This window comes from Mytilus edulis, chromosome 4 (assembly GCF_963676685.1).
Source record: "Mytilus edulis chromosome 4, xbMytEdul2.2, whole genome shotgun sequence".
Taxonomy (NCBI): Eukaryota; Metazoa; Mollusca; class Bivalvia; order Mytilida; family Mytilidae; genus Mytilus; species Mytilus edulis.
In genome coordinates, this window is record NC_092347.1 from 17,932,536 (window position 1) to 18,074,285 (window position 141,750).

Here is a 141,750-nt window from a genome sequence, read left to right on the forward strand (position 1 = left end):
TTTTCAAGTAAGTCCAAATCGAGGTTAAAAATTAAACTTTGAATATATGAGGTTCTTTGATGTGCTGAATCTTGCTTGGGCCCAGATATCAAATTGTTCAGCATTTAGGACTGAAGGGTTCAAAATTGAACTTTATTACATTTCTTCAAAAATTTAATTCTTGGGGTTCTTTTATATGCTGAATCTTACCATGTATTTTGATTTTGGATATTGGACCATAATAGGTAAATGTCCAATTTAAAAGTTTTTAAGTTCTTAGACCACAATCATTCTGTGTCAGAAACCTATGGTGTGTCAACTATTTAATCACAATCCAAATTCAGAGCTGTATCAAGCTTGAATATTGTGTCCATACATGCCCCAACTGTTCATGGTTCAACTTCTGCGGTCGTATAAAGCTGAGCCCTGCGAAGCACCTGGTTTTCTTCGTCTTAAGATTAAAATGATTTCATGTGCTGATGGCAATTAATAGGATTACAGAATGCACATCCTCCTTTCAAAAACAACTATTAGATTTATCAACTTTTGTTGCCAGTTTGCTAATTCCTATCTTATGTGACTTATGTCAATTTCAGTATATCTTTCGATAGTTAAATGACGTTTTGTGTATTTTTTTTCAACATATTCTGGTCCAAGTAAGATATAAATTGCAGCATCAGCAGATAGTTGTGGTAGTGACAGTAGTCTTTTAAGTGTGTTTTTGTGAGGGTTTTTTTTTTTTTTTTTGGGGGGGGGGGGGGTATGTCTGGTTTTAAAAGTGTTGTTGGGAATTTCAATTTCATAAAGCATTCTTGGTGCCACAGATGTTCTTAAAAGTTTGTATGCTATCAATATATTTGTTCAATCATAATTAAAACCTACATTTAGTCTTTATTCGAACTATTTAATATTCATTAGCTATTTACTCGGAATATGTACCAACATTGCAATATCTTGCAGTCGCTTTTGATTTATTAGAAAACATCCAAACACGTACACAATGTGTTACAAGAGGTCATTATTCATAACATATACTAAATATGACAAAAATTAACATGGGATTAAATACAAATAATTTAAATATCATTTGATAATGCGTCTTAATTTGGTTGAGGAGTATTCTAAGGTTTCTTCTAAGATTATACTCATGGGTAAAGCTGAGAATCGAACACTTAAAGTTTATATATTCTTTTAATATTATCAAACCTTAAATAAATAGAGGCATTAACATTTTGGAAGTGGATTAATCATTAATCCTTCTAACATTTGATCTGGGATTAATTTACACCTGACCAATTCCATTAATTTTTGTTCTTATAAATCCTTTTCTGAAAAATTCAACTTTTTAATTTAATTTAATTAAAACGGAATTAATTAATCAGTGAATAGGTGCAATAAACACGTAAAATAGCTTTACACTTCGGGGTTAACGACACTTTTAAATAATGGTTAATTGGATGGAGGGACAGTTATCTTACATAAATTTATGTGTCAAATTAGTCAAATAATAGCGGTATAAAAATTGTATTGTGTTTTCGGCGGACATGACCCCTGAGCCAGACTTTTATTACACACCGAATGTTGAAACACCATTTCAAGACTGAACCAACCTTCGTTAGTATCTCTTTAAACGTTTATTTTGTACAGTTATAATGTATTATGTAAATTTATGCAACTGTCAAAATGTTTATCCAATTACAGTACTTCAAATCTTGATTGAAAACATAGAGACCTTAAATACAAAACATTAAATATTCTGAAGTCATTTGCGATATATATTAGATACCTTATGTTTCAAGTTGGTTTCATTACCAACTATAAATTCTAATTAACAAAACGTGACGTATTTATCTTTTCAAATATATATTTAGTTATTTTAAATTTACAATTATGGTCTTAATTTTAAATTTGATATCTGTTATTGGAAAAAAATTCTTCACACGACTATGAATACTTAATTATTTTAAAAAATAATCTTCTGAATACAATGGCCATTTAAGTTGGGTTAATCTCTATTAATCCATAATAAACCGTAATCCACAATAAATCCATTCGCTGTCGTCATTTAACAACAAGTTTGGTCGGAGATGTGTCAAATTAATTTTATAGGAAATATAAGTGAAAATTAAGAGGTAAGAATATTTTTACTTATTTTCATAGAACAGAAATTGAATTTCGGGCAAGATTTTCATATGGCACCCCACCAAACTAAAAAAAAACAATAATATATTACAGTTTATTCTGTAGGGTAAAATATGAAACTCTTTCCGAATTTCGTAGAATTGGTTTCATGAAGTATTACCGGGTCAAAACCAAATGACTTCAAGATGGAAGACTTTAAAACGAGAAAACAATACAATGAAATAAATAATTATATATTTTTTCAAATACAAATATGTTTTACGAATCATAAAACTGGAAGACTTTGAAACGAGAGAATATCACAAAGAAATAAGTAATTATACATTTATTTAAATAAAAATATGTTTTACGAAACATAAGATGTGGTTTGATTGCCAATAAAATGAATAACATGGAAATGTATTTTCAAGAAGAACTTACGGTAAATAGATTCAAAATATTTAAATAAAAATATGTTTTACGTAACATAAGATGTGGTTTGATTGCCAATAAAACGAATAACATGGAAATGTATTTTCAAGAAGAACTTACGGTAAATAGATTCAAAATATTTAAATAAAAATATATTTTACGTAACACAAGACGTGGTGTGATTGCCAATGAAACGAATAACATGAAAATGTATTTTCAAAAAGAACTTACGGTAAATAGATTCATAATGGCTTAACATATCCCTGTCTGTTTATACCACAGAACTACTGTTTGTTTTGTCACAGGGGAAAAGTAGTTAGAGGCCAGGGGCAGTGCATGTGCTTAACAAATAGCTGTTTTATTTTGTCAAACAGAAAACAGTAGGTAGAGCGCCAGAATTTTCCACCAAAAAACATGTCTAAATTTTTTCCACCAAAAAACATGTCTAAATTATAGCCAAACTATGCAGGCACCTATAGACGAAAAGGTAAATACCAACCTTATTAAAAGATTCAAAAAGTCCATAAAATTTTACAAAATCAAACGTGAGTCTATGTCAACTAACAGAACAAATGGAACACAACTGTCATATTCCTGACCTGGTCTTTGAAAAACAAATGTTTTTCGATTCACGCTTAAACTTTACTGTATTCTTGACTATTCACGGTTGTAGAAACGAAGATTTTGTAGACACTTTTTTTTTACTTTCAGATGTCTAAACTGGCTAATAGGATATTGAATAGCGACAAAGAGGTTGCGGCTGTCAAGTACAATATTAAAGAACAACGATGTCTGAAGAAAAATTTAGTGACCTTGGATGCCGAAGCACAATATTCTGTGAAACTAATCGATATGGAAAACAGAGGGATGAAGGTTTTCTATAGACGATTTAGAGACAAAGTTTCCAAAATCAAAACTCATTTGAAAGTGAACGAGGTCACAAGACTTAAAGATCTCGAGGCAACCGGCCGACTAAGTCCTCCTCAGAACACAGTTAATACAACTTCTATGTTACGTATAGCAGACGCAGAAAAACGTTTGAAATTACAGGGTCGAGAACATCTTCGGAAAACTAAAAGTGCTTTTACAAGCAGGAGTGTGGAAGCTATTCAGGAAAGTAAGAGCAATTCTGTCATGTCAGGAACTTTTGATAGCCATTTCAATGAAAGCGAATCTGTTCATCGACTTTCAACATCTCATCGACCTTCAACATCTGCATTGGATAGTAAATTAAACGGTTCCCGTGAAAGCATATCTAAAAAGCGTCAGAGTATTGAATCCTTAGATAGACCACAGTTTTTTAAATCTAAAACATGTGATGCAATTATACAAGAGTCTGATTTCGTAGAAAAAATTGAAAGCAAGGAAATTCTAACTTCCCCGCTCGAACATACTACAGAAAAATATGAACCATCGAAATGTACGGGAATATGTATAGTTTATGGAGAAAAACCTACCGAAACTTACAAACCTGTAGTCAAGGAACCAGAAAAAGAAGACACCCCAAACAAAAAAATGAGCTTGACTTTTAATTTCATAGAAACAGGAAATGTTAATTCGCCACGTATTATGAACAAAACAAGTAGTGTTGAGAATGAAATGCCAAAGAAAGAGGAGGATACCGTTAGTCAAAGTCCACGTCAATGTAACGACGTAAACAATGGCACACTTACCGTGAATCCTATAGAGGACATGCTGGATGAATCAAATGGAACAAAACATGAGATACCCGATACTAATGATAACAAAGAACAGAAAAGTGGTGCAGTAAATCATGATTCAAATAATAACACAACTCCAAGAAAAACTTCACAACACAAGACGACTAATCAGTTTTCCAGAACATGTCGTCACAAGAAGCACCAAAACGAAACACGAGGTAAAGATGACACAACCAAGCTTAGGAAAACGGAACAAAAACCCAAACCACTGGAAAACAAACAGGACAGTGATATTAAAAATAATTGTCAAAAGGATAAAACTTTACATACAAATGCCGGTCGTGATTCGCCCGTATCTATAAAAAGTTACAATAAAGTTGCCGTCCCTCGAACTCGAAACGGCCAATCGAAAAGTGCACGATCCAATTTCGAGAGGCAGTCAAGAAAAAAGTCGTGTAATAGTAGCCCGGAACGACGAAGTTTCTCCGCTACGGGAAAATCCACGAATTTCGCACAAATGACCAAACAGTACTCATGCCATAGCAGTATTGATAAAGAGGCAATGAAAATCCAGGAATCCAGGATGTCTTTCAGCATCTCCGATGGTTTGTTTAGTTTGGGTGATGACCCGTACGAAGAGCGCAGACAACTTCTTCTGATGGACGAACACAATAGATTTGTAATTTTGTTACATAAGAAGGAAGACTATCTAGAAAGAATAGAAGAGTATATCAAAAAACAGTTGGAGGAATCCCTATACGGATGTCCTGATGGAGCTGTTGGCGGGAAGAAGAAGACTAAATCACCAAAGGATATCTGGGACGAATTAAAACATTGTCGGTATCTTAGAACCGATGACGAGGAGGATATTGATCTGTCGCAGGTTGTAACTCTCGCTTCGGAACAAATTAAAAGTAAACAAGGACTTAAGTATAAACCACTGTTTGGTAGACAAAAGAGCAAGAAAACAGTTACAGTGGAACCCAAAAAGACAGAGGACAATAAAAGTAAAGATCCGGTTAACTCGGATTCTCTGGGTTAGAGATGATGTTACTTTACATTATTATAGTACTATTTTTTTCATGTTAGCTCTTTAAATTAAATCTGTTAATAATAATATATGTTCTTGTTCAAAATTGTGAGGATTTTCCCCCAGCCTGTGACATTTATGTCAAGGAAGCGAGAAATAGTTGTTGTTGGTTCAAGTTTTGTCAACTTTGTTTTTTGTAAATTGTCATGTTATAAATTAGGCCGTTGGTTTTCCGTTTTGGTATGTTTGTCATTTTTTAAATTGGGGCCTTAAAATAGCCGGGCGACTGTACAGTATGGGTTTTTCTCATAGTTTACGTCCGTACGATGTCCTATAATTGCTTAGATCAACTTCTTTTGAACAATGACTGATATTAACTGTTGTCTCATTGGCAAACCTATTCAGACATCAATAACTTTGTCAAACCTTTAATGTATTTTATGAATGTTGGACAGAATCTTTTTTTTTTTCATTACCAATAGACATATATATATCCAGAGCAAAATAATAAAACTATTTATTTTTCATTTTCCCTTATTTTCCTGATAAAAAAAAACTTAATTTTTACCGCAGTTTGCAAGTTAAAGTTTGTTACACATCAAATACTTCTATAACCCATCGCTAATGAAAAGGAGGTTGTTGTTCGGTGTGAGTAAATGCTCTGTGTTGAAGACCATACATTCACCTATAATTGTTTGATATTTACACTTTGTGACTTGGATGGAGATTTATCTATTTGGCACTCATACCACATCTTATTTCTATAAAATCTTTGTTGTTTAATATTTTCATGTCCCTGGTTTCCATTATTTAAATGACATGACTGATGGATGGAACATTTTTTTTTACAGTTAACATTTACGGACAGTATGTGATTACTTTTTTTTACATGATACATTGTAAACCTTCATGGATCGTTATGAACTTGGACTGAATCTAATCTTCAAGATCAAGCAACAACATATAGTTATAGAAAAAGTTTTATTTCATTCTTGACATCTGTATGTTGCTGAAAAATTGACTCAACCTTTAATTTGTCGATATGACACTTGTAACTGACAACAACAAATACAGGCGACATGAAAATTAAAAGTTAGGAGTGATATAGCACTCAGCGACATAAAGAATTTTAACGCGTAAAGATTCGTCATCTGTTTGAATATCAAATGTGATAACCCAGGCTTTGGGTGGAGTTCGTGTTGCTCATTTTTCTAGTTTTTTGTTGTTTGTCTTTTCGTCGTTTTAGATCGTTTTAGATCTTTGCCATGGCGTTGTCTGTTGACTATATGAACTTTTGAGTTTAAATATCCGTTTGGTATCAGCAGCCTCTCTTTCACCACTATTTTTGTTTTACTTTAAACAATTGCTTAAAGTACTTTTCCAATTTTATGTGTAAATCTTAATTTGAAACTCTTTGTGTGAATATCGTGTACAGCGGTTACGGAATCTGAGCAGTACGCGTTCAAAAAGGCTAGTAGACCCAAAAAGGAAAATCCACTAAAGGAATAGTTTCAACAAACCATTGTTCAAAAATTAGATAATTTTGCACCTCAGACGCCTGGGCATATTTTCATTTTCTCCCAATTTAGTTTTTAGTAACAGTCTGTATAATAACAAAAAGTAAAACAAAGAAAAAAGAAGGGTTCAACGCTTTAAACACTTTTCTAGCCCTGATTGATTTTCTGTACCAATCACAATATTGCCTGCATGATTCTTCACTTTTGATATTCATGTGTTCTATGTCTTTGGTTTACAACTGACTGGCTGTAGTCATAATGTAACTTTAATTCATTGGTCCGTTAAAAAGTGCTTTAATACCGAGGGGAACGGCTTGATTTTATATCACCAGGTTCAGTATTATTTGAGCAATTGCACCGAAGCATTCGTTAATACGGGATTGTTAATTATAAATAAAAGGGGATGAAATAAGAAGGACCATCAATCAAACACTTTAGTCGAAGAAACTGAACAGAAAATACAATTGCCAAAAAGTAAAACATTGGAAAGACAGTCAACAAAACATTACAAAATTAAAGGCTGAACAACAACACCAACTCCTCCCCAAAAACTGAATTTTCACTCAGATGCTCAGGAAGAACAGCAGTTCATGCTCAACCATTGGCACCAGATGTGCTGCTCATGGCAAGTAAAAAAACAACGATAAGTTTAGTCGTTGATACCACATCCGAAAAAAAACAAAACGGTATTATGGATATACGATCAATGAAATTCATATTGTCATCTGTGACACATATATTCCATAACGATCAAACAAATCACAATCATCCGCAGAACTTACCACAACTGTATTTCCGTTTGGACTGTATTGGTTAACTGGGGTAATGAGGCAGCAGTCCCCATCAAGGATATTATGATAGGAAAACGAAAAACCTGGAAGATCGTATTAACTGGGGGAAATTCTGCATTGTCCCATTTCTATTCTAGCTCCTGGTCGATGTTAAAAGAAAAAGGTTGAGATTTATCATTAGAATAAAAGATATTTTTTTGTCATTTTGTCGTTTGGTCGCTGTTCTATAGAGACTTATAGACGTTTACTCCCTACGAATCATTCATGTGTTTAAGTTTTTTTTTTTATTATCGACTATAACTGACACTAATCATGGTATCAGAAAAGAATCCTATACACCTTAATATAACACAAGGTCTGAAATCCTCGAAGACAAAAACATGGAGATCTGACACACACCGTGTATCCTGATCTGAAATCCTCAAAGACAAAAACATATTATAATATATAGATGTATACTAATGTGTGAAATTGGATAAAACTATTTTCGTGATTTCAATCGCCTCTCCCTTGATCATGTACACAAATTCAGTTAAACACAAGGTCGAATCTAACTGAATTAAAAAAAATAAACCAAATAAAATACAAAAATTCCAGCTATCACGAGTTTTAGGCAGTATACTCAGTATATCCTAGTATATCCTGTATGTGTTTAAACTCGGAAAACTATACCAACTGTGTAGTAGAGTTCGCATAAAATATGACAATTGCTTGACTCGGTTAATTCAAGCCATCCATGCCGTGAGTCAAATAAAAATGTTAAATGATTCTGTTAAAATAAATAAAAAATTTCGATTCAAAACGTTTTCGTCCTTGCTTAGCTGATCGAATTCTCTCTCACCAAACAAAAAATCTAGGATAAAAAAAAATTAACCACTTGAAAAAGTGTGTTAAGAAATAAGCCAAAAACCAGGTTTAGTCTTATATGTTCTATTTTAGAAACTTCAGCCATTTTTGTTGGACATAATCAAAACACCCGTGTTCGATGTTTCCCTTCATTGTATATTTTACTGTATATTTCCTACTGGGGACGGATAAAGATCGATAAAGTTAGTCCCATTTGGTCCAGAACCGTCTATAAGATTTCTTGGATTTATGATTTAATTTTCTTGAAAAATCATTCAAGCTTATGTAATCTTCTATATACACAAATACAATGACTGGTTTCAAATTACTACTTTGAGAGATAAATGATATTCACTGACTTATTGTCCGACCCTATCCTTACCATCAAAATCTTTTTACATAAAATTGTTTCCCCCCCCCCCCCCCCCACTTTGAATGGATGCCGTCAAGTGAGGAGACTACAATTTTAACTTCTGATTGGACCCATATGTGATGGAAATTCCCAACCTGTGTATGCATCTACTTATACATGTGTAACATATCAATTCTAAATAGTAATTCCCCAACAATATTAAAAATTGTTGTCAACTATTTGAATGAATACTTGTTGGTGAGAAACTCAAGTCATTAAAGATTGCATATTTTGGCGTTAATATTGAGTCACTGATAAGGTCTTTGCATCGGAACTAAACACATTTATTCTAAAATACAGTTGTTGGCATGACACGGGTTATGTTCTTCTCATATATGTTATGATGGTATGATACTAAACCCCTAACGGGAAGGATTGTGCCTGATGTTCATATGATGAAATCATAATCTTTCAGTCAGTTTAATTGAAGTCTGGAGCTGGCATGTCAGTTAACTGCTAGTAGTCTGTTGTTATTTATGTATTATTGTCATTTTGTTTATTTTCTGTGCGGGTTACATCTTCTGACATCAGACTCGGATTTCTCTTGAACTGAATTTTAATGTGCGTATTGTTATGCGTTTACTTTACTACAGTTGGTTAGAGGTATAGGGGGAGGGTTGAGATCTCACAAACATGTTTAACCCCGCCGCATTTTTGCGCCTGTCCCAAGTCAGGAGCCTCTGGCCTTTGTTAGTCTTGTATTATTTTAATTTTAGTTTCTTGTGTACAATTTGGAAATTAGTATGGCGTTCATTATCACTGGACTAGTATATATTTGTTTAGGGGCCAGCTGAAGGACGCCTCCGGGTGCGGGAATTTCTCGCTACATTGAAGACCTGTTGGTGACCCTCTGCTGTTGTTGTTTTTTATTTGGTCGGGTTGTTGTCTCTTTGACACATTCCCCATTTCCATTCTCAATTTTATCATTACTAAAAGGTACTTGATTTCTGTAATAATTTATATGCTTCTCTTTTATTTTTATACATTTCTCTCATAATTATCCACTGTCACTCCTTCATTGTATATATGTTATTATAGTTTGTCTTTAATTTGTTGCCATAACCATTTATTGTCAATGCGTTAGTGCTAATAAAGTTATCTTATCTTATAATGTATCATTACGCCAGACGCGCGTTTCGTTTACATAGATATACAGAAGACTCATCAGTGACGGTCATATAAAAAAGTTAGAGAGCCAAACAAGTATAAAGTTGAATAGCATGGATGACCCAAAATTCCAAAAAGTTGTGCCAAATACAACTATTAAAGGTAATCCATGCATGGGATAAGAACATCCTTATCCTCTATCTATCAAGCACCTAATTGTCAAAAATGAGAGTACGCGGTGAAGGGCTGTGGATTTTTTTTATGAAAATTTCCATATGTTTAGCATTGAATAAACACAAGGATACATAATCTTTATCTATAACAAAAGCTGTATAGATAAAGAGGTCCGTTGTTTAAGATATTTTTGGTATTTAGCTGTATAGAAAAAAGTCCGTTGTCTGTTGTATAAGATATTATTTCTTTGGTATTTAGCTGTAGAAATTCATTTAGTCGGTAACACGTTTTAAAAATAGGAGTCCTTCAGGTTATAACAAAGATGTAAAAGACAAAAATGGTAGGCAAGAACAACAAATTCTTAATTTTTTGGCACACATTTATACTTAAAACATTGTACAAATAATGTTATTCGGAGAAAAATGACTTAAATGTAATGTGTTGTTTAAAAAACAAAGTTGCATAAAATATATGCGTAAGTATTAAACAAGTTACAAAGATGTAGTGCAGATAAATGTTACAGAGTCGGAGATCTATATATATCTTGAATCCTTTGTTTTTCAAGGAATAACAGCAACGTCGGAACATGATGACAATTGACAGTACCTATCAGTATGTGCCCTCAAGTCAAATTAACATTCCCGTTTGAGATGAGCACCGTGCTCTGACTATGCGAGAATATTCATCTTATCGCTATTTGTCATTGGCATTACTAGATATCACACAGGTTCCTGTAAAATTTTGACTTCATAAAACTATATATCTGAGGCCAGAATTGAAAAGTGATTGTTGTATGCGTCAAAAGTTCAAGCGTCTGGGTCAGCCGGGATTAGCGATAAGGTGTATTGCATCCAATTTTAACAGTGCACATGACACCTATAGAATCCATGATAAATATGTGATAATCTCTCTGTCTTAAAGCAGATTTCTTACCATGGTTCTTGTGAGATGAAATAACAATTTTAAATGCAATAATTTGATAAAATAGATAATTGAGATTGATGAATTGAAAAAGTAATGGGCTATTTTGTTGGGTTCAGCAAAATAGCCTCCTAGGTGCTATTTTCCCGGTTCAGGCAAAATAGTGATCTATATTGAGTTTGGCTATTTTGCCGGTCCAAATTAAGATTTTCAGTATATAAGAATAGAAAAAATATAGAAAAATAAACTTTAATAAGAATATCTCTAAACAAGTATGACTTCTTTATAACTTTAGACAGAACCTGCATATTAAAATTGATACTCTTTATGTATTAAGAAGTCTCTAAAACTATATGTATTTTTTAAAACACTTTTACAAAACATAAATATTAAAATTGATAGTTAAAAAAATATATAACAAGCATGCAAACCTATATAAAAAAATCGACATTCTAATTAAAACTTTAAAATAAAATATCCTATAGGTTCTAAAACAATTCAACAAGCTCAAAATGTTTAACAAGTGTAACAAAACCATACGAAAGATGTTGCCACTGAAGACATAAACTGCACATGACACTGGTTTCTTTTGCGTCTGCATTGCTTTTGCAAAAATTACAGATATATAAATTCAACTCAACTTTGACACAATAAATGCTGTTGATCGATTTCCAAGCATCTTCTGTGCAATATTTCTTTATTAATCTTATATTAACTAGTTTGTCTACACATGAAGTTGAAACCATTTCAGGGCAAGTTTCTACCTGTTCCTCTTTTATCACAAGACCGTCATCAACTGCTGACTTTGCTGTTTCTTTTCCAACAAACCATTCTAATATAATCACATCAGTCTCTTTAGACGCTTTTTGATCAAAAGTAATACATTTAGTGCCCACCTTTTGGGTAATCCTATTACAGTTTGTTGTAATTCCCTTTGGTCTGCCACGCTTTTTCATTGTAGGTGGTAAAACTATACTTGAAATCGTTTCAGCAGAGTTCAATGTTCAAATTGAATGTCATCTCTCGCTGATTCGATTTCACCACTTTCACTACATTGACTATCGGTTCTACTTTCCGCTTGTTCATTCAGATCTCAACTTCCCTTTGTGATTCCATTTGATCAGATGTTTCCACTTTAAGAAATTCCACCACTAAGCAATGCTTTCCATCATTCCAATGTTTTTATATATTTTGTAAAGTGAATGATTTTGTTTCAATAATTGTTTTCTGTATCTTCCGAAACCAAAGTTGCAATCTGCTGGGAAAGAAGCTGTGTTTGTCTGTATTTCTCACTTTGTGACAATTTATGGCTATGTTTTGGAGTGCTAATAATAGAAGATCATGATTTTAATTCTTCAGAGGGAAGCATATTGACATTTAGCCCTATATCCAATTTGTATATAAATAATTTCATAGAAATATTTTTAATTTCAAATAGTCGGATTAAAAATCTGAAATAGGACCGGCAACATAGCAAAACTCTATATAGATCGCTATTTTGGCGGAGCTGACAAAATAGCCCCTAGGAGACTATTTTGCCGCAGCCGGCAAAATAGCCACTGCCGGCAAAACAGCCACTGCCTTTTTAAAATACATTTTAATCAGTGTGTATAATATACCTGAAAACTTACTAAAAATGGACCAAAAATGTATTTGTATATATATTTCAGAATTATCCTCCAATATCTAATTTCTTTAGTGTAATATGAAGTATGTGTAGGTTTCGGCATGGGAATTTTCCAGTCAGAAGACTAACTACAAATATGTAGATGTACAAGTGTTATGTAACTTGAAGTAAAGGTATAGTTATTTTATGATTCATGAATCATTGTTATGTTGTTTATTTAAAAATGTCAGTCATTATTTAAAGAATTAATCTGCACTATAAATGAATTAAATGTAAAGGATGGGAAAATGCCATAATCAATATGAAATGTCAATTCTGAGCATCTGATTATTGAACCATAGTAAGGTAGACTAAGAGAACAAGATAATTGTAAAGATTTGTCTTATAAATAGTAAAGGCTGTCCCAGGTTAGGGGCTGGTTCCAGGCTCACTAAAAAATTTTAACACTGCCCATGTACCTGACCCAAATCATGAGCCTGTAATTCAAAGGTTGTCATTTTTATCTCACTCACGGTATATTTTCTGATAGTTTTGTACATGGCTGCTAGTTTTTTTAATTTGAATTCTATCAGATTAATCATTTTTGGGCTATTTATAGCTAACTAAATGGTATTGGTCTTGTCCATTGTTGAAGGTTGTTTATATCAAGGTTATTTTGGTCTATGTTGGATAGTTGTCTTATTGGCAATCAAACCACATCGTAGTGTTTTTAATACACATGTACCAGCTGGGAAACCATAAATACATGATTTGTACTGACTAATTTTGTTAGATGATAATGTTGTAAAAGAGCAGAAATTACTGATTTGGTGTATAAATTTGGTTTGACTGCTACATACTCCCTCTTTAAAGCTGTTTATGATAGCATTGTTTCTAATTTGAAGGCTTACAATTGGAAAATATTGGTTGAAGTCTTGAAATACAGACGCATAAAGATTTGATTGGTTTTATTTTATGTCTAGAGATGACTTTTTTTGTTTATTTGGGAAACAACAAAACTGCATCCAAAATTTAATATTGCTGAGTTATCTCCCATTGTAAAAACTGATTTGATTATGCTTGAAATCATTAGAAACACTCAAACAGTTTCTGACTGGATTCATTATTATTATATTGGTTTGTTGCTGATTTCATCAAGAGACATATTACTTGAAATGTTATTTGCACATTGCTTTTTTGTAGGAATCAAGCATTTATGGTGTATTTTGAATGTATGGATGAAAATTTGTCCTTTTTCCAGAGTTTATCAAATTGAAACATTTCAACAGTCAAGAACATTTTTCCAAAACCAATATGTCAAAAAATATATCTACTCTTAACACCATATTTCAAAAGGACAAAAAATATTTATATGATAACAGAGACAAACTCTGATGAGGACACTCATCAAATTTCATGACTATCATTTTTCTCAATTATTTCTAGCCATCATTGCTAGTGTTTTTATATGTCTTTATAAAGAACATTTATTTGGCAATGAAATGTTCTGAAAATGTTTAATTGAAAGCATATTTTAAGGTGATCCTTGAAAGATGGATGAAAACTCAGAAAAGACAAGGATTGTAGAGGTGTTGAGGTTATTATTCAGGTCATCAGAAGAGGAGGTTATAACCAAGCTTACAAACAACCTTGACCTGTTGGATGTACAGTTTGGATATGGTAATAATAAATCTTTTATACATGTTTATTATGATGGAGCATTAGAAGTTGTTAGGGGGTAACAAAAATAAAATGTACTCCACAGTGCCATTGAAATTGGGGAAAAAACGGGCTAAAAGTGATAATTGATGCATTTCAGTTTAGTTTGACATTTGAGTGCTATAATCTACCTAATTCTTCCGCAATGGTGATAATAACTATTTTTTAAAACCTGAAGCACATAGGAAGAACTGTTTATAGCAGAACATGTAATACCTCATCTTTGAATATTGAAGATAAAATCTAAAATTGTTTCAGTTAATTAATTTATTTTAGTTACTGATGGTTGTTTGACTGTTTTTGTCGAGCTTTCGACTTTAGTCGAAAAAGCGAGACTAAACGATCCTACATTTTGTCGTCGTCGGCGGCGTCCACAAATATTCACTCTGTAACCATACTGGATTTCTACCAAACTTGGACAGAAGCTTGTTTATGATCATAAGATAGTATCCAGAAGTAAATTTTGTGAAAATAAAATTCCATTTTTTCCGTATTTTACTTATAAATGGATTTAGTATTTCTGTGGGAAAACATTACATTCACTCTGCGGTTAAAGTTATTAAAATTTTAAAAACTTAAAGTCTTTCTTAAACTATCCTGGATTTCTACCAAACTTGGACAGAAGCTTGTTTATGATCATTAGATAGTATCCAGAAGTAAATTTTGTTAAACGATAAATCCATTTTTTCCGTATTTTACTTTAAATGGACTAGGAAACACACATTCACTCTGTGGTTAAATTTTTTAAAATTTTGATAACTTTCTTATACTATTTTTAATTTGTACCAAACTTGGACAGAAGCTTGTTTATGATCAAAAGCTAGTATCTAGAAGGAAATTTTGTGAATATTATGTACCTGTGTATCTGTATTTTACTTATAAATGGACTTAGTTATTCTTCCGGTTAACATTACATCCATATAGTTAAAGTTTTTAAAACATTTATTAGATTCATAAGCTATCCTGGATTTTTTCAAAACTTGGACAGAAGCTTCTTACAATCAAAAGATAGTATCAAGCGGAATATTTTTATTGATTTTTTCCCTCATTTTTGTTGAGCCTGCAATTTACAGCAAAAGTAGGCGAGACGCTGGGTTCCAACCTTACAAATTTTTTAATCAATGATACTTTCTGAAGAAACAGTTCATGAAAACTTTTTTCATGCTGTTTAAAAAACATATTCTTTAGGTTGATATTCTTGTGTAGTGTTGAAAATTTTATCCATAAACAATTTTTTTGTGATTTATTTTGTCATACAAATTAAATTTCACACATACTTTCTTTCAAACTTTTACTAATTATTTTTTAGTCAATCATAATATTTCAATTTTCCTGTAACTTTTCATAAATGTTTTTTTTTATTATTTTTTAGAATATCTATCAGATTCACCCTGTGTATGTATGAAGATGTTAGAACAAGTCAAACATAATGGACATATATTTCATCCAGAAAAAGTTGTGGAATTTATACTTCACGGAAAATGTAGTCATGTGACAAACCAAAGTAATCCCAGATTTATTCGTCAAGCAAGGACAACATTCCTTATTGTATCTTGTATTTTACAAAAATTTGACATTATTAAATTCTTAACAGACAATGGTGTTTTATTAAATCAGAAGACATCATCTATGAGTCTCACTCCGCTTCATGCCGCTATTTTAAGTAAAAACATGAACATTTTCAATTTTTTCCTATTATCAGGCGTTGATGTCAATGCTACCTGTACTCCATGTACGAATAAAGTTTCTAGTCTTATGTTAGCTGTATTAGAAGGTGCTGAAGATATGGTGGAAATTCTACTTGATCACCCCAATATAAACAAATCTTACATTAACACTCAAAGTAAAACAGCTTTGTGTTGTGCTGCGGAAATTAACTCAGTACGACTTGTTGATAAGTTGATTAAAGCAGGACTAAAAGCTACGAACATGACAATTTGTAAAGCTGTACAAACAAACAATGCTGAGTTGTTACAACTAGTGGTCAGTTCCAGACGATACTTTGTTCCACAGTTTCAAACATATGCTTTACATACTGCTGTCAAGCTAAGTAAGTTGTTTACTAGGTATTGTCAAATACTGTGGATTCATTAATATTTGTCGGATACTAATTTCTCTTGGATTAAGTGGGTACAGAGGTACATGTACCACAAATTTAAATGTTCAATGAAATACAAATTGTTGAAAGGAACTTATACAGACTTTGCCAAAACAACAAAATTAAATATCCACGAAAATGCAAATTTTCCTCTATCAACGTAAAATTTCTCTCCCATAGACTCAATGTAAACAAAAGGGGAAAACAAAACAAAAATTCCCTACCTACTTACCCTATTTTTTTTCAAGGATGTAATAGGAAACACTCATATTGTTTTATTTGGCCTGAGTGAGATAAATCTGTAATTATTATACATCTGTTTCAGGTAACAAAAAGATGCTGAAGCTTCTTCTTGATAGAGGTTTTCATTTCAATCATGGGACAGACAAACTATATGATCAGGAATCTTTACATTTGGCTGTTCTTCGTAACGATGAAGATATGGTTAAAATTCTGCTGAATCATCAAATAAAACTTGACAATGAACTAAATGGCTATACAGCTTTGGATTGGGCAGAATTGATGGATTATGATGGTATTATTGAAATGATCAAAAACGAATACAGGCTGAGATGTATAAAGCCACAAGATAAGAAAGACAGGAAGTGTATTATTGATGCACTCTTTGAAAGAGATGGAATAAACAGATCTAGTGTTATCAGAAAATTGGCGTCAAAAGGGTTTGATATCAACAGTCACAGTAACGAAGGTCTAACAATGCTGCATGAAGCTGTGTTTGATCACGATTCTGATTCACTAAAGGTACTCCTAGAACTGGGAGCAAATCCAGATATAAATTCTACATCTTTACCAAATAGAACACCATTGTATGATGCTGTTTCAAATGGAAACATCATGGCAGCAAGATTGCTTTTAGATGCTAATGCCTCCATGGATTTTATTGTAAAATATGAAGAGAATGTTATAGGAAATGACATTAATGACGATGATAATGGCTACATAGTACCTCCAGAAGAACTCCCGTTAGAACGATCTGTGTTATGTGCTGCAATCTGCAGAAATTTAACTGACATGGTCTGGTTGTTGTTGTCTTCAGGGTATAATATACAGCAAGAAAAAAAGACATCTTTACAGTGGATGATTGAGAAAAGTAAAAGTGATAATATTCGACAATGGTTATCATGTAATGTAGAAAGTCCTCAAAATCTCTTGATTTGTTGTAGAGACTATATCAGAAAACTGTACAAATATGATTTGAAATTGTTTGTTGAAAATCAGTGTATACCACAGCATTTAAAAGACAAACTTTTGTTAAAGGATATATTGTATAGAGATGTAAGAAGCTCACAGAGATTTTGCCACTGGAAAAATATTTATTAATGTTTAACATGTACACATGATCAGGGACAAAAAGGTCCATTTATATCAGATGTATAAACTCTTGCTTCAGTACCTTTTTTAAAAGATCAGTTTGTATTCAGCTTCCACTTCACTAGTCAGTATAACAGCTTTTAGAGAAGATTATAATTTTAGACAATCAAAGTTTATAGAAATCTGTTTACTATTTTTGTTCTTTTAAATGTCCTTTAATATGGCAGGTGAATTTAGGTTTACAATTAAATTTTGTTTTTGTGTTTACTTGAAAGTTCATTTCACAGAGATCAGTATTGTCACACCACTAATATTTAACCGCTAAACTCTGTATCTGTTGAAATTCTTATCAACCCAGTTCTAAGATGATATTTTTAGTATATTTCCATTTTAAGGTTGATTTTTACAGACTATATTCACAATGTAAAGGAGTTTGTGTTCCATAAATTACTTTAAATCATTGTTTGATATTTACTGGTACTTGGAATTTCTCAAAATAACATGCCAGATGTCTCAAGTGAACTGTTTACTTATCCCTAACCCCAATTGAGATTTTGTTGTCTTACTTAAAGAACGTTTTCAATATCAACCAGTATTGAAATCATGAAGTTAAGTATTTTTTTTTGCTAATTTTTAAATATGTTTCAGCCCATTCATCTAAAATGGGCCAATTGCATTTATAACTTTATTTGCATACACCAAACTCGTAATAATGCTCATAAAGAATGCAATCAAAATGTTGATAATAAGGATTCATTTTGACCTAATTTGATCTAAGTATATAGGAGTTGCAATGTTTAAATTCCTGTTTAAACCATCAGATGAAGCATTTATGAATAAAAAAAATACACCAGGTATTTATTCATAACCTTTTCAGAACATGCATTTATGTCAGGAATTCATATATTCCTTTCATATACTGGTAACTATTTTTAGAATGACATTGTTTACATACAATATGTTTTGTTTAATCTTTTGTTATTTTTTTTAATACCATACATGTATTTTCTTTTACATGATTTTATATAGTTATCTAGAATGAAGTTTTTGAATTTATTATTATATGATCTTTACATGTGTGTCTTTTCTATCATTTGCATTTTTGCCATCTTTGTCTCACCTTAACAAAGTTACGAAGGCAATGCTGAGATGTTTTATTTCCAGCAGCATCAACACATTGGTACAGTCATGACAGTTTATGGGATGCACTAATGCTAATTCAACAATAATTGGTATTTAGTTGTATATGTATTGGCAAATCTCATTTTAATGAAGACTATTGACCTTGAATATTTTACATAGTTCATGTAGTTTACATGTTAGAAGGTTTGGTCATTTGCTTAATTAAGATGACCCACTTATTGTAAGACAATGATATTACCAATGATTACCATATCATTATTTCAAGAAGTTTGTTTGGCTGTGAACTTTCATTCGTGGTGTATTGGAATTGGCTTTGAATCTTTTGCATACTTTTACAAGTTTGCCGGTAAGTTTTGACAATTTAAATTTCAACATTTGCACTATCAAAGTTTCATACAGGAAAAAGATGTCTCTGTGTGAACAGTTTATAGCAGTTTATAGAGAAAACAGAGTTTGAAGAAATCTCAAAAGAATCTTGGACCCAAAACCTAAAGTGTTGGTACTCAAATAATTTTTCAGGGTAATTGAAAGGCACAAGATACTGTCAATTCAGATTTTTTTGTGTACTTTTATTTTTGCAAATTTCAAAGAAGTGATAAAGATGTGAGATGGCTTATTGTGGTTTAATTAAGTATTATAATTTTGCATACAAATAGTGCCATCAAATTTCAAAATGAGAGTTTTTATTATCAGCCACCTATTCTGACACAATTTTTCTGGATTTACAGTGCTTATAATGCCTTCATTTGATTTTTGTATATCTTTACTTTGCTTTGCATAATACCTTTTTATGTTTACTCTGTCAGTGTACTGATTAATATTAGTAAATGTTTTGTGTGATACTGGTGAAAGTATTTGTTATTTTGATATTTTTTCTATAGATTTACTATGCAAGAATGTTAAAGAAGTTGACTGGTAAAATAAATACTTTAGAAACTCTGTAAAGTGTTAGGTTTTTTTTTTGGAAATCACATCAATAAGATTAACCTCAACACTACATTCTACACAATGACCCATTGTCATATTTTTCTGTCATGATTATTAGAAAACTAAATTGTGGATTAAAGCTTAAAGTCCCAACCTGTTTTCCTATAGGCAGTGACAATTCAACACTTCTTTTTTTTCATATCTTTTAATTGTCTTTTAACATCTGTACAATAATTTTGTATACATGAATAAGTTTGTATTCTACATTTCTTATCTTTACATGTCAGCCAATGCAGTCATTATGCCCTCTGTTTTTGAAGTACAGCACTTTGTGATATGTTTATTTGTATCATTTGTCCTCGACTCAACCAGTGTGGCTAAACTTGCCATGTAACCCAATGGTAACCTTACATGTAACTGCTGTTGTCTATTATGAATTAATTGTATCTTTATTATGTGATAGTTTCTTGACACAAAAAAACTGGTGCATCCATTCCACTTGTCCAAACAACATAAGGAAATCCATTAAATGTCTTATCTTTTTCTAGAGGATCTTTCCAGCTTGCAACAGTAGTACCTGCACCATACTCACCCTGTAAAATCAGAAATAAAGTGGGGGAAATTCAAAAGTAATTCAAATTATGTCCAATATTTTTGGCCTTGGAAAGTTGCATCAAGGAGGTTCAATATATACAAGATCAAATAACCACCTTGGTAGCATATACTGAACTGAGAAATGTAACAATTATATTGATTTCAAGAAACTGCAATATTCAATCAGAATTCCAATTATTTTAACGTTATATAATACAATATTTTGATGAATTTGTTTTTATCTGATATTTAAACATTTCAACAATTTAAGATCAGCTTAGGAATAATACTGTTACATCATAGCTCTACTGTTTCATGGTTTATGTATACATGTTTAAAACTGATAAAAAATACCTTCATGTTAACTGCTATTATAGAAATTTCAAAATAATCAGTGCATCTATCTTTCATATCACTGATGACAATATTACATGCTTCTTTAGGTTCCTTTCCCTAAAATAATAAAAAGTGTCAATTAATTTAAACTGTAATATATATCCACAAATTAAAACAGAATATTTAAAAAAGCAATTATGGCAAGCCCATACAGATAACTGAATTTATCAAGAAAGTTTAAGCTTAAAAATCACATATTCTCTTAGTCAATAAACTAATGACTTCAGATGACTACCTATTTGAGTAACAGAAACTCACCTCATGAAATGTTTGACATAGCTTGAGAAAAAGATATTCATCACCACTACAACATGCTGCACCACAAACCTGTTTGTGTAACAGAACCACATGGTATGCTAGACAGAACTTTAGAATGAAATCTCCATCGCCACTACAACATGCTGCACCACCTTACTGTTTGAGTAACAGAACCACGTGGAATGCTGGACAGAACTTTAGAATGAAATCTCTATCATCACTACTACATGCTGCTGCGCACCATCAAGTTGAACCCGTTTGAGAAACTGACCCACGTGGAATGCTAGACAAACTTTAGAATGAAATCTCCATCGCCACTACAACATGCTGCACCACCTATAGCTACCTGTTAAAGTAACTGACCCACGTGGAATGCTGGACAGAACTTTAGAATGAAATCTCCATCGCCACTACTACATGCTGCAACCTACCTGTTTAAGTAACTGAACTACGTGGAATGCTAGACAGAACTTTAGAATGAAATCTCCATCGCCACTACAACATGCTGCACCACCTACCTGTTTGAGTAATTAAACCACGTGGAATGCTGAACTGAACTTTAGAATGAAATCTCCATCACCACTACAACATGCTGCACCACCTACCTGTTTGAGTAACAGAACCACGAGGAATGCTGGACAGAACTTTAGAATGAAATCTCCATCGCCACTACAACATGCTGCACCACCTACCTGTTTGAGCAACAGAACCACGTGGAATGCTGGACAGAACTTTAGAATGAAATCTCCATCGCCAATACAACATGCTGCACCACCTACCTGTTTGAGTAACAGAACCACGTGGAATGCTGGACAGAACTTTAGAATGAAATCTTTATCATCACTACTACATGCTGCACCACCAACCCGTTTGAGTAACTGAACCACGTGGAATGATGGACAGAACTTTAGAATAAAATCTCCATCGCCACTACAACATGCTGCTCCACCTACCCGTTTGAGTAACAGAACCACGTGGAATGCTGGACAGAACTTTAGATGAAATCTTCATCGCCACTACAACATGCTGCACCAACTACCTATTTAATTAACTGACCCACGTGGAATGCTAGACAGAACTTTAGAATCAAATCTCCATCGCCACTACAACATGCTGCACCACTTACCTGGTTGAGTAACTGAACCTCATGGAATGCTGGACAGAACTTTAGAATGAAATCTCAATCACCACGACAATATGCTGCACCACCTACCTGTTTGAGTAACAGAACCACGTGGAATGCTGGACAGAACTTTAGAATGAAATCTCTATCGCCACTACAACATGCTGCACCACCTACCTGTTTGAGTAACTGAACCACGTGGAATGCTGGACAGAACTTTAGAATGATATCTCTATCGCCACTACAACATGATGCACCCACCTATTTAAGTAACTGACCCACGTGGAATGCTGGACAGAACTTTAGAATGAAATCTCCATCATCACTACTACATGCTACACCACCAACCTGTTTGAGTAACTGAACCCCGTGGAATGCTGGACAGAACTTGAGAATGAAATCTCCATCGCCATTACATCATGCTGCACTACCTACCTGTTTGAGTAACTGAACCACGTGGAATGTTGGACAGAACTTGAGAATGAAATCTCCATCGCCACTACATCATGCTGCACCACCTACTTGTTTGAGTAACAGAACCACGTGGAATGCTGGACAGAAATTTAGAATGAAATCTCCATCGCCACTACAACATGCTGCTCCACGGTCACCTACCTGTTTTAGTGACAGAACCACGTGGAATGCAGGACAGAACTTTAGAATAAAATCCCCATCACCACTACAAAATGCTGCACCAACTACCTGTTTGAGTAACAGAACCACGTGGAATGATGGACAGAATTTTATAATGAAATCACCATCACCACTACAACATGCTGCTCCACCTACCTGTTTTAGTGACAACCACGTGGAATGCTGGACAGAACTTAAGAATGAAATCACCATCACCACTACAAAATGCTGCACCAACTACCTGTTAGAGTAACAGAACCACGTGGAATGATCGACAGAACTTTACAATGAAATCACCATCACCACTACAACATGCTGCTTCACGTACCTGTTTTAGTGATAGAACCACGTGGAATTCTGGACAGAACTTAAGAATGAAATCACCATCACCACTACAAAATGCTGCGCCAGCTACCTGTTTGAGTGAGAGAACCACGTGGAATGATGGACAGAACTTAAGAATGAAATCACCATCATCACTACAAAATGCTGCACCAACTACCTGTTTGAGTTACAGAACCACGTGAAATGATGGACAGAACTTAAGAATGAAATCACCATCACCACTACAAAATGTTGCACCAACTACCTGTTTGAGTTACAGAACCACGTGGAATGATGGACAGAACTTAAAATTAAGTCTCCATCACCACTAAAACATGCTGCAACACCTACCTGTTTCAGTAACTGAACCACGTGGAATGCTGGACAGAACTTAAGAATGAAGTCACTATCACCACTACAACACACTGCACCACCTACCTGTTTAAGGAACTGTACCACTTGGTATGCTGGACAGTCTTTTAGAATAAAATCGCCATCGCCACTACAACATGCTGCACCACCTACCTGTTTGAGTAACTGAACTACGTGGAATGCTGGACAGAACTTTAGAATAAAATCTCCATCGCCAGTACAACATGCTGCACCACCAGAAACATCTGAAACCAGACAAAAACAAAGTGAATTATAGGCATTTTAAATAGGCCATAAAAAAATCTTGAAATCTGATTTTGCAGATACCGAAATACCTCTTATGAATTGTGAGTAATTATAAGCCTGAGATTATTACATGTCAGATAAATGTTCAATACGTCCTTATCTGTATTTAAACCAACCCCTTAAGAGTTATATTGTCTAGACTTACCAGCATACAAACCATTGCCTGGAAGTGCACTGTCTCCAACTCTACCAGGATGTTTATTCGGCATCCCACTAGTTGATACGCCTAAACAAATAAAAATGGAAGGTATTCAGTACAGTGAATCTGGTGTCGACATTTCTGTACTACAGTATCAACTTCATACTACATTTAATCTTGACAGGAACTTTAAGTGTATTATTGTTCGAACGTGTATTATCTCATATAAATTTGATAATAAATCCTTGAAACGTTCAAAATTATGTCATATTTTGCTATACGAAAAAAAATATAGAAATTTTGCATCATTACTTTTGCTTAATAAATCTGTGACATAATTTTAATATGCCTGTATATATACTTTGAATGACGATTGAAAAATTCCATCTTTAATAACGTCAACATAAAACTAATGATACTAACCACAAGAAATGTCATCACCATCCAAAACAATCAGTCCTAGTGTATCATGACATTGGGGTGGCATTTCTCCATTAGTCTGAAAGTGATATTTATAGATTATCGTTGATCATCTCAACGAGATTGTTTTTCTCGGTTGAGCCCGTACGGCGAAAGCGAGAAAAGCAATCGAGTTGAGATGACCAAGGATAATCTGTTTATCGCTATTTTACCTATGACGACGTTGTCAATTTCACGTCAATTTCATTAGGAACGCCACGTGCCTCCTTGGTTTCTAGCGGTAATTTTCCATCTCAAGCGAGTATCATGATATGAAAAATTATTTCAAAAAAAAGATCAAAGGAAAAATGCACAAAATAGCGATAATCTCTTATATTCCGGGTTTGGTAAAATAGAAAAGTAAAAGAGAAGAATAAAACAAAAACAAATTTCAAACACATTTCAGTTTAAAATTATAAAAAAACATGTTTACTGTAAAGGACCTTTAATATAAATACCGGTGCTCCAATTTTTTTTCCAACTTAGTTAAAATCTAAGGAATAGTACCAAAAATATATTTACATCTTCACTGGCAAGGTCAGGATTAAACGTAAATCCTTCTTTTTCTGCAAATATTCTCGCCCCATCTGCTGTCAACATACTGTGAGTACAACGTTCCATAACACTTCTAGCCACAGAGATTGGTTTTGAAAATCTAAATAAAAAAGAAACTATAGACGAGGAGGTCCCTGATTTCCACTTCCCTATTATGCCATTTTCCGCAGGCGGAAATTTCAGTCAAAAGAATTTAAATTCAAGATATGTATTATCAAGCTCTTCTACCTTTAGAAATATGAAGATTTATACAAAATGCTAATGATGATTCACCACACTATATAGCCAAGATGTAATAAAATTCGCTGGACCCATGAAGGGAGAAATTTATTACAGATATGTTTGCCCCCAGGATATTGTGAATCTTAAAAATTTTATTTAAGGAAACGTGCAGAAGATTTACAATTACATTAAAAAATGTGTCAGATATTGATTGCCTTTTTTGAAATTGGTTATATATACAAGATTAGATTGTAGATGTGTTTGGTTCATTGGACACGCAAAGAGATATATTGCAATACATCGTAGAATTTTGATTAGATATGGAAGTCTACTGTTCGTATAACATAAAAAAAAAAAAACTCAACCGACCCTTTTAGTGCAGTTACAGCTCCAAATTGCAAATGTCGTCCATTCATTACAGCGGCGTCCATTTCCAAAAATCCATGTGAATTTCTCGGTCCGCCAACGCCAACAATACAGGGACCGTACTTCATGTTTTCTTCAATGCCTATTTAAATAAGGAAAATTGTTTTATGATTCATGAAAGTCTAATTCTCCAACAAACACACACACGCATGTATCAATGTATGTCTTATATCTCAAAACGTCAAAGGGGATTCCCAGCATGAGCAATCACGGTACGATGTGGTGACTTGCTGGTATATCAGACCACCAAATAATCCATATCTATTCAACTAAATTTTGCAATTTTCACAGCTTTCTTAAACAAGAGTGAACACGCTGAAATGTCTCGCCTTCTTTACTAATCATTCATATTATGTTGATAGACCTAAATATAAAGTTTTATTACAACTGTCACATAAACACAACATTAACCTAAAAAAAAACATTGATCAATGAACCATGAAAATGAGGTCAAGGTCAGAAGAACCATGCCAGGCAGACATGTACAGCTAACAATTCTTCAATACAACAAATATAGTTGACTTATTGCTTATAAATTAAGAAAAACAGACCAAAACACAAACATTTTAACACTTAGCAATGGACCGTGAAAATGAGGTCAAGGTCAAATAAAACCTGCGTAACAGACTTATAGATCATAAAATATTTCCATACACCAAATATAGTTGACCAAATGCATAAAGTATTAGAAAAATAGACCAAAACTCAAAAACTTAACTTTGACCACTGAACCAAGAAAATGAGGTCAAGGTCAGTTCTATTGCTTATAGTATCTGAGATATGGACTTGACCACAAAACTTAACCTTGTTCACTGATCCATGAAATGAGGTCGAGGTCAAGTGAAAACTGTCTGACGGGCATGAGGACCTTGCAAGGTACACACATACCAAATATAGTTATCCAACTACTTATAATAAGAGAGAATTTAACATTACAAAAACTTTTTTTTTTCAAGTAGTCACTTAACCAGGAAAATGAGGTCAAGGACATTAGACATGCGACTGACGGAAAGTTCGTAACATGAGGCATCTATATACAAAGTATGAAGCGTCCAGGTCTTCTGCCTTCTAAAATATAAAGCTTTTAAGAAGTTAGCTAACGCCGCCGCCGCCGGATCACTATCCCTATGTCGAGCTTTCTGCAACAAAAGTTGCAGGCTCGACAAAAATTACCGGAGTTTAACTTCATAAAAAACAGATATATCACAGCTGGCACTGGTTTGTATCCATAGGAAGGTCGACTATCCATAGCTTCTATTACAATATGGATAGTCGACTTTCCCATGGATAGAAACAAGTGCCCGCTGTGAGGTATATCCTGAATTGCATTTATATACCACCTTTCAACGTCATGCCAATTTCCAATTAACCTATGTTTAAAGTCTTGCAAGAAAGAACTGTGTTTCGGAAGACAAGAACTACTAACAATAGCCCCTGGGTTTCTCAGGGGAAATAAAAAAATGTCGGAGTAGGGCTTCTTTTACCGTGATACATTCTAAATTCGAGAGAGTGAATTGGTGGTCTGACACCTACAAAGATACGCTTATTTTGATGTTATTTTCATATATTGTTCACTAGAATTGTTCATCCCTGAAAACAATAGTCGACTCCCTTAATGTGTTTACTGCCAATATACTTTTTTCGGTAATGTTATTTACATGAACCCTGTATGCAGACATAGGAAGATAAGGTATGAGTTGCAATGAGACAACTATCCACCCATGTTACAATTTGCAAAAGTAAACCATTATAGGTACGGTCTTCAAAACGGTGCTTTGGCTCACACCGAATAATCTTTATAAAAAGGATGTATGTATCCACTTTTTTTTTTAACTCATAGTCTACTAAACCAATAGAAATGTTACTATGTAGACATAGGAAGATGTAGTAAGAGTGGCAATGAGAAAGCTATCCATACATGTCACAATTTATAAAAGTAACCCATTATATATAGGTCAAAGTATGGTCTTCAAAACGGTGCTTTGACTCACACCGAATAATCTATATAAAAAGGATGTATGTATCCACTTTTTTTTAATTCATAGTCTACTAAACCGATAGAAAACGATGTTCATGGTTTTGTTTTCGATATGGAATTGTAGTTCTGAGGGCCCTCATGGGGTTTTTGATTATGTGATTACTTGGCCGTTTTTTTAATGATTATTTGATTATTAAGCCAAATATTTCATGATTATTTGATTACCTAGGACTGTATTTTTAGTTTATGATTATTTGATTACTAAAGATAAGCAAATATTTAATGATTATGTGATTATATTGGCAAAAAAATGGTGATTATGTGATTACTAGGACCCCCCCATGAGGGGCCTCAGTTCTGTGTTCTCCAACTGTATGGAAAACATCTTTAATAAAAGCGATCATATTTATATTGTATGAATCTTGTACCATAAAAATGGAATTACACTCAAAAACAGTGTACTTATTTAAAAATTATTCACTTTTCTCAAATTGTATACAGACTTGCTAGTTGAGCAAATTATAATTGCTATGATTTTCCCGTTATGTCTGAATCAGGAACTGGTTGTACGGTTCCTCCTTTCCTCTAAAATTTTGTTCTTGCGGTTATTTTTTAAAATTCAGTTTTCTTACTTTCTTTTATTTTATGAGTTCTTGTTTTTATTCATATAATCTTACCAAAAAAAAAATCCAGTTTTTGAGTGCTGGTCCCCTACCAGAGGGGCAGCAGATATAAATTAAAAAATCGATAAAAAGAAGGGAGTTCCATGAACCAAACGCTTCTAGTTAAATGTTTCAACAATGTATGACTTTGAAAAAATAGAACATTTTATTCAGTGTCCTAATTTCGTTGACCGACAGGTGAAATTGCTTTTTCTAAAGAAACTAAGGAACAAATATTGCCAATTAGTAAACACAGTCTGGTTTAAGTGTCAACATAGGCGGTAGGAAATCAGTAACTCGGCATTATTTCATGTTCATTTACCCTATATATACGATTTGACATGCACTTTTTTGTCGAATTGGAAAATTTCTAAATAAGACGATTATTTGTTTTCATTTACAATTAAAGGCCCCGAAGGACTAAAACCTGAAATGACAATAACATTAAGGATTACTAAATAAATCTTATTCAATAAAATATGATATACATATATACACATATGGGGGTTGCAATCTTTTCATTACATATTTTAATAAATGGCTCGCCGCTTTTGGTTTAAGAAATAAACTCATCATAGATACCAGAACTGATGTATTTGCGCCAGACGCGCGTTTCGTCTACAAAAGACTCACCAGTGACGCTCGAATCTAAAAAAAGGTAAATAGGCCAAATAAAGTACAAAGTTGAAGAGCACTGAAGTCAAGTATTGAAAAGTATTGCCAAATACATTATAATTATTGCATTTTAAAACTTTCATAAAAACTAGATATAAAACTAAGAAGATGCGGCAGAATTATGATTGCCACTGAGATACATATACCAATCAGAGACCAAACTGGCAAATGATCGACATACAGATGTCTTCAGTAAGTTTATTTTCGGGTAAAATTAAGTCCTTTACAAATTTGGATTAAAAACCTCCAAGACCGCGCCGGATTATCAGGCTGAAGTTAAACAAATGTCCTTGTCCCTTGTTGTCTCCGTTACATAAATAGGTTGTTTACATGTTTATATCGTGAACGGGTAACAGGTACTCGACAGGCAAACATTTAGCTCCGAGGTGTTTATATATGTCCCGAATGTCTTCCTGGATCTGGCATTTCATACCACACACTTTATACTAATAGAAGGAAGCTAATTTAATGACACTTGAACAGTTATTTATTTTAGATATATAAATCGTGTTTTTGTTACTTATGGGAAATATCAAGTGTTTGTGAATAGTTTAATCATGGAATAATCTGAAACAAAAATAGTGTAATAAACACAGTAAGTAGAAAACAATAACAATACACTATAAAATACTCCAAACCATCACTAAAACCCCAGCAAAGCTACATGTACATCGTTCTTTGAACCGATTCATATGATATTCTTGCAGGGACAGATCGAGACTCATAAAACCATGTATACCGTAATATTTTCTGCTTTTTTACGACAGTTTTCTGTATTCAAGTACTTAACTATAGCAGAGACATATGTCTCTGACTATATGAACTATAAAGAAAATATGAACCCAAATACTAGTATGTTTATTATAATAAACTGTTTTAATACAATCTACGGTACTAATTCATATTAGATACATCAATACACGTTTATTTCATTTTTGGTTTATATCAATCTCGCGCGGCGGATGACTAGAGACACATAGTATTATTGCCAATTTGATATTATCATATGCGTCTCTGATCTGAACAATTATAATCTGGGACTGTTATACTAATAGCAGTCCCAGTAATGATACGGTAAAATAAAAACAGAACTTGATTTATTATTTACATCATACTGAAATTATGTCTTACCGGCAACAGAGACATATATACACATGTGTATATATGTCTCTGCCGGCAATAAACTAAATCATAATTATATATACCAATCAACGGCAATGATACGCTTTTCTTTTTAATGTTTTCAATTTTCAATTTTAAAGTTCACTAGTCTAAGATTTTTCAGATGCAGTAAGTAGAAAACAATAACAATACACTATAAAATACTCGGCCAAACCTTCAGTTAACTGTGTGATCCCAGTATTTTACTACGGCTCCGGCCGTGTTTTCAAAAGCAAAATAATTACATGTAAACTGCAGAGGAAATATATGATATATAATTTTTATTTTTTTTAAATCGGAAATAATATACATGAATTAATTATTCAATCAATCAATCAATCACACACAATCAATCAATCATTTAATTAACCAATAATTAATCAATCAATCTACAAATCACGGACCAATTAAATGATTATTCGCGAGTAATTACAGCGTATCTATTCTAAAAAGATTACCGTTAGCATAATATATTCAAGCACTTAGCTTCACGAAAAGAAAGTAAGACACTGAGTAGTTTTAAAGAGCTTTATTGGTTGTTAATAAATTAAAAACTTGAAAAAGTAGACAACAAACTCACTGTTAATCCCCTTTTCTATTGAATCAATCGACGACTGACTTGATAAAAGTGCATCCCTAGCTGTAGTTACCGCTTCTTTTGAAAAACTCCAAGTTCCTAATATTACTTTGTTCATTTGGTTTGTCAAGTGATCGCGAAGGAACATTGAGTTACTTCCCCTACAGGAAGTAGTATTGACCAGAATGTTTACAGATACAGAATTATTTCAGGAATGTTTACAAAGGGTGTTTTACATTGTATAAGCCCTTTCAATCTAATTATGTTTTACATGTAAGTTATTTTAATCACGAATTTAATGTTCTTTTTCTAAATGATTAAAACAGCGCTGTGGAGAACTCAAAATATAGTGTCATATGGTTACGTGACGGAGGCCTGTGCACAGTTTGTGTAGTAGGATCTTGGGTACATGGCACCTGGTTAAATCGGCACCAGGTCAAATCGACACCTATTTAAAGTTAATTCGGCATCATAATCATAAAATATTTGATATAATCTGGGAACAGTCATATATACGTTCCTGATATATTAATATATATTAAAACAAGGATTTGTATATAAACTTAGTCTTACTTACTGATTATATACTTTTTATCGCACCACAGGTAAATAAACGTATTTACACTTTTGGTATTTAGCTGAATCTTGCCTCCGAATGACCTTAGATCTACTCCGAATCACCTTTTGATGTCAAGCAACAATCACTTTTAAATTGTAGACTTCAAATAATTTAAATTATGATGTCAAAGTTTACGGGAACCTGTGTGATTTTACGTAATGGCGGACAAATTTGCATACAAGTGGAAATACATCTATTGTAATGTTGTGATTGGTTTAACGCCGCCACATGATGACCCCCTGTGAGAGCGTAGGGGTTAGTAAATTTCTTATGGGGTTCATGACGTGTTAACTTAATGGTGACGTCATCTTTTAATGTTGTTGTGTTTTCATTGTCTATTTTTCGACAAAACGCAGCATAAAAAGTCCAGCGTGCGATAAATTTCGTTATACAGTTCATTTGTTTGTACGTTCATTTATCTGTTCGGCTGTTTGTCCGTCCATTCATCCGTTCGTCCGTTTGTGCCCCTTTAGGTTAAAGTTTTTGGTCAAGGTAGATTTTGATGAAGCTGTATTCCAATCAACTTGACACTTACAAAATGTAGTACACATGTTCCCTGTGATACGATCTTTCTAATTCTAATGCCAAATTATTTTTTTTTACCCCAATTTACATGGTCCACTGAACATATAAAATGATAGTGCCAGTGGGGCTTCCATATTCTATGGACACATTCTTGTTTTGAAGATGTCCTTATAATAGTTTAATCACATGAAGATAAGAACTAAGCATTCAACAGTTCAATGATACATTTGTATATATAAGAACATGAAGAAAACAAAATTTTGTGTAAAAACCATTACAGTCCAGCCTTTATTTATATGCTCAGCCTGTAAATTAAATCTTCCTTCAATTGTTACATAAACCTCTTTGTTTCTACACATACATTTGAAGTTGAGTATTTTGGATAAATGTCTGCCTCCCCTGTAGAGGGCATCATGTCACTTTTGTCAATGAATAACAACTCTTAGTTAAAAAAATATGTACAGTAACTGACTAATTCTGTGTTTTAAAAGTGTACCATATATAATATATGAATGCATGAGATGCCATGGGGATTATATTCTACATATGCTCTCCTTTTAGGACTGGTTGTTACTATACACAGACACATTTTTCCTAAATTTTTCATAAGAAGCAATCCCTATATATTTGAGTGTTACCGGTAAATAAAATTGAAAATGGAAAACATTTTCAATTCAAATGATATCCATGGTAATAAACTGTTATAGTAATATAACAGCTTGTTGCATGTGGAAGGATATTCTTGAATACAAGAAGTACATGTACAATGCATTATATCTTCTTTCAGTTTATTCTGAGTGGTCCTTAAAAAGTTTGATAGATATGATGGTACATATGTATCTATAGAATCCATTTAAAGGTGTAACATACATGTATGTGATGTAAATGTACCTAAATGGTTGCATTTTGCACTTAGAGTTGGGATCTATATATTCCAAAACAGGGGTGGTAACTACATGCAGGGACATAGATATACCATGTATACTGTTCCCAGCTACATGTATGTAGGGGTAAATTCAGTAAAAAATCTCCCATCGACTTTAAATAATGTTAATCTATGTTTTGAATTAAAATTCATACCTGATTTCTATACTATTAAACGAGAAGACCTCATTTTTGGTGTCGCTTCTCTTCTTTCCAGAATAAATTAATCAACACGCCTCTGTGTCCTATAGGTACAGTGCATAGTCGCATTTGTCATCCATTCATATGATTATTCAGATTGAGTTATTTTAGGAGAAAAACAAGAAAAAAGGCATCCGGATATTGTCCCGTCATTGTACGAAATTTTAAGTCAGATTAGGCTTCCGGTTTGCGTTTTTCTGTATACTTTGAACATACATATACTACGAATAAAGTGTATTTTCAGAATTTTATCTGCTATCATTTTCAAGTTTACTATCAACGGCAGTCACAGAGTTTATTAAATAGAGAGGGTCTGTATACTATATCAATGCTCATCATGGATTGATTAGTAAACTTAGAATTGAAAGTAAATACGCTTTATTTATATAGTAATGAATGTTCATAATATACAGATAAGCGCTAAAATTATTCATGTGAACTTTTGATACTTTTTCTGAAATTCTCCAGTCATTAAATCTTTTACAAAATTCATTGATTACATGAAAAAAAGAAGATGTGGTATGATTGCCATGTTAAGACAACTCTCCACAAGACACCAAAATGACACAGATATTAACAACTATAGGTCACCGTACGGCCTTCAACAAAGAGCAAAGCCCATACCGCATACTCAGCATCTGGTGCAAGAAAATTGGGACCGTTAATTTAATTACTACCACTGGGTCGATGCCTCTGCTGGTGGACTATTAGTCCCCGGGGGTATCACCAGCCCAGTAGCCAGTACTTCGGTACTGGCATGAAGTACGGATTTTTTGTGTTATTAAAATTTGCTGTTACAAAATATTAGAAATTATTATAAATTAAGGAATGTATCTCCCTCATGCAAAGCTCTGATTCCTTTCACGGATTTGGTTATACTTTTTGGACCTTTTGGATTATAGCTCTTCATCTTTTATATAAACTTTGGATTTCAAATATTTTGGCCACGAGCATCACTGAAGAGACATGTATTGTCGAAATGCGCATTTGGTGCAAGAAAATTGGGACCGTTAATTTAATTCAAAAGGCCTGAAATGACAATGTAAAACAATGCAAACGAGAAAACTAGCGGCCTTATTTATGTACAAAAAATGAACGAAAAACAAATATGTAACACTTAAACAAACGACAACCACTGAATTACAGGCTCCTTACTTAAAAAAATATTTATAACATACTAAAGGTATGTTCATATGGAAATTGATAGAAAACCAAAAATTGGGAACTTTGGAAATAAAGGTGGAGGGTAAAAAAAAAATTTTCCTGTCCCCAATAACCTATGACTTATGATACTTTTGCTGAAATTCTCCAGTCATTCTGTATTTTACAAAATTCTTCCAACAACACTTTGCATACTTTAAACTACGCTCTGAATGCCCGCGATTTCGCGGGTGTGTTCTAGTAAATGTAGCTTTAGAAATTAGAAGCTTTCATATATCATTCATAAAAGTACAAATGTAGTCCCATCTTTTGCAACAATAAAAACATAGGGTCATGCATCATTTTTGGGCATTCACATGGCCTTGTTTACAAACACTTTTGATTTGTACTGAATTCATTTACTGACCCCATTGCTTTTCAACCCTGTAGTAAAAACATTAGCACATCAGCATTTTTAAATATTTTTTTTCCCCGACATAGTCGGTATAGTTTCGGTTTGTGCCCTTTGAACTTAAGGACGCTTAACTATGGAAACAGAATACGCATGCTCGAAAATCCTTTCTGTGATTGGACAAAATGCTGTCATGGTGGGTGATTTGGTTGTGTTTGAAAAAACGTCTCGTTAATTATATCGTGATGGAAAGCAAGTGAAAAACTATAAATATTTGAACTAGATCTTACAAGGATTTATATTTTTATTAAAATGATTGTTTCTCCAATAGTTTTTTGCATCCGTGACAGCTGTTTATTCGGGACAATTATATAATTATTAATGTCAACTTTGTTGTACAAACGTACATGTACATGACTTTTAGAACGCACCTACGCATGTGAGATTTTCGCGGGGTTTTGGTGAATGTAAACAGAAAGATACGAGGACCGAGAATACTGAACACAAACAGAGAAAACATTATTTAAATGGTATCTTTGTGCTTCTGAAGGTTATCGAAATGATAGTTTTAAACATATATATTCAAATTTAAATACGTCGGATATCTTTTTTAAAGATAGTTCTTGTTAACTCTAGTGTTGATTTATCTATCAAAAAATATTTATGACAAACATTATCAACCAATCAGAAGACCACAGGACAAAACTCTCCCCTAAATGTATATGTATTTACTGACCCTGTAAATATTTGATAGTCTGGATGGGGTTTATAGAAAAGAGAATAATGGACTAAATCAAAAATGGAGTGCAATATATGACTTCTATAGTATAAAGAATAACTGTAGAAAAAAGAGTTAGGTACTAGTACTGTACTGATTACAGAAATGAACGATGTACAGAATTAAGAAATGATACAGTTATAAATAAATCATAATAATAAAATAATTTTCATGAGAAACTTGATGAATAATTAGTATAAATCTTTACAAATACTGCAATATAAGAATTATTACAATTTTACATATTAACATTCTGGCATTAAATACATACTGGTTAAATTACAGAATGCAAAGTAAACATTATTAAATGGTAAAGAAAAATCTCCCCAAAATTAACAAATACAGGAATGAAGAACCTTAAACATGATGAATTATGAGCCTGTAAATATAAATAAAAAATTGAAAACTTTGAAAAATAACTTTTTACAAACATGTGTATAACATGTGTTTAATACATGTTCATTGCTTGAGTGCTGTTATATTAAAGATTTTAGTTTACCACATTGGCATGACTGACGAATGTACAATATAGTATAATGTATATAAAGATGCAATTTCGGTTTTATACTTTTTAAACTTTGCTTACAGTACATATCACCGACAAATACATTTGTATAAATTAAGAAGAAATATGTAGGGATTAAGTTTAAAAAAAACCAAATGAGGGATTAATCATATTTATGCTCCATTATAATATGTATTTAATTTATCTATGTCTTTAAACTGTTGTTATATATCCTGTTTCCCAGTTTACATTAAAACTGACACGTAACACTACAACAGGTTTATTATTTCTTATTATATGTTACAAAGTTGCACATTTGTATCTTTATCTGATAGATAGCACAGCTTATACATGTTATATGAAAACTTTAATTGCATCAATTAATTACCAAAGAAAACAATAATGTTAAGTTACACATGACTACACATGCACATTTGTTACATTGTCTGCTTCACAGTTAATTTGTAATACTTTGAACAAAATCTAAGGTTATTTTATCTTAAAGAAATTTAATCTCATTTTATTACAGAAATGGCTCTTGAAGAAGTATTTTGATACAGTTAATTTCTAAAGAACAGAACATACTATCTGGAATTAAGTGAACAGCATATTTTGCAACTTATATTTTCAAGTGATATATATACAAGACAAGACTGAGTGATGGCTTCTGTGGACTTATTTCTTTATGTTTTTGTGACGTTACTTTGTTTGTTTGACTTTGGATTTACACAAGCAGTTATTTCACAGTCAATAGATATCACAATGAAAGGAGCCAATGTCACTAAGGTAAGGAAGAATTTTTAGCAGAGTTCAAGGTCAGATTTAAACTTTGCCTAATGCAATTTATTCTTAAGTAAACCATGGGTACATGTACAAATGTAGAAGGGCAGGCGAAACATGTAGACCATAGCAAATAAAATTGCAGACCATTTGAAGTGTTGTTGTCAATTTTGAGTATTATTTTAATGATGAAATTCATTTGCATAATTTGACAACCCTGCATACCAAGGTACAAAATGTATCCACTTCAGGGACTCTAACAAAATGATTCACACAGGCGTTGGTTCACCACATGGAGTTTAAATGTAGAAGGGGTTTATTCCCAAAATTCACTCAATAGTTGCGCTTCATGTTTAAAGAAGATTTTGTGATACTTTGTTGTATATTATTTAGTAAGTCATGGGTAGGAGGGTAGGGGGAGGGGTTTTATTCCATAAATTGCCTCAATAATTTGGATCTACATGTACCGGTATCTGTTTGAAGAATTTGTTATCCATACATTAAGTTAGTTTCAGCTGATTATACAGTACTGTAATTCTTTGACCTCATGAGATAACTTTAAACAATGCTTTATGACTCAAATGCAGATACAGGAGTACACCTTATTCTATGTCCCAACTTAGGATACTTTTATTTCTAGTCACTGTATGTGTGTCCCCTTGTCCGTCCAGCTTTAGGTTAAATTTTTTGGTGAATTAGAAGTCCAATCAACTTGAAACTTAGTGCACATATTTCCTATGATAAAATTGCTCTAATTTTAATGCCAAATTAGAGTGTTGACCCCAATTTCACAGTCCACTGAACGTGGAAAATGATACTGTAAACCGGGAAATTTTCGCGCCGTCTTTATTTCGCGATTTACTAACACAATCCAAGTTCGCGCCGTTTAGAATTCGCGATTTCCCTGTGGTCTATATAAATATTTTCATAAATGATTTTCAAAAGTGAACAGCTATAATAAATCCTAAATCAAGTCATCAAATCAATCATAAATCTTTTGTTTTCGGTTTATTAATCATGTTAATGTTAGAGTAGATTAAAAGTTTGTCATGTTTGCTTGTAAAAACACATACACAATATCAGAAAAGTACGACTGATTAGGAATGAATTAGAAAAAATGCTGTCAGGATTAATGCTAATTTTTCGATCGTTTGATCTGATTAATCTGTATAGTAGATTCAACGAGGTGATACTTTTATTACTGATTGACATGTGTCATTAACATAATGGTAATGAGTGTTGTTTATATAACATGATACATAATGATCGCTTATGAGATTACTGATTTGAGTTAAAGACATGACTTCTAACATTGCTTTTCATTACAGTGATTACGATATACAGTTATGATTTCAGTTATATATGTGTCGTCTATAAAATCAATTTTATGCAATAGTGCTATAGATATTCTATCCACATATATATAAGAAGCTGTGGTATGAGTGCCAATGAGGCAACTCTCCATCTAAGTCACGATTTGTAAAAGTAAACTGAATAAAAAGAGTTAACTTGATATTTTCGCTGTCGTTTTATTTTCGCGGTTCAATGCTTACCGCGAAAATAGCGAAAATTAAACTACCGCGAAAATTTCCCTGTTTACAGTAGTGCGAGTGGGGCATCCTTGTTCTATGGACACATTTGTGTTTAAAATATTTAACAAATAATTATTACATGTGTAACCATGTCTACCCCTGCTTTTAAAAGCAGCAATATATTATGATGGGGAGTCCATTAGTCTATCTGTCAATCTGTGACGTACAAAATGTACATCCTTCTGTCAATCTTCTGTTTTCCAACTGCTCCTGAACTGCTTGAAAATTATAAACTTTTCTCAACCTTCATGTAGTTTTAGTTTGATTATTACAAAAATTCTGAACAGAAAATTTAAACCACTATTTATATGTAGGAAGTTGTACATGTACATATATACAGCACAGTTAATCTTAAACTGAATAGGTAAATTGGAAATACATTTACTATAATCTAGAGGCTCAGAATTTTAGTGACTTTTTAATGATAATTTTTTTCATAATGTTTTATCATTACATGTACATGAAAGTGGTAAATACAAATGTTCATGAACTTGCTGATTGAGGTTCTTATCTTCTTTTAAGCTCACCTGGCCGGAAGGGCCAAGTGAGCTTTTCTCATCACTTTGCGTCTGTCATCCGTCGTCGTTGTCTGACGTCGTCTGTTAACTTTTACAAAATCTTTTCCTCTGAAACTACTATGCCAAATTTTACCAAACTTAGCCACAATCATCATTGGAGTATCTAGTTTAAAAAATGTGTCCGGTGACCCGGCCAACCAACCAAGATGGCCACCATGGCTAAAAATAGAATATAGGGGTAAAATGTAGATTTTGGCTTATAACTCTGAAACCAAAGCATTTAGAGCAAATCTGACATGGGGTAAAATTGTTATCAGGTCAAGATCTATCTGCCTGCCCTGAAATTTTCTGATGAATTGGACAACCTGTTGTTGGGTTGCTGCCTATGAATTGGTAATTTTAAGGAAATTTTGCCGTTTTTGGTTATTATCTTGAATACTATTAATATAGATAGAGATAAACTGTCAACAGCAAAAATGTTCAGCAAAGTAAGATCTACAAATAAGTCAACATGACCTAAATGGTCAGTTGACCCCCTCAAAGAGTTATTGCCCTTTATAGTCAATTTTTAACAATTTTCATTAATTTTATAAATTTTTGTAAATTTTTACAAAATATTTTCCTCTGTGTAACTAAAGGCCAAGTTTATTATAGATGGAGAAAATTGCAAGTAGCAAGAATGTTCAATAAAGTAAGATCTATAAACACATCACCATCATCAAAACACAATTTTGTCATGAATCCATCTGTGTCCTTTGTTTAATACATGTATGCACATAGACCAAGGTGAGCGACACAGGCTCTTAAGAGTCTCTATTTTTTTTTTCTTCTAAATTTTATGTTATATTTTTTTCAGCATGACGAATATTTATGCAGTGGACATCGATTACCTCGAGGAGATACATACATAGGTAGGTACTGGTGAACTACACATGTGCAAACTACATATATTTCATCAACACTTGATTTGCATAAACACAATATTAATGTTATACTTATTTAATTAACATTACACAGGAGACAAAATAACTCATTCTTAGATATTCGTATTAATGTACAAATGTAATAACATCACTGCCCAAGGTTAGGGTGATGGTTGACATTTTATTATTAAGTAGCAATCTAAGATGAAGTTTTAACCTCTTAAATTATCTAGATGTATACAGTGATTTGTGTAGTTATTTGACTGCTACGATTTTCCAATACAAAAAAAACTACTGTCGTAATATTTTCCAATACAAAAAAACTACTGTGGTAATATTTTCCAATACAAAAAAACTACTGTGGTAATATTTTCCAATACAAAAAAACTACTGTGGTAATATTTTCCAATACAAAAAAACAACTGTTGTAATATTTCAGTTCATTGCTTGTCTTTCTGTGGATTTATAACTATTAGATACTGTAATAGTCTTTTTGCACTTATTCTATAATTGATTTCCACCTCTATTGGTTTTATGAAAATAAGACATATACAGATTCTTTATTCCTCAAACACCATATAGTTACAATGGTACAAAGAACTTCTTTAAAAAGTATAACATATAACATAAACACAAATAACATGATATATAAAGGTTAAGAATAATTATATTACTATAAGTTTTTATTAAAGAAATTGTAGCGGGTTTGTTAGGAATCTCAATAAGTTTTCTCCTTCTAATCAATACTTCATTATCATAAATTGGTTAGAGAGTAGTGATAAATAATCTGTGTTGACGAAGGTGATGTAAATGACAAATTCACAATGGTAATTAAATTCATCAGATATTTGACTCAGTATTGATAGCTATAACCAGATGGTATTGATGGGAGTAAGATAAACGTTGACAGAAATAGAAACTAATGTCTTCTGCATTAAAAAATTAAATTATATTTATTTTATCATTCTGTTTTACATCATTTGATCAAATCTACTAAAGATTGATCAAGAAAGCGATAAATGATCTATTCACCTGGACAAATTGTTAAAGTCAAAAAATCTGATCAATTCTACAAATGTCAGGGGTTAATTTCCAAGATACAGGAAATGGTGTTTTCTTTTGGAAATGATTTTAGAGCAATGGTCCTTCCTTTTAGGAAAGTTGTCACAATTCCAGCTATTTTATTGATTAAGAATTGGAAAGTCAGGCGTTCTGTCTCTATAGACATGAATAATGGTGATAGATGCTGGAATAATCTGTCGTAGCTCATTCCACTTAAATCTGGAGAGTTCAGATTGCTCAGAACATTTTTGTAATGTGCAATATATTTTAGTCATGTTCTTCGAATTCTTCATATTTAGTCCCAATTTTACAAATTTATGTTTTTAATTTTTTGGGTAAATTTTTACTTTTATTCCAAGAAAGTAAAGATTCAACCCCAAACTTCTGTTAAAAAATAAATTTCAGAATAATCAATAAGTCAAATGATATACTTGTTTTTCAAAATCTGTGGAAATCTTTTATTGATAATTTAACTCTTTTCATACATGTATATACATTTGAGAGTTTAATATTCCATCCACTTAATATATTTCATTTGAGGAACTAGTAGAAATGTAATACACCATGGCTACTTTAGTCTCTATACATGTTTAAGATGTAGTTTCCTGTCAGTAACTGAGACATCTTTGGGCATGTCTTTCTTCTGTTTATTAGATTAAAAATACATCTTCTAGTAAAACCAGATACTCTAATAATGTTTTATTGTTAATGAAATAATCTGAGGCTGCATATGTTCAAATGAACCATACATTGAAACAGAACATATAACAGCTTCCCTTCTTAAGACACTAATGTAGAATCTAAATAAGAAAATATACAGGTTCATTTTGCAATTGATGTGACTGATTTAAACCAATACATTGACCACCTAAAAAACCACATACATATATGGGGTGTTTTTTATAGGAATGGCTCTTATATTTTTATGAACTCACTAGTTATGTTCAATGACATTGTTTACAAATAATCAAATTAAGAAATAAGCTGTTCAGAAACATGTGATAGCAGCATGACCAGGGGACTAACGATTTTGGTTACATTGTGTACTTTGTAAAACATTTGATAAACTCCTTTTCAATTTTGCTTAGCTGCTATTAGATGTATTTTAAATACACTTGTATTTTTTTCCTCGTTAATTACAAATTAATCTCAAATTGTTTTTCAACTTTGATAAAAATCCCCTTGTTTTTACCTAAACAGAAAACATAATTTTTACATGGTTTGATTTTTTCCCCTGATTATTGAACTTTTAATGCGATACTGAATAGATATGCTAGAGTCATATAGATTGTAATTACGTGCAGGAAAATAATCATATTAATAACATGGACTGTAAGATTGATGATGCATAATGTTATGTATATAGAAATTGGAAATCATAGATTGTAGAGATATAAATAATAACTTTGTGTCAATATCTTCACTTCCTTAATCACAGAACATGGTAATTCTTAGCATGATTTTGTGGTATTCACAGTTATGAAATCTTGTTGCCTAAGGAGATGTTTGCCAATTTGCGTAAACATATTTATTGGAGAGAAAAAACAAAAATATACATATTTTCCAATTGAAATGACAAGATAAATGTCTAGCATTAATTATTCAACAGCACAAACCCCATTCATTGTATATATAATGTTATATAAACAGAGAGTAAAATGGTGGTCACAATAGACTCCAAATCATATTCATGTAAATGAACTTAAATTTAAAAAAAAAACAAGACTTACAAAATCCTGACTTGGGACGGATGCAAAAATGCAGCGGGTTAAACACGTTTTGTGAGACCTCAACCCATTACCCAACAGGTTTTTTTTATCCTAACTTTTATGCCTATATGCTACAAATAGAATTGAAACTTATGTTTTGGACAAACAAGAATTCTAAGAAAAAAGCTGATTTCCTAATGCAAGTAGAGTAAGACTTTGGTTAGCTTGCTTGCTTTGTTTGTATATTGTACAATTGTAATTGGGATACCATTCAATTAAATTTAAATATAAATACGATAAAAAAAAAACAGGTTTAACTATGCATGTCTATATTGTTTACAGATGTCAATCTTTATTACAATGTTTTAGTTAACTGTTTTACAAACAAAGCAAGCAATCAAACCAAAGTCTTACTCTACAAGCAGTAAGAAACTAGCCCTAATGGAAATACTTTCTTAATATGTTCCTTGATTACACATATCCATAGAAAAGTGCAAGAACAACTGTATTAGTGGATATTGCTTAGTAATGCTTACTTGTAGCATCAATTCATTATTGTATAAACTATATATAATGTTTTAAAACTAAATTTATTTTGTCTAATTTCAGTCCAATTTGAAGCAATACAAGACATTGGTCAAGCTCATCATATTTTATTATTTGGATGTTCAGAACCAGCTAAAACTGATCCTACATGGTAATGTGTCGTTTTATATATAAGGTTTTATATGACGCTTTTAAGCTGAATGAATATTAACCAATTTAACAGTCTCGGAAAGTATTTTTTGAAACCCTAATAAAAAGTAGTGGACAATTATAACACATGAAAAGATACATGAAAGATACCAGATTTATAATTTGTACAACATTTTTCAGTATTATACAGTTGATTGGTTGATCATTGTAACATTGTTTACATTAATGATTATGTCCTGTGGCAAACATTTCATGAATGTTCAGGACAAGAACCATTTATACAACAAATCAATTCAGCAGGTTTTATAATTTTGTATGTATGTGGTACTGGTAGGATAAGAAATGTTGTCTTTCAATATGCATCTCTCTGTAAAGCCTTTGAATGCCTGTCCCATGGTAAGGCCAGGATTTTTTAATTTGTTGGTTTACGGATCCCCCGACCCGATTTTGTAGATTTCCAGAATAAAAATAAAATTGACTTTTCATGCTTTTTTATTCCCGCCGACCCTAAGAAATGCATTATCCCTGAAAAATAATTAAAATAATTTTTTTTTATGAAATGAAATGTATTAATCACTAACAAAATTGATAACACTTGCTGTTGTGAAAAAATAAAACTTCCAGTTTACGTTTTTAAATATAGACAAATCAATTATCATAATAACTGACCTTGAAATGTCGTTTGCACAAATAATTTTGCGGAACGAAACTTGTGTTTAAAACCAATTACACAATAACTTCGTTTCCCTATGTCATCAGTCCGTAAGATGCATCATCTCATAGAAATAGACTTGTTCAAATGTGGATAGGTTGAAGGCATCAAGTTGAAGTATTGAATATTAACAAATCATTTGGAATTTTCTTGTTTCATAGATAATAAAAAAATTATCGTCCATTTGGATAAAAAAAACGGGAATGCGAGACAACAGATTGACCCGATAATCTCGTTTTTCCAATGGACGAGTCTATTAGGTTTTTGACACGTGTGTTGAAACTTATTTTCGTACGACGTTTTTACATTTTTTTTCTTTATCAGTTTTCGTGCTTGAAGATCATTATTCACCAAGTTTTCTGGAATTGATTAAGAGCTACACGAATCTATTTTTCTTGTTTCTGAAATGACGATTTAATTTCATCTTTGTCCGTGCACCCCCCTTTTTTTTACTGTAACTTATTAGACAATGTCAACAGCTGAGCAATAATATTTCATTGAACTAAAATTTAAGAAATGATGATAAAATGGCATAACAAACATACTGTTAGAAAGGTGAAATATATATTGATTTTGCATATTTTTCTGTTTTCAAAGATGATTTTTTTCTTTTTTTTTCCCGACCGACCGACCCGACTTTTTCATGGGGAAAATCCGTAAACCAACAAATTAAAAAACCGTGGCCTAAGGCATCAGATAAACACCACATATCCCAACTGGCACTATAAACTTCTTGACAAAACATGTAAAAGAATTTAATGCTTTCATGAGGGGGGATAGGACCTTTATCGGGACTCCGTGATCAGGTTATCATGAAATGAGAAAGCAACACATAGAATTATCATGAAATTAGAAGGAGACACGTGGCATTATGAAATGTGAAGGATATACATGATATTATTATGAGATTGGAAGACACATTACATTTTCATAAGAATAACCAAGACACATTATATTATCATTTAATTTATATATGGTCATGACTCTTTATTGGATAATTTATGTATGTATAGTTGATACTATATACTGTATTACATTTAAAAAAAAAATGAATTACCAAAATATTGTTTGTGTACATTTATAATTATGTTTTGTACCATTTATAATACAGGCATTGTGGCCAGATTTGCAAGTCCACAGAACAAATTTTATTTGCCTGGGCAAAGAATGCCCCACCACTTACTTTGCCTAAAGGTTAGCTTTTTTTGTTTGTTGATAAGTATTTAAGAGTTACATGTTTTATTTTAATGAAGAGCTTATATTTAGATGTAATACTGAGGCAAACATTATTTACATGTCAAGGTTTAAAGTTAAGTTTTAATTGAAAAAAGATGATGTGATATGGGGTATGAAGCATATAAAACATCTGAACAAAGACGGATAACATGAATTATACATGTATAGCACAAAAAGGCTGCTGAAAAAGGTAGCTCAACATCCGAAATATCTTTTCTATAAATCCAGAATTATAAGAAACTCTTTCCTCAAAGCAATTTCCAATAGGTTCCTGTTAAAGGTCTAGAACTTAAGTTATTTTCAAACTATTGAAGGTTATATCATAAAATCAGTAATAAAAGTGATTTCACAAGGAATCATTTACATTTTAAAAATAATCAAAGGATTTTTTATTAATTTCGTTGCTGATATTTGTTTAAAGCTGCAAGGTTAGGCTTTGTGACAAAGATTTTGCTTTTGATATGTATTAATACTATTAATTAATTTAGCTGAAGTATTCAAATCATGACAAATACAAACTATTAAAATTATATTTTTTGAATATTTCAGATGTTGGATTCCATGTCTCAGGAAGTTCTAATATTGCCTATATAGTGGTGCAAATACATTATGCTAAGCCTCTTTTAAGTAAGTACATTTTATCATTATCATTTGGTTAACAAAACCTTATAATCTGTTTTTCATAGAAAACTTTTATATTTTGTACCTTTAATGTCTACTTTATACATGAGTGTTATTATGAAAACAAATTGCACTGCTTATATTGGTAAAGGTTTGAAAATGTCATTTAAAAAAATATTTCTTATCAAATTTAGTATAAAATAAGTCGACCAGGGCTGTTCCATTAAAATATACATGGAGCCTTTGGAAATCTCAAATTTGGATGTGTGTCAAGTACAGTGAAAATGTAAGTTAAATATTAAGTTTGCCTCTAAAGGTGGTAAGAATGTTTTGAATGTGTCTTCCCCAGGTTACATGTATGCTTAAATGGAACGGCGCAGAGTTAAATCTATAAGAATATCCTCTTTATATGCTGCATTATGAATAAAAGGAGAACCAAGATAAATGCAATGAGACAGCAACCCAATAAAAACAAAATGTAATAATTGTTAAAAAGGTTAAGCAATATATGTTTTATATAAGTGTGTCTAAAGAATTATTGTGTTCAAGTTGATTTGAAAAATGAAGCTTTGAGTCTTTAACACATTTGAAGTTACACAACACTTGCTCTGATGATTGATAATTGATGGGTGCATACAAGAATGACATGTTAGGTAGGATTTGTTTTATGTGCTGGTTCACAATGTAACAATCAGCAGGGATATATGACAAACATTGACTCATCCTACCTTGACACATTGTTCTGACTCAAAGCCAACTTGTTTTGCTCTAACCATGTAAATGCAGTATGCTTAGTGGAGAAGCAGCCAATACAAATTTTAAAGTCTATGGTTTCATGTGATTGGGGATCAAACTCCAGAACTCTTGGCAAGTGCAATACCACTGTGGTTACTTGCTTTGACACAATCTATATGACTGAATATTAAATAAGTATATACATTTTGTATATAAATACATATGACAAATAGAAGATATGAAAACGGTTAAGAAATTTAATGTGGTAGTGAGAATTGATTCGATACAATGTTTTTGCATATTTTTGTTGTAAGAAATTCATCAATTATAAATATTCTTGTAACTGAAAAGAATTTGTAGATATGAACTATTCTAAGCATATAATTAGACTTAAGTTTAGGTTACACATATTACAATATAACTTTCTGTATTTGTAGAAGGTGATAGACCAGACCGTTCAGGGATCAAATTACATGTTACAAATCAGAAGTAAGTCCAGTATTCAATTATATAAATTTATGCCTGCCACAGATTTTGCTACATATTTTGCATTTGCATATAGGTTTGGCATGCCACAAAACCAGGTTCAACCCACCATATTTTCCTTTAAAAATGTCCTGTACCAAGTCAGGAATATAGCCATTGCTATATTTTAGTTCGTTTCTGTGTGTGTTACATTTTAACGTTGTGTTTCTGTTGTGTCGTTTGTTTTCTCTTATCTTTGAGTGTGAATTCACATTACTATAAGACGTGTCACGGTACTTATCTATCCCAAATTCATGTATTTTGGTTTTGATGTTATATTTGTTATTCTCAAAGGATTTTGTCTAATGCTTAATCTGTTTCTGTGTGTGTGTTACATTTTAATGTTGTGTCGTTGTTCTCTTATATTTAATGCGTTTCCCTCAGTTTTAGTTTGTTACCCCTATTTTGTTATTTGTCCATGGATTTATGAGTTTTGAACAGCGGTATACTACTGTTGCCTTTATTTACATAAAGAATAGAAAGGGTCATCTTACATACTTAAAACTTAATTGAAGAAAGATGACAACTTTTCCAACCATTGTTTAGTTATTTATTTGAAGCAAAGTGTAGTGTTAACAGAGGAAAAACAATATACAGTCGACTTTCGTTATGTCGAAGTCAGCCGGACCAGAGAAATATTTCGAGATACACGTAGTTCGACTCAAACGAACACCGGAAGTTCGACAATCTAAGGGACACAACTCTTGCTTAGCTTGGTAAAGCTAAAATAAATCCGGGTGAATATGACAAGGAGATCGATATTCTAGTATCAGATCGATGTATTTGTATGTCACAGTCTTTTATTATTATAATGACTGTTATTTTTACTTATTCAATTGTTTCAATTAAAAAAAAATCCTATGGCTTTTCCAAGAGAGTAATTTCCAATCGACAGTTTCGTAATTCAGGTCGCTAATAGCTGACAAAATTGTTTATTCTCGGATACAAGAGATTTAAGAAAATTATGATTTCTATTCATTTTGTTTTATCTCACTCTTTGTTTTCAAAAGAACATATAATAAGATTAAAGACGCTGTTTGAGTAGTTTTTAGGTGATCATCAACGGAGGCATAATCCTCACTTTATACACACCCAAGCTCATTAGTGTAAATCACAAATTGATTGTTTTGTAAACAATTAAAATACTTTTTCATGAACATTAAAAATTTATCACTAATTATTTATAAAAATTCTACAAAAGATAATCTTAGGAAAACACTCATGGAAATAGCATGTCATAAATCAATACAGTGGTCAGTGACCGGAAATTTAATTACACGTGTATTGTCAGATTAACTCTTCAATCCATTTAAATCCCGGAGGTCATGTTTTGACATATGTGTATTAGTTCGAGATGAAAAATGATTTTTGAATGCTTTCGTTAACCTTGGGACCGTAAATTTAGTTCGACTCAACCGAAATTTCGACTCATCCAATTTCGACTCATCAGGAGTCGAATTACATACTTTTGTATGGAATAAAGTTCGGGACCACGTGAAAACTTCGACTCATCCGAAATTTCGAGTCAACCGAGTTCGAGACAACGAGAGTTAACTGTATGTATTCCCTTATAATTTTGATATTTTGGTGTACATGGTATAACAGATGATTTACTTTATTTTTATTTGAAATTTTATTTTTCAGACAATTTTTTGAAGCAGGGATTTATTTATTGCTATCATATAGTACAATTATTAGACCTCAACAGAAAAGTAAGTTATTAATTGTTAGTTATATCAAGTTTTAGAGTGCACAGACTTGTAATAATCATATCTACAGGCCAATAGAATCTAACTAAAAGTTTTGTAAAATTCAACTTGGATCTATAGATTCAAAAGTTCAGCGTGGAGACTGCTGTGGCAAAGTGTTGTCTATTCTTTTGTTCACTGAGAATGTTGTGGTATAAACTATCCACCAGAGACCAAGTGATATAGAAGCTAGCAACTATAGGTCAACAATGAGCAAAGCCAATACAAATGCACAATATTAGGTCCCACTTATTGTTTAGTGTTTGAATGGCAACCAACCCTGTGATAGAATGCATTAAAATCAGACAAATTACCACATTTATAGTAATTGGTGCTTCAGAGGTATTAATTTTCACTGCAGATTCATGAAATAAAATTTAAGTGTTTTATTATTTCAGAAGTTCATTCCGACATTTCTTGTGAATTTAAAGCTTCTGGTAATATTTACCCATTTGGATACAGAACACATGCCCATAGTTTAAGTAAGTAATTATATATGTTGGAAGATATTTCAAGGTAATGATTCAATGTTTTGTACATCTAAAACAAAAATAGATAATGGAATTATCATTCAATCTAAAACTAGTCTAGGATTTATCAATTATTATTGGCTGCCAATCAATAAATGTAGATTATATGACCTTTTTCTGTCTTTTCGTTCTTATTATCAGTTGATTATTTTCTTATGTAAGAAAAAAATAAAAATACTGTAGTCTAAGAAAAATTCTAATTGGAAAGTCCCTTATCCAATAGCAAAATCAAAAGCTCAAACACATCAAATGAATGAAAAACAACTGTCTTATTCCTGACTTGGTATAAAACATACCCTATAGAAACTCTTGTTTAAAATATTCAAGTAAATAAATGAACCTTAGATACCAATAATATGTTACAGATGAGGAGAATTAATAATTAAAATTTTGATTTAAAGGTCATTTACATGAAGGTGGAGATGATTTTAAAATAGTTGAAACTGGTTATTTAAAATCTGTAAAAGAATGTTCTAACAATAGCTTTGCAGGATGGACTGTCTATCACCATTCTAGCTGTGAATAAAGCAGATTATTTCTCGGAAAAAATTAAAAAAATTATAAGGATAAACAAAAATTTATAAACCAAATGTTTTTCAACTAAAAACTATTAAGTTAAAAAAATTATAACTAAATATTTATTGTATTTGTTAAATGTTATAGGTCGAGTGATATCTGGTTACCAAGTAAACAGAACAACCAATGGATATAACATGATTGGTAAAGGAAATCCACAATGGCCACAGGTTGGTGTATTATCTCCTTTGTAGTTCAGAATAACAACATTACTAACATAGTCATTATGTGTTCAGTGGAGGGACCTTCTAGAGCTAGCTAGCTGTGTGATGTGAATTTACTTTCATTGTTACAAATCTCATAATACAATTGAGAATGGAAATGGTGAATATATCAAAGAGACAACAACCTGCCAAAAGAGCAGATAACAGCAAAAGGCCACCAATGGGGCTTTAACGCAGCAAGAAAATCTCACACTTGGAGGTGGGCCTCAGCTGGACCTTAAATGACTGCTTGGTTGATATATGATATTATACTTACATGTAATAATGCACTGTTTGTTTCCTCATATTTTCCTTATATATTAATGTAATTTATTCTAAATATATTTCGACCTTCTAAGCTATCTTGTGATAGCATGTTCTGCTTTTAGTGAGTTTAGTGACATTTCCTTATGTTAAAAATGGTGGACAAGTTTTTTTCTGATGGAGCTGTTTCTGTTACTGTTCCAATACACAACTCAGAATTTTTCCAGATCAAACTAAAGACTTTTGTATTTGATGCTTTTGCACTATGCACACAACATTCAAGATTAAAAGCAAAGAAGGGTTGGCTCATTTGTCTTGGAAGGGTGACATGTCCTCATGCATACTGCTGTTATTTATAATGACAAATTTTGAATAATGTACCTGTTTTGATTTATTTTCTTGCCAGCAAGTAATAAAATATATGATTTTCAGTTGACAACTGATTGTTTAATTGTTTATAATTATCTTTTTTAGTCATTTTATCCCGTTCAAAGTAATGTAGTTATAAAGCCTGGTGACTATTTGGTAAGTATAAATTAATGCTTTCGTATTGTTTTCTTATTCAATGTTTTGACTAGATTGTTATGTTAAAGACTTTTTATGACATAATGTAATGCTTAGAACGTTCAATCCTTCTTACAAAGTAATGGCAAGGGTTTATACTTAACTTTTAATGATATTCTGTCAGAAATTGTCGATCAGATAATTTACCAAACAGGGTGTTCACTAATTTTGCCAATTTGACTATTGGAAGGTCTAAATGACATCTATGTTATAAGGCTTACAAAAAGAAGTATATTCTGATACTGTGGATTGGTTTATTTTCATGGATTCCAATTTTCATGGATTGATACAATATGTACTTTTGTGTATATTGGATTTCCTGGTTTTGCTGAATCTGCTTTTAAGCCTTAGAAACTTTTTACTTTGTTTAACATTAGGATTAGTGTTTCACCTATCCCTCCTGGATTCATTATCTGAATTCCACAAATGATAATGAATCCACAGAGCCTCAGATAGCAGGTTTTAGAGAACGGTCTTTCAATTACGTAATATTACTTTATAAAGATAAATTGCATTGATGACAAACAGAATTTTCTTTGTATTTCAGGTTGGACGATGTACTTATAACTCAATGTCAAGAAATAGGAATACATATATTGGGTAAGTATATTTAGTTTCAATTATATTTGAAAAATTGTTACCTCACATTGTAAAAAGAGTGACACAGATATATTTTTAATTTTGTATTTGATTTGTAATTTGAAAGTCAAAGTCAAAAAGGATAAAATAATACATTCTACATTTAAACAAGTACTTGTAAGTTAAGATATTTTGAAACTGAAAATTCTTTTACACCTGTTCTTAATTTAACAATTTCTATTCTACAGATCTACTGCTGACGATGAAATGTGTAACTTTTATATCATGTACTACACACCAGCTGGGACCAGATTATCATCACGCACATGTGCAGGAAACAACATTCCAAACCTGGTCAATAACCTCCCTGCTGGTTCAGATACAGAGCTGCCACCCAATCCTAAGTTAGAAGCTGTGGCTCACTCTCATCATGGTCACATGGGTAATCCTGAGGGCCATGAGGGACCATCAACAACAACAACAACTACTACCACTACAACGACAACTCAAGTCCCAACAGTCAAACAAGGTAATGATGGTAAATTATATCAATTAAAAAATAGAGACAGTTATGATCGACGAAAAAACCATAGGACGAATCAAAATGTTTATCCTCGGGAATATCATCCAGACTATAATGACTATTATGATAATGTTGAAATGTTAAGAAATCGTAAACGGCCTCACCAATCTTACGATTATTACAATGATGATAATGATGCAGACATGGATAGATATCGTTACTTGGGTAATAGTGATAATATCGATCTGCCGCTCGAGTCTTCTAGGAATAGAAATCGTCAGAAATCGTTTGATGAACAAAGTTCTAATCATAGAGGACCATATAAATCACAAGAAGCTGCTGGTAATTTTGGTTACTCTAACAATGATGACCATAGAGTTAGTGGAAAGAAAGGAGCACACAATCGCCATTATGCTTTTGGTGATAGTATGGGTTACAAGACAACAAGTAGTCCTAATTTAATTAAAACATCAAAACATCGTAAGTCAAAGATGTTTAGTGTTGTCTTGTAGTCTTGTGTATTTGTTTTTTCATTTTCAGTTTATGTATGTGAATAACTTTGACTCAATTTCTTTTTATTATTATCAGATAAATGTGGTGTTCTTTATTTGTACCTAAAGTCATTCCTATTTACATGTTGTTTAAGTAAATAATTGCCCTTGAATTACCCTGATTTATGATTGATTACAATTTTCATCTTTAAAGTTCACACACTGAATAATTCATTGAGCATGATTTTATACCCTTTGCTGTGGAGGAGTTTTATTTCAACCTATTTTTCCACTTATTTGTTTAAATTAACTTCTTGAACCAACAGATTATTTTATATCATGGACAGAGTAAATTAAGTTTTAGATATCACTGGATCTGAAGTTTGTTAAAACATTAATTTAAATAAATGAAGATGATTACTTGATAGAAATATATTTACCAGTGTGTTAATTTTATACTATTTGTACTTTAGTATTTAAGAACCCATTCACATTTGAATCAGTATCTTAATAGCTGTTAATTGTATCTACTGTAAATTATTCAATTGCATGTATCTTTGTGTTGCTATTTACATATATGTTTATAGTATATTAACTATATCATTGTACTCTGTAATGATGAAGACAAAACAAGGACTTACTGCCATAGGAGAAATCATGAATAATAAAAAAAAAAAAAAATCTGACCTTATCATATGTCTTAATTACAATCTGTTACAAGGACTGAATTATTTGACCTGATTTTGGTTGTTCTTTTACAAATTTGTAACCAAAATTTGACCATTTTTTCTACTTTTGATAAAAAATATAAAAGTTAAAGTCACATGCATTAATAGAAGTTCTGTAACAGAATAAATGATATACTGACCTAACCAAAACAATATGCTATTTATTGTGACCAATTCACCTTTTCGGAATCTAATGAGCTATGGGTAATATCATTGTTCATACATGTACACTAAAATGAAATTAATATAACGTTAATGGTTGAATTTCCATTGTTTAGAATTTTTTCAACCAATTACAATGTTTTAGTGTACGCTTTTGAAAATTTTACTCATAATGCATTAGTTTCTGAAACGGCGAATTGAAAAGTTTAATTACTTGTCATGTTTTGAAACAGAATAGTCAGATGGAATCAGATAAATCTATGCTAAAGTCACTTGAAGCACACATCACTCTTTTACACGACGTTCATTGAAATATGTTAAACAAATTAATAATATATAATATTATATTCTACAGGTACTCACTACTTGGGTCAGTCATCAGAATTCGGCATTCCTTTACCACGAGTACAAGGTGTATCATTTGATAGTACTGGATTGATGGGACAAATAGCTGGAGTGACCACAGATAAACAGGGCAATGTTTATGTGTTCCATAGGGCGGAGAGAGTTTGGGATTATAAGTAAGTTAATTATCAGCAGTTATTAGAGAATTTGGTGATTTACTCATGGTTAAGAGTGCAGAAAAGGTATAAATGTCTATCAATAGACAAGGCAGTGTTCAATTTTTATGTGGGCAGGTAAAATTAGGTTTGATTAATAATTGTCTTAATGTAGACCTACCTGTTGTAAACCTACCTGTTGTTAGAGACCAATAATGTTAGCACCAACTGGGCCTTAGTGATTACTAGCTTGACAACTCTGAGGCTGTGAATATAAACATGGATCATGACAAAGTGTATACAACTCTGAGGCTGTGAATATAAACATGAATCATGACAAAGTGTATACAACTCTGAGGCTGTGAATATAAACATGAATCATGACAAAGTGTATACAACTCTGAGGCTGTGAATATAAACATGAATCATGACAAAGTGTATACAACTCTGAGGCTGTGAATATAAACATGGATCATGACAAAGTGTATACAACTCTGAGGCTGTGAATATAAACATGAATCATGACAAAGTGTATACAACTCTGAGGCTGTGAATATAAACATGAATCATGACAAAGTGTATACAACTCTGAGGCTGTGAATATAAACATGAATCATGACAAAGTGTAGACAACTCTGAGGCTGTGAATATAAACATGAATCATGACAAAGTGTATACAACTCTGAGGCTGTGAATATAAACATGGCAAAGTGTATACAACTCTGAGGCTGTGAATATAAACATGGCAAAGTGTATACAACTCTGAGGCTGTGAATATAAACATGGATCATGACAAAGTGTATACAACTCTGAGGCTGTGAATATAAACATGAATCATGACAAAGTGTATACAACTCTGAGGCTGTGAATATAAACATGGCAAAGTGTATACAACTCTGAGGCTGTGAATATAAACATGGATCATGACAAAGTGTAGACAACTCTGAGGCTGTGAATATAAACATGGATCATGACAAAGTGTAGACAACTCTGAGGCTGTGAATATAAACATGGATCATGACAAAGTGTAGACAACTCTGAGGCTGTGAATATAAACATGGATCATGACAAAGTGTAGACAACTCTGAGGCTGTGAATATAAACATGGATCATGACAAAGTGTAGACAACTCTGAGGCTGTGAATATAAACATGGATCATGACAAAGTGTATACAACTCTGAGGCTGTGAATATAAACATGGATCATGACAAAGTGTAGACAACTCTGAGGCTGTGAATATAAACATGGATCATGACAAAGTGTAGACAACTCTGAGGCTGTGAATATAAACATGGATCATGACAAAGTGTAGACAACTCTGAGGCTGTGAATATAAACATGGATCATGACAAAGTGTAGACAACTCTGAGGCTGTGAATATAAACATGGATCATGACAAAGTGTAGACAACTCTGAGGCTGTGAATATAAACATGGATCATGGCAAAGTGTATACAACTCTGAGGCTGTGAATATAAACATGGATCATGGCAAAGTGTAGACAACTCTGAGGCTGTGAATATAAACATGGATCATGACAAAGTGTAGACAACTCTGAGGCTGTGAATATAAACATGGATCATGACAAAGTGTAGACAACTCTGAGGCTGTGAATATAAACATGGATCATGACAAAGTGTAGACAACTCTGAGGCTGTGAATATAAACATGGATCATGACAAAGTGTAGACAACTCTGAGGCTGTGAATATAAACATGGATCATGACAAAGTGTATACAACTCTGAGGCTGTGAATATAAACATGGATCATGACAAAGTGTATACAACTCAGAAATGGATTTACTATCACTTTCATTTGCCTCCCAAAATGTGTTGCTCTCTCCAGTTACAAACTAGCCACCATGATGTAGCTGGCTAAAAGTGGCATTAAACAACAATACAAAAGGCAAGCATATAAGCATGTACCAAAATGAAGAAATCAACAGTACTTGTATAACCATATAAAGGTGGCTTTAAATATTATTACCATTTAAAAAATCTACAATCAAATCTGTCATTCCATTAAAGTTAGGTATATTTTTCTATAAAAATGTTGATGTTTAGTAAAACCAACAATAATTTTGCTTTAATTCTTCAATTGATGAAATGAACTTCATATTAACAATGTTTCTTTCTCAATTTCAGTGCATTTAAATTTGACAATACAATTAACAACCAAGACAGACCCATATCGACTAATACTATTGTGATCTATAACAAAGATGGGCAGATCATACGACAGCTGGGAAAAAATATGTAGGTTTAAAAAATTTAAAAGAAGTTTTTGTTTCCAATATTAAAAGGCATGCATGATGCAAGATTAGTATCAAGCATATCATTTAAACTTTCAATTATTAAAATCAAATTGTTTAAGGAGATGTCAAATCTAACAGTGAATATTTGTAAGAACACTGTTCAAAGAGTTCATAAAATTTTAATGGTTTTATGAAGAAGATTAAATGTCTTACATCATAATCATTTATAAACTGCAATTACAATTTTATGCAAAAAAATACAACCAATTCAGATGAATTATAATATATCCTTATTTGAAAGTCAGCATTTGGTTTAAGTACAAATGTTTACATATTGCACATGTTTTATTTACAAGTTTAACTTCTCTAATATTTAGGTTTTTCATGCCTCATGGGATAGAAGTAGATGATAATAACAACATATGGGTGACAGACGTTGGACTTCATCAGGTAAATAAAGGACTTTCCATATACCATATTTCTTTTTTAAATCTTTCACTCTGACACCACATTCAACAATTGAGGTTGTTTTATAAGAAAATTATTGATTTCATTTTACTGACAGAATACTTTGATAGCTCTTTTTTACAAGCATTTGAAATAATAAAAACAATGAAGGAATAGTTGTCACTCATCTATGATTCATCTTTGAATTAATTGTCTTTTAATTATACCCCATGCAACGAAGTTGCGGAGGGTATAATGTTTTTGACCCGTCCGTTGTACCGTCCGTCAGTCCGTCAGTCCGTCAGTCCTGTTTCTTGTCATCGCAACTCCTCTCAAACCACACAACAGAATTTCACGAAACCTTTTCAGATGAAAAGGACATACTATGTAGTTGTGCATATCAACAGGAAATTGCGATTCAATTTTTTTTATAAGAGTTACGCCCCTTTGAACTTATTTGCTTAATGTACTACTGCAACAGTTTGTCATCGCAACTCCTCTGAAACTACACAACAGAATTTCACGAAACCTTTTTAGATAATAAGGACATACTATGTAGATGTGCATATCGACAGGAAATTACGATTCAATTTTTTTTCTAGGAGTTATCCCCCTTTGAACTTATTTACTTTATTGTACTACTGCAACAGTTTGTCATCGCAACTCCTCTGAAACTACACAACAGAATTTCATGAAACCTTTTAAGATAATAAGGACATACTATGTAGATGTGCATATCGACAGGAAATTACGATTCAATTTTTTTTCTAGGAGTTACATCTCTTTGAACTTATTTGCTTTAAGGTACTACTTCAACAGTTTGTCATCTCAACTCCTCTGAAACCACACAACAGAATTTCATGAACATTTGTAGATAACAAGGACATACTATGTAGATGTGCATATCGACAGGAAATTACGATTCAATTTTTTTTTCTAGGAGTTACGCCCCTTTGAACTTATTTGCTTCAATGTACTTCTGCAACAGTTTGTCATCTCAACTCCTCTGAAACCACACAACAGAATTTCATGAAATTTTGTAGATAATAAGGACATACTATGTTGATGTGCATATTGACAGGAAATTATTATTCAATATTTTTTCTTATACAATTTTTTTTTTCTTACACTTATTTAATTTCTCCAATGACAATGTGGGGACGTGGGGTATGTGAGCGTGCTCACTAAGGTTCTTCAATTAGAATAGTATACAACCAGCCTGGTAGTTGTGATGGCATTTTCCCCTCAAATGCAGTAGGTTGTTGTTTCAGACCAGCCTGGTGAAACCAAATACTTAATAATTGGTATTTGGTGTTTCTCTGCTTAGCATGAAGCATTTAGGAGTAAGAACAATGACTTGCTATTGACCAAGAATTAGAAAAATGTGTTTTAGACACGGACCTTGTGAACAAGCACATTAAAATCCACCATGGCGGTGTTGAATTAGTACAAAGTCTGTTTCATATCATTTGATCATGTTCTCATCCTGAGAATGCATTTGATTTTCCACTCAGATAACACACTTTAAAATATAACCCTTTATCTGTTTTGTTTTTTGCCTCATTTCGAATAGTTTTATGAAAAACTTTCTTCTGCTTATGTTAAAAGATTTTTTGTCCTTCATAAATATTTTTAAAAAGTTAAAATTCTTTTCTTTTAATAGACTTATTTACACTTTTGATAGGTTTTAAGGATACCTGCTGGTAAAGACACACCAGATTTTGTTTTGGGTGAGAAGTTTGTACCAGGGTCAGATATGACACATTTCTGTAAACCTACTGATGTTGTGGTGCTTAAGACAGGAGAATTCTTTGTCAGTGATGGGTTAGTATTACTGAAAAGATCAGTGTGGAAAAGTAAAAAATCACAAAAATACTTAACTCCAAGGGTATTCAAAATGAAAGTCTGTAATCAAATGGCAAAATCAAAAGCTCAAACACATCAAGCTAATGTATAGCAATTGCCATATTCCTGACTTGGTACAGACATTTTCTAATGTAGAAAAAGGTGGGTTAAACTTGGTTTTATAGCTAGCTTAACCCTGACTTATATGACAGTCCTATAAAATGCCATTATATTGACAAGGATGTGTGAACAAAACAAACAGACATAATGTGGAACATTTCAAAATATGATTAATTATTCAATTAGTAGAAATAAAAACGTTTGTGAACTACTGTCTTTAAGCAAGAAATTCATAGCAACGTCCAATCAAAAGTGGTGTTACATGTCATATTGCATTACAAATATTATTTATGTATGTTCATTGTGTCAATAGACAGTATAAGAAAAAAGAGTCTAATTTACAAAAAAATGTTTTATTATTCTATAGGTACTGCAATGCCAGAGTTATTAAATTTGATAAAAATGGAAATGTGATTAAAACATTTGGTACACAGAACATGGGACAACGTGGTATGTAATACTTTTATATATTAAAACATTTATTAAGTAATGATCCAAATAAAAATTATATAATATTTGATGAAGAAAAGTAGTAATGGACAAATTTTATACCAAAAAATGACATAATTCAAATAATTCATTTCAGCAACAATTAAAGTTGTAGTGATATTTTGATATGAAGATAATTTTGACCTTAAAAATTATTGGATTCTAGAATTGAGGTTTTAATTCAAATATTGATTTGAACTTGAATACAAAACTTATCAGATTATAATTACCTGAAAATTTTTGACATACTTATATATAAACTGTAATAAAATGATTTTTTTAGAAAAGCTGAAAAAATTTGTATCAATAAACTGTCATCATTTGTCTAATAGAATCTACTCTGAAACTCATACATAATTAACATAAGAAAAATAGCATAACCTGGCATATTACTTTTATAGAATAATGAGTCGTTAACTCAACAAATGTAAAGTACATACATAAGCACATATAAGTATGAATGTAAATGTACTTGCAGGTGATGATGGTTACCCTCTTCCTGGCCAGTTCAACATTCCTCATGCTATGACCTTGGTAGAGGACAAACAATGGCTATGTGTAGCAGACAGAGAGAATGGCAGGATTCAGTGCTTTGACTTAGAGGGAAACTTCCAAAGACAGTATCATCCTAAAGAATTTGGATCTAGATTATTTGCTGTGGAGTTCTGTCCCCTTCATGGTATATTACTGTTTGTTTATAACAGAAGTTTGATGGTTTACTGTCAAGTTGTTTTGCTCAAATTATGACAATGATCATCAAGATTTATATTTGTAGAGTATTGTTTATAACTTAATATTGTAACATCATAGATCTTTTTATATATGAGGGTCGTAATGGCAAATAACAGTAAAACGTTTTGCCAAATAACCTAAACTGTAATTTAAGGTGTATGACGATAGGATGTACACTTTCTGTTAGATGATTAAAATATCAAATGGTTTTGACAAATCAGGTTAAATTTATAAAAAAACAAACAGTAATGATAATTATTTGAGACTCTGACAAAACTCAATAAAGATATTTTGACGATTCACAGTAAAGTTTTAACCAATTTGATGCAAACGGTAGCCGAAAATAATTGTTTGAAGCCTGATTGTAAAGGGCATTACTACTCTCATATATCCAACATGAATTTAGTGTTTTCCAATACTTACAACTAAAGTATCATAGAACCTTTGTGATTCTTTGCTATTTTGATTCTGTGTAAACGTTCATTTTTATGTTTGTAGGTGGCATGTTATTTGCTGTGAATGGTCCTGCAGGTCCAAATGGAGCACCAGTTCAGGGTATTATTGTTGACATGGAAACTGGAAATACTCTAGAAACATTCAACAATCAACAGGTTAGATTTTCTATTCTAAAATCCATTGTCCTCCATGCATTTATTTCAACGAGGACAGGAGTAATCATTACTTGTGGCAACTATTATTAAGCCATGTTTCTTTTAAAGAAAATGTAGCCTCAAGGTTCGGTCAAAGTAATTATTAACTGTCTTTTGAGGATCACTTTGGTTTTTGCATGTCCTCACTTCATTGTAGAATGATTATGATGTTACAATAAAAAAAGGTGGTATACAACTTAAGTTAAAATCTGCTCAGTTTTCAATGAAAATGTAACCAAAATAGGTGGGGAAAAATAAACCAAAGATACTTTTATATTTTAAACATGACTATGATAAATTACATGTAAAACGTTAAACAAGCAAAAAGTAAAATAAAAAAAATACTGAACTGCTAGGAAAATTCAAAAAGAAAAGTCCCTAATCAAATGGCAAAATGAAAAGCTCAAACAAATATTCCTGACTTGGTACAGGGATTGTCTTATACATAGAAAATGGTGGATTAAACCTGGTTTTAAAGCTAGCTAAACCTCTCACTTGTATGACAGTCACCTGAAAAGGCATTATATTGACAAAGAAGTGTGAACCAAAATAACAGACATAATAGATAAAAATGTCAAAATAGGTGTACAGCAGTTAAAATTGTGTTATAATCTTAATCACTATAAAAATAAACAAATATGTAACAAAGAAGCACAAAGTGGCATATGGGTCAAGCATACTAGCAAAAAATAAAGACGAGAATACCCAAATTTACCATAGTACAATAACACAATGATATGATGTATAAGTACAGAGCAACGTCATATGTATCAAAGAAATACCAAAAGGCATATAGACAAAGCACATTAGCAAAAATAAAAGAAAGAACACAAGAATTATCATAGAACAATTACACAATGACGGGATGTACAAATGTTCCCACAAATTTTTATTGGAATTTAAATGTATCATGATCATATCTTTGGGTATACCTTAAACCAAAAATGTAGGTCACCTTCAGTTACATGACCAGAATATGGAATAATGTATCAGACTTATTCATTGAACTGCTAAATAATATGAACTAATTTCTTTTTCCAGGGTTTAAAGAATCCACATGATGTAGCTGTTGATTCCACTAATTTGAGGGTTTATGTTGTGGAATTGAATCCAAATAAACTATGGAAGTTTGACATGAATCCACTGTTCACAAAAGCTGTTCCTTCAAGTATGTATGACACAACTCATTACTATCTTTTGAGGAAATAGAGCTCATAAATTGCATATATTTTTATAAATCTAAATAATACATACAAAAAATATTTACCGTAGGTACTCGAGTATAAGTCGATCCGCTTATAAGTCGGTTGCCCTTTTCAGCTTTAAAATATAAGGATTCAGTCTTGACCCGCCTATAAGTTGGTTTAAATTGGGACTTTTTTTTTTGGCAGCAGACAGTAACTGATCATCGGTAAAATCAAGAAATTAAATTGAGTTTCATGCATTGAATGCATGTTTGTTTCTTTAATTGTGTACATAGAATTGATGTTCATCCTGATTATTTATTCTGTTGATAATAAAAATGTTGTTTTCATTTCTTGTTTCTTGTTTTTATTCACTGTTTTGCCTCAATTTGTTTACGTAATGCATCAATGATTTTGTAGTGTATGACCAAACACCTACTGTTTGAGAAAAACGAATATAAACCAACATGAACCTGAATAAATAAAAGTCAAACAAAAAAAATAAATTAATCAAATAAATCATTCACAACATACCAGTCATAGAATAAATAAACTGAGACATAGGATAGACACCATCAATTAATGCCTCGTTCACGCGGACATTTAATTGGAATTGAATTCGAATCGAATGCAAATCGAAATTCGCTAACTGCGTTCACACACTCTTCTTTTTTAATTCGAATTGATTTGAATTGGCTAATTCCAGTTACCCAATTGGAATTAGAAATACGTTTTTGTTAATACGAATTAAAAGTTAACGTCGTTTGACAGTAAAGCGAAATTTGACACGCATTGTAATTCGAATTAGAATTGACGTTAGGACTTAAAACATTTCGAATGCGAATTAAACTAATTCGAATTAGTTAATACAAATCGAATTCGAATTAGGTGTGAACTCAGCATTATTATAGAAATCAAGGGACACTAACTAATTAACCTATTAACCTGTCACTGTTATTTTTCACACCTATAGTGAATACAACTCTTTGTCACTTAATTAGGGTTATTCATAGATTATATTGGCTTGTCTATTAATATCTTAATTTCAAATAAAACAATAATAACACAATAAGTCGGTTAGATACACTCTTTTTATATATTTAGTACATTATTATCTTCTTCTGATTTCTGGTTCTTGGCTCTTCTTTTGGGATGATACACAAACAATGTGACCATGAAAAATCAATACACAAAACGGAAACAGTGGAAAATTCAACACAAATGGTTAACAGATCAAATAAAACACAAAGACAGTATTATAGTCATTTATTTTCGACAAAAAGCTATTATAGAGATTTATGTAGGATTGGACATCACAAACTTAGTTTTGGCCAGGAAATTCATATCTGACCACTTTTCTTGAGCTTGGATTTTTCCTCTGGTGTCGGGATCTCGCCTATAAGTCGGTACCCCTCTCTGGATTCTGAATTTTACTCCCAAACTTATGACGACAACCACAAGTTCATACACTGAATATTCATTATTACTGCTTATTAAAACAAATTTATTGGGTAAAGCCATCAGTAATTGATCAGATTTCTGTCATAATGGAAGTTCCCTAGATTTAAAAATACTTTTTTTTTTCATTGTGACTGTTTGAAACAAAAAAATTGCCACATCTTATGAATTTTTAATCCAAATGAAAAATGCAAAATATAAATTATAAATCATGAACTCTATTATGTTTAGGTACTACCTCAAGCTCTTCGTCCAGCTCAACAACAACTACAACAACTACGGCGACGCCCACAACAACAACAACACCAATCTTACCCGAGAAAAAAGTACTCAAAAAAGATGATTTAATGCCTGCATTAATCATTGGTGGACTTCTGGTTATACCTGTAATCATCATTATCATCATTATTATTATTGTTAGAATGAGAAAAGGTAAGTTTTATCATAATTTTAAATCAGTTGGTGTCTGTTTAATCCCATTAAAGTTTGTTTTCAATATTGTCCATAACTCAATTGAGTTCACTTAGACAGATAATTTAATTGGATTTGACTCTATTAAATTATTTACCAACAAAAGGTTTGTAATTGATACCACAAATTAATAATGGGAAAATGAAGTGTCACAAAGAATGTGTAGTGCAAAACTGTAAATTGGGAAATTTTTGTTAGAGACTTTTTTTCTAGTTTCCATTATCCTATCTCATCATTTTGATATTGTCTGAGAATTGAGGACAAGAATTTTTTTTAAATCAAATTCTTACACAAACAGATTTGATCATAGGAATCACGAAAAGCACTTGAAACTAATCCACTATATTAACATAAAATAAAATTTAATGGATACACTTTGGTGTCAACATTGTATTATTACTTGCATCTATCATATCAAGGGAATATATTTTATTGTTGTTTTCTATTTTGAAAAGATCATCAATTTATGTCCAACCTAAGAACTGAGAAACAGTGTAATTTTAAATGGCCTCATACATGTAAATTGTCAAAAATTCCAGACCATCAGATTGCCTCCCTATTAATTCATCATATTCTTCATTTACTGTTAGTTGTATAACCTTGAGTAATACGTGACAATATTATGCAACATGCACATCTGAAAAAAATGTTAACACATATATACCAGCAGAAATGAAATAGTCCAATTTAATTTCAGCTGATAAGTTTCGCAGAAGTGAGAACATTTATTCTATTTTGAGAGGCGAAATAGCCACAAATAAAGGTTAGCAACACCACAAATAAGCCTCAGTATATGTGTGCAGTGGTGTTACTACCACAGCTAAGCCTTATAAGTATTTGCGTGCAGAGCTGTTACTACCACAAATAAGCCTCATTATTATCCATGTGCAGAGCTGTTACTACCACAAATAAGCCTCATTATTATCCATGTGCAGAGCTGTTACTACCACAAATAAGCCTCATTAGTATCCATGTGCAGTGCTAGTTATGTATAGTTACTAACCACTTGTCTTTTGAGCTGTTTGAACTTATAGTTTAGATACAATAAGATGATAAGGTGCCTACATTTAATTTTTTAATTGCAAATTGCTGCCTATGATTGGTCTAGATTTTTTTTCTAGCATTAACAAGTTTGATTCTAAAAAGGAGTTTTTAGAATGAATGGGGGGGGGGGGAGTTATTCATGTTATGATAACATCCTTTTTAACAAACGAATTCATAAATCAACATTTTAAAACTATGTGATAATAGGGAACATAAACTCACATTATTAATTTTATGAAGGAATTTTCTCTTCTTTTTTTTTTACATAGGTAGATTTTTTTTCTGTTCTGTTAATTTTCTGAGCACATAATAAGATCTGGTTATCATGTGTCATTTTGAATTTTTGTTATTTAGTTTTCTTTATATTAACAAATAAGTGTCATTTTCATACATAATACCAAGAAATTCTGACAATTTGGCACAACCTGCGTCAGTAAAATAGTCAAGCCTAAAAGCAAGACATAGTCTTAGGTTAGATATACAAGACAATAAGCTTATTTCTCAATAATTAAGCGGGATACTATTGTCGGATAAGGTATCTTTCAATATCTGACAATTTTTGACGGTATACAACTGGTGTCAAAAATCAGTTGAAAGACATTTGGGAATTTCAAAACTTTGAACAGTATTTGATTTAACCCTGTTGATTTTTCGGTTTTTCGCGATTTTGATTACAGTTTAATTTCCTAAAGTGTTATGTTACCAATTAATTTATCGAATGATTAGAGAAGATAACTTTGAAGATTTTATTTTATAAAAGGAATATACAATAAATGTTATCAATTTTTTTATTTAGCAAAAAACAAGGATGGTGACCCCTTTTTTTTTTCTTTTTTCTTTTCCAAAATCTTTTGATGAGAGCAATCATCTCATATTTTATCTCAAACTTCTTTCCTTTAGTTATCTTTCTAATCACATTGTAATGTATTGCCCAAACATGATTTTTTATAGAACGATGTCAATTTGTGAATTATGACAATCTCTGTAGCAATTACTTTTGATCAGGTTTCGAAAATAGCATGATGCAAACTACATTTTTTGGAGATTTTTTTGATTTTTTTAAATTTTGTATACACCTCAAAGTATCAGATTTTTGTCCTGATCATGCATGAAATATTTGCTGCTGCACATTAAACAACTAAGAATCAGTCAATACTATCAGAAAGTTCAAACTGTAAAAGAAAGTAATGATTATTTAAACATATTGACTTGCAGACATTTGCTGTAACTATATAGCTCTTACTTTCACTTTACTTTCTTTTTATTCTCTTTCTATAAATAGATTTTTACAATGGAGGTACAAAGTTCTTATTATATTGCTTTGATTGTCAGAAAGAATTGTTCAGGTTCACTTCAATGTTAACACAACTTGACCAGTTCTTTCAGAATGTTTGATGGCCATTGCATAGCTTGAATCATATGCTTTGAATATACTATAAATAAACATACAACTGTTATGCACTATGTTAGTATTTAAAGAGATCATTTGTAGAGACTAGAAATGTGTACAAAGATATTACAAATTACAAGAAAGCTTGGTTTTATATAATTTTTTCTTTATCTTTAGTATTGAATAAATTTATACAGAATTAGTAAACAAGAATAAAGACCCAATCAAAACACAACAGAATTACATTTATCATATATAGCAAATATAAAATAATTGCATTCTATTGGTACAGAGGCAGAAAATGAAATAAGGAATAAAGAAAACAAAAACACATCTGACGCATCTATATGTTGTTAGATTTTTTTTTTAAACACATGATACAAGTATATTTTGTTATTCATTTCCGTTTCCATTTATAATAATTCAGGAAAAAAGAAAGCTCATCATAATATTTATCCTGCTGATCAGATAGAGGTAGCTTTATCAGGGTTTTCATGGAATTTTATTTCATCATGGAAAAGGGGCAAATGTTCATTTGTCAAATTAAATGACTAACCAAACTTGCATGAAAATATATACTAACAAATTAACATGTTACTATATTTTTGTCTTTCAATTTTTTTAAATATATTTTATTCGATGCGTAATCATTTAATATTGATCAACACTAGTGTAAATTTGTTTTTTTTATTTAAAAGATACTTTTTTTCTCCAATTTTTTATTTACTACTGTACTAGAAGAAAAAGGATGATACAAATTTTACATTAATGTTTGTAAATTATATCACATTTACAAACTAAGTAAGACTTCCCTAAACAGAAAATAATATATTTTGTTTCAGAGTAGATTATACTAATATTTTCCCGTTTAATGTATTTTAATCATAATTAAAGCTAAATAGTAGAAACAAATATCCAAATGTTAGTTATTTGTAATTCTTAGACCAATACAATTATTTACATTTATAATTTTTCAGGCCATTACAATTGTTGTATTTGTTATATTTTTCAGGCCAATACAATTGTTGTATTTGTTATATTTTTCAGGCCAATACAATTGTTGCAGACAACATAAGTCAAGGGGATCAAGGAAGAAATTTAACCTTGGTAACTTCCTCAGTCCCCACAAAGGATTTGACCGGCTAAGTATGGAGGAAAGTGATACAGAATTTGATCCACTCAACGATTCTGATGAAGGAGAATATTCAGCCCCAAGAAAAGCATAATGTGAACTTACAGGAGACAAGCCACAGGATGACATTCATAGCTGTATATAGCTTATATTCACATAATCATTGTTTGCACGGCTAGTCCTTACATGGAAATCTAATAAACTGTAGTGTACAGACGATTATTCTAACAGCTAAAGTTCTGTTTTATAAAAATGACGTTCATTCATGAAATATTGCCAGAAATGCAAAATTATTGCCACTGTCTATAAATTAGAAATGCTTTGTATAAAAAGGTAGTCTGTGCTGTTATACTGTATGGATTTATATCATAAGTTGTTGATATTTTGTAAACATAAATTTGTTATCGAACTCTACACAACATGTAAAAGATGCTACTATCTTAACTCTTCTGTACTTAAATTGAAGCAAATATGCAGGATCTATATTTGAAAAATTTAAAATGTTTTGATAATAAATTTTATATAAAAGAGTTCCCACCCATGGCTTTTCATCTCGGGATTGTGTTTATAAATAGAAGTAGTATTTGTTTATATACTATAATAATAAAAGAGTTAAGTGCCAATTTGCCTGAGAATAATGCAGTGGTGTAAAAATGGCCAAAAAAAAAACCCCACTCAAGTTGACATTGATTTATGTTCAAATGTATTATGGTGCATGAATTTAAAATTTGTTTCCTTTTCCTGTTCTGGTATTTTAGCATATAATTTGGTTTAAATACACTAGAAATTACCTATTCAGGGGAGCTAATTCTGTAATTTGCTATCATTGTAACCAAAATTCATCAAGATATTTCTTTAATTACCAGACACAGAGAAAATAAAGACCTACCATTTCTAACTCAGGATGAAGGTAACTTTAAAATAGGATGGTTAGTTGGGTGGGTTTCTTCTGGCCATGTTTTGATTTGTTTTCAAAATTGCCTTATTCTTACAAAGACTGGCACTTAAACAGTTGTATTTATAAGTTTCATCATATGGTGATATTTTTTCTAAACTCTGTGCAATAATAAGTGATATACATGAGTTCAATTCTTGTGCAATGAAGTGAGAATTTAGGATGAAGTTTTTGTTTCTTATGACACACCCTTGAAAAAACAAATCTTAAGTGTTATGGGTGATGTTTTAGCAAATGGTCCTTTATTTCTTATGTTAAGTATATACAGAGGTCCATTGAAGCTTGTAATAAACATCTGTTGTGATAGGGTTTGTACTTAAATATCCTGATTGAAAATTTTATTATATTTTAATAGAAGAAACTCAGAACAGAAAGTGCTATTTTAGTAAGGATTCCTGGGGAAATCCAGTAGTATATAAAAAGTACATTATTTTCACATGCATAAAAAATAGACAAATGAGAAAAAAGACAATAGCTCATGCAGAGGTTTGTATATTCTTACTATACAAATCCTTGGTTCATGGTTTGTATATTCTTACTTTACAAATCCTTGGTTCATGGTTTGTATATTCTTACTATACAAATCATTGGTTCATGGTTTGTATATTCTTACTATACAAATCATTGGTTCATGGTTTGACAACATGAAGATTTGGCTAATTATAATCTATAGATATATATTTAAAAATATTGCTTTTTTTTTTTTATTCAAAAAGATATTTGTAATTGTTTTTTTTTTAGTTCAGGTTCAAATTACACATTATTTGTTTTGGTGGAGTCGAAATTAAGACATGCAATTGCTCTTCTAAAAACACAGGCATTAAACAATTTGTAGATATTTATTGTCACAATAATTTAATGTTGTAATGATCTTTTAATTTTTATAGTGATCATTATTAAGATATTTTATTCATATGTACATATCACATGATTCTGTTTTGTTCAGCATTGTCAAGGTCATATATGGGCCTTTTTCAAAAAATGTGGATTTTCTTGTACAATCAATATTTCTAAAAAAGTGTAAATATTTTTATCCAATTTTTAGATACACAATTTAGTTTTTGGTGTGTGTAACAAGTTCCAGCAAATTCAATATGAAGTTTAGCTACAGAAATTGCTTCCAGTGGGTTTCAAAGGGTCCAAAAACCCCAAAATTGCTTGTACGAAATTGAAAAACTAGTCTTTTTTAAATGCTGGTTTTAATACCCAGCTGAAATTAATATTTTTCTTTTTGTTATTATAAATATATAGGTATCACTGCAGGTATGTATACACAAATACAGGGAATTATTAGATTTTATTAGCATTTTTTTTTTACTTTTCATTTCGTACTTAAAAAAATGTCAACTACATAACACAAATGAAATAATGTTGCCAATAAACAACTGATTATATCCCTTATAACTAAGGAAGTGCTCTCTACTTACTCTTCATCCTCTGATGACATGCTTAAAGTTACAGGATGACATCATTGATTCATTTCATTATAGATTAGTTTTGGTGAGTACAAATTACTCCGTAATTTTATTCTATGTCAACTTTGTAACATTGATAAATTTTGGCATAAATATTTTTTTTTACATAAATTATTCAAAGTCTGTAATACTGACTCTAATTCAATAAAAACCATTTATCTGGTAGTATTAGGGTCAAGAAAAACATCCAAAAACCACAAATATGTCAACTACATAACGGTCAACTACATAACGCAGTGAATCGTTATGTAGTTGACAAAAAGCGTTATGTAGTTGACAATGCTGAATTAAATTCACTTTAAAATATGTTTCTAAAAAGTGTTATTTTAACCATGTTAACTGTTTTGAAAAAAGTGTGATGATTTTTATGGAAATATATATCAAGCAAAATGTAAATATTATTAAAAAAAAATTAGGGACCGAAACTAAATCCGTTATGTAGTTGACATATGTCCAATACTTGTTTCTATGTTATTTTTTTAAATATTTTTGTAGTAGCATTTAAGATTGCATATTTTTATTTCAGGTTGTATTGTTGTTAAACTATTCAATTTCATATATTAAAGTTGAAAATTGAATATTTTTTTGTATTGTTATTTCACAACTGAAATATCCACATTTTTTGAAAATGACCCATATGGCATTCCCAAAGACATCTGTTAAAATGCTGGACTAAAATAGATAAAAATTTCTACTATTTATTGTGATAAATTGTCGTAGAATCAATAAATCATTGGAAAGGACTAACTATAGAGGAAGTAATTGATTAACTAATATATGTTCAGCCATCCATGACAATATCAATATCAGTCACAGTTTCATAGGCTCTATCAAAGCATCACTTGATAGACTTTATGAAAACATCTTTTTTGAAGTATATTATTATATTAAATAGTGTATTTTACATGTCTTTTACACTGTTGCACACCATCACAACCATCTACCAATGTCATTCCTCAAGTAGAGAATTTTTTTAATATATTGATGTCTAAGGTTATACAGGTGTGAAGTTTAAAAAGACATTTAATATTCTTTTATATCAGAGGGTAGAAGAAGTTGTTTGAAAAAAATGAGAAACAAACTTTACAAAATATGTTAAAGTCAATACTTATTATTAGATCTAAGACTTAAGTAAAAATTTTGGATGAAAAATAGTTTGAAATTAAGATTTTTCGTTTTTAAGATAACATAGGTTTTAAATAGACTTCATTGTTTATTGTTCATTATTAAATTGAGAATTGGTTATCAGAATAATGTGATCATAGCTGCTGCTATTGATTATTTTAGTTCATCTGATAAGAATTTAATGACAAAGTTATAATTCAAGAACTGCACTTCTTTTTAACTTTAGTTTTCTAGTCATTTTTTGACATAGAGAAGACATGTTTGTGTATATTTAACTTTTGTTTCTATGTAAATCCAAAACTATTTGAACAAAATTGATCTGTTAACAGATCATAAGAGTTTTATCTCTCCCAAGTTAGTGTGCACATCTTACTTCAATGGCAAGGGTCATTGGTCCAGATGATTTTTTGTATGCTGGTCTATTCTCTGAGGCTTAATAAGATATTGAAGTATTGATACAAAATATTAGTATTACTGTGTACTTAAAACAAATCTGTGAGATATTATTGTTGTCTTCGTATAAATAATATGTATGAAATTGTATATATTATATTTTTGTTAAGAATTTGTTGTTATTGTTGTATGAAATGTTAAGTTATTTTTATTTATAATTTTGAGATCCTTATATTTCATTGATCTTAGTCAATTGAACTTGAATGATGAAGTTTTATTTTGTCTTTTGAAAAAAAATGCATGATCTCTTAAAGATCTCAGAAAGACCTACTAAAATATCAGTTTTGAATGCATAAATTTATTATTGCTTGCTGATTTTTCAAGGTGACAACAATGTTAGTTTTATTAAAGTTTTACTGTAATACTTTTAGCATCATTTTTTGCGTCTAAAGACATGTCTATTTATTCTGTAATTTTCAGTATGTATTTCATTTTGGGCAGTATTTAATGCTCAACTTTCTTCTGAACAGACAAAATACAAAATTAAATTAGTTTTACTTTTAAACCTCATAAATATGTGATTTTTGTAATGTTAATATTTATTTCTATATTCAATTTCCCTCCAATATCCAACTAAGTGTAAAAATGATGTGATTGCTAAGGGTTTTATTTTCCCCTGTGATAATATTATATATTTATGTCTTGTAAACTGTGCAGATAATGTAAAAATAAACATGTCCAATATAGTAAAGTGTTTGGTTTTGTTAGGGGGAGGGGAAGGGGGATACTGCAGTGGATTAAGAAACACAATGGTATTGACAATTAAAAAAGGCATATGGAATTCTTGTGATTATAATGTTCAAGAAATTTAACTTTGCATGCATATATTATTCTGAACATAATCCTCTCTGCCTGTTTTGGGTAAGTATGACATACATGCATTCCTTTCTCAATTTTATTCATAGCCTTATGGGATTAGCTGGATATTTATCAATTTTCCAGACTTTATCACTACTTTTGCGATAGAAAAAGACAGTGCAATGTGCACAGCATTCTATACATTCTATGTAAGAAAATTTCAAGAATTTTATTGATAAAATATATATTCAAATACTCAAGTTACAAAAATTCCATACTTGTCAAGAAAATGCCATAACTTGTGCATGTTGCATGAATCTCGTATCTATTCTAAAATATCTGATTTCATTGCTGAATTAATTAAAAAAGAGAGTAACCTTCCTTTGTACAATTCATGTATCACAATTATAAGAAATATTTGAAACCCTGGCTCCATCATGCAATGGTCCAGTTCAGATGAATACATTAAGATTTCTAATAAGAAAATGAAATAAAAGCATTTAGTTTGTTTATGATTAAATGCTTATAGTAGATTCTTTTTGTATTTATCCATGCATTTCAGTTTCAATGAGAGCATTAAAACTTCACATAATAAATCATTAATTTGTGTTTTTAAGAGTATAAGAATTTTTCATCTTGTTCATATAATAATGAAGACGAAGAAACACAAAATGTGTTGTGGGTCAGTGGGACTTGCTTAAGGCGACTTTTATCTGGCAATCTGTTGCATTAGTATTCATGTATCAAGTTATAGGATTTGAGAACCTTGGGCATTATATTATGTTGAAAACTTGCAGAAAGGTAAACAATCGGGGATAGAACCGCAATTTTGACAGAAAAAATCAATTAGGATACAACGAATATAGTTCGAATGTTAATCCTATTTATATAACCAGCTATACATACAGGTACAAACACGTTAGTATCCAGGCAACTGTAGGCAACTTCTTGCAAAATTCACAATGAGGTCCGTTTTAAAACCATATTGACTTACACAGCTGAAACGGGGAGTAGATAAGGTGAAAATAAATGAATGTATCCGTCAGGAATATGACAGCTGTTCATTCGTGTGATGTGTTTGAGCTTTTGGTTTTGCCATTTGAATATTCCTCGGAGTTCGGTCTTTTTGTTATTTTACTTTTTACTGACTTACTTAAATGTAAATGGATACTTGTAAATCAGTTATTATGTGACGAAATAGAACCTATAATAGATCCACTTTGTCCCCGGGTTGATTATACTTTTGATCTTTAATGTTTTCCTCATCTCTTTTACGGTTGTTTAAGGTTTTTGACAAAAATATTTTTAGCATCACTGAAGAGACATTAATTGTTTAAATGTACATTATGTCAATTAAATTGGTTCTGTTCATGTAATTTGAGCAGGATAATCATCCAGGACAACTTTTGCAATTGAATTGTCGTTCGTTGAATACACACATTGCTTCATTCACATCTTTGGACAATATTAAAGTATTTCAGAATTTAGATTGGATGAGTATATCGTGTATTCAATTATAAGATAATCATTTTGGTATAACAGGTTACACCTGGACCACCATACATGTTTTTGATATCATGTTACTTAATACAGTGATCTATATCATTAAGTTCACTTATTAATTTGAGTGAACTAATATCCTCCTTTATCTAAAGGTTTTACTATTGCAATGCTGACTTTGTAGTGAAATCATCCGGTATTTGTGGTGTGCCGTCAACATAGACTATATCATATATATCTACTTTACAATTAGATGTTTTGATATACTCATGATGGTTTGATGTTTTTATGTTTGACCGATAAAGATAATTCCTTAAATATAACCCTTATTATCATTTCATTTTTGAAAAGATATTTGTAACATGTTGTGGTTGCTTTATATCCTATTCGCGGCTTTTTAAGTCCTACCAAATATCACATGTCAAATACAGTTAGTACTCCAATGCATGATGCTAAAATCGAGCACAGACATCCGGTTTGAGCTTGGTGTCAGGCAATATGTCCTGAATGTACTCTTCTCTTTTTTCCGAATTTGTACTTTATTTTGATTTCGGTTATTTTTTATCGATGTTGCCGGTCCATTTGAGTCTTGTAAAGTATTGATATAATATTGAACATGTCAAAACTAAATATCACTTTACATAAGTTAACACATGTTGGGTTCGTGTTATCAGTCTTTAGTTTTTTATGTACTATATTGTGTAATATTGTTTGTTGGTGTGTTTTTTTCTTTCTTAGACATTGGCGTTTTCAGTTAATTTTCGACTTATGAGTTTGACTGTACTTCTGGTATCTTTCGCTTCTCTTGTAAATTTTTCAGAAGCTTTCGAAATAAAACCAACATAATGCAGTGGGCACAACGTTCTGTACATCCTATCTATGATCATTTCAAGTTCAATGCATTGTTTACTCAGATATTTAAGTTATAAAGTGATGTATATGTGTACAACTGTAGTTTGTGAATGTTGCACAATCTATTATCTGTTTTAAAAGTATCAACGGTATCAATCTAAATGTAGTATTTAAACTTGGAGTTGTCTTTCTTTATTCATTTCGTATATGTATAGCAATGCCTTCAAATGTTTGGCATTCAGTGTTCCTGATAAAGGTAAATCCAGAAAAGCGCTTCGGACGCATGACATTTATAACGTGTTGTTTTCATGTTTACAACACTGGATCTATACCTCTGCTGGTAGACTATCAGTCCCCGAGGGTATCATCAGCTCAGTAGTCAGTACTTCGGTACTGGTATGATTTATAACAAACCTTGTGAAATTGTCCGTTTATAAATTTTGAAATTTTTAGAACATAAGGTTTCAACTCCCTCAGCTTTTGGCTATTTTTGGGAATTTATTGACTGTATAGCTCTTCGATCCACTATTTTAGTTCTTATACATCCATGGCTTTCAAATACTTGACACTGAGCGTTCCTGGTGAAGATAAACCAAGAAAAGAACTTCGGACGCATGTACTTTATAACGTGTTTTATTCATTTTGTCCATTGCTACAACCCAATGTTTATTTATTTTTTCATTTATTAGAATACAGTATTTTAGACAAATTAATTATTCATTCTGCTAGCGTTGATAGAAAACAATGTTTACAATGAGGTCTGTTTTCAGACCATATTGACTTATACGCACCTGAATCAGTGAACAGGTGAGATGAAAACAGACAATATGTTACTGTATCACTGACTTATTCAAATTTAGATTGAATCTTATAAAGCAAGTATTTTTCGAATATAATCTGTAGATCAACTTTGTCTTGGTTTAGGCTTGACTTGCTGTCCTGATTGGTTTTTATCAGCTCTCCAAAGTTTGATTAAGGTTTGGATATTCAAACAATCAAAGGAATAAAATCAAATGTTCATTATTTGATTTCCTTGATTAACTTATTTTCTTTTAAAATTTGGCCATATGTCTCTTCAACTGTTTTTGTTCTGGTAATTTTATGTATTCGGCTTTGAACTTCCTGATGATGGTAAATACAGAAAAGAGCATTTTGGCCTTGAATGTTTGTCCCTAATATTTTATTAACTGTGCATTTGCATTCAGATATCGCAAATCAAATTTATTCGTTTATAGTGTATTAATGCACTTTTTTGATTGAGTTAAGCCTGCCAATTGATATTTTACCGTGTGTTTTTCTATGTTGTTATGTTATGCTATTGTTTCAGAAAAAGGAAGAAGGTTAGGATCCATTAAAACGTTTAATCCCGCTGCAAATGTTTGCACCTGTCCTAAGTCAGGAATCTGATGTACAGTAGTTGTCGTTTGTATATGTAATTTATACGTGTTTCTCGTTTCTCGTTTCTCGTTTTTTATTTTATATAGATTAGACCGTTGTTTTCCCGTTTGAATGGTTTTACACTAGTAATTTTGGGACCCTTTGTAGCTTGTTGTTTGGTGTGAGCCAAGGCTCCGTGTTGAAGTCCGTACATTGACCTATAGTGGTTTACTTTTTTAAATTGATATTTGGATGGAGAGTTGTCTCATTGGCACTCACATCACATCTTCCTATATCTATTTGACGCATGCAGGTAATACATGTTGTTTTTATTTTGGACTCATTTCTTTGGATAATATTACAGTATTGTAGAATTTAAATAAAATTGAGATCTATATAGTTTATCTACTAATATAATTATCGTGTCGGTAAAACTGAGTTAACCTGAACCACAATACTTGTTTTAGCGACCTTTACGGAGAAATATAGTGTTAAATTTTGCAATCTATTTGAGTGAAAAGGTATCCTATTTTATCTGAGGAAATAATTTAATTTAAACTCTACGCTACGGTCATTTTACTGTAAAGGTGTTATCAATTTGACTTACAGTGCAATCTTTGCAGCGAATTCATAATGCATTTTTACATGGTAATGTACGTCATCATTGCTCGTGTGACGTCAACATGTAACTATATTATAATAATTTATAGTTAAAGTTTTCATTAAGGAATGTTGATCCTTGTTTGATGTTTTGACAGCTAAAGACAATTCCTTAAATAGAACTGTTATCATCATTTCTTGTATATGTGGATATTTATAACATTTTGTGGTTGCTATTTTGTCATTCTAAGGTTTATTTGAGGTTAACCTTTACGACAAGTACTGATTTAATCCATGATGAAAATTAAAATAGGTTGCAGAAATATCCTGCTTGAGCTAGGTATCAGTCTATACGTATACGTACTGAATGAACCCTTTTCTTGTCAAATCTAAGGAACGCCATACTTCATTCAGGGAAGTATTTTAACTTTCCTTGACTATAGTATGTATGCTCCAATCCCGAGTTTTCAGATCTACAGTTGGTTCAACCATTTTAAAAGCCTCACTGGTTAGTCGTCTTCCGACGAGACGCGCGTGTGGCGTACAACAATCTATACTGAGTTAACTTAAATCCAATGGATAAATGTTACTACTGGTGGAGGTTTCCAACCCGAATATATCACCAGCCCAGTAGCCAGTATTTTTGTATTGACACGAGTTATTTTTGATTTGATCATAACTTTTATAACTGTTTACATATGTTTGAGTTTTTCAAAATACTAAAGATTTTCTACCGTAGGAATAAATTATCTTTCCTGTATTTGTAAAAACCTTTTGGGCGTTTTGGTTCTCAATGTTCTTCAATTTCGTACTTTATCTTGCTTTTTTCCCTTTTTTGATTTGATATGTCACTGATGCGCCCTTTTAGACGAAACAAGTTGCTGTATTGTACAATTTAAATACTGGTATTACTAATGGGCATACGTATCTGCAGTGAATTCATCAGGTTGACTAGTTGTGTTTGAATACTTATCAAAGGTAACAGGCTTATAATTAGATACGCTGGACACACTTTTCGGGCTACATTAGAATCATCAGTTCAAAATAGTTAAAAAGCCAAACAAGTTTAAAGTTGAAAAGCATTGAGGACCCAAAATTCCAAATAAAAAAATTGTGCAAAATACGACAAATATGCCTGGGATAGGAAAATCTTGAGTATTTCTAATAATCGATACTTTTGCAACAGTTAATTCATCATAAAAATTACAATATAATTGATATTCATGTCATGATATTATTCATGCTGATGATATATGTAGAACTGGATATAACTATATCTAAATATGATTATGAACTTGTATTTTCAATTGCAAATTTACACCAATACATTCTCTTTTCTCTTCTCGTAAGATCTTTTTGTTCAAGCAGATGAATCCTTTACCAATATTGTTTGGAAAAAAAATCATTATTTGGATTCAAACTACAGAAAACAGCAATCCGAGAATCCCACAAATACACCTATGAGATTTCAAAATCTTACACTCCACTACCTTCCATTGGAATTAACAAACAAGAAAATATGAGCATAAAACAATGAAAATCCACAATGTTGATACCTTACAAAATCCTATGGCAAACTTGATTATTTTAACTTTTCAGATTTCAGCTTCACATTTCACACTTCTACTCACTAGCGCCATGCTATCGCGATCTTGATTAAATATATTAGCACAGAGAGTTATGCATGCATAGCAGCACAGTTTTATCCTGTCGAAAACGCCCAGTCTCTCTACTTTATCCCTTAGTTCTGTTGAAGGAAGACTGTACCTTGACGAGTAATCAACTTCCAGGTAAATTATGCCGTTACTCTTATTCCACTTGCATTTAGTTCATAAAAATATTACACTTTTATGTTAATATCATTTGGATCACTTTAATTTACAAAAAGGTAATTTCAATGACTGACCAACAATCCGCATGAAAAAAATCATCTTGACGGTTATTTTATGAAGTTCCAAAGTTAATCATACTAGTTTAACAGCTCAAGTTGAGGTTACCAGCAACCATCCCTTTTCCTCTCAACAAAACTTCAAGGGGTGGGTCTAGTAAATCTTAAATCCTGGATAGACATGTTTGACATACAGGCAAATTTAAACATTGACAAGAACGGTATCAATGTAATCTTAACCTGCGCTTAGTGAACCGGTCTGATAAAAAATGTTGATGGATATGATTATTTTGCGCATTCTTGAATAAAATTGAGATTGGAAATGGGGAATATGTCAAACAGACAACAACCCAACCGAAGAACAGACAACAAACTTTCATTGAAACGTATACATCAGTACATATTAAGACGAATGAAAATTGTCATTTTGTCACACATTTGTTATTCTTTGCTACATTCAGAAGAACATAAAAAAAACTAGTACATATAGTGATTAGATTATTAATTATGTAAAACCGGCTGACATGGAATTTATATGCACGTCTTTAGTCATTTTGTGGTAAGTTTATCCATGTACTAGTGTGTGTCTATTTCTATTGGTCCTAAATTTATCACGTTGTTCAGTTTTCCAGTGGCAGATCTAGACATTTTGTTTGCTTGAAATGGAGTCGCATATATAAGCACGTCAAAAACGTTTGATTTGACGTAAACAATTAACAACATATTTACAAACACTTTAAACATTTTTAAATGTTTTGATGTTTGACATTGATAATAATTTCTTAATCGCGACCTTAATCATCTTAACTTTCATATCTAGATATTTGTAAGCTATTGCGGTTACTTTGTTGTCCTACTCATGTTTTTATGAGGTTTACCCTTGAACGCATGTCGATGACGATTAATATTACAACGCATGATGCAAAAATAGGTCACAGAAATATCCTGTTTGAAGTAGATGTTGTCAGGATATGTGTACTAAATGTACCTATTTACCGTCAAACCTCAGAGACATAACATTTTTCCTATAAAAAGAACAAAAATACTGAAGTCCTAGGAAAATCCAAAATGGAAGGTCCCAAACCAAATGGCAAAACCAAAAGCAAAAACACATCAAACGAATGAGTAACGACTGCCATAATCCTGACTTGGTACAGGTATTTACTTATGTAGAAGATGGTGGATTGAACCTGTTTTATAGCTAGCTTAACCTCTCACTTGTATGATACAAAGGGATTAAACTATGCTTATTGTTTTTATTAATGTAATCTTTCCTAAATTTTCTGATAACAAATTAAACCATGAGAAACATCTGCACTGAAAGTACCTGAATTACATAATTATGCTAAAAAAAATTAGCATAAACTCCATGTTCCCTTTTTGGAAATATAGCTCCCGAACTGTTTCGTTTTTTTTTATATCCTTGGCTTTTAAATATTCGGCTTTGGACGTTCATTATGAAGGTAAATTTAGAAGAGCTATTCTGAGGCATAATATTTCTGAATGTTGTAATATATTCCAATGAAGAAGGCCGTAATGGCCGAAACGTATGGGAATTTGTGTTATAGTTTTTATTATATAAATATATATAAAAATATATATTTTCATTTTTTTATGAGCAGATATCTTTATAATTCAGTTTAACCTGTGGCTTTGGTGAATTGTTTTCTCATTGGCAACTACGTGTAAACTACATCGTCCTGTTTTGATGTTGATAGCAGTCATGTGGTTTTGGAATTTAGTAGAAAGCGTCTTCGTGCTTTCGGGGTATGTCATCATATTTGTTCTTACGCTATGGATCGTTTGTTTGTGAAACGATCTTGTGATCAAGGGGTTTTCCTTCTACATCAAAATTTTTGTCTTAATTTATATATTTTCTGTCTTTAGTGAATGGCCTGATTGATAATGGCAAGACAATTTATTTTTGTCGGGAATGTAGTAGTTTCGGGGTTTTAAACCATTCATTTACAGTAAATAAATAAGAACGGAATGTCCTTAGAAACTTTGTCTTTACAACCTTTGCTATACATAGTACAATATTGTGGATTCATTATTATTCGTAGGATACTAATTTTCGTGGATTTCTTGGGAACAGGTAAACCACAAAATTAAATATTCAACGAATAGCAAATTTTCTATAGGTGTGTATGAACACAGATTTCAGCAAAACATCGAAATTAAATGTCCACGAACATGTAAGTTTTCCTTAATCCACGAATATTGGTTCTCACGAAAATAAATCAATCCACTGTGCTGACAATTACTTTAAATAAACCTGGCCTCTCTCTTTTGTTTTTTATTGAGATTTTCCATGGACCGAGTTTTCTTGCCGATTGAAAAGAAAAATGAATTGATATGAGTTAATATGTCAACTTATCAATTATAATATTTTTTACTTGATGAATGATTTCTAATCAATTTGTGTAATAACAACTGATTTTCTTTGAATGAAAAGGTGTAGAGTTTTGTTTGGGGAAAGGGTATTTAAGACGACGATAGAAACTTATTGGGTTTTTAGCTAGGAAGATGTTTTACACGAAAAATCGAAATATTGACATACCACAATGAAAATTCTTGTTAGAAGAAGACAGCTTTAATAAATTGTAATACTAGTAGTTTTATTGTCCGTTTAATGTCAATTGAGGTTAACCCTTTTGCACCTTGTATTGTTATATTATATTATTTATCTATCAAGACGAAATTATTACATGAAACTGGGTAAACTGGCTTCCCCAAAATTGAGCTATTTGATTTAGTATTCAGATACAATCAATGACAGGAGCCTTGATTGCAATGTGAAGAAAATCGCCCTCCATCTTATTGGCCTACCCCAATTTCGTCCCGATAAAAAATTATCGAAATAAAAGATGACATTGACTAAAAGACAGTCGAAGGTATTAGAGGGATATTCAAACTCATAAGTCGAAAATGAACTGACAACGCCATGGCTAAAAAAGAAAAAGAACTACAAGCAACCAAAAGTACTGGTCTCACAAATAACATTGAAAACAATAGACTTAGCAACACGAACCCCACCTAAATCTGGGGTTGATCCCAGAAGGTTAAGCAAATACTGCCCCACATGTGACTTACTTTGATTATTAGACTATTGAAAATAATCGTCTTCTTCAACACAACTGATTTGTATTCCTAACATTTAAAGTGTAATATACAGTAAGCAAACAGTACAACTTCTTAATTTTCTGTAGCACTTGAGTTCACAACCGGTTTTGAAGATGTTCATGTTGTTAAAGGTTTAGCTTTCTATGTAGTGTTTTGAAAATTTGTTTGTCCGTTTATCTATTTTCGAGTATTTGCTATGACCTGCCATGTATTTGTCAGTTTTCTTCGAACTGAATGTTTTGAATGTCCCTTTTGTATTTTCCGCCTCTTTTATATATTTGATAAAAGACGATCATTGGTATTCTGTATGGGGTGAAGTTTTAATACTAATTGGTAGAAACTTAATCGTGATACAGTTATAGGGTCTTTTGTATAACGTCATTTTGAAAAAAAAAGGCAAAGGTAAATCATGGTGAAACCGAAGAAGTTTTTCTTGGCACTACTAATATTAAGAAATAATTGGCTAATAACCATATATAAATCAGTGTTAAATAAGCACAGACACCAAAATTGACCTTCCGTAAACCAGAAGATGCAAATTATCTTATTATCTTTACTAGTAATATCAATGATTTTTAGTCATGAAAGTAAAAACAAAACAAAAATTGTATTGGTATCGTGTTATTAACCATGTATGGTATTGCATACTATCTTCAATACTTGTATGAAGATAAAATAACAAAAATACATAACTTCAACGATTTTTTTTATATCAAATGGCAAAATCAAAAGCGCAAACACATCAAACGAATGGAAATCAACTGTAATATCCCCGACCTGTCACACAAATTTATTAAGTAGAAAATAGATGATTAAACCTGGTTTGATAGCTAGCTAAATCTTCCACTATTATACTTTGAATTTTCAAAAAACTTAGGATTTTCTTATCCCAGGAAAATATTAGTTTAGCCGTTTTTGGCACAATTTTTGAAATTTTGGGTCCTCAATGATCTTCAACTTTGTACTTGTTTTGTTTATAACTATTTTGATCTAAACGTCACTGATGAGTCTAATATAGACGAAACACGCGTCTGGTGTATTCAATTATAATTCTCGTACCTTTGATAGCTTTTTATACAGTTGTTTTTAGTTCCACTACACTAACAAAATTCAGTGATCAAGTGAAACATACATAATAGGCTTATGCGATCCCCCAAAAAACTGCGTAAACATGATTACGGACTTTCAGTTTTAAATTTTTCTCGGAGTTCGGTTTATTTGTTATTTTACTTTATACATCACAGATATACAACACAAATCACTACACTAAAAGCAAATCTGACAGAGACCCCAACAAAAATGTTATTGTAGTTGACAGTAAGTAAAAGCGCAAGCAAAAAAGTGTTTGTTATTAAGAGTACTAAAGGTATACACTTTCTACTTATTTGTTTAACATATGGGTTGTCATTGTGCAATTTGATGCTTTTCTCCGACTGGTTATGACAACTTTTCACTAAATCCTTTGAAGGTGCAGTTATTAGTAAAAAACCATCCTAGATATCTGGGTTGAAATTGTGTATGTCCAATGCGAATTCGTATAAATAAGACCCATACGTGAACATATAGTACGAATTTGAATGGCCTAGAGGAACCAAATGTCCGTCAGGTTTTGCAAAATATCCTGTTTACAAAACTTTGAATTTTTCGAAACACTAAGGATTTTCTTATCCCAGACATAGATTACCTTAGCCGTATTTGGCACAACTTTTTGGAATTTTGGATCCTCAATGCTCTTCAACTTTTTACTTGTTTGGCTTTATAAATATTTTGATATGAGCGTCACTGATGAGTCTTATGTAGACGAAACGCGCGTCTGGCTTACTAAATTATAATCCTGGTACGTTTGATAATTATCTACTTCTTGTTTTTATATAGTTATCTTTCAAAGACTACTAGAATACATTAAGACAAAATATTTAACAGATTTGTTTTTATTGTCCAATATTCTCCCATGTACAATGTGTTGGATATTCAACTAAAGCGAAATCAAATGGCGGATAGTATGGTACTGTATTATTCCATATTAAAACATGGTGGACACTATAATGCTGTACACAATCTCCATACAAACACAGGTTGCTTACACTGAAATGAAAAATAAAGAAAGGTAAACAATCTGTTATATATTCTTACGCTAGATTATTCTTTAATGTTGATGTACCTGTCTCCTGTTAGAACGGAAGTATTTAATGTAATCATTGGTTGCTGTATACCATTTTAGTTTTAAGTTTAATTTATTGTTTAATTTAATGGTATTCGTTGGTTTCTGTGTACCATTATATTTTAATGTATTGTTTAATTTTGTAGTTGTCGTGGGTTGTTGTTTTTAGGTAATCATTTCTTGAATAAATCAGTTCGTTAGAATTATTTTAAATTTGAAGTTTGTTAGAAGCCGTACAGTGACCTGTCCTTTTGTCTTTGGTCATGCCAGTGGCAATCGTCTCATTATTTTAGTGTAAAACAGCTTGACCATTGTTTAAAATATGGACAAAATTAGGTACATTCTTTTTCCTAATGTCTTTTTATAATTGTAGGTGTACATTATATTGTATATCTACAGGAAATAGTTAATACACGTATGATGTAAATGCACTAAACCGTTTTAAGAAATATCGTGTGTTCTGATCGGAACATCACACTGACGTCAAAATCCTTTTTTCTTTTATTTAAAAATTCACATTTACGTCTCAAATTCTTAAGGTGTTTCGCACACGATCAGTTAGGGAATAAACAACATCTATTCTTGTTATGATACATCATGCTAATTTTGTTGTCCGCTATACATATAAATACGAGATTGTACGAGTATGTGTATCAATAGATAATGTCATAATATGAACTGAACGTGTCCATTCTGCCAGTTGATTTGACTTTCAAAAAATGGATAGGGCTTGCTACATAAGCAGTTTCGATGGATCATTTTTGTCATATCTGTTCAAACATATCCATGACAATTATACATGAACAAGAACAAGTAATCAAATATTAAATATTACGTACGGGCATCGTCCAACTGGGATAGCCTGAAACTTTCCTGGTAACTGTATGACCTGGTAATTTGTTTCATCTACAGTGATGTTTTGGTATACTTCGTGTCTCGAAATTCTACAACAGTAAATAAAAAAAATAAAAGCTATCATAATATTTATATATATATGAATATTTCATCCTGCTCAAATGCGTACAATTTCTTGTTAAGTTTTAACAGCATGCTAATATAAAGAGACAAAGTCTTAAATACAAGGTAATGATTTAACTCAATGTCAATGTCAATGTTTGATCTGACGTTGGTATTCTAAATCGATACTTCAAAATATCTATTTTCTACACAGAGCTGGGCAGCAGTTATGATATCAATATCGAGAAAAAATACCCCAAAAACGACACGTATCAAATAAACAGGGGGTTTCCAAAGTAAAATTATTTGATTTTTCTTGATTTACTGGTTTGTTCTTGTTTTACAATAGTTAGTAACATTTTCTTATCAATGCGGAATGGAACTCTCAGTTTAATAAAAAATATATGTCTTTAGAATCCAACACCTATATATAAATAATGTTGATTTCAAGATAATTTATCCATTTTTATGCTATTTGTTGAAATACTTCTTCACGAACAGATTGATCTAGATACCATTTTTGGTATAGTGTTGTCTTTTATAACTTTTTACAGAATTTTCTGTTTCTACAGCAATGTTTTTACATATTGTTTTGTTTTCACTTTAAATCCAATGTTTACCTATTGCTGCTTAAAATATTTGGATTTCTAAAATATTTATATTTTTTGTCTTTCGTTTTACACGATGAAGATTATTTCAAAAACATAAACTAAAATGTCCAATATTGGGTTATTTGTAGTTCTGAAATCGATGTAAAGGAATGGGTTAACCTCGATTATATACTAGTACCAATCAAATGACGAACTATTTGACAATAGTTTGTGAATGATCAGTGGGGACATAGAAATCTATATATAGTTCACACTTACGTTTGACAACATGAACAAACTTCAGAATTACGACCTGATGGAGGTCTTGTGCGGTCACGTATTTCTGAATTATTATTCGTTCGAGCAAATCTCTGTGTTGTTGTTTCCATTACTTTTGGGACTACTTCTGGGACTATCTGTGGGACTTTATTTTTTGGTTGGCTGTATGTCCGCACGGCATCGCCATGCCACCTTTCCTTTTTAATAACTTTTGACGTTTCACTTAGGATTTCTGTTTCTGATTGAAAAATTCCTGGAAATAAATCATCCAGGTCTTCGTCATTTCCAATATCACAATGACCGAACACCTTGCCCTTTTGATTGTACTGTGTTCGCTTAGCTCTCCGTGTTGTTTGTCTCATCGGGACTATATCTGGAATATTTGTTTCTTTGTTGGTGTATGCCCATGCAACCTGGTCATTCAAAAAACTTGGAATGTTTTGAGAATTTCTAAGTCTTTCATTAATCAATTGTCTGTTTGCTAATCTTCTTGGATTTCTTTGTCTTGGGTTGAAAAATCTCCTATTCTTTTGTTCTTTTCGATTTAAAAACAAGTTTCTTGTCTGTCCATTTGAACAGTTTATAATTTGTAGAAATAGCACAAACATTGTAACACACATATAAGTTATATCCATTTTTTATAATTACGAAAGAGAAAATTCAAGTAACGTAAAGTAACCTCTTTCACCTGCAAAATAATTAATGATAGAAAATATATTAATAGAAAATATTCTATTACAGATTTTAGCTTCAATGAAAAAAGTAGCTGAAAAGAATCATGCTCAGTTGTATATATGTAAAATGTAAGATAGAATAAATACCTAGAAATTTTTTTAGCAAACAAAGCATCAAATTGGGTAATAATGTTCATTTTATATCTTGCATAACTGTCAAGTGTATATGTTCATTCTATTTTAATAAACTATTTTCTTTATTGTTTTTCTATAAAAGCTGATGTCGAATACATGTCAGTCTGTGACACCTTCCTAATTCCAGAAATTGTCCCTAATGCAACTGGCATATCAATAATATTTTGTTTTGTTTATTTGGCCATGATATCATTCATGCTCATTTTAATTTTCTGACGAGGTGAACAGAAAATAAAATATTTCTTGTTATATTCTAACCAAATTAAAATCATAAAAATTTGTGTTTAACCAATCAAATACACAAAAAAATCATGAAAATTATGGCAAAACAAACAATAAAACTTTAGACATTTCTTCGTCTTATGATATCTATTTCATAAAAACCGCTCATGAAATGACTTAGAAATAATTTTTGAAAAAAATTTATTTTGGTTGAAATGATAGGAAATTTTTAGAGTGGGAACTCACTTTTGTCCTATAACTGTATGTACTGTTGCTTTTACAGCGGACAAAAACACAAGTACACTAAAAATAGTGTTAGATAACACTGTAAAAAATGCTTGCAAAAGGTTAAATGAAAATAGAACTATTTTTTTGTGTGATAGATGAATATTGCAAGGATGCCCCTTTTCCCCTATAATTTAGAGATTTTTCGAATTAAAATTATGCGAAGAAAGTTTTATAAATTGTTTCTCGCGGTTGGGTTGCAGATTAACATACTTGTAGCAATCAATATACTAGTAATTTATTTACTGAAGGCTGAATAAATTTCGAACTATCATTTCTTACCAGAACAGTACTTGGACAAACTGAATCCGTTTCTTCATTAAATTTCCTAATTCAAGTCTAGTTTTTATATATCTATGTGTATTTACCTCACTTGTGTGTCATACGATGATGGACATTAATTACATGAGACTGACATCAGGTGAACACACAGACAGTATTGTTGATCATTTCCGATTTGCCTTGGGAAATCCAATCAAAATTTCTATTTCATCGTGACAATTACATAAGACAAATTCAAAAATGTAAAAAAAATGTTCAACTGTAAAAGTTGAATCATCAGTAGGCGCTCAATTATTTGCCTGGACATTGGACAAAGGTAAAGGGAAGGTTGTGGTTTGTAATTATGCAGTGCATGCAAATTAATACATTGTTTTAATTTCAAAAACAAGCTACATGAAAACTCATAATGATATACATTTCTCCTTGCTCACTTCTAAGTGCCATTATAGCTGTATTGAAATTAAGATTTTCCCTGAGAAACCTTACACTCGTGAAAGAAAAACTGAAAACAACTTGCGGGGTCGATGCTGGAATTAATCCAACATTGCACTTTTCTATGCTTAGTGGCTAAATTTAACAATGAACAAGCCTTCATCGCTCGAACAATACACAATAGCTTTCCGGCCAAACAATCCACCCACATCACTTACATAATTATTCAATTGCCACTAAAATTTTAGGTGGACATTGGATTATTTCTGCTTGGTTAATACACTTAATCTTAACAAAGCAGTAGTCATTCATTTCCGGAAATCTGCATTCCTTTTATTAGATCGAGTTTTGTGATTTAAGAGGTTCGATTTAAGGATAAGTAGGGTATACGTCAACGAGACATCAACTGTAGTACAAATATCATAATGCATGACTGCATATTCGTGTATTATTGTTTGTCAGTTGGGTTTTTTCTCCTTTTTTCGCCATGGCGTTGTCAGTTTATTCTCGACCTATGAGTTTGTATGTCCCTCTGGTATCTTTCGTCTGGCTTTTCCCCACTGATGTTCTTATCAAGCCCACATGCTAGTTAAGGCAGTGAATTTAAAATTGCTGTAAGTAATAGACAGACAGTGCGAGTCTGGTTACATTTATTATCTGGAATATTCTAGTAAGTTATACAAAATACTCTAACAGAGCACGTACCCCAATCCCAAACTATGTTTTATTGTATCAAAAACAACGTATCTGGGTTTTTTTCAAATGAAAGAATACTACTTTGCAATGACCATTTTAAGAACTATAAACATTTATTTATTTCTGATGTCTGTTTTCTTTTATTTGGCTCGTCTTGAATGCGAAACTGAAATCACTCTTGGATATAGATTATTTGCTAAAACATGACGATATATTTCGGAGTTATGGTAAAGAAAAAAAGTCAGTTGTTTAAGGAAACAAGAGATAAAATATAACAATGATTTGCAAATCATATTCCTATTATAATTCCCCTTGTGTTCACCTAGCTACGTTTATTATCTGCTCACTTCCTTACAAAAGGATAAACAGGTGTCCTTGTCGTTAATATGATATGACATCAAATGTTAAGAAACAATTATATCAAATTCAAATGATACGTAAACAGTTTTTTTGTTTGAAATTTTTAGTAGTTTTTATTGGTCTAAAAAAAGATTTATTTGCGAGTAAGTATATTTAATAACAAAAATTGGCCATATCATCGATTGAAATAATATGAGGCAGGCATTACCTGTAAATAGGGACGAAGTCTGTATAAATTATTTTTTTGTAACTTAATTATTTGTTAAAAAAAAAGAAACGAAAATACAGTAACGTTTCCGATTTTGGTTCTCAGTGTTGTTAGGGATTTTAGTTGTGGCGTTATTTAAGTTATGACGTCATATGCAATGTAAACAAAGAAACGCTTTCATCGGGTAACGTTTTTTTTTTTTTATTAAAAATGAAATTGGTATTGCGTTCCTTCCAATTTATACTAGATTGATAAATATATATTTTACTCAAAGTTTCATACAAACGAGACCGGAAAAAGAAAGTACATTGTAGATTTCTGCGCAGATACGGGAATTCAAAACATGACATAAAAAAATTGAACGTCTTTGAGTTCATTAGTACAATGAAAATATCATGAAAATTTTCCCGATTTTTTTTTTTTTTTTTTTTTTTTACTGATTTTCTACTGTTATTGGGGACTTCGTCCCCATATCATGACTGTCTCGTTATTTTCAAGCTTATCAATTTATTTTTTTAAGGTTTCCTTTTTACACTGTTTCCAAATATGGTTAGAAAAAAAGCATCTTTTCTAAAATAAAGATTAAAAATATTCAAAATCTAAAATATACTTCAAAATATTGCAAATCTGTCAACGAAGTCGCAGAAAGAATGCTGGTGTTGATACTAAAATGAATTTTGAACAGCGGTATACTACTGTTGCCTTTATTTATCGGTAATTCGATACTAATATACACTTATGATGCAATAAATAAAGGCAACAGTAGTATACCTCTGATCAAAACTCATAAATCCATGAACAAAAAACAAAATCGGGGTAAAAAACTAAAATTCAGGGAAACGCATTAAATATAAAAGGAGAACAACGACACAACATTAGAATTCAAAAATCAAGGGGCACACAGTATCACGAAATTTCGCATACTATTTTATTTCTTTGGTTAAATGTACGCAAATTAAAAGGAAAATGCGACACTCAAAACAGGTCTTTTAAAATCATATATCCATCACTAAACTCAATCAATTAACCATTTTCCTTTAATATTCATAAGTGACAATGATTTATTTTATTCATAATAAATAATTGATAAGTAACAGAAATATAGCGTGACTTGATATGTTGATATATTTTCCACCTTTGTTGTAGGTCTAAGGTTGAACAGCTGGCCTTACAAAAGAAACCGATTTAAAATTAGAATCAGTAAAATATACATTTGTAATAAGCTAGAACACCTGTAAAAATTTATGATCAAAACTCATAAATCCATGAACAAAAAACAAAATCGGGGTAAAAAACTAAAATTCAGGGAAACGCATTAAATATAAAAGGAGAACAACGACACAACATTAGAATTCAAAAATCAAGGGGCACACAGTATCACGAAATTTCGCATACTATTTTATTTCTTTGGTTAAATGTACGCAAATTAAAAGGAAAATGCGACACTCAAAACAGGTCTTTTAAAATCATATATCCATCACTAAACTCAATCAATTAACCATTTTCCTTTAATATTCATAAGTGACAATGATTTATTTTATTCATAATAAATAATTGATAAGTAACAGAAATATAGCGTGACTTGATATGTTGATATATTTTCCACCTTTGTTGTAGGTCTAAGGTTGAACAGCTGGCCTTACAAAAGAAACCGATTTAAAATTAGAATCAGTAAAATATACATTTGTAATAAGCTAGAACACCTGTAAAAGTTAGGCGTTATCTTATCTACTTACCATCATTTTAAAATACATGCATTATAAAACAGCAGTAAATCAACAAGTAAAGCTAAATAGGAACGTACGTTGCAGATTTGTTGACCCAGTAACCTACATGTATATATACATGTTTTTAAGTAAGATATCATACATATAGTAATAGATGGTTGGTGCGACAAGGTTGTCCACCAACTCATCTATTATTAAAATCCTTTACTGCACTGATACACACGGTATTTAAAATTCATGTAATTGAAACCTTGCAAAGGGAAGAATTTTGGAAAATACAAAATATAACTTAAAGACAATAGTTAACAATGCGATATACTTAAATCGGAAGGAATGAGGTGAGCTTGTTTCAATTGGACCCAAAAAAAAAACTCAGTTTATAATATGAATAATACAGGTCAACATACGGCCTTCTACCGTAACCTAAAAACAAGTCTCCTTATAGATTTTATAGTAAGTTAGGATAGCTGTTTAACGTACTGAGACAATTGAAAACCTAGTCTAATATTGACCGACAAGCAGAGCCGGAACAAGACAGATGGTTGCTACAAAAGAAACCGTGGAGACAAAATGTAAACCAAAAAAAAAAAAATATAAAAAAATCAAAACTATACCAACATAGAAATCAATTTGAATAAAATGGTCGGTTATGCAAAAGTGTTATAACTTAACGTTCAGCAAAACACACACAACCCGTCAGTTTTAATATTTTTCCGTTTGTTCAGTCTTCAATGTTGTGTTTTATGTATTATTGGTAGTATCAGTTTGTTTTCGACTTAGGAGTTTAAATGTCTCTTTGGTATATTTTGCTTCTCTTGAACTATTATATTATAAATAGAATGCATGTAAAAAGACGATGCACTGTGACCTATTCATCTGACGCAGCTTATTATCAAGTCAAGTCAGGATCAGAACAAAATAAGTGTCTGGGCAGAAAGCTGATGAACTAGGGGTATGTCAAAGAAAGTCCCGTCTTTTTTCTAGGTACCAAGACCTTGTTGATAAATATTCCGTATCAATTTCACAAATAATACATGATGGTCTTGGTGTATAGATTCTGTGTACTGACGTTGTTTATCATTTTAATAACGTGTTATATTGTTCTTTTATTTGCCTTTGTTCTATTATTAAAACTACTTTTACTGTTTGGTCTGTTTGGTAATATTCATTTGACGTGGCTCTGAACTTATGCATCCCGTCAATGTGTTGTTTGTATTATCTTTCATTTTTGCTGGTGTGCTTTGTATGTGTAACCTTTTCTGTTTCTTTTGTACATATGACGGGGCTCTGTACTTTTAAACATCCCGCCATTCTTATAGTTCTATTATAATGACATTTGTTATTGTTTTATTATAATTTTTAAAATGCCTTGAACGACGAAATTATTTATATATATCTCTACCTGTGTGACGTTTACATTCTGACGTCAAACACGTGATTCTAATGCAATTTGGATGTAACAATTTTTTTCATTGGCTAAAAGTTGCCGTCAAATCCACAGTTGACCAGGCGTAACTAAGGAGGGACCCGCCATTTTGAATTGATAAATCAACAAATGTTCGATTACTACTATATAATCGAAAATAAAACAACAGCTACCTCGAATTCGCAGTTTTAATGTAATTTTATCCGAATTTGAAGCGTACAGGTAAAATAATAACCTCCAATTTTGTAAGTTTTATTTGTATGACGTCACGTTTAGCCATGACGTCTTTGTGCCAAAATCATTCATGAAGTTTCGCGGATTTTTTTTAATTTGACAAATTTAGACATTTTTTCAAGTTTTATCGCATTTTTTCTTTTTGTAATGCATTAGAATCGGAATAACAGTACTGTAGTTGAAGAGTTGCCACCGTCAATTTTTATTTGACGGTCGCAAATCTCCGTTTTACTGTCTCCGCTACGCGTCGCCAGTAAAACTGCATTTGCGACCGTCAAATATACAATTGACGGTGGCAACTCTTCAACTACAGTACTGTTATTCCTTAATTCTACACCAACGTTGATGTGAACCCAGCCATTAAGTCACAGGATTTAAAATATTTCAACCCTTTATAGGTTGATTTAAAATACAAAAAGTAAGCAATGAACGTGGTTTTTAAATTTGACACATGCTTTTTTTGTGCTTCTTTGTTAAATATTTGTTTGTTCTTGTTTTGATTGAGATTGTGACACTGCTGTACCCCTATTTTGACAATTTTACTTATCATGTCTATTTGTTCACGCATCTTTGTAAATATAATGAACATGTTTAAGAATATTGGACATTTCCAAGCGAGATGACCCAAGTTGTTTAAGAAATTAAAGAAAAAACCTGTGATAGTTTTGAATTGCCCACCGAGATATAATTTTATAATGACACATGATATCTCGTATGTGTATTTTAATTTTAAAGTCTTCGTAATTTTGGTAAATTGACATAACCTCGGTTTTGAATGTATCAGTGTTATTCTATTTTTCATTTTTTTTTATCGAAATATATCATGGCCACGGTATATCAAATTCATAAACAAAATACGTCATTTTGATACATTTTTATGTATCAAATCTCTTAAATTTGATAAAACTTTCAATAACAATTACCACTTTTTATTTCTAAATAATGAAAGTTGGCAAAGCAGACACTATTATAAGGTCATTTCTATTATGTGGATCCATTTGTATACTGTTCATTCAACATCCGCATACAACTCCACCAGACATGAGAGTACAGGACAGTCACCTTACATGCTGATGTTTGGGCGTAACCCTAGGTTACCGATAGATGCAGCTCTAGGACTGAGAGAACATCAACAAGAGATAACTACAAAGTATATAAAAGATCTGAAGGACAGAAGTACACAGGCACATGAACTAGCAACTACACCTGCAAATAAGGCCAGAGATCAACAAAAGAGCCATTATGACAACAGGGTTAGAGGAGGAACAGTAAAGGTAGGTGATAGGGTATTGGTAAAGATTGTTAGTTTTGAGGGAAAACACAAGTTGGCAGACAGATGGGAACAAAACCCCTACACGGTACTAAGTCAACAGAATGAAGATATCCCTGTTTTCATGGTAAGGAAGGAAATGGAGAGGGACGTACAAGGACGCTCCATCGTAACCTTTTGCTACCTATTGGTTTTCTAAGCGATACACCAGAACCTTCAACTATACCCAAACCGAAACCAAGACCAAGGAAAAGACCTGCCAAGAGGACAGAAGAACTGGGAACAACCCAACCTGACTCCAAACGAGAATCGGACGAAGAGTCAGAATGGGACTTAAGAATCATCACTAGAACTGGTATGATTAGTGATTCATCCATCACTAAGGAGATCATACGTAGTAATGATGATGAAGATATTTTGGTTACGAGCGAGACATAAGGGGACGCCCAGTCATCTGTGGGTACTATTGGTATCCCAGATGAAGTTGAGCTTGTACAAGAAGGAAGCGCTTCGAATGATGAGACTGTTCAGGAGGCACCGCCTGATGAAGAAACAGCTCAAGACACTGATACAGATGAGGATGATGAACCAGTTCAGCTACGTCGTTCCACCAGAGAACGGAGAGTTCCCCTCCGATTTAGATCTGGAGATTTTGATATGACCAAATCTGCACAGAGAACACCATTGTCAGATTGGGAAAAGAAGGTGCAATACATCACGTCACTGTTAGATAGAGGATTTATGGAAGGATTACAGACTCAGGCAGCAAAGACCATCTTAGACATACCGAAGTCGTCTTCACATACACCTACGTGAAATGACGAGACGTCATTTTCCAGCTGGGGGGAGTATGTGGGAGGGTGAAATTGGTTTGTATGTATATAGTTTTAACTTTCAGAATTGAACTTTGATCTATTAGTTATGTTTTTCTGTATAATAAAATATCCATTGGAACGTATTTATTGGATTTGTTTACTTTTTTACAGAAAAGAATCTTATGTCAATAATAAAAGAATAAAGCATGCTGCTTTGTTTATCTTTATATGCTAATTAAGGTGATGACCTGAGTTCTGGTCTGTGAACCCTTAAAATGCCTATTCATAGTACTGATGGTCAGTATTGGTACTTTGTTTATTCTCATTGGTCAGTTTAATCACATGTATATGTGTGGAGGGAAATCTCTTTGTTCTTTGAGAGTATTCTTTTGGTTTTACTCAGCATGAAGGCAGACATTTTGAACTATTCACACTAATTCTTTTCTGATGTCCATTTGAATCTTTATACTCAGCCACTGTGTTACTTTGTCACCATATTATTCATTTAGGTATTTATGATTTTTCACATATATTTAATTGTCATTTAATTAATAATTCTAGTGTATTTGAAATGAGTGATTGATTGACTGACGGATAATACAGCTAAATTGATTAAATGGTTAAAAACTATAAAAAGTATTAAAAACGTTTATGAGTTAATATTTAAAACCATAAGATATTAACATAAACTATCTAAGTAGTATTTTTCATTAAACTAGTAAATATAAACTAAAAGTAAAGTTTCATGTACAAAATGTGTATTAGTGTAATTGTGCATTTTTGTGGCACAATAGTTTTATTCGATTGTTGAGCATTAAATATTTTGTGCAGTTGACCAGGAACAGGTGGAAGGCGCCAATTTGGTAGGCGGCCATCTTGGGTTACGTGAGTTGTTTTGGTTGTTATGTTTTTGCTATTTTGGTGTTTCTTTTCTATATGGACTCCTATTTTCATAGAAAGATAGATATAAGAAGATGTGGTAAATTGCTAATGAGACACTCTCCATCCAATTCACAATTTGTAAAAGTAAACCATTATAGGTCAAAGCACGGTCTTCCACATGGATCCTCGGCTCACACCGAACAGCAAGCTATAACGGGCCCCAAAAATGACAAGTGTTAACCGAAACCATTCAAACAGGAAAACCAACGGTCAAATTTATAAAAAACGAGAAACACTTATGAACATCATCAACAAAGTTTAACGACAACCACTGAACATCAGGTTCCTGACTTAGAACAGGTGCAAACAAATGAAGCGGGTTTAAACGTTTTAATATGATAACTAGAGCAAGGTTCTGCATAATATTTATTTCGTCTGGTGTTTTTTTTTATTGCATATACTCTTTTTATATATTTCATTTTTATTTGTTGAAATACTATATCATTTGATTGCTTTTTTTTTGTCTAAGGTCAAGTAGCAAATATTTGATGCAATTTCAGTGCCAGACCAGAACAAATAAGCAGTTCATACAATATGTAGATTCTACAAATAGGTGTCACTATTTATCCATTACGAAAGTTTTGCAAAACAGGCCATTGTACATCTTCTTTTTTTTTAACATCTTTTCTATTTTTAAATAAGTGGTGAAAGAATGTAAAGCAAAAATCAACCAATTAATTAAAATATTCTTTTCACCTGTTATACTATAAATAGAATATGTGTTTTTCTGCAGGACCTACCTATTGCATGTATTGAAAATCTGTCCTGATCCAACCATCTGTCATTGAACGTAAGACTAACAAATAGCAATCAATTTTAATATTATATCACAATTTACATTATAAATTGAATAGATGTAACCATTATATAATATATATTTATTTTATAAAGTGATCTGTTCTGCAGAACCTACCTATTGTATTTTCGCTCATTTGACCTAGTCCTGAATTTGCAAGAAATATTAGCAGCCGAACTTAATGCAATTAGCAACCAGTTAATACGGATTTCTCCACAATTTATTCCATAGTCAGGAATATGACAGTTGTTATCCATTCGTTTGATGTATTTGAGCTTTTTATTTTGCCATTTGAATAGGGATTTTCCATTTTGAATATTCCTCGGAGCTCAGTATTTTTGTGATTTTACTTTTTTTCCAGAAGTACATTGGATGTGAAAACAACAATATATCAATTGCATGTGATTGCTAATGTGTTATGGTTCTATATCTAGCACTGAAATAATGCAAACAAAAAGCAATAGCATACATTATAATATTATGTCATCATATATATTATAAATGGAATAGATGTTAAAATGATACATATAACACAGTGACCTATTCTGCAGAATGTTCATATTGTATGTATTGCTCGTTTTTTCTGCTTCTGAATTTGCCAGAAATATATGCAACTGAACGTGAAGCAAACAACACTCATTAAATTATCAAAGTATCGATATTTCGCCATTGGACTTTAAATAAACTATATGGTAAAAGAAGAACCCAAATTAACAGGTACTGCAGAAAGTACCTACTGCATTAATAGGTATTGTACTGTGCGTGCATGATTGCATCTCATTTTTTTTTTACATCTTTTCTATTTAAAATATAAATGGTGAAAGACTATTATAATTGAATGGATATTATTTGATAATGTTCAGTGGCAATTATTCCATGCAAATTCAGGACTGGAACAATTTAGCAATTGATGCAACATAAGGAACAATATTGCTAAATTTCTGACCATGTAGTTGTATAATTTGATGTGATGAAACAAAAGTCTGAATGTTTAATAAATTGCAATAAGTGAAGTGAAACATGTATACTAACAGTCAAGTCATGGTAATAAACATCATTTCAATTTAAAATTGATACTCAGATACAAACACAGAATCATTTAACTGGAAATTACTGTTAAACATGGAATATGTGTATACTTATATTATAATAATGGTGTTTATGAACTATTTGTGTATAATATTTGTATTCTTGTCTTTCATTTTTGCTAATGAGCTTTGTCTGTATGACTTTATACCAAATTCTGTACCAAGTCAGGATTATGACGGTCGTTGTCCATTTGTTTGATGTGTTTTATCTTTTTATTTTGCACTTTGATTAGGGACTTTCCGTTTTGAATTCTCTTCAGAGTTCAGTATTTTTGTGATTTACTTTTTTTCCCAGAAGTACATTGGATGTGAAAATAATAATATATCAATTTCATGTGATTGTTAATGTCCTATGGTTCTATATTTAGCACTGAAATATTGCAAACAGCAAACAATTATACATTATTATAATATTATGTCATCATATATATTATAAATGGAATAGATGTTACTGTGGGTATCCAATCACCTTTGTGGTAGTGAATTACCTATTGCCTGACCAGTTTAAAAAATTGTCAATACAATTTGTCCATTTAAATTGTACAATAGGTATTGTGAGAGCTATTATCAACAGGTGGTCATTTAAGGTTCATGTGGACCCTATGGCTAAAATGGCCGTATTTTCACCTCAAAATTTACTCTGAGTACAGGCAAACCTGTGCATCTTGAAAAGTTTTAAGGCATGGCATGCCCTAGATGAATAGAATTAAAATGCATTGCATGATTTAGAAAATTCATAACTTAACTGGATTTTGCCGTACACTTTTTTTCGTCCCTGTAGAAGATGATAAAATTAACAAACAGTCGAGTTTACCTTGATATGGTCCACTCAGGTACACAGTTTAAATAACCAATTATCGTCAGGTATCTATTGTCCATCTCGTCCATGTCAAGCAATACAGCTCACTCCAATCAATACCTGTGGGGAAGTTCTCAAACCTGTTTCCCAACTTAATTTATTTGGGAACCTTCTGGAGGAATGAAAAAAAGTGCACGGCAAAATCCTGGTAAGTTTTTATTTTTCTAAAACATAAAACATATTTGAAATTTATTTATCTAGGGCATGCCATGCCTGAAATTTTTTACAGATGCGCAGGTTTATCTGTACTCAGAGTAAATTTTGAGGTGAAAATACGGCCATTTTAGCCATAGGGTCCACATGAACCTTAACTACCTGTAGATTTACCTGGTTTGTTTTTAACAGAGCTAATTTAAATGAATGATAGCTAGCTTGCTTTCCTCATGTCCAATGTCCTGAATAGACTATTCTATTTAGGTTTGGGACATTTTACATTTGATACACTATTTGTTCTTTCTAACAAAGATAATTATTGTAAATTTTTTTTTTTGCTAACAATCACAAATAAATCATTGCTGGTAAATCCCACTTTCATAATGAAGAATAAAGCAGTGAAATTTCTATTCACTAAGCCATTTGTACTTTTTTGATATATATATTGAAAATAAATTTTTCACAGTAATTCCGATTGAATAGGATCCTGAATATTAAATGAAACTTAGCATCACTACTATTCCATTTCAGGAATCGTAATATAACATGAAAATATATCCCATTATAAAACACCAAGCCACACATAATTCATCTTGTAGAATTATTCACAATTAGATGGGCTATCCAAAAAAATCTATTTCACAAACACTTTTAAATTAATTCCAATTCAGGAATCAGAAACTTAAAATATATCCCACATTAAAACACCATGAAGCAAACATATATATATCTCCTTTTTTTTATAAACTAAATTCACTGATTGAATTTCCATCTTCACTGTAAAGAGACACAAAAAGAAATGGCTTAAAATGTCCCATCTCTAAATAGAATAGTCTATTCAGGACATTGGTCATGATACATGAGGAAAGCAAGCTATCTATCTGTCATTTAAATTTTACCTTTTAGTGATATTTTTTTACTGGGTAGTTAAATGACCACCTGTTGATGAGCTCTCACAATACCTATTGCACAATTTAAATGGACAAATTGTGTTGACAATTTTTTATACTGGTCAGGCAATAGGTATTTAAATACCACAAAGGTGATTGGGTAATAACAGTAAAATTATACATATAGCACAGTGACCTATTTTTCAGAATGTTCATATTGTATTTATTGCTTGTTGTTTTGCTTCTGAATTTGCCAGAAATATATGCAACTGAACGTGAGGCAAACAACACTCATTTAAATTATAGTAGTATCGATATTTCACTATTGGACTTTAAATAAACTATATGTTAAAAGAAGAACCCAAAATCAACAGGTACTGCAGAAAGTACCTACTGTATGAATAGGTATTGTACTGAGCTTCTCATTTTCTTCACATCTTTTCTATTTAAAGTATAAATGGTGAAAGACTATTATAATTGAATGGATATTGTTTGGATAATGTTCAGTAGCAACTATTCCATGCAAATTCAGGACTGGAACAAATTAGCAATTGATGCAACATAAGGAGCAATATTGCTAAATTTCTGACCATTTAGTTGTATAATTTGATGTGATGAAACAAAAGTCTGAATGTTTAATAAATTGCAATAAGTGGAGTGAAACATGTACACTAACAGTCAAGTCATGGTAATAAACATCATTTCAATTTAGAATTGATACTCAGATACAAACACAGAATCATTTTACTTGAAATCACTGTTAAACATGGAATATGTGTATACTTATATTATAATAATTGAGTTTATGAACTATTTGTGTATAATTTTTGTATTTTTGTCTTTCATTTTTGCTAATGAGCTTTGTCTGTATGCCTTTTAGTGTTCCTTTGATTATACCAAATCCTGTACCAAGTCAGGATTATGACAGTCGTTGTCCATTTGTTTGATGTGTTTTATCTTTTTATTTTGCCATTTGATTAGGGACTTTTCGTTTTGAATTCTCTTCAGTATTTCTGTGATTTAACTTTTTTGATACATGATGTGGCCTTATACATCTATACATCTTGCATTGTTATTGTGCTATTGTAAATTTTTGTATTTTTGTCTTTCATTTTTACTAATTTGTGATGTCTTTATGCCGTTTTGTGCTCCTTTGTTACATGTTTGTTTGTTTTTATAGTGATTAAGATTATTACACAATGTTGACTGCTGTGCCCCCTATTTTTGACATTTTTACCTGCTATGTCTGTTTATTTAGTTCACACATCGTTGTCAAAACAATGGAATTTGATGCCTGTATTTAGTCAGGAATATGAATGTTGTTATCCATTCGTTGAATGTGTTTGTATTTTGTCATTTGATAAGGGACTTGCCTTTTTGAATTTTCCTCGGAGCTCAGTATTTTTGTGATTTTACTTTTTCATACTAAACGATTACTCACCCAAGCAAAAGCTTCAACAGTTGACTGTAAAATTATAATTAAAATGACCAGTTGCACCAAAATTAGCAGATACAATTCATTTTGTTCACTCCTTGTTCTCTATGCAATATTTTTTAAATGACCTTTATTAAATTTAATATTAGGAGGAAATGAAGCTCTTAGTAGAATCCCTTGTATGAGTCTACATAGCAAACATTGCTTTTTGTTAATTGCTATTGAGTGATAAAATTGAGAATGAAATAGCTATAGGGAATATGTCAAAAAAGACAACAACCCGACCAAAGATCAGATAACACCCGAAGTCCAGCAATGGGTCTTCAAAGCTGCAAGAAAATCCCTCACCAAGGGGTAGACTTCAGCTGGCCCCTAAATAAAAGTGTGTACTAGTTTAGTGAAAATGGACATCACACTAAACTTTAAAACATATAAAACTAATATTAATAAACATACAAGACTAACAAAGGCCAGAGGCTCCTGATTTAATTATAAGCTTATAGATGAATAGAATAAGATTCTGAAACTTGGTTGACACCATTTTTCACTTTTTTAATTCCTAAAGTTTTAGGTGCTTTTGTTTTACTTTCAGGAAGTGTCCTATTAATAAGGTTCTTTGTATGTTTATAAATATACCTAACCTTTGAAATAGGAACTTAAAAAATGATTACTCAACAAGATTAAATGACTAGACAAAAGTAGTTGATTATTCCTACATTTAAGCATGCTTAATATCATTCTATTACATATGGATAAATTACTGGCTATAAGATCAACATAACACCACTAATGATAGACAGGCAATCATACAATATGGCGCATAACATCCAAATTGGCCTTGCCTAAGCCTAACATTTCTTAACCTCTTTATAAGTGTCTAACTGACAAAAAGTGCTCTTTCAATATTGGCTGCTTTTTCCTATAATTTGCAATACATTGCTTAAAATGTACAATTACAATGTATAAATGTACAAATGTAAACACATTAAATAAAGTTTAAACATGTATATAAAATTAAATATTTTATTAAAAATATGACAACAAAATAGCACAAAATATCACAGACTGAAATACAGTGGTAATTGGACATAGAAATTATATATAAAAACATTTACTACCAGTTATGACATTTTAATAATATAAATCTGTCACCTTAAAGTAAATGTAAAGTAAGATTGGCATAGATCGTGTGACTTTACTGAACATACAGAAACCACATCTAATACATTGATTAATGAATTCATTACACTTCAGATGTATTTTATGACCTTACACAAGACATGGTAGTTTTTATTAATGTTAGTATACAGAACCATAATTAATATTTCTACAGGTATTTTTCCATGTTTAAATTATGTTTTTCTTCATGTTTTTGACAAACTCATCATAGATACCAAGATTAAAATTTTGTATTTAAGACAGACACACTTTTTGTCTTCGAAAGTTTCATGAGTGACGCTCAAATTTAAAAAGTTGAAAAGGTCAAATAATGTAGGAAGTTGATGAGTATTGAGGACCAAACATTTCTAAAATATTTTCCAAATACAGCTAACTTAAGGTAGTCTATTCGTGAGGTAAAAAAGTCTTAGTATTTCAAAAATTTAACTTTTTTTAACAGTTAATTTATAATTCATAGTGATATTTCAAGAATCCCTTAAAATGATCTTTATATAAAAATGACATTAATTTTTATGATTTTGCACAGAATTTAACATAGAGAAAACATCAGGAAAATAGTCATGTTAAAGATAAAATCTTCATATTAACCATGCAAATTAACTTAGAAAATCCTAAATTTACAATTTTAATATAATGAAAATTTAATTACTTCCCAGCATAACAACAAATTAAAACTATAATGTCAAAGATCTTCATATAAATCATAGAACATGTCCATGGACCAACATAAAATATTTGATAAAGCCTTAGCTATTTAAGTATGAAACATTCTGGATAAAATTCTTTCTAAAATGAGATAAAAAAGAGTTTTCATTGGAATGCAATATCTGAAATACAAGCGTTTACACCACAATTCTTTCTAAAATTCTTGTTGATAGTTTTTTGAAAGTTGGGAAATTTTTTAGAGTATTTAACAATTTAAAATTATATTATTTCCCTCTCTTCTTCAATGAACTATCAATATAAGGTCATATTTCCATCCTAATGTCGTAGGTCATAAGTCTATTACAATGACAACTTAAAAACAAATTTCCATTTTCAATAGATTGCATTTATTGTAACTTCAGGTATCTTCGTCATCAGCTCCGGCAACACTTTGGGCAGGGTCAGTATCTGTATCTAGCAATATGGCGTCTCTTTCTTTTTCCTGTAAATATACATGTCAGGTTTTACAAATGTAAAATTCATTAAATACTATGTTTATAGATTTAAGCAGCAGATAGCCTTACTAATATCCTACAGTCCTCTAAGATTACAGCCTACTCATGCCAAAATGCAGTTGTGTATAAAAATTGATGAATGCAGTTGTTTTCTGCTGTAATTGTGATAAATCCTATTTTGCTCTACAGAATTACTAACTGTGATATGCTTTAGTTTTTATAACATGCAACTTTAACATATGAGCGTATGTCTACTTTTACCATCTTACTAATAATAAGAATTACTAGCTTCAGTGATAACTTTTTTATATCATGCAAATTTAACTTAAGATAGTATGTGTCTATTTATGGTATCTTGCTAATAATAAGATAAAATATAATTCTAACATGAATACTAAAACACAAACTGAATAATACTAGTAACAACTGTCTAATACCACATTTGTTTCAGTATGGATTGATTTATTTGATTGGTTTTTCCTTCCTCAAACAAGTCATATGATAAAAGGCACAAACACGATTTTTTTTGGCTATACGTGTCATATTTATAAATATATTACGTTAATATAATATGTGAACATGCTTATGTATATTTATTGTGATCTAAATATATAGATGTGCAACACACAATAATGGATCATGCAACTTACATGTGTTTGTGTGGATAGTTTAAGCCACACGTGTGAATGTTATAGAGAATTATATAAAGCATTGATCTTAAATGCACAGACCTGAGGCACAGACCTTTAAAAGGGAATAGAAATTATAGGAACAAAAGTATGAGCAGGACTTGTATGAATATTAATCAGTCCTTACTCTCAATATATACTTAACCTGTACTAAAATGTCATATAAAAACTTTGCATTTCTGTTATAAAAAACACCAAAATGAGAAAGGGGATATGGTACATGAACCATAATGGTTCATCTAAGAAAAAGGTATCACTTGCAACTGAATACAAAATTTCCAATGAGTGGGTCTAAGTGAAAAATTTCAGTTATGATTATCAAATGTTCTTCAAAATAATATAAGATCATAAACACCTGTAAAGGTTGTTTGTTGTTGTTTACTTTCAGCAACCTTGGCTATAACAAGGTGGACAGTTATAATTAGTGGAGGTAGAGTTATAAACAAGTAGCCATGTCAAAAGTTGACACAGTTAATGTCTTTACTGCCAGAAAAATAAATTAAGCACAAAAGTAACAGAAAACTATCACTATGCATTTCTCATTTAAATTTTCACTGAAGTCAATCAGTCAGACCAAAAATGTAGATCACAGCAACCTATATAATTGGAACTTTGATTTACCATATAAGAGGTTCATAGGAAGGAGACAAATCACTTGTCCAGTATACAGGATTTCTAACGAATGGCTCAACTTAACCAGAGCTATGAAAGTTGGAATTTATAGGTTAGGATATGTCAATTATTACTTGCCTTAAATTTCTAGTGAAAGTGATTCAACCGTTACTAAATTATTTTTTTGTATGTCAGTAAATTATATAATTGTATTATTGATATATTGTCACAACAGATTACCTATTTCTTAACCCTAAAATTTTGTTTATGGAAGACGAATTGAATTTTAATGGATTACCTATTTCTCAACCCTAAAATTTAGTTAATTGAAGACGCATTAGATTTAATACCTATTACTCAACCCTAAATTTGTGTTTATTGAAGACGCATTAGATTGAAAAAGGGTTTTCCATCATTTACTTCTGAGAAACATACTAAAAACTCAAAAACTTAACCACAACAATTTTGTTTTAAATGAAATAACGGATGCACATAATTTGACTATTTACCAATAGAGATTTATGTAAGAGTGATACTAATTGAAAATATTTTTATAAAAAAAAAACCAAAAAGAAATTGTCAAAAATGATATCATTATTTTACCCACTACTTTGGTAAGAAGATGTACTATGTCACTCATGGATAGCTTGAAGCAAGGTTTAAACAATTTCATCATATATAAGGGTATATATCCTGAAATAAATTAGTTTTTTACCTTTTTGCCAATTATATTGAAATTATAAAATCTAAATGAAACATTACTATTCGATTATTTTAAAAAAGAAATATTAAAGATATAATAATATCATCATTCTTTATTCAGGGTTTACAAATATCATACTTTCTATCTAGCAAAAGTGGCATTGTGGCAATAAGCAATATCTAGACTTAGTAAGTTTTATCTAATTATATAAACCCAGGAATTCACATCAGTTTCAGAAGTTGTTGTAAAATGTATTGATGAAAGTCAGGTAAAGAACAGGGATGTCAAATATGGCTGAACACGATAATGGAAGACATGCACAAATATTAAAGGATGGAACATTAGAAAGAATAACAAAACAGTGGATTTACTCTCTGTTTCCTCTGAGCCAGCTTAGAAGATGATTGTTCATGCTGTAAAAAATAGTCAAAGTTTATACACATAAGAAAACAGGTTGAGATTCTATAAAACATATACAGGAAATATGTGGTTGTTAGATTCTGTAAGATAAAAAATGATAATGAAATAAAAGTCATGATATATGATATGAAATTGTACAAATGAAAATTTTCAAGGTACCTAAAAAAGATAACCCCTTAATCAAAATTATAAAATCTGATGGTGAAGTTATTTTTATTTGAAGTAAAAATATAAAAACTATATCAATACATTGTGAAACTCAATTAACATGAAGAGTTATCCAAAAAGTCTTCCTCAATGTATAAATCAAAGGTAAAAATTCAATTAACACAAGAAAAAAATCTGTATAAATTCTGATATTTTTTCTAAAAATTGAAAGCTTTCACTTTCTCTTGCATGATTTTAAAGTGTATAAAAAAAGATACAAATAAATAAGGGAGATAATTATACATATTTTTTAAAACTAATAAAAAAGTTTAATTTTGTCAACATTATTGGATATTACAATGATCAAAACTTTATCTTTTTTTCAGTTTTGAAAATAATTACCAGTACCACTGATATATTAGTTAGTTACAACAACAAGATTTCCGCTCCAGTATTTATTGAAAGCCCTGTCCAAGTTCTTCCCCTTTCCTGATGTTAAATGATAATGGATAAAATGAAGCAATGCATACAGACAGCAAAAGATTTCTATGTAAGACAGAGTCTATGTTGACTAAACCTATATATACATATCTACAATGATATACTTTAGTAGAGACAGGCTGTAGTATACTACTAGAAATAAAATGCCATGTACCTATTTTCAATGCAAAGGAATTTATAAAAAGGCAAATTTCATAATCTTATCAGATATATATATTTAAATATAAAGGGAAGAGAAATGTATAATTTTGAATTTAGAATCAAATCATCTTTGCCAGACAGTTGTAATAGTTTAAGTTTAGATTGGACAACTAAAGATCTGACTTGTTACTAAAAATTCTCAACAAACCAGACCTCAAAGTTAGCTTCCATTGGAATTTATTATCTTCCATATAGGACTTATCTCAAAATAAAATCAACTGTCTTGAGTGAATCATTTTAAATAATCTTATAAAAGACTGATAAGTTTATGAAACTTGTGAAATATATATGACCATATTATGTTAATATACTATATTAATAACAGTGGATTATAAGGACCACTGAATCGATACCCATGACTCTAAGGTGAAACTCCATACCTTATACAACACCAATTGATCATTATCTTTGCTATCAGGAAAATCACTCTTTTAAAACAAACATACATATTTACTATCATTGTATTTAGCTTACATTATTAAGTCTAGGGGAGACAACTTTTGTTAAACCCTAAATAATTTACTGGAACAATCAAAGGACAAAATATGTTCAATAAATGAAATTTTGGCCTCCATTCTTTCGACTCTTATTATTATAAGATTCTTATCTAAACTAGGTTTAATCTTTATGACTAGTTAGTTGTAATCTTAAAGCACTATAGCCTTCAAATTATATTATATTTAAGTTTTTTTTCTAAAAAAAAAAACCAATTAAAATACACTGTATTGTCAAAAGGTTTAAGAGTATGAGATTCTTGACCTTTCATTCTTATAACTGACAACATTTTCAAATTTGGTACTGTTCAAAAACTTGTTATTGAATCTAATTCCATTGATTGGTTGGTCTTTAATGCCATTTTCTGTTCTGTTGTGCTATTTCCTGGCGTTCAGTTTTTATTTATTTATCTAATTTAATTCTATGCTTGTGATTTAACATAAAACATCAATAAGATGTAAAAAAAAAATGTAGAGTTGTAGCAAGCAAAATAATTTTTCTATCAAATCAAAATCTTTTGATGATCAAATTTGGTTCATGATTCAAACTATCTATATTTATAAATTATCTAGATTGAAGGTTGCAGTCTTGTAATTGACTGCTCCATAGGCTTGCTTACATGCAAAACAGCTGATCTTTGAAAATAAAAAATGCTACATAGATTTTTTTTTATGTTCATGTCATGTATGTACTAATGTGAAATTGTGATTTAATCGAGAGAAAAAAAAGTGGGTCATGCCACGAAGAATATAAAGTTACGTAATCCTGAAGTCAAAACATTTTTTTTACTTTCTGTTTGCTGTTTTTACTAGGCCGCACCACTTTCAGTAAACATGATATCCTTCCACTTTCCTGGATTGATATCCCCCAAAAGGTGCAAGATTTTTTTAAAGTCTATATATATGTTTCAATTCAGCATAAACCTATAATCAAATGCCAAAAAATTGAGTTCAGAAAAAAATTCAGAAACAAATGCACTATTTTAATTTGTTTCCCTCCATGTTTTGACATGCACCGGAAACTGAAGTTGTAATACAAGACTGGTACCTTAAAGTTTCAGTTGAATGAAGTATATCCAGTAGGTAATTTTAGCTTACACCACATCAATTGGATGATATTATACAAACAGAGTTGTCTCCCAAAACATAAAAAAAGAAAAGGGGAAGCAGAGACTCTGTAATTGGTACTTAACATGTGACAATGATAATTTAACAATGAACTCTGAAAAAGTTGGGACAACAATTCTTAAGGAATTTATAGGATATAAATAGCATGCAGTGGTTGTGTTTTTTCCAGTTACCTTTGATAAAAAATAATATTTGGTTTTGAAACATGCTTTGACTAATGTGTCCTGCAATATAACTAACACCAGGTATTGAAATGCAGGGTTATAATTCATGAAAATGTCTAGCTGTGATTATGACATTATTTTACAGAATATTATACAACTTACTTAAATATATACTTTAGATTCAGGAAATTCTTTTTAGAGAGCTCATAAATGAGAATGTTAATTGAACGAAAAGTAATATTTACCTTCGAAACAAAAAATAACATATTTATCAAAATCAAAATAATTTAATCCTATATCTTTACAAGTTAAATATCAATAAAATCAACTAGATGCTCAAATTAAATAATTTATTCTACAAAGGAAAAATATAGGATATGTATATCATTATACATTGTACTTACATATAATTCTAATATTTTATCACTAAGAATTTTAAGATCGAGAGGATTTTTAGTCATCATTAGCTCTTTTGATAATTTGTTAAACTCCATATTGGATTCTCTCTGTCTTCTCTTCAGTTCATAAATTTCTTGATCTGTTTCTTCACATATTCTGTAAAAATTAAAATAACACATTTTAAATTAAGTAATAAATTAATTTTAAAAGATTTATTTAAAAAATATGGTTACCAAATATATAATCCATTTTGAAAACTGGAACACCTGCACAAAAATAGTTGTCCCTTGTAATTTTTCAAAATACATTTGATATAAAACTAAAATTGAGAATGGAAATGGGTAATATGTCAAAGAGACAACAACCCGACCAAAGAGCAGACAACAGCCGAACGCAAACAATGGGTCTTCAACGCAGCGAGAAAATTCCCCAAACAAAGAGGTGGTCCCCTAAATAAAAATGTGTACCAGTTCAGTGATAATGCACTAAACTCCAAAACATATAAATGAACTAAAATTAAAAAAATATAACACTTCCAAAGGCCAGACGCTCCTGACTTGGGACAGGTGCAAAATGCAGCAGGGTTAAACATGTTTTGTCAGGTCTCAACCTTCCCCCTATACCTCTAGCCAATGTAGAATAAAGAAACACACAGCAATAAGCACAGTAAAACTCAATTATAAAAGTCAGAGTCCAAAGACAGAATAGGTAACAAAAGAAACTAAGCAAAATGACAATGATACATAAATTAACAAACGACTACTAGCAGTTACTGATATGCCAGCTCCAGACCTCAATCAGACTGATTGAATGATTATGTCTTCATCATACGAACTGCATGTTTTCAAAATATATCATTATCTGGTCATGTTTTTGGGATACGATTGCTTTCAAGCAATCTGTAGACTTATACCGGCGGCTCAGAGCAATTTCCCTCACGTCAATCGTTTTATTCTAAACATTAAGGAACATCTCAGATTCTTATGATTGTCTTGCTTTAAAAGGTAAAAACAAACAAAGGGATTGAACTTAATCAACTTTCCTATAATGTTCTATTCTTAATCTTCATGTTTGATAATTCCCTTGACTTCGATGCGTGTTTTTAACAACACGGAAAATCAGAATTAAGCAGTATTTATATTTAGTGTAGTTATAAATTTAGAAACACGTCAGAGGGAATTCCCAGTTTTGATAAAATGCGAGAGTTCTCTGCATGAATACCGATAAATCTATTTCTGTCATATAAGAACTGAAGTGGAGTTTTTCTTATATGTTATTGTTATGAAACTGATATTTGAGATAGTACTTCCATAAAGAAATTGAGAACCATCTAGGTCGTTTAATAAGCATTTACAATATATCTTGCCCCAGGGTTTGATTTGGAAATTATGTGCATGCGTATAGTTTTCTTGGCTTCAAGGGGTTTTAGATTGAATGGTTGCTCTGGATTCCCCACTCAATTAATTAATTTATAACTCATGGGATCTTTTCTATGTATGTCTGCTATTGAGGGTTATTGTTGTTGCATAATTTTAAATCATATGCATCATTTAGATTAAAATAAATATATTCCACATCGTAGAACACCCCTTCAGGCGAAATGGAGTCTTATATATTATCGTTTCGAGTTGTCTCCCTTCCGCAGTAACTTCCGTGAATTCTGAATATAAACAAGACGTAGAGTATTAGCTGGTTCTGTCAATAAACGTCGTATTATATTAAAAACGAATGCAATTTAAACCGATAAATGTGTACGGAAAGGAGCTATGATGACTGACTCAAAGGAAACAAGAAGTAATTGTAACAGGATGCTGTTACGAAGTCTCCCAAACAAAGCTCCCATAACTCGCCATTTATATGGTCCCATGTTCATTTGATTTGATTTTTTGTCCAATACAAGAATATATATGGCTTATGGGTGGTGATCTCCACCATTAACAAGTATTCAAACAGGAGGGGGTGGTGGTGACCCCCAGGGACTTTACGTACATTTCATTTGATTTGTTTTATTGTCCCATACAAGAATATATGTGGTTTAGGGGTGGGGATGTTGACCGTTTACAAGTTTTCAAACAAGAGGGGGTGGGGTGACTCCCTCGGGACTTCCATTTTATTTCATTTCATTTGTTTTATTGTCCCCTACAAGAATATATATGGTTTAGGGGTGGGGATCTGGACCATTTACAAGATAATAGCACATACTCAAATTGAACGGGGTGGGGGGCACCCCCAGGAAATTCCATTTAATTTCATTTGATTAGTTTTATTGTCCCATACAAGAATAGATATGGTTTAGGGGTGGGGATGTTGACCGTTTACAAGTTTTCAAACAAGAGGGGGTGGGGTGAGCCCCTAGGGACATCACTTTTATTTCATTTCATTTGTTTTATTGTCCCCTACAAGAATATATATGGTTTAGGGGTGGGGATCTGGACCGTTTACAAGATAATAGCACATTCTCAAATTGAACGTGGTGGGGATGACCCCCCCAGGGACTTCCCTTTAATTTCATTTGATTTGTTTTATCGTCCCCTACAAGAATATATATGGTTTAGGGGTGGGGATCTGGACCATTTACAAGATAATAGCACATTCTCAAATTGAACGGGGTGGGGGTGACCCCCAGAAACTTCCATTTAATTTCATTTGATTAGTTTTATTGTCCCATACAAGAATAGGTATGGTTTAGGGGTGGGGATGTTGACCCTTTACAAGTTTTCAAACAAGAGGGGGTGGGGTGACCCCCTAGGGACATCACTTTTATTTCATTTCATTTGTTTTATTGTCCCCTACAAGAATATATATGGTTAAGGGGTGGGGATCTGGACCGTTTACAAGATAATAGCACATTCTCAAATTGAACGGGGTGGGGATGACCCCCGGGGACTTCCCTTTAATTTCATTTGATTTGTTTTATCGTCCCATTCAAGAATATATATGGTTTAGGGGTGGGGATCTGGACCGTTTACAAGATAAAAGCACATTCTCAAATTGAAGGGGGTGGGGATGACCCCCCAGGGACTCCCCCTATATTTCATGTGATTTGTTTTATTGTCCTATAATCATTTCTGAAGACTGCATGTATCTATCACTTACAGTTTTCAAGTTATATTCATTTGAAAATTTTAGAAAATAAAATCCCATAGGGTTCTATAGTAAACCCCTCCCTCCTTTCTACCCCCCAAAATACCCCTTAACAGACCCCAATGCACAAACGAAAGATTGATGGCTCACCTAGACATGTTAGTCTAACATATAGTAAAATCCTAAGTAAATCTGACAAGCCGTTTAGGAGAACCGCTGCGGACAAGTTCATTTTTAAAGTGGCGGAAGAAGAAGAAGAGGAAGAATAATAAAAATAATAAGAACTGACCAAAAACAATAAGTCTCCAAACTTTGTTTGGGAGACTTAATTAAATATTTAAAGAGTTAGGAATCGGGTTCCTCCTAGAATTAACGTAGGAAAAAAGGTGATAAGATACGAATTGAAATCTACATCTACATCATACGACGATCCGTCAGCACAATGATGACTATACGTCGGCGCATCGCTAACAGACACTTAATAAAATATAAGAACCAATGAGTGAAATAAAATACCTTCTCTGACATCTCTCACTCTGAGTCAGTCAGTGACTGCTGTGGAAAGTAAACTTGGTATTGATAGTACAAAAATAAAACACAATAGACCTAATTACATTGTTCATACACTTTTATCCGGGTTTGGCTATTTTGTAACTATTTTACATGTCTGTTTGTCATTTGAATTAGTTTTGAAAATAACATTATCCAGCTACATGCATACATGTGTCAATGAAACAATGGCAATCATATCCCTCAGAGCAATCTGCTCTTTGATTGTACCCTTAGTACTACAAGGAGCAGAATTTCAACAGGTATAAACATTTATAAATTGGAATTTCATTGCAAAGTGTTTTTATTTTTATTTTTTGAAGATGTAAACATTAGTACTTTATCCCTAGATAACAGAAGGTGTTTTAAGTTTATTATTTAAAGACACAAAGTATTTCATGGTGATGAACAAAGATTTCAAAAGAGAATTATACAATATCTGGAGATCTTTGAAAATGGAATGTTGTCATTTTCATACCAAAAAGGTCAATGGGGAGGATTGTGAAAGTTGACAAAATCTAGAGTCTAGTAAACTTAGAGTGCAGGGTTCACAAATTAAATAATCCAGTCAAATATGTGATCTTTTTTTAATAAACATGATCTAACAAGATCATTTTTATTGACACATGCACTATATACCATTTCTGGTCTAGAAAAAAAATCAAAATTGGCTTGTTTTCATTGAATTCTGTAAAAGAAAGGAAATTTATGCATTGTGATGTCATAAAAAGAATGCTGCTTCACATACAATCACAAATTGACAAATTTTCTTTCTAGTCTTTGTTTAAACTATGATTAATTGTGAAAATAGTCAATTACTAATTTCAAAATTCAGTTAGAAATAACGGAAGATTGGGGGAGTTATTGAACATATGTCAACTTAATCACACCCAAAATAATTATCATACATGTAACCATCAGGGGAATTAAACTACATGTATTACCAAATTAACATTTAAACTTCAGACAGTGTGTGTCTTTCATCATCTGGTTTACATTAACCTAACAATTAACAAAAAACACCTTCTTTAAAATTTTCCTGAAATATGTATGTTAAAATGAATGTAAAGTAAAAACCTTGTGGGTGACATGTGGTTATGTTTATGCAATGTCAATTTAAATGTCAGGAGTTTACCTGTTTAGACTCCTTTATGATTTAGAGATTGACATTTTGTACACTTGTCGATCGTTGAACATCGTATGTTAATTTTTTCTTTCAGTGTTGTTTGATTGCCTACTCACTTTTTTTCCTTTTATTTAGAGTGAACACTCTAAAATGTCCTCCCTGCTTTACTGATAATGATTGAATTAGTATTGAAAGTCTTTAAGATATAAGTTCAACTGCAAGTAACTCATAAACTTAACTTAATCAATGATCCATGTAAATGAGTCACAGTCAAGGTGAGATGAAACCTGCTTGACCAACAGTTCCACCTTAAATTTATTCATATACCAAATATAGTTGACCTAATTTTTTTATATAGTTTTTGAGAAACAGAAAAAAAACCAAGACTAAACATTGACCAATAAACCATGGAAATGAGATCAAGATGATATGAACCCTGCCAGACAGACATATACACGTCACAATCAATCCATACATCAAATATGGTTGACCAATGGTTTGTAGTATCTGAGAACTTAACCTCGAAATTTCAACCTTGATTACTTTTCCATGAATCAAGGTAACAAGGCCAAAAGAACTCTATATTACTTACTTCTGGTATTCTCTTTGGATAGCTTCAGACATGGCTATAGACTTCTGTATCAACTGTCTGTATGTTGGCCCTTCTGGAGTAAGAAGTTAAGGAAAAACAAAATTATCTCCCCTTTCTTTTTATTCATTCAAAAATTAAATGTTACTTTTTATAATTCTATTTAAGTGTAAAAGTGTTGACCAAGCACATTTTGTTTGAAGCATAGAATGTGTACACTATCAACAACGCATTCAATTCTTATAATTAAATATTTATGCTATAAACCATTCAGAGTAATACCAAGCTTTCTATCTATTTTTCAGTGCATTATTTCAACATTTTCATGTATAGCATGTGCAGTCAAAGCTGTTGTATTTTGTACATAAATATAATATCACATTGGAATGCCTCTTGATTGTTGTCAGCTGATCTATAAATGAAACATACATGTAATGTTATTGTTAGGGATGATATTGCTATTTTAACTACAAATGCCTTAAAAGCTTTAATGTTCCTAAAAAAACTTCTGAATGACTGCTTTATTTCATTCGAATATAATTCACACACCACCAGAACACACATTATTGTAGTTTTAGAAGTTCTTGTGTTGGTTTGTGGTAAGGAATTGACAGTTTTATTGTTTTATTTTTAAACCAGATTTGTCTTGACACTATAATGAGAGAAATTTAACAAATATGTATTTGTGAAAAAAAAAAGACAGGATTTTTTTTTTCAAAATTGATATCTCATTAGTTTTTTAAAGAATACTAAAAGCATTTAAAAAATAACATGTGTTGCACTTCAATTCTGCATGTACATGTAAAAAATACAGGTACATTGCTAAATCTACTACATTTTTTTTATGTTTATTAGTTAAATGCAAGCAATATCAATTAAATTTTAAATTCTATACTCGGTACATTTTTATGTAATAACAGAGCTTTTGCATCTATATCTCTAGATTTATATACTGACTTATCTAATGGCTTTTCAATGTTAGTTAGCTCATTGAGAGACATTCATTCTGTATTTGGTTATGATTATCAAAATATATTATATAATGAAAATAACAAAAATTCTTTTTCCATTTTACCAATACATGTGCATTTCAGTAAGCTTTTGTACAAAATTGAAATATTGAAAGATTATTAATGGTTTACTTTCATTCAAGGAGGTGTTTCTCTGCTGGAATCTCACTGAAAGGCAACAGCTCTGAGGTGAAAAGTAGCTTAGAAACACTCTAGAGTTTGAAAGATCATTGATTATCTGTTTATTACCAAGGCAACGTCATTGAAACAGGCTTATGAGTTCATCAAGTTCACTCTCTACCCTAAGAAAAACCTTTCTCCATGAAGAAGTATGATATAAAAAAAGTTCACAAAAAAAATCAAAGCAAAATTTTAGTAAATAGAAATATATAAAAGGATATGGCAAGGCTGATATTTCTGTTCTTCTGATTTTCTTGCCAGGCTGATGGAAATCTCTTAACTGTCTCATATGTAAATAATGTGAAATAAGAGGACTTCTGCCCTGGACATTAAACATAACTCTCTCATATTCTGGACCAGGTCCTATTTGATGAGACTGAAAATAGAAATTTAGAGGATAATCATAATGAAATAAATATACTAACTATATTATACACATAAGAATTTAAGCCTTTTTCAAAACTATGAAAAAAATCTTCTTTTTTTTAACTGTTTTTAAACATGTGCACCACCATTTCAAACTTACAATATCTTACAAGCTGTATGGTATTCCTTGTACAATGTACTCCTTTAGGGCATTTAGACACAAGAATTAATGGAAAAGATTGTTGTCATGAGAAAGGTAACTTAGATTTGATGACTTATTTAAATTGGTTTACCACCAAGACAATCTAATTAAAATTAAATATCCACACTGCTCATTTTATTATGCTTGGACGGGACACACCCACCAAGAATAAAAATTTAGCAAGTGCAGAGATTTAATTTTAATTAGATTGCTACCAAGAAGTTAATTAATATTATACAAGCAAATACCAAATAAGTTCTTCAATTTTTTTTAATGATGCTTGTCCACAAAAAATATTTGCCTTCTAAGAATATCATCTTTGCTGTTTTACAAAAACATTATCACACAGGAATGACTAATAAGATGCAGGTATGCTCAGGAATGATTTACAATGTCAATAATTAAGTCTGTAAAACAATCTGCTTTATCATAAGTAAATGTCACATAGCATGCCAGTACCAAACGATTCATACAACAACATGTCCATCTAACATCAATGATTGATTGGTAGATTGTGCTTTACTAAATGTCCAGTGGCAAATATTTCAGGCATAATTCTGCATACTTAGCACAAATTAAAAATAAATCAAATATGTTGGGTATTGGAAAATATGAACTGCAACTATAAAAAAGCAGGCATGTTGAATTGGAGAAGACACTGAATAAGAATATAACAATCTCCTTATATGTGTTTAGGATCTCATTTTCAAACAGCCTCACTACGAGGACATAGCTGCTTTTTTTTTAATGTGTAACAACTGACAACCCATAAGTATGGAATTTACAGCTGAGTGAAGTTGCGCAGATGGCCTCAATTCTATATCCAAGTCAACCCTTGAGGTATTAAGAGTAAGAATGATCAGTGGTCGAACAACAAGAGTAATTCTAAAAACTGACATATAAACGAAATAAAATGTACAATATCGATTTGAAATTAGATTAAGTTTAAATGTTCATACATACTGAAATGAAATTTTGATTATACATCTAAATATGAAGAACCTTATGATCCCGTCTTCATAAGAAGTTAAACAAGTTACAAAACCGATTACCAAGTCACTGATCCATGAAAAATAAGGCAAGGATATCTGATTCAACTTAGGATCAGAATGCATTACAAATTTAATGAATAATATCTAGCATTTCTACTGAAACAATATGCATTTTGAACATAGCAGTTCTAATTTCTAGGAAATTCTTGCAAGCAACAAAACATTACCAACCACTCCTCAATACCAAATACGTTCTACTACCATTTCCTAAAAAATTACTTTTTTCAATTCAATTATATGTATATCTCAAATATAAAAAAACAAATGTGTCAATTATATGATGAAATTCAATGCACTATTAAACCTATTAAAAATTCAGAGTCAGCTAAAGGCCATGATAAAAAATATTTGGACCCACAAGTGATTACATTGCAGATATTTTAAATCAGACAACGTACCAGAATGAAAGTGAACAAAATTAAGGAGACATTAAAAATAATCAAGGCTTGCAATAATATTATATCAAGGCTGAATTGTCATAGGGAATAAAATAAAAAAAATCACAAATTGAAATGATTCTTGCTCAAAGTTGACACATTTTTTATTTTACAAGAGATATGATAGATTGATAGTTCCAGCAACAAACAGTACCGTATGTGCATATTCAGGACATTGATATTTTAATAAGATATGAATATACCTCTGATTTGTACAAGAATACCAAACAGATTTTAACAGACTATTTTACAAGGTAACAGTCTACAGGAAAGTCTGTCACTTTACTATCACAAATAATTCTGACTCTGCTCTGACCAGTCTTTGCTTCTATTCCTAAATGCCATGTGCCTGGGAAAGATGCAACAACTACCAATTTTAGAGACTTTGTTTTGGCCTACTCAGAGACTGAACCTCCAGCACTATAGTCAAATAACCTATAAGACCACTGAGGCAGTAAAATGATTAAAGTGGCTATGCAAATCAAATAGCAAACTAAGTGTACTATTTTAAAGCTATGGCAATGAAAAGGATAGAATAAATCCATATATGAATACAGGGGAAATTGTGTTGGTTTTAGAAGAAATGCTACAAAAGTGGAATAGCAAAGTGAAAGAAAAAGATTTCATTAAAACCACAAAGTGATGTGAGAAAACATGACGAAAGAATAGTATGAAACTACAGAAGAGTTATAGACAAGCATAAGAACTATGCATAATTTCCAATTTTTTTGGCTTATTGGTTACCATGAGTTTTAATTTTTGGAAAATTAGTTCAGTGAGACGTAAAGAGAAATACCTCTTCATGCAGGAAGCCATTACCATAAGAGAAGGATGATTGGAGGAATCCTAATGATATATTTGGTGTATAATGAAATCTACAATATAATTTGTATATCCTGGTTATGTAAATATCTACTATATATTTATGTTAAAATACCTCTGTACTCGTATCATTAAGATAGGCGTCTATCTGCAGAAAATTGTCAGCATACATGTCAATTATATTGTTGAATGTCTAAACTGTATAGAGGTATTCATAGAATGCATATACATAAGCTAAGGCTTATAAAATTGGAGTTACTTTCATGATATGTCAATGGAAAAAATACTGTTTGGGGGTGAAATTGGGCTTAAAAGTTAGCTGTCATTTTTTTCTCCTATATGTAGAATGGCATCCATTTTTTTTCTATGGCAGACTGTAAAAAACAATCTGCTCTAGAAATGGAATGGAAATACAAAAATACATATGTGAAAAGCCAGGTTTCATTTTATTTCAATGAAAACTGTAGGAAATTTTGTGTTGAAAAAGTTATCTATAGAACTGGTAACAGAAGCTCCAAATGGTGGGAAATCATTCTGTAAAATTTGGTTTCATTCCTTTGCATACTGTGGTATTTTTGATTTTTTTAAGTAGTGCGTGAAAATAATGTTGTCAATTGTTTAATTTCAGCTGATGCTTACAAATATATTTATCAAAATATCCAGTTTCAGGATTGGTGAAAATGAGATGTAAAATATCAGTAAGTAAAGCATAATTACAGGTTAATTAAGGTGAACTGCTTTGACCAGAGCCATCATACTCAATTAAAGTTTGTCATCACACATATGACTGTTTGTTATCTAGTTTCCTAGTACATGTAACTCTGGAATTTACCTTAATATACATCAAAGATTGAAATATTAAACATTTGAATCCGCCTGGGATCCTTGTTAGAAAGATTCTTGGTTTAAAGAGGCTTTTATAATAATTACTGTTCCTGCTAACACATTGTTTGATATTCATATAAAATCCAGATGGATTTTATCGTACAGATTAACAGAGGAATTGGTGGCGGATCCAGAAATATCATAAGGGGGGCATTGACAGCCTAATATAGGCCTTGCACCAGTTATGCTTTAATAATTTCCTTTGTAGCCAACCAAATTGTTTCAACAAAAGAGAGGGCCTGGTGAATATAAAAAAAACAATTATCCAACACTTCTAAGAAGATTTGATGACATCTTAAAATTGTAATGTCTAAAATGATAAAGTTAAGTACATATACATGCATATACACATAATAGTAAAAATCTAAACTGGCCTAGCATTGTATCTACCTGCTGAGCAAACTTCCGTCTTACTGTTGATCCACATGTAGCAAGTCTCGAAGGACTTGTCCTAGAGAAGGTGTTATACATCCCTTGTTGTGAGGTAACTGTACCATTGGTTGGTAGACTGAAGTTTGTCATCTTAGTTATCTCCCTTGAGGCTCCTTGGGGGGTCTGTCTAGCAGAGGATACACTGCCTTGTCCACCTGAGCCAAGGTTGTCTATTACTTTGTGGAAGGATTCCATATCCAGACTGGCACTTACTGCAACAAGATGAACAGACACAGTTTAAAATTGATACAAGTACAAATTCAAGTAAAATCTGAATTATATGAAATGCTAAAGTTGATAGATTTTTAAAAAGGTATGATTTACTGTATAATGATTTAAAATTGTTTTGTGCATCCCAGTGAATATTTTTTTTAAGATTTTGCTACATAACATGAGTAACGTTAAAAGCTGTGCTGTGTATATAAGCTGTTGAATGTGAGTTGTCAGTAAAACAGTTAAATTTCATTTTTTATGCAATTGCAATATAATAACATATTTTCTGAGCTTGTGTAAGCATTTTATATACCTGATACCTTGCTATATATATAACATGATTAAACAATATGTAGATGTTCTGTGGATATTATGGCATTACATTTTGTTATTTAAAAAAGCAACAGTTAATTGTCTGATAATTCAAATTGAATCCCTTCAACTTTACAAATTCGAACAATTTAAGAAACTTCTTTTGTAGTAAGGTGTACAAATATCAACACATTATTGAAACAACATACATAGCATATAAATATATACATAGAAGTATGTCTTAATGGGAGCATACTGGCTATTTAACAACACATAAGGATTTTTGAATGTTGTTTTGATGCAACGGCCTGTATAACCAAAGACTATGATTTTGGTTTTGCTGCTTCCCCAGTCAGAATGCTGTGTTCTCCTGCTCTGTCAGCATAAGTTAACTCTGACAATTAGTTGTTTCTTAATAGCATGAAACTTGCAGTGGCAAATCCATGTAGGATGTACATTTCATGCTAGGTCCAGTCGAAAAATGTCCAATAAATTTATATTTATCTGGCAAGTTTAACTGTTTTGTTAGCCTTTATTTAATAGTGTGATATTTAAATGCATATAATCATGAGTTAGAGGGTGGGGTTTCATATATAATCTTTGTTATGCCTTCAAAAACTTTGTCTCTCCTTACTGTAACTTACAAGTCTGTTTACATGAACGACAACATTAAAACATATAAAAAGTTATAACTGCATGCATTAATATACATAAAACTGCAAGTTAAAAGTGGGATGGTTTAAATAGTTAACATGTTGAATGAAGATAAAACAATGAATGAAGGTATGAAGGTTTGGATTCAAGCAAACAAATGGGTGCTTTATGATGCCCCTGCTGTACATAATAAAGCATAGTGTTGATGTTCATGCAGGATATTAATTAGACCATGAAAGAAAATACAATACTTCCATGATGAGACAATATTGACAATGGGATGATAATGTGATATGAAAACACTGAACATATTCTGTGGAACACAGGCTTCAAACATCAACAATTATACCTGATAGATTTCCTGTAATTGTGAAAATATAGAAAATAAAATATACAATATATCTCTGCCTTATGCATATATAAACAAAAAGACACATGCTTTTTTTTATCTGTACTATAAGTTTTTCATTTGAATATTAATAACATGTTTTTAACTGTTAGAATTTTTAAAGCTGAAAAACTGAAAAAGCTATGGCACTAAATTATTGCTATTTCTTTCACTGGTCTGAGAGTAACATGTGCTAAAGAGTACAACTTTCAATAACACTAGCATATCTAATATAAGAAATGAAAATGCAAACAAAAATATTATCCAATCTAATTGGCATGTTGCAACTGTTTAGAGAAATATATGTCAGCCAATAATCCTCCCAGATATTTCCTTTTCACAGAAAGCTAACTTCTAACTTGTACAAAATCTTCATCAAAATAAAAGACAATAATTTTTTTTCCAAACTGCATCTACAATTCTCACACTACTACTGTTACTTTTAGAAGAAACTGTTTAAAAATACCTACCTTCTTTATTTAGGGCAGCAGCTTGCATAATTTTCTGTGTTGTCTCAGACACCTGTTTATCTGCCTTCTTGCCCTTGGCAGAATCTGTTTCCATCTTTTTCACATCCCATTTATTAAAAATCTGACCTGGTGCTTTTATTCCTACAAAAAAATACACAAAAAAACATATATTGAAACAGAAGCAACTCATTTAATTTCATTGGTCCAAATTTTGTAAAATGAGCGAAATTGTGTTTTTCCATGGATACATTGATTTCATGGTTTTGCTGAAGTTTGAACATCAATACATGACATACAATTAAATTCTTAGTTATCCTATAACACCCAAATCATGAAAATTGGTAAATTTGAATTGCAATAATCTTTTAAAAAGTGAAAAGTATACCTGTTATCCACTCAAATACAGTATTACATAATTCCTGTTTGAATTCGTCTGCCAGTTTGTTACTTGACTCTGGAAAAGCCTGGCGGTATATCAGATATACAGCTTGTGCTAAACAGTTTGGGTATACCTAAAATAAAATAAAATCTTAATCTTAAAGTTGGCTATGCACTTCACAAAATGGGTTTATATAAAAGTCAAAATCTGAAAAACTTAATGTTTATCAATAATTCACATTTTTTTTCTTCGTTACTGCCCTACACGCCAATGGCGTACAAGGGCAGTAAGTAAGTATTCACATTAACCTGAAAATTTGTATGAAATATTTAGATTTTAAATCAAACAATTAAGAGCAGCAACTTATTGATATGAATGACTAAAAGGTTCTCATAAATATATATCCACATTTAAAAACTGACATAGACTACTAACAATGTGTTATATATTGCAATGTTACATTGGAACATTATTCTAGTTAGAATGGAATGAAGAATTCTGTTAGAATTGATCAGGGCACATGCGATAACAGAACATTTCTCATTGAAATTCAAACATTTACTGAAGAATGAACATTGGAACAATGTATTGGCAACTCAGACCATCTTCAAGTCAGACAATGTATATGTCGATGTCCCTGATACATAATACATAAAAAGCAAAAATCATTTCATCCTTATCTCTTACTTTTGTAAAGTTATTTGATATTTATCTCAATTTCAAATGATGTAGAAAATTGCTTTTGAAAAAAAGATACATTTCTGAAAGACGTTGTTAGTCAAACTTTTCAATCCTTATATCAATCAAAATAAGATATAAGGAAATATACTAAGAATTGATTTCATAAAAAAATAGACAATGCCTATATCTATATCCTTACCCCTAAAAATTTGTCCTTGACATCATTGTGTATACTTGTAAACAATGCTACATAACTATCAGCTATTCTGTCATACAACAAAGATTTGTTTTCTGTTGTGTTTCTACCCTGAAAACAAAGTTTATATATTAGTTACAAATACTAACTTCAAGCAAAAATACAATGTTTTAAAAATATTAAATTTGTCATAAGATATACCGTATTCGGCCGTGTATAGTACGCATTTATGTATAGTCCGCACCCCCTTTCCATCCCCTTAAAATCGAGAAAAAAAAAATTGTAAAAAAAAAGATTTTTTTTTTTTTTTTTACTGTAAAAGTCTAGTTGACTGTAAAAATCCATGTATATTATAAAAAAAATAATTATGTTTTATTTATTTTATGAAAAAAAATGAAGTGGTAGAGCTTTTCATCAGGTTATTAATAATTTTATAAAAGTATTTATTAATCATAAGATCCCTTTTAAAATCAACATTTGTCTAAGTATGTCCAAGCTGATATATAATATTACAGAAATAATTTGAATATTATGGAACAAAAGAAAAAAAAGAGATCAAACATCTAAATTAATTAGCAGCAATCAAAATTTTAAAACTATTTAATCTTATATAATTTTATTCTATAATCTTTTCATTGATCATGTTGTTTTATTGACTGGGGTTATAATATTTAACACCTGTCAAAACTTGACATTATTATTTAATTGCTACACACCCATACTTAATCCTTAATTACCCCTCTTGATTACCTATGCAGGATGTCACACCTTTACTTTGAATACTGAATTTTGAAGAGAAAAGTTATAAAAGAATAAGAATTAAATGAATATAATAAACTTTTTCAATATACATTATTAATGCAGAAAAAACGAAATTTAAAATTTTTTTTTTTTTATATATTTCGAAAACCGTCTATAGTTGTGTATAGTCCACACCCCTTATACAAACTACATATTTAAGGGAAAAAAGTGCGGACTATACATGCCCAAATACGGTAGTCACTTTTTTTTTGGTGTTATAACAATGCGATGTCAGAATTGACTTTTAACCAATTTAGAATTGAGAACCAACCAGTTAAGAATTAGAGATATATCTGTTATATGATCAGTCTTGTATGAAATGAGAAGAAGGATTCCACCTAGCAACTAGTAGGAATCTACCCATAATCATAGGTTCTATATAGAAAGTAGACAAACATACTATATTCAGTGTTCATTCTGTGTGAAATATTTCAAACAGGAATAACCATTACAGTAATAGTGAATAGAGAATCCCTTTGCTTAAAAAATGGGAACATATATGTCAACTTTACTTAGACATTTACTTCTGACAAAATGACAATTCTTCCAACAAAACTTATCATTTGAAAATTGTATAGAATGGAGAAAAAATGCATTAATCAACACTAAATCAAATATCAAACTATTTTTATTTTTAAACAAGAACCACATGCATCCACATAATCTTACCTCATCAAATTTATTCAGAAATATCCACATAATCTTACCTCATCAAATTTAGAAATATCCACATAATCTTACCTCATCAAATTTATTCAGAAATATCCACCAGAATGTATCTTGTAGTACTGCTACAGATGCTTCAGATAGAAATAACTTCTTCCAGAATTTCTTAAAACCAGGCTGAAATAAGATTAACATATATCCATAGTATACTAATAAACCAAGGGTAAATACTACAGCTAGCTACACCTATTAGCCCTGAGTCTTGCAAGTCAAAAATGGATGTTTGTTGCAGGAGTTGGCTAACTTTTGGGATGTAAATTTAATCATTTAGACAACAAAACAGTTGAATTTGTGATATTTGGTAGCCATTTCATTGAATTTTACCAAACATTCATATCATGAAAATTTAAGATAAAAAATGCTGTCTTGCTCTTAAAAAATGAAATTATTTGAGACAAGTTAGAATATCATATGACTTAACAAAAAATCACTGTTTTGCTTGATATCTTTTAGGAATCTTCTGCCTTACGACAACTTTAGTAAAAGGGAACATCTGAAGTCATTTTATGTAATATATAAAATTTGTTGTATTTTTCTGATATCACTTACATTGTACATTAAAATCTTGAGCTTTGGTAATTTTATGTGGTACATGTATTGGTTGTACTTTCTTGTTAGTACTTACATTAAAATCTTGAGCTTTGGTAATTTTATGAAGTATCGGTAGTGATTCAATCTGTGCTGGAAGTTCTACCAGTTCACCGTGACGGAAACCTGGAAACTGACAAAACTCTATAGTTCTCTTCCTAGTCTCTAGCATCGACTCAGCAAAGTCCTATAATTAAATGAGAAAAAAAAACCTCATTATTCATATTGTTTTATTTTACTGAGCTTTAAAGATTGCACTATTCAAGAAAGATAAATTTTGTTGGAAGACTTAATTCAGCATACAATAGAAAACATTTCTGACAGATAAATTTTTGTACTACTGTGGCTGTAAGAAATCACATTGAAAATTAAAGTGCTCTGAAATAAATCATTTAAACAAAGAAATGTGAAAACATGAAATAAAAGCATTGCCTGATTACTCAGACATCTTCAGATGAAGCCTAAATAATAACAATAATCTTACAAAGAAATATGTAAAATATTAATATTTTAATTTCTGCTGTCCACTCGATTTGTTGAAAATGGTCTATTATTTTAGTTTAAACATATTAATCTATAGTGGATTGGGAAACAAGTTTTGCAACTTATATTAATCCCTTTCCACTTTGTCTATTGATGACAGACACTGTGAATATCTCAAATATGCAAAGGAATCAGTTCATATGTACTAGCAAGTGAAATTATTTTACCAAAAAAAATACAATATTTAATTAGGTAAGGTGTAGCAAAACAAATTTATACATCACATGCTTGTAAAATTATTTTCATTTTTATGTAAATATAATAAATACAAAATGCATTTCTCATTCAAAGCAGCACTGTGATCAATTTGTTGATTTTGTAAAATTTGAGGTCCAGCATAAAAAAAAAAAACAATCTAAAGGTGATGAAAGGGAGATAACTTAATTTTGAATTGTACTTTAAATCATGAGAAAGTATTTTATACATGAGACTTTTGTGAAACAAATACTTTTAGAATCACTTTTTATACCTCAAACTAAAAGCAAAAAATATGAAGTCCATATCAATTAAAATTTAAACAGAGGTATAGAATAGTGAATGGAAAAGGGGAATATGATGAAGAGACAACAACTTTCCAAAGACCATTATATTTAATATTACATTTTCTCATCTTTCAATCACACTGCAGTGTAATCTCGGTGTAATCTCAATTAACAGATTTTCATAACTGTTTTAAGATTTTTTTGCATGATCTCTTTTTAAATTCAAGTAATTTTTTCCAAGAAAAATGAACACCTCAAAATCTTCACAATTATCAGAACCTAAAACTAAAAGTCTGGAAGATGCACTATGAAGAATCTTATCACAAAGTTTTTTTATATATCTCATTTGTATCTGATTTAAGTGGGTATATGCTTATTTTTTGTGTTTGAAACTTTAAGCAAAATGCATATATATAAATTCAAACTGAGCAGCATATTAGTTAATATTACAACATCACAAGGCAACAATATCAAACTGATCAAAACGCAGATATATAATATATTTTTATTAATAATTTTATGTAAAACATTTATATGCAAAAATTAATTTCAATACAAAAAAAATGTCTATTCTAACATAACATATATAGGCATTCATGGTTTCAGTGTGTGACTGAAAGCTGATTGTGTACAAAATTGAGCAAAATGATAGAAATAACAAAAGCTCAATAGAAATGATAACTTACGGACTCCATTTTACTAAGAAAAGTCTGTAGATATAGAATGAAATTCGAAACAGTGTAGCTGTGGCCATTGATTGACACATTAAAATCATCCATTGACTGGGACAATTTACGTGAACGTTTGTCTGTAACGACCACTGTTCACGACGTACCTACGATAGACATTTAAACGGTGGGGTCACCAAAGGTTTCTTAACGCCTTTAATTATAAAATAATTCGAAAAATTAATCAGGAATAACCTTTGTGTTTTGATTTATATAATTGATATAAATCAAAATATCGTGTTATTTCTGATTAATTTTTCGAATTACTTTATTTAGGTGTTGAAAACCTTTGGTGACCCCATAGTTTAAGTGTCTTTAAAAAGTACATAGTAAGCATTGGTCGTTACATACAAACGTTCACCTAAATTGTCCCAGTCAACGGATGATTTTAATGTGTCAATCAATGGCCACAGCTACACTGTTTTGAAATTCATGATAACTTAATATATTAATTCTATATTGACAAAATATGTGGAGGGCTCCATTGAACCCCATGTATTGCCTGCAATTGCTGCTTTCAGTGTATAAGTCATTTAAAGTGTGATGAACCCAAATGTTAGTCAATAAATCAGTAAAATATGGTAAAAAGAAAACAAAACCAAACATTTTTTCTCTAGATCCTTTTTTTTTAACCTGAAGAAGGTTCTGTTCCAAGTTTCATAAAATTCCATAAAATTTTAACAAAATTATTGATGTCTAAATAAATATTTAACAGCAGACTAGACCTTAAAGTTGATGCTCGTGGCAAAACAGAATGCTGGATCACTATATCTCGCTTCCACAAGAGAATATTGCAGGCTCAACAATTAAAACTAGAAACATGAAATATCTTAAGTTATCAGCATATATTATTTACTGTTTGATAATTATTTATTTCTGTATCTATCAGCACACTTTTAGCCAACTATATACATTGTACACAAGTCCATTTTCTGACACTAGCATCTATACAATTGTAGTTATGGACATATTCAACATAAATAAAAGAATTTTTCACATTTACTTAAATGAGATGTAAAGTTTTGTATGATAATGATACATGTAGATTTGACAATAAATCATTTAGTGAGGCATACACTTTATTTCTTATATGTATTTTGTCCTCCAAAGTTATATATTTGTCGAAATCAAGATGAAAAGAAATTATTAGAAGTACACATCAAATTATAGCTATATCTCATAAATTCTTGTCATTTATGCTTTTTTGATTTTTTGCTTACAAAATGTTTGTAATTGAACTTTATGTTTCTAATGTTTTGCTGTTGTACGTGTATTCTAAAGTAGAACTTTTTTCAAAACACCTTTGATTTGAGAATCTCATAATCAAAGTGATCCTTTTAAAGTGCTTTGATTTCAAAACAATGACACAACCATTTTCAATTCAATTCTTTTATTAAATCAAAAGTGTATAATTAGCAATGCACGATGTTTTAAGGTTATGAACAAGGGAGATAATTCATCTTTTTTAGAGGAACACATTTACAATCTTTAATACTCACCCCACTTTTTGAGTCCTGTACATTTTCATATAAACATTAAATAAAATTAGTACAAAAAATACATGCTATTCTAAACTAGAGGCTCTTAAGAGCCTGTGTTGCTCACCTTGGTCTATGGGCATATTAAACAAAATATGAAAAATTGGTAAAAAATGACTATAAAGGGCAATAACTCATTAAAGGGTCAACTGACCATTTTGGTCATGTTGACTTATTTGTAGATCTTACTTTACTGAACATTATTGCTGTTTATAGTTTATCTCTGTCTATAATAATATTCAAGATAATAACCAAAAAATTTCCTTAAAATTGCCAATTCAGGGGCAGCAACCCAACAACCGGTTGTCTGATTCGTCAGAAAATTTCAGGGTAGATAGATCTTGACTTGATAAACAATTTAAACCCATGCCAGATTTGTTCTAATTGCTTTAGTTTCAGAGTTATAAGCCAACATCTGTATTTTACGGTAAAGGAAATAGGGCATTACCACGACGCGACAAATTACATTGAAAAAAATACAATTTATTTTTTACGCCAAATTTGATGCTATCCAAAATTTCTGGGGAGAACACTGTTTTACCCCTATGTTCTATTTTTAGCCATGGTGGCCATCTTGGTTGATTGGCTGGGTCACCGGACACATTTTTTAAACAAGATACCCCAATGATGATTGTGGCCAAGTTTGGTTAAATTTGGCCCTGTAGTTTCAGAGGAGAAGATTTTTGTAAAAGTTAACAATGACGGACGCCTAGTGATGAGAAAAGCTCACTTGGCCTTTTAGGCCATGTAAGCTAAAAATCATGCAACTTCTTTTAGAAACATCAGAATGAAATAAATTAGTGCAACTACTATGATACCTTATATTGTGCAATGTTTAAACATATCTAGATTTAATACAGTGTGCTGAAAGCTCAATTCCGGAGAAGTGTATCTTTATACCCAAATAAAGAATCTAGATTATTTTCTAATACATGTTTTATAAGGAAAGTGCTAAATAACATCTATAATTATTGCAGTGTATAAAGTTCCATTGTTAAAATAAATCAAAATGTTAGGAATAAGAATGGAAAAATAACCTTTTTTCAGTAAATTAAAAAAAAAAAGAAAAACTTTACCCTTATAAACCTAAATTGTAAACTTCATTATATGAGACAGCAAATAAAATTAGACACTTTTATTTGTAATTTATGAAAAAATTATCATAACAAAGAGTAAACTTAAAACTTGAAGGTATCTACTAAACGAGTTTTAAATTAATAAAATCAATATGCCCGAACCAACATTTCTTTCTACTTTTTTGTAAAATGATGTAAGTGCCTTGAAAGCTAAAGAAATTCAGAAAATTAAGAGCATGCAACATGCAAACAATTATAATGAAAAACTTACGAGACTCTTTGGTACTTTTGCACTATGATGTGTTTTCACAGCATCTGAGTCTGTCATTTCTGTCATAAAAGCTGAAATTTATTTGAAATAATTTAAAATATAATACCAATCCATAGTGTCATAAATCTGAAAAAATCACATTATTCATGAATTATTTTGTGATGAATAGGTCATTTATATCTTACTATATTGTACAGTCTTTTTCTCACTGTTGAAGGCTGTATTTATTAAGGTGATTTATAATAATAACAAAAAAGAAAGAAAAGTTCTAACATCATGATATAATAAACACTTGGTGTTACCTTAATACTTTCTGAAATAAAATTCCTATGAGAAACAATACCATAAAAATTGGATGGCAAGGATATGTTTCAAAATATAAACATATGATTACAATAATCATAATATATCATCCTTTCACTTAGCTTTGATACCACTAGATAGCAAGTAAATGATCAGGAGAAACCAAGTTAACAGTTAACACCGATTCTTAACTCTAAGTATTTTCTCGAAGTGCATGTAATGAGACAAACCCTAACATCTCACTGATGCTTCTCTATTAATTAATACTAACAGAAGATACTAGTTATATAAAGAGCCTTCAAACCAGACTGCAAGATTTGAGAAGATACTAGTTATATACAGAGCCTTCAAACCAGACTGTAAGATTTGAGAAGATACTAGTTATATACAGAGCCTTCAAACCAGACTGCAAGATTTGAGAAGATACAAGTTATATACAGAACCTTCAAACCAGACTGTAAGATTTGAGAAGATACTAGTTATATACAGAGCCTTCAAACCAGACTGCAAGCTTTGAGAAGATACTAGTTATGCAGTACAGAGCCTTCAAACCAGACTGCAAGCTTTGAGAATATACTAGTTATATACAGAGCTTCAAACCAGACTGTAAGCTTTGAGAAGATACTAGTTATATACAGAGCCTTCAAACCAGACTGCAAGATTTGAGAAGATACAAGTTATATACAGAGCTTCAAACCAGACTGTAAGCTTTGAGAAGATACTAGTTATATACAGAGCCTTCAAACCAGACTGCAAGCTTTGAGAATATACTCTAAGTATTTTCTCCAAGTGCATGTAATGAGACAAACCCTAACATCTGACTGATGATTCTCTATTAATTGATACTAACAGAAGATACTAGTTATATACAGAGCCTTCAAACCAGACTGTAAGCTTTGAGAAGATACTAGTTATATACAGAGCCTTCAAACCAGACTGCAAGCTTTGAGAAGATACTAGTTATATACAGAGCCTTCAAACCAGACTGCAAGCTTTGAGAATATACTAGCTATATACAGAGCCTTCAATAAGACTGCAAGCTTTGAGAAGATACTAGTTATTTACAGAGCCTTCAAACCAGACTGTAAGATTTGAGAAGATACTAGTTATATACAGAGCCTTCAAACCAGACTGTAAGCTTTGAGAAGATACTAGTTATATACAGAGCCTTCAAACCAGACTGTAAGCTTTGAGAAGATACTAGTTACATACAGAGCCTTCAAACCAGACTGCAAGCTTTGAGAAGATACTAGTTATATACAGAGCCTTCAATAAGACTGCAAGCTTTGAGAAGATACTAGTTATATACAGAGCCTTCAAACCAGACTGCAAGCTTTGAGAATATACTAGTTATATACAGAGCTTCAAACCAGACTGCAAGCTTTGAGAAGATACTAGTTATATACAGAGCCTTCAAACCAGACTGCAAGCTTTGAGAATATACTAGTTATATACAGAGCTTCAAACCAGACTGCAAGCTTTGAGAAGATACTAGTTATATACAGAGCCTTCAAACCAGACTGCAAGCTTTGAGAATATACTAGTTATATACAGAGCTTCAAACCAGACTGTAAGCTTTGAGAAGATACTAGTTATATACAAAGCCTTCAAACCAGACTGTAAGCTTTGAGAATATACTAGTTATATACAGAGCCTTCAAACCAGACTGTAAGATTTGAGAAGATACTAGTTATATACAGAGCCTTCAAACCAGACTGCAAGCTTTGAGAAGATACTAGTTATATACAAAGCCTTCAAACCAGACTGTAAGCTTTGAGAAGATACTAGTTACATATAGAGCCTTCAAACCAGACTGCAAGCTTTGAGAAGATACTAGTTATATACAGAGCCTTCAAACCAGACTGCAAGCTTTGAGAAGATACTAGTTATATACAGAGCCTTCAAACCAGACTGCAAGATTTGAGAAAATACTAGTTTTATACAGAGCCTTCAAACCAGACTGCAAGCTTTGAGAATATACTAGTTATATACAGAGCCTTCAAACCAGACTGCAAGCTTTGAGAAGATACTAGTTATATACAGAGCCTTCAAACCAGACTGTAAGCTTTGAGAAGATACTAGTTATATACAGAGCCTTCAAACCAGACTGTAAGATTTGAGAAGATACTAGTTATATACAGAGCCTTCAAACCAGACTGCAAGCTTTGAGAAGATACTAGTTATATACAAAGCCTTCAAACCAGACTGTAAGCTTTGAGAAGATACTAGTTACATACAGAGCCTTCAAACCAGACTGCAAGCTTTGAGAAGATACTAGTTATATACAGAGCCTTCAAACCAGACTGCAAGCTTTGAGAAGATACTAGTTATATACAGAGCCTTCAAACCAGACTGCAAGTTTGAGAAAATACTAGTTATATACAGAGCCTTCAAACCAGACTGTAAGCTTTGAGAAGATACTAGTCATATACAGAGCCTTCAAACCAGACTGTAAGCTTTGAGAATATACTAGTTATATACAGAGCTTCAAACCAGACTGCAAGCTTTGAGAATATACTAGTTATATACAGAGCCTTCAAACCAGACTGCAAGCTTTGAGAAGATACTAGTTATATACAGAGCCTTCAAACCAGACTGCAAGCTTTGAGAATATACTAGTTATATACAGAGCTTCAAACCAGACTGCAAGCTTTGAGAAGATACTAGTTATATACAGAGCCTTCAAACCAGACTGCAAGCTTTGAGAATATACTAGTTATATATAGAGCTTCAAACCAGACTGCAAGCTTTGAGAATATACTAGTTATATACAAAGCCTTCAAACCAGACTGCAAGCTTTGAGAATATACTAGTTATATACAGAGCTTCAAACCAGACTGTAAGCTTTGAGAAGATACTAGTTATATACAGAGCCTTCAAACCAGACTGTAAGATTTGAGAATATACTAGTTATATACAAAGCCCTCAAACCAGACTGTAAGCTTTGAGAAGATACTAGTTATATACAGAGCCTTCAAACCAGACTGCAAGCTTTGAGAAAATACTAGTTATATACAGAGCCTTCAAACCAGACTGCAAGCTTTGAGAAGATACTAGTTATATACAGAGCCTTCAAACCAGACTGTAAGATTTGAGAATATACTAGTTATATACAGAGCTTCAAACCAGACTGTAAGCTTTGAGAATATACTAGTTATATACAGAGCCTTCAAACCAGACTGTAAGCTTTGAGAATATACTAGTTATATACAGAGCTTCAAACCAGACTGCAAGCTTTGAGAATATACTAGTTATATACAGAGCCTTCAAACCAGACTGTAAGCTTTGAGAAGATACTAGTTATATACAGAGCCTTCAAACCAGACTGCAAGCTTTGAGAAGATATTAGTTATATATAGAGCCTTCAAACCAGACTGTAAGCTTTGAGAAGATACTAGTTATATACAGAGCCTTCAAACCAGACTGCAAGCTTTGAGAAGATACTAGTTATATACAGAGCCTTCAAACCAGACTGCAAGCTTTGAGAAGATACTAGTTATATACAGAGCCTTCAAACCAGACTGTAAGATTTGAGAATATACTAGTTATATACAGAGCCTTCAAACCAGACTGCAAGCTTTGAGAAGATACTAGTTATATACAGAGCCTTCAAACCAGACTGCAAGCTTTGAGAAGATACTAGTTATATACAGAGCCTTCAAACCAGACTGTAAGCTTTGAGAAGATACTAGTTATATACAGAGCCTTCAAACCAGACTGCAAGCTTTGAGAAGATACTAGTTATATACAGAGCCTTCAAACCAGACTGCAAGCTTTGAGAAGATACTAGTTATATACAGAGCCTTCAAACCAGACTGCAAGCTTTGAGAAGATACTAGTTATATACAGAGCCTTCAAACCAGACTGTAAGCTTTGAGAAGATACTAGTTATATACAGAGCCTTCAAACCAGACTGTAAGCTTTGAGAAGATACTAGTTATATACAGAGCCTTCAAACCAGACTGTAAGATTTGAGAAGATACTAGTTATATACAGAGCTTCAAACCAGACTACAAGCTTTGAGAATATACTAGTTATATACAGAGCCTTCAAACCAGACTGCAAGCTTTGAGAATATACATACTTCTAGCTGAAGAGAAAGGTAATCTCTCTACTTTCTTTGTTTCCTGGTCATCTTCAGCCAAAATCTGATCTGCATAGAATTTTAATTTCTTTTCTAGGTCCTCAAGATCTGATTCTAAATCTTCCATCATGTGTAACCCGATAGCTGCAAGGATGTTAAGGTTCATACTATTTAAAATTAATATTCTCTGAAACCTTCTATTTAATTTCTTTTACAAGATTTGTTAAGTTGTGACCAAATGACATTTGCATAACACTGTAAATTTGTTATCTTTCAGTTTGACATCTGCTTTTTTTTCTGATACTTTTTCAAACCCCTTTTGCAGTGATAAAAATTTCTTCAAAATAAGAAGAAAAAAAATTGTTAATATGGACTACAATTTTGTCAAGGATACGAGCTGAATCTCTAATAATGGCAGCTATATCATCTTGTGAGCCAAGTAGAAGAGCTTCATTTTCAAGATCCAACGGACCTTCTGTTGCCATAGGATAAGGCCAGTCATCCTAAAATATAAATCAAAATAAGTGTTGAGAGGATCATATCGAATTAAAGGGAAACTTTCACTTTTGTTTTACTCCAACTGTGAAAATTAAGATTCCAAAAATATAAAAAAATTAAACAAAAAACAACATTGGTCATGTGATACATGGGCATTAAACAATTGTTCATTTTATAATGTGAACTATTTTTATTTGAAACTGCAGCTCTAAAAAATATTTTTAAACATCTAAGGCACATGTTTTGAGAAAAGGTCAGCTGTACAAATATCAATGTAAGGCACATGTTTTGAGGAAAGGTCAGCTGTACAAATATCAATGTAAGGCACATGTTTTGAGAAAAGGTCAGCTGTACAAATATCAATGTAAGGCACATGTTTTGAGAAAAGGTCAGCTGTACAAATATCAATGTAAGGCACATGTTTTGAGGAAAGGTCAGCTGTACAAATATCAATGTAAGGCACATGTTTTGAGGAAAGGTCAGCTGTACAAATATCAATGTTAGGCACATGTTTTGAGGAAAGGTCAGCTGTACAAATATCAATGTAAGGCACATGTTTTGAGAAAAGGTCAGCTGTACAAATATCAATGTAAGGCACATGTTTTGAGAAAAGGTCAGCTGTACAAATATCAATGTAAGGCACATGTTTTGAGAAAAGGTCAGCTGTACAAATATCAATGTAAGGCACATGTTTTGAGGAAAGGTCAGCTGTACAAAAAATTAAATATCAATGTAAGGCACATGTTTTGAGGAAAGGTCAGCTGTACAAATATCAATGTAAGGCACATGTTTTGAGGAAAGGTCAGCTGTACAAATATCAATGTAAGGCACATGTTTTGAGGAAAGGTCAGCTGTACAAATATCAATGTAAGGCACAACATAACAGATTACACAGTTATATATGTCACATGAAAATTAACCAACCATTTGTTAGCATTCAATAGATTTTTTTCATATTTGAGGCTGTTTAAATTGTGGCAGCTATATCATCTTTCCTTTTATAGATGACTATACAGTATGGGTTTTGCTCATTGTTGAAGGCAATACATGGGCCTTTAATTGCTTCGACTTTGATGGATAGTTGTCTCGTTCAGATGTTGACAATCGTACAATCTTTTGACATAAGGATGCCTATCTCATCTTTTGAAGCTTGAAATCTGTTCAAACTTTATTTTGAAACTTTCCTACCATTAAAATGATTATACATTCATAAGTTTGTCTTACGTGCTATAACTGTTATATCTCATGTAGTCCACCTCAAATTATCATCAATACACTTAAATTCATATATATACCGATAACCTGGTACATTTCAGGATTTTTAAGAGGGATTCATTATGCTGAGAACAGAATGTATAAGATAAATTGCACAATTTATTGCTAAAAAAAACAAAACCATATCAATTCGAGAGTAGCATGGTATTTTTATTGTCCACTATTGCTATCGCACCCCTGAATATATCATTGAATGACTCACTAATTTCTCTGCTGCCAAGAACTCCTCTATATTTGTTGGGGGTTTAACTTTTGGCTTTGCTTTTTTTCTTGCTGCTTCTTCCATTTCTTCTTCTTCTACCTTAGCCATAATGGCAGCTACTTTGGGATCTAGTACCAAAGCCATGGCACTTTAATATAATAAAAATATTTATCAAATAAAATATTACTTTAATAAGTATTCATAAAATTGAAAGAAATGAAACATATACAGATTATTCAGACTTGCATCAGATTATTGTAATACATATACAATGTAACATAGCCTCAGGTGGCATGTCATGCCCGAAAAATGTCTTTTCTTCAATATAATATATATAATATAGCAATTTGTGTTAATAATTTGCTGTGTAACCTATAACAAAGTTAACATTCCTATAAAACTATCAAACTTTTATAGTAATTATCTAATGAATGGCTATTATTCATTTTGAATTCATTGAACCATAAAATTAATTTTTAACTCTTCACATTGAATAATCTGTGAAGCGGATTATGTAAAATGTGAAGAGTCAAAAATTAGTTTTATGGTTCAATAAATTCAAAATAAATTATTGCCATTCATTATAAATAGATTTCTATCAAAAATAAGGCTCAAAGATTTTTTTTTATTATTTATATTAACAATAACAACGCACACATGTGTGGGCGTATGAATACACAACGTCAGAGTGGGAGTGTCGCCATAAAAATTGACAACATTGAAAATAATAGTAATACTTTTAACCAATCAGTAGACAGTAAATACACCGAATTTATTTATTCATTATTATTGGCTATAACTACTTGGGTCAATCGACTTATCATGCTTATGGTTGAAAGTGTTTGGAGCTAGATTGAATTATTAACCTGAAAAGGTTCTTATATATATATATAATTAATAAAGGAAGCAATACAGTGTATTATGTTTTATTTTAAAGCAGAATGAAAAAATTCCTTTTTATCAATCAGGTACATGTTTCTCCTATTTCACATCAAAGGTTTGAAGAAGGTTTTCTGAAACTACATGCAACAAATGTTCCAGTTGTAAAGAGATAGAAACTTATAAGAACACATTTTTTTAAGGCACAGAAATAAATCAATTTTGAAGAGAATTTTCTAATTGAAGTTACATTTGTATTTTGTTTTTGAAATAAGAATATTTTTGAATATACATGATACATATATAGTGTATAATTCTTTGCTGTTTGGAATTCATTTTGTTTATTTGGATATGATCATAATGGTTGTATATTTAATGAACTCCAGAGTATTCTTAAGATAGTATCATGTATATACTTTATATTCACGTCTTAGACTTGCAAATTTTTAATTTCTTAGACCATAAAAACAATACTCCTTATCACTATTAGGAAATCTGTCCTGCTTGACCCAAGAATCTGCCAAACTTGAACTTAATTTAGACATCATACAACAATCACTTTTTCATTCTGGCTTCAGATATTTAGTATTATGACGTCAAAAATTTACGGGAACCTTTTTGATGTCCAGTAATAGCGGAAAAATAGTGATAAGGTGTATAACAATGTCTTTAAGTTTATCGAGGATTTGTATAGCACTTATACACAAATCCTTGATTTTATTCACTTACATATACCTTATCACTATTTGTCGGCCATTACTGGATATTACACAGGTTCCCGTAAAATTTTGACGTCATAAAACAAAATATCTGACTCCACAATGGAAAAGTGATTGTTGTTGACGTCAAAAGTTCAAGTGGCAGGGTCAGCCGGGATTAGCGATAAGGTGTATTGTTAGTCTTTTAACAATGTATGTATTATTTTATGCACTGTAGTTTGAACACCAGAAAGACAGATATTCTAATTTTTCGTTTTACACCTACAGCTAGGCACATGCAGCTCCTGAGAAGTTGCAGAAAATAACCATTTATATCATACCTGCCAACTGTCACTATTTGCGGGGGATTTCCCCCATGGAGGCTCCCAAATTGAAATTTTGAAAGAGCAATTTTGTCCACAATTTAAACAAAACAATTAATTTTACAATGACTTTAGTCTTATAAAAGTATGAAGAAGCCAAAAAACAGCATTAAAATGTATTTGCAGGCCCCCTTGAAGGTTTTTGAGGACTATGACAGCCATCTTGCACGCAAAACCCCCATGGGCATTTTGAAAAGTTGGCAGGTATGTTATATCGTCAATATCGTGTTTAGCACTAGCAATAGAGATCACAGTATGGAACCAGTAATTTTCAATTGGTAGATAAATGTAAGGTTTTACAGTTCTTTTTTTTTATAAACACATTGTAAATAACCTTTTATTTCGTTGCCAACAACGCTAAGTGTCCATCTTCCCTCAAATTGCAAGCGAGTATGTTGTGTAGAATTACAGGCAAGTAATGAGTTATCGAAAATGTGTACTTCTAATCCGCACCCAGTACCCATTTATAAAACATAAAAACAATCTTTGGGTCAAAATATTTGCCACAGTGTACCACTCTTTAGTCTTAATTAAAGACAAACCTAACTTTTAACACAAAAAACAACCAATTGTGTTTAGCATCTTTTTGCAAATAAATTTATATATATTTTATTTTATTTTTTGTATTAGTAATTATATTTTCAAAAATCAAGAAATTAATAGTCATGTAATAAGATGGTACACTAAATTATTTATGTATTGCAAAAAAGGGCCAATCAATTCTTTTTATTCATATAAATAGAACAACTTTGTTGCAGTGAGCTTGTGAATTTGAGTAAAAATCACTTTATGATCTACTTGATTCCTAACCAACACTTATTATTTTGGTATAAAATTCGACATCACCTTCAGTAGTCTTGCTTTAACTTTGTTAACATAGTTATTTATATATGTATACACAAAAAATACTTCAAGAAGTGGAGGAACTGCCTCCCTGACTCACTGCAACAACGTATGATCTATTAACTTATCAGAAAATTATATACTATCATGCATGTTATTCAATCCATCTTGTATGGGAAAGGATTTGTATAGGCACTGCCTTTTGTCCAATCCCTTTGTTTAAATGTACATTTGATATTTGAACAATAAAATATTTTGAATTGAATTGAATTGAATTTGCCACACTAAATATTGCAAGAATAAGCTTAAGGGTTTTAATTAAAACTTTTCCATGAAAAGAACGCGTGCTGCAAGTCTTACTTTTGTTATACTGACTTTTATACATATATGGCAGGCGTTTTCTTTGAAGAGCTTATCATCTAAACTGTTTTTTAAATGTCGAATCAAAATATCAATACAGTAGTCATACTTTTCATAAATTCATGGCTTCAGATCAAAACGCAGCTGTGAAATACAGCTACTTACTTTAAGTCAAGAACTACTTAGTAACCTCCCGATGATAATGGCGTACAAACTGATCTCATAGACTTTTCCAAGGCATTTGACAAGGTACCTCACAAAAAGTTATTAAGGAAGATGGATAACTATGGCATAAGGGGAAATACCTGGAATTGAGTACCAGCCTTCCTTAATAACAGAACGCAACAGGTTGACTTGACGGAGAGGTATCTAGCTAAATGACTCTGGTAAGTGGGGTGCCCCAAGGCTCAGTCTTGGGTCCACTACTTTTTCACATCTTCATTAATGACCTACCTGCAGCAGTAACATAAAAACAAGCTTGTTTGCAGATGGTTGTATCTTATACACGGAAACATAACAAATCACCAAGATTGTACCATACTACAAATTGACCTAATCTGCCTAGCCAAATGGGAACAAACTTGGGGTATGCAATTCCATCCAGTAAAATGCAACTCACTGTAACAAGATCACAGTCACCATTCAAACATGACTATGTATTAAAAGCCCACATATTAGAATCCGTCAGCACTGCAAAATATCTTGGTATCACCCTTTCTCACAACATGTCTTGGGATACACATATCAATAACATTACTGCAAAAGCAAATAAGATCTTAGGCTCTCTTAAAAGAAATTTAAAAATAAACCAGGAAGAAACAGAAAGTTTGGCATACAAATCCATGGTACGTTCACATTTAGAATACTGCTGTTCAGTTTGGTCACCTCACACGCAAAAACAAAAAAAACAACATTGAAAAAGTACAAAGAAGGGCAGCACCGGCGCAGTGGCGGATCCAGAACTTTTCCTAAAAGGGGGGGGCACTGACACTGACCTAAAAGGGGGGGGGGGGGGGGCTCCAGTCATGCTTCAATGATTCCCTATATAATCAACCAAATTTTTCCCAAGAAAAGGGGGGGGGGGGTGCCGGGCCAACCAGCCCCCCTGGATCCGCCTATGACACGCTACGTCACGAACAGGTACCACAACACCAGTAGTGTCACTTCCATGTCGATTGACCATCTTCAATGGAAGTCACTTGAAACTCGCAGAAACATCAATCGACGGTAACTATGCTGTAAAAAATTTCACACAATCTCATTGCAATAGATCCAAACATTTACCTTTTACCACAGCCAGTCAAAAACACCAGATTCACTAATTCATTACAATAACAAACATTTAGCACAAGAACAGATTACTTCAAGTACAGCTTTTTTCCATTCACAGTTGTACTGTGGAACTTACTTCCACAGAACGTCATCAGTGTAAACTCCCTGGATCAGTTTAAAATACTGATCCAAATTCAGTATATTTAGATATCCAACCTGTTTGTAAATATGTAAATGTTTTAATTTTTGTTTTGTTTTTGCACAAAATTATTTTTGAATTATTGCACTCATAACTGATTGTTATTTTTTATTAAGTGTCTGTTTGCGATGCGCCGACGTCTGGTCATCAATGTGCTGATGCATCGTCGTACGATGTAGATGTAGATGTAGAATTTATACCCTCATCAATTTGCATAAATTGGGTTGTTACTTTTGTAAAGTTCGGTTTTCAAACTGCATCTCGATAAATATTTCTCCGTAAAGAATTTTTAATGTTAGCCTCTGTTTTATACAAATATTCAGATAAATGACAGGGAAGGACAGTTCTTTGCAAAAGTAACAACCCATCACGATTTACATATTTTTTACAATTTGGTTTAGTGTATAAATACTACTGAACACTGCACGCATTTAGTGTGCACGGTCTTCTCGATTCACTCATATGTACTGTGACAGCTGTCAGTCACTTAGCCATGCAGTTGTTGATTTGGGGTTGATCGTGTATGCTAGCATATTGCTCTGAAAAAAATACGTTTCGGCATAAAATCGACCATTTTTTTCCTTTTTAGCAGATTCTGTAATTAACCCCCCTTTAAAAAGCACAGACCCCCTTTAAATTCTCGTTTGAAAAGTTGACGGCACTTGATTTTAAAAATAGCATTCGTTCCATCATATGTGACAGTTTTCTTATTAATCTTTTCCTGAATGTTGTAACTTATATATCTCCAAAAACATATACATAGTATTAATATGATTTTATCATTGATGCATCATATGCACAGGCACCGTTCTCTCATTTAAAACAACAGCTATACCTTATCTGATCTTATCAATATATAATAATGTCCTTATATATATCAGGTCACGTTTATAATGATCACGACGGGTGCTACATGTGAAACAGGATCTGCTTACCCTTCCGGAGCACCTGAGATCACCCGTAGTTTTTCGGTGGGGTTCGTGTTGTTTATTCTTTAGTTTTCTATGTTGTGTCATGTGTGCTGTTGTTTGTTTGTCTTTTTCATTTTCAGCCATGGCGTTGCCAATCTAATTAAAAACCGATCTCTCATCGCTCCTGTTTCTGATATGTCGCGTGGGAGCTCCCACGCGACATATCAGACACAGGAGCGGTGAGAGATCGGTTTTTAATTAGATTGTGGCGTTGCCGTCCGTTTGTTTTAGATTTATGAGTTTGACTGTCCCTTTGGTATCTTTCGTCCCTCTTTTATACTGAGGTATATAGGTAATCTTGTCAGAGACAAATATAGGTGTCTCTGTCATCTCTGATAGTAACAATGATGTACAGCAGAACACATGGAATTTCAATTAGAATAGGGCAGCAAATTTCGATACAGGATGCAACTTACTGATACAATGTTGATTGAAATGAAGAATTTACTGTGACCTTTATATGCAATTATTATTATTCACCAGGGGCGGATGCAGGAATTTTCGAAAGGGGGGTGCTAACCCAGGGCACCCAGGGCAAAGGGGGGGGGGGGGGGTGTGGGTGCAAAACATATGTCCCGATACAAATGCATTGATCGGCAAAAATAAAGGGGGGGTGCGCACCCCCGAACCCCCCCCCCCCCCCCTGGATCCGCCACTGTTCACATCTTTACAAAAGAAGAATATTCAGTTTGCACAGGGACTTTCTATAAAAACAATAGAAAGTCCCTGGTTTGCATGATTTCATCCACCCAACCACACACAAAAGGACCACCTACCCCGGGCAAAAAAGCCCGTTCGAATTAAGGAGAGCTAAATCAGAAGATTTTATGTTTTGTTAAAGCACTAAAAAGTGATAAATGTCACAACATGTATTTTTATTATATTTCTGAACATATCACTATTTACTTCATTTTTGCAAAGTACTTCTTTGTCAGGCCATGCCATGCCATCTTGACTAACTTTGATGTCAACCTATTTAATGTTTATAAAAATGCTCAAATGGTTACATTTAATTTAAAAACTATATGAGAAGAGCAGAACATTTCCGACGTTGGCTGTTACTGTACCTTTAGTAATATGAACTACTTTCGTTTCAAAATATTTTATTTA

General features: G+C 31.6%; 6 protein-coding genes across 26 annotated transcripts; 3 read left to right on the forward strand and 3 right to left on the reverse strand.

Annotated features, from left to right (window-relative positions):
• The first annotated feature begins 1,925 nt into the window (after window positions 1-1,925).
• Window positions 1,926-5,310, forward strand: LOC139519109 (pre-mRNA-splicing factor CWC22 homolog). Its single transcript, XM_071310916.1, has 2 exons — window positions 1,926-2,111; window positions 3,244-5,310. The coding sequence occupies exon 2, from the start codon at window positions 3,244-3,246 to the stop codon at window positions 5,233-5,235; it is 1,992 nt and encodes a 663-aa protein (XP_071167017.1). The 5' UTR covers window positions 1,926-2,111; the 3' UTR covers window positions 5,236-5,310.
• Window positions 5,311-10,340: 5,030 nt separating this feature from the next.
• Window positions 10,341-19,828, forward strand: LOC139521749 (putative ankyrin repeat protein RF_0381). Of its 4 annotated transcripts, none has more exons than XM_071315328.1 (5): window positions 10,341-10,410; window positions 12,662-12,791; window positions 14,137-14,277; window positions 15,689-16,366; window positions 16,740-19,828. In XM_071315328.1, the coding sequence occupies exons 3-5, from the start codon at window positions 14,151-14,153 to the stop codon at window positions 17,753-17,755; spliced, it is 1,821 nt and encodes a 606-aa protein (XP_071171429.1). In that variant the 5' UTR covers window positions 10,341-10,410; window positions 12,662-12,791; window positions 14,137-14,150; the 3' UTR covers window positions 17,756-19,828. The 4 variants fall into 4 exon arrangements, with proteins under 4 accessions (XP_071171429.1, XP_071171428.1, XP_071171426.1 ...); XM_071315327.1 differs by having other exon boundaries at window positions 10,397-10,594; window positions 12,566-12,791; XM_071315325.1 differs by having other exon boundaries at window positions 10,397-10,545.
• A 174-nt stretch (window positions 19,829-20,002) lies between these two features.
• On the reverse strand, window positions 20,003-30,824 carry LOC139521750 (N(4)-(Beta-N-acetylglucosaminyl)-L-asparaginase-like). Its single transcript, XM_071315330.1, has 8 exons — window positions 30,680-30,824; window positions 25,567-25,705; window positions 24,943-25,075; window positions 24,385-24,460; window positions 23,968-24,048; window positions 23,670-23,761; window positions 20,765-20,863; window positions 20,003-20,409 (listed from the first exon to the last, which is right to left on the reverse strand). The coding sequence occupies exons 1-8, from the start codon at window positions 30,822-30,824 to the stop codon at window positions 20,269-20,271; spliced, it is 906 nt and encodes a 301-aa protein (XP_071171431.1). The 3' UTR covers window positions 20,003-20,268.
• LOC139521747 (peptidyl-glycine alpha-amidating monooxygenase B-like) lies at window positions 29,277-71,673 on the forward strand. Of its 6 annotated transcripts, none has more exons than XM_071315320.1 (24): window positions 29,277-29,533; window positions 36,310-36,566; window positions 39,527-39,581; window positions 42,974-43,061; window positions 44,884-44,966; window positions 45,558-45,635; window positions 46,802-46,853; window positions 48,534-48,601; window positions 49,036-49,119; window positions 49,831-49,913; window positions 50,685-50,735; window positions 51,322-51,374; window positions 51,602-51,882; window positions 53,613-53,778; window positions 55,903-56,013; window positions 56,390-56,462; window positions 58,144-58,283; window positions 58,792-58,874; window positions 59,392-59,592; window positions 60,144-60,256; window positions 61,337-61,463; window positions 63,169-63,369; window positions 64,106-64,171; window positions 66,890-71,673. In XM_071315320.1, exons 2-24 carry the CDS (start codon window positions 36,441-36,443, stop codon window positions 67,066-67,068), a joined length of 2,562 nt encoding a protein of 853 aa, XP_071171421.1. In that variant the 5' UTR covers window positions 29,277-29,533; window positions 36,310-36,440; the 3' UTR covers window positions 67,069-71,673. The 6 variants fall into 6 exon arrangements, with proteins under 6 accessions (XP_071171421.1, XP_071171423.1, XP_071171420.1 ...); XM_071315319.1 differs by lacking the exon at window positions 29,277-29,533 and adding an exon at window positions 30,831-30,949; XM_071315323.1 differs by lacking the exons at window positions 29,277-29,533; window positions 64,106-64,171 and adding exons at window positions 30,836-30,949; window positions 66,270-66,316.
• An 11,360-nt stretch (window positions 71,674-83,033) lies between these two features.
• On the reverse strand, window positions 83,034-86,862 carry LOC139518390 (uncharacterized). The gene is made up of 4 exons (XM_071309942.1): window positions 86,766-86,862; window positions 85,108-85,795; window positions 84,121-84,225; window positions 83,034-83,205 (listed from the first exon to the last, which is right to left on the reverse strand). The coding sequence occupies exons 2-4, from the start codon at window positions 85,740-85,742 to the stop codon at window positions 83,052-83,054; spliced, it is 894 nt and encodes a 297-aa protein (XP_071166043.1). The 5' UTR covers window positions 85,743-85,795; window positions 86,766-86,862; the 3' UTR covers window positions 83,034-83,051.
• Window positions 86,863-101,105: 14,243 nt separating this feature from the next.
• Window positions 101,106-137,441, reverse strand: LOC139519110 (protein FAM227B-like). Of its 13 annotated transcripts, none has more exons than XM_071310918.1 (19): window positions 137,330-137,441; window positions 135,036-135,183; window positions 133,455-133,563; window positions 133,061-133,204; window positions 128,674-128,744; window positions 127,288-127,302; window positions 125,747-125,770; window positions 124,073-124,222; window positions 123,463-123,564; window positions 121,924-122,031; window positions 121,050-121,176; window positions 120,665-120,805; window positions 118,586-118,839; window positions 117,426-117,458; window positions 114,653-114,807; window positions 113,245-113,322; window positions 107,899-108,049; window positions 104,811-104,852; window positions 101,106-102,422 (listed from the first exon to the last, which is right to left on the reverse strand). In XM_071310918.1, the coding sequence occupies exons 2-19, from the start codon at window positions 135,177-135,179 to the stop codon at window positions 102,339-102,341; spliced, it is 1,932 nt and encodes a 643-aa protein (XP_071167019.1). In that variant the 5' UTR covers window positions 135,180-135,183; window positions 137,330-137,441; the 3' UTR covers window positions 101,106-102,338. The 13 variants fall into 13 exon arrangements, with proteins under 13 accessions (XP_071167019.1, XP_071167018.1, XP_071167020.1 ...); XM_071310917.1 differs by lacking the exon at window positions 104,811-104,852 and adding an exon at window positions 106,089-106,136; XM_071310919.1 differs by lacking the exons at window positions 104,811-104,852; window positions 127,288-127,302 and adding an exon at window positions 106,089-106,136.
• Between the last annotated feature and the right edge of the window lie 4,309 nt (window positions 137,442-141,750).

Coding starts and splice junctions, on each gene's coding strand:
- LOC139521747 (XM_071315320.1), top strand. CDS start 36,441: ATGGCTTCTGTGGACTTATTTCTTTATGTTTTTGTGACGTTACTTTGT. Junction 39,582..42,973: donor TCGAGGAGATACATACATAG/GTAGGTACTGGT, acceptor GTCTAATTTCAG/TCCAATTTGAAGCAATACAA. Junction 59,593..60,143: donor GGAGTTCTGTCCCCTTCATG/GTATATTACTGT, acceptor TTATGTTTGTAG/GTGGCATGTTATTTGCTGTG.
- LOC139519109 (XM_071310916.1), top strand. CDS start 3,244: ATGTCTAAACTGGCTAATAGGATATTGAATAGCGACAAAGAGGTTGCG.
- LOC139518390 (XM_071309942.1), bottom strand. CDS start 85,742: ATGGATATAACTTATATGTGTGTTACAATGTTTGTGCTATTTCTACAA. Junction 84,226..85,107: donor GTTTGTTCATGTTGTCAAAC/GTAAGTGTGAAC, acceptor TTACTGTTGTAG/AATTTCGAGACACGAAGTAT. Junction 83,206..84,120: donor ATCCCAGTTGGACGATGCCC/GTACGTAATATT, acceptor TTTTCATTTCAG/TGTAAGCAACCTGTGTTTGT.
- LOC139519110 (XM_071310917.1), bottom strand. CDS start 135,179: ATGGCTTTGGTACTAGATCCCAAAGTAGCTGCCATTATGGCTAAGGTA. Junction 133,205..133,454: donor CATTATTAGAGATTCAGCTC/GTATCCTTGACA, acceptor ACATCCTTGCAG/CTATCGGGTTACACATGATG. Junction 118,840..120,664: donor TGCTGCCCTAAATAAAGAAG/GTAGGTATTTTT, acceptor ATCTTGTTGCAG/TAAGTGCCAGTCTGGATATG.
- LOC139521749 (XM_071315328.1), top strand. CDS start 14,151: ATGGATGAAAACTCAGAAAAGACAAGGATTGTAGAGGTGTTGAGGTTA. Junction 14,278..15,688: donor GGATGTACAGTTTGGATATG/GTAATAATAAAT, acceptor ATTATTTTTTAG/AATATCTATCAGATTCACCC. Junction 16,367..16,739: donor ACATACTGCTGTCAAGCTAA/GTAAGTTGTTTA, acceptor CATCTGTTTCAG/GTAACAAAAAGATGCTGAAG.
- LOC139521750 (XM_071315330.1), bottom strand. CDS start 30,824: ATGTTCCTTCGCGATCACTTGACAAACCAAATGAACAAAGTAATATTA. Junction 24,461..24,942: donor CTGACCTTGCCAGTGAAGAT/GTAAATATATTT, acceptor TATCACTTTCAG/ACTAATGGAGAAATGCCACC. Junction 20,864..23,669: donor TAGTTCAGTTACTCAAACAG/GTAGGTGGTGCA, acceptor TTATTATTTTAG/GGAAAGGAACCTAAAGAAGC.